Here is a 109601-nt window from a genome sequence, read left to right as displayed (position 1 = left end):
CGAAGCTATCCCAAAAGCTACAATGGAAAGGAATTTGTTGCCTCTCAAAGGTGAAAGGAATATTATTGAGGAAAATATCACCCAGGTTGTAGAAAAATCTGAATAACCATTGCTGCTTAGTAATTATACTGAGGATAATGATAAGCACAGCTAACCCTGTAAGGGTTTTCTCAGTGCCAAGCATCACCTACTTTAATACACAGTACTAACTAATAAAATCTTCAAAGTGACCCTGAGGTGGGTACTTTATCCCCTTTTGACATTCGAAGGAAAAGAAGCGCAGTGAGGTTAAGGATCTTTTCCAAGGACACGTACTTCACACTGCTCCCGGCGGCCCCCTCTGGACTTCCCCGACCTCTGCATAGACTCTCCACAGCCCCCTTCTCTATGCTTCATTGCTCAGCTTCCCATCTCACCTTCAGCATGTACTAGAGGATTGAATCTTTCCCTTTTGTGTATCAGTTCTCAATGAGACACTGAGTGATTCCAGGGCAAGGCCACTTCAGAGACATGAGACTCTGACTTGCCTTTGCCCAGCCCTGCCTTTGGACTCATGTGGGGTGTTCTAATTAAGAGCAGGGCAGGATTTTATCAAATAGGAAGGAACGGTTCTCTTAAAACTCTGTGCATTACAAGAACGCGAACAGTACTACCTGGGAATCCCCCAGACCAAGCATCTTTCAAAAAGGTAAGTGAATACCAGCGAGCTTTGACACCATAAAGGTCCCATTCCTAAGACTTTCCTATCCCTAATCTTGTCAGTTTATTAATATCTGTTTATGTCTTTAAATATGATTACATATCAGCCACTACCTGTGATCCATTACCACTGTGATAAGTGGTTTAGGCCTAGGCAGCACTTCTCAGCCTTGCCTGCCCATTAGAATCACCTGGGAAGCTTTTAAAGCCATACCGATACATGGGCCCCACCTTCAGGGACCCCAATTTAGTTGGTTTAGGGTACAGCCTGGGCATCAAGCTTTCAAAACTCCCAGATGTAAAAGCTACTGGAAAGTGAATAAAACCCATCATGTTCAGAGCCCCTTGTAGCTCCTAGAATTCTGAAGGTTGAGATTTGGCTCCAGCTGGCTCTATAAGAGATGAATTTTGGCAAAATGCCTCCCATGGAAGCCGCATTAACAACTTCATTCAAGTGGCCTGCTGGGGTAAAACTGAAGTCTCTGAAACATTGTCTGGGGTTTTATTCAGTCTTTTTCATCCATGTGTACAATGAAGATTGATTTGTTTCTCATGCTGCTGGAGACCTACAGGGGGAGAGTGAGTGGATGCTCGAATGCTGAACAGAAGCATTAGCCAGTAACAAAAATAATAGTTAATATGTACTTATGTGCTGGGCACTTTTCAGAGCACCTTGCAATATTCATTTAATCATCACACAACACTATAAAATAGATACTATTGTGCCCATTTTACTGATAAGAAAACAGAAGTAGCTCGCCTAAGGTTACACAGGCAGTAAATCCCAAAGCTGGGTTTTGAAATTCGACTGGGCTCTGCAGTACAGTGAAGGACAACAGAACAACGCAGAAGCCGTGAGACGGGGCAATGGGGCATGGCCGGAGTGGACTTTGAGCACACACGAGAAGCTTCGGGGGATCACACTTCTAAGAGGTTCCAGGTATCGGATGAGCAGGGAGTGCTATGAACCAGTAACAGCTATTTCATCGCTCTTAATGGGACCTGCTCTGCCCCCACTGGCTGATAGGCTTGGGGGATTCAGGGTACAATTGGTTTCAAGCTGAGTGGCACAAGCAGAAAACGTGTCCATTTAAGAATTTAGATTTATGTACGGGTTACAGAGCAAGATCTAGCGATAAAGGATATAAGGAGCCTTTGGGGGCATCATTGTCCTTTTCATTTGGGTGTCAAGGGGCACCGTAGAACCTTCCTGAAACTACCCATGGCACAGCTCTCAGAGACAGATGCCTGAGCTGGCAGATCATACATTGGCTTGAGGCATTTTAATTATTTTTCTGTTTGTTTACAGCTGATGGTTATCTTTACTGGTTAGAGGTAACAAGAATGTTTTTTGCTTTTTTGAACAAAGGTAGCAATTCCAAACCAGAAATATTTTGTTTTTGGGTTTTGTGTTGTTTGTTTCTGTTTTCTGTTGCTAAAGCAATATCCACTTATTGTAGAAGCTTTAGAAAATACAGATAAGCCAAGAGAACAAAGCAAAAAGCTTCCCTAACTTCAAATCTAAAAGCAACCACTGTTAGTGTTTGGGTTTGTAGCCATTGGCATGCATTTGGAACCATTTCAGTTTGTATCTTTCTAGTCTTTTTTACTATGGGTATATAAACCTCTCTCACCCCTCAAATAAGGTCTTTTAACATATGCTGCTGTTTCCCGCAAACACCCCTGCAGGCTCTCTAGAGTGATACTAAACAATTATTTTTAAACAAGAGATCAAGCCGGGCCCAGCTACACGAACCCAGCAGCACCAGGCTTCAGCTCATCAAAGGGCAGGGGCTTCTGGCCAGAAGATAAGAAGGTTCCATAGGTGGCAGACTCTCGCCTGAGAAGTTCCTATATGCAGTGATCCCTGCCCACGCTGGCTGGGCATCCCCAAGTGGCCTGGCCCGAGTACCTCAGACTCTAACATCTCTGAGTCCTCTCAACTCCACAGACCCAGGTGATTAAGCATAAGAATGAGCTAACAAAGATATGCACACAAAAATCCTATTCAAATAATATCTGTAAAAGGACTGCTTTAAGAGGTGCTAAGTATCAAGTTCTGCCCGCAGACCAAGTCCTGGCAAACACATCAGATATTTGACTCAGGCAGCACACGCCATGCCCTTATGTCTGCCCAACATCTGGCACAGCGTTTTGGAGCACTTGCCTGAACATTTCCACATTCAACTTTCACAGCAGTCCAGGAAAGCAGGTAGATATGATAATTTCCATATTACTCATGAAAAACATTGAAGCTCAGAGAGTTTCAGTGACCTGTGTAAGGTCAGAGGACTAGTCAGTTATAGAGTCATAAATTCTCATAAGTGGGAGAAAACCAAAGGATTCATCTAAACCAGGAAAAATCAATAAGACTGGAACTGAGTGTTGACTCTGATCCGGTAATGACCACCTGGGGCACTGTATTAACCAGGATGGGTAATAGCAATGGCTAATATTTCTCTTTCTTAAACAGTTTTCTTGAGATATAATTGATATACAACAAATTCTATGTATTTAAATATATCATTTTATAAGTTTTGACATATGTATACCCTCGTAAAACCATCACCACAATCAAGATAGTAAACATGTCTGTCACACACGAAAGCCTCATGCCCCTTTGTAATCCATCCCTCCCAGCTCTCCCTGCCTCCCCATTCCCAAGCAACCACTGATATGCTTCCTGTCACTATAGATCAGTTTGCATTTTCAAGCATTCTGTGTAAATGGAATCATGCCCTATATACTTTTATATATATATTTTTCACTCAGCATTTTCTTATTGATAGGCACTAGGGTTGTGTCTCATTTTTGCCTTAAGAGCTTAATATTTCTTGAGTGCTTACTTTGGGCCAAACATGCTTTGAAGTGCTTTATATATATGAAATCATTTAATCACTCGGCCAATGTCATGACATGAGGTAAGTACTCTTCTTCTCCTTTATCGATGAGCTAACCGAAGCACCGCCAGGTTGAGTAAAGTGCTCAAGGTTACACAGCTGTTAAATGGCAGAGCCAGGATCAAACCCAGACAGTAGGATTCTAGAGCCACCGCTCTCAACTTCCTGCTAGACAGCTATGCTCACTTAGCAATGCCTGTCATGGAAAGGGCTGAGGAGATGGCAGTCGCACCACGTGTTTGCAGTACCCAAGCTGTTAATTGCCATCATTTGTCATCTAAACTCTCCTACCACATATTTAAGTCCCTTACAAACATCTATTTCAGCTGTTCATAGAATAGAGAACATTTCTAGGCATGAATTTGTTCAGCACTAGAAATTTCTGTTCCAATTGAGTATCATAACACAGTTGGTCTTATTTTTTCAAAAAGTTTTTTACTTTTGAAAATAAATCAATGTAAATCAGGAATATATGATTGTCATTGAGTAGCACCTTTGTATTTGAGAGTTTAAAAAGAGGAATAGCTCTTTTTTTCAACAGTACAACTGGAAATGACTCAACCAGCCCTTCTGTGAGTGCACAGGGCTTTTGAGGAATGCCTTTTCAGAAAAGTTGTTTTGTTTCTGATGTGATTCTTTCTGGCTCCTCTTCCTCTTTCTCAGTTGTGAGGATTCTGTGTGAATTACAGTGCTGCCCCACAGCTCTGAAACAGAGGGGGGCCGCCACTCGAAACCCTATTGTTTAAGGGTTACATAAAGAAGATTTTGTTTCTTCAACAGAAATAAGAGTCGTGGATTCATGGCTGGGAATAAAGAAAGGGCACTATCGGCCATGCCAGGACTCACTGTAAATAACATGCTTGAGTTCATCCCACCTGTGGAGCCTGTCTTACTATTTAACTATCAGACTTTGATTTTAGTTAAATAAACATGAACTTGATGACAACCAGCTTTTCTGGATCTCTAGTAAGGGAGTTGTAGGAATAAGGTTGAGCTGGTTGTTCCAGCAGTGAGCTGGTCGAGCAAGATGGACTGGTATTCAGCCAAGAAGGGAGAGAGTGTTTAATGGATATCTACTGTATGTCTGGCCCTGTGCCTGGGCTGTGGGTATTTCAGTGGACATGCCAAATGTCACTGTGCTCATACAATCTCATGGGGGAGACAGACATTCAGCGAGAAACAATACAACTGGAATAGACTCCAAATGTGATCCATTCTATGAAGGACGAGCAGAAAGAGCAGAGCATGGAGCATGTGAGGGATTGGGGGTTGGGAGAGAAGCTGCCTTGAGTCCGGGGCACAGAGAAGGCTTATCTGGACCAGGGACATTTAACTGAGCCCTGACATGTGAGTCGGAATTAGCCAGATGAAGAGCCTAAATAGAAGGTTTGAAAGAGGAATGTTTAACGCAGAAAAATAGCTAGTATGAGAAAGCCTCAAGTTGTCCTGGAGAAACAGAAATAAGGCCATTGAACTTGAATGGAGAAAGAGGAGGCAAGGCATGGCCAGGGGAGCCCCCATTTTACTAATCAGGAAAATGAGGCTCTGAGAAGTCAACTAACGTGCCCAAGCTTTTGTAGCTGGAACTCGCAATCATTGTTATTTTCATACTGCATTTGACTATGTCATCCCACTTTATACCTACAAGTTCTTAAAAATATGCCCATTTTAGAGATAAAGAAACTGAGGTACAGAAAGAGTTTGCTCAAGGTGGCATAGCCAAAAACATCAGGGCCAAGATTTAAATGCCAAAGCTCTCTCACTACCTTAGCAGTGGCTCCCAAACTTTCCTTTAGTGTGAGAAAATACTAAGGAGTTTTTAAAATTGCAGGTTCTCTGGCCTCATCTTCAGATTATTCGGCTCAGTAGGTCCTTGGGCAAGTCACTGAGCTTGGCTCATTTCAGCTTCCTGATCTGCAAAACCAGGAAGCAGATTCTCATTTTCTATACGGGGAGGTCAATAGATAACGCCTAATCCCAAAAAATAAGACATGGCCTTACAAGCATGGTATATGGTGGCACGGAAGTTACCAGCCAGATACAGAAAAAGATAGCCTCCCAGGATGGGGAGAGACAAAGGTAAAGCCTAGAGATTGCTGTTTGTCTTTATAAACCTTGTAGAATTAGTTGACTCTTTAACCTATACGCTACTCTAACTTTGATTTTAAAAATTTACAAATTAAAAATAAAATTTATGAAGGTGCTGGAAGGTTGGACTAGATAACCTCTAAGACCCAATCCTCCTCTATCATTCTGTGCTTTGTCTCAATTTCTGATTAAAATTCTAATCCAAGTGTTGTGCTTGCACTGAAGAACTGGTTAACAGCTAAGTAAGGACAAGGGGGCAAAAAAGAAAGCGGAGGGTATGGGAGAAACAGTGTTTACTGAGCCTAGAGGTAGGCCCAGATGCTGTGCTGAACACATTGCTGTCTTCATCCTGTTTAGCTGTCACTGGGAGGAAGGTTATTATTACTGTCCCTACTTTAGAGATCAGAGGAGTTTAGTAACTTATACTCAAAAAGACACAGCTGATGAGGGTCAGAGCCTGGATATATATACAAAAACCTGTGGTTGTTTCTTGCGTTGACCTCTGATTAAAGCCAAGTGCAACACATTACCTCCCCACTCCCACCCCCAGCCCCTAGAGGTGGTTCTGCAGGGGTTACTTAAAGACAAGGGTTCTTGAACCCAGGATAGGATATAGTTGGATCCTGGGAAGGGGTGGGTCTTGGAACTGGAACGTTTCTGAAACTCTGTTTCTCTTTTCTTCTTTCTGAACATCTGCTAATCAGTTTCCCCAAATCACCTGGCAAGATATAGCACCCTACGGCTCTCCCCGTCCCCCACTCTCGTGTTCATATTACCTGTAACAGTTCCAGCCCTAGAGAGAATGATCCAGTCCACTGGGTCCTGGGTTGAAATTCCTGGGAAAGAGAATTTGATTGGTCCTTCCCTAGTCCAATCAGCTATGCCTCCAAAATGTAGCCATCAAATATGACTGCCAGGGCTCACATGTGTTCATGTGTGGGGTGTGTCTGGGAGTGGTGGGTATAGATTAGTACCATGAGAAAAGTAAAAGGTAGGATCATTTGCTCATAAGCTTTACTAGATCTCATCTACTGGGATATGACACCCTGGAATTAACTTTCCCTTTCTATTCCTACTTTGCAGAAGAAAAAAGTGTCAGTAGTAATGATAAAATATCATTGAACAATTTTAAAAAGTTAACCATGTACTAGGTTGAATTTTTTTTTTTTTTGGTTGCATGTGTCAGAAACCAAACTCAATGTAATTCAAACAAAAAAGAAATTTAATGCTCATGTAAACTGGGAAACACAGACATTATCTGACGTCAGGCATACGTGGACCAGGAGCTCAAATAATATCTCAGGACTCTCTCTCTTGCCATCTCTCAGTTCTGCCTTCCTTCACATTGGCTTCCTTCCTGTCTTCTTCAGATGGCTCCTTGCAGGAAGCTGAGAGAAATGACTACAAACAACCTTAGCTTAGAGCTCATTCATGATCCCAGACCAGTGCTTCTTAGTGTGACAAGTGGGAGAGCAGCAGCGCCCCCTAGAGAGCATCTTGAAAATTTGCAGGGATAGTTTGGGTTGTCAGTAATGACGGGGAGCTACTGCTTGAATTGAATGCTACATCCTACAGAGCATGGGACAGTCTTACACAAAGAATTGTCTAACGTTCCACACAAATTTATAATGTCCCACTGGGCATTCATGTAGATGGAAAGAAAGCTTATTTAATTAACTGAGCCCAGACTAACCCCACAATACATACAAACATAAAGTCATTCTTGCAGTTTTTTAAAAAATATATAATTGACTTATAACATTATTAGTTTCAGGTATACAACATAATGATTCAATGCTTATATATATTGTGAAATGATCACCACAATAAGTCTAGTTAATATCCAAAAATAACGGTCATAAAGATGCTCACCAAATTAGTGTTTCTGTTTTCTTCAGATAAATACTCAGAAGTGGCATTGCTACACGGTTGTTCTATTTTTAACTTTTTGAGGAACCTCCACATCATTTTCTATAGTGGCCGCACCAATTTACATTTCCACCAACAGTGTACAGGGGCTCCCTTTTCTTCACATCCTTGCCAACACTTATTATTTGTTGCTGTTTTGATAACAGCTATTCTGATAGGTATGAGAGGTACAGATATGTGATAATAGATATTTGATAACAGATACTCTGACAGATATCTCACTGTGGTTTTGATTTGCATTTCTGTAATGATTAGTGATGCTGAGCATCTTTTCATATGCCTGTTGGCCATTTCTATATCTTCTTTGGAGAAATGTCTGTTCAGATGATGCCATTTTTTGATTAGATTGTTTTTTAATGTTGAGTTATATTAGTTCCGTATATACTTTAGATTTTAATCTTCTATCAGATATATTATTCTCAAATATCTTTTCCCATTCAGTAGGTTGTCTTTTGTTTCATTGATGGTTTCCTTCACTGTGTTGAAGCTTTTTAGTTTGCTTGAGTCCCATTTGTTTATTTTTGCTTTTGTTGGCCTTGCCCAAGGAGACATATTCAAAAAGATGTCACAGAATTTGGTTGGGTGAGTTTCACTATCTTCTTCAAGTTCACAGATCCTTTCTCATACTTTATCTAGTCTGGTATTGAACCCCTCTAGTATATTTTTTTCGGTCTAGTTGCTGTATTCTTCAGTTCTGTAACTTCCGTTTGGTACTTTCTTATATTTTCTGTTTCTTTGTTGAAATTCCCACTTTGTTCATACGTTCTTCTTCTGAATTTGGTGAGCATCCTTATGACTGTTATTTTGAATTCTTGATCAGGTAAATCACTATCTCTATTATCTCTATTTTATGAAGGTTTTTTTCTGAGGTTTATATCTCGTTCTTTCATTTGGAACATATTCCTTCTTTTCTTCATTTTCCCTGACTCTCTGTGTTAATTTCTGTGCACTTGATAAAACAGCCACCTCTCCAGTATTGAAGGAGTGGTCTCATGTTGGAGATGAGCCTTATTATTCATTTCTGCCCTAGCTCCTTTGTCAAAATTTTATGATTGTATAAGCAGTCTACTTTATTTTTAATGGCTCCCAGTGGTTGATGGTGTGCCAACAACTGTCAGTGTCCCAAAGGGAAGGATCTTAGTCAGCACATAGATTCAGACTGATTAGAAGCCAGATCCTCAGGTAGCGGTTTTTAAAGTATGCAAATATAATCTCTTCCGGGAAAAGACTAGGAAATGGGTGTTTCTGTCTGTTTCCTCTGTGCTGAGCCCTGGGGTAATAGCCAGTTAAGGACTGTTTCTTTTCTTTCATTCCATTGAACTTGTGAACACAAGCCTGACTGGCCACCAAAGACAGGTTATCAAAAGATCTCCCCTGAGTGGCAGTCACAAAAACCAGGGCATCAGATTTAAAACTGTGGCACTAGTTGTGTGTACAAGTTCCCCGCCAGGAGATACAATGCTCTGGAACATAGAGGGAAAATGCAGAGATAGCACCCACCCCCTGAGGTCTCTGGAAAAGATTGCAAATGGCCTTAGATGTGTGTTTAATTAGAAGCCTTCCCTTAGGCTGCGGCTATGAAGATAAACTAATAGGTCTCTTTCACAGAACAGGGCTCCTCTGTGTGTTGCCCCTTTGCTGCTCTTCTCTACGTGGGAGTGGCAGCCAGTGAAGAACTCTTTCTCCATTTGTTACAGTCCTGTGGGACCCACAAGCAAAAGCCCCGTGGGTAACTAGAACCAGGATATATAGAGGTGTCCTCTGGTGGCAGCCTCAAAAATTGGGGGTCCAGACAAGTGTACAGCTCCTTTCTGGGAGATTATGGTGACCTGAAGCAAGGCAGAGGAAGAATGCAAAGATGGCATCCACTGCCTTTGTCCCCAGAGAGTACCTCAGTTGGTCCTCAATTTTAATACTGAATTGTTCATAAATACTAACTCCCATGGGTACAGTGAGGGAAAATTGTACTTTTCTTTGTTTCAAATTTAATAAGGGCTGTTTACTATTTCACTATTTCAGGTAACACAACACCAATAGTAATGTCACTGATGGTATTGGAGATACCATACAGCTCACCTGCACACATCTCCACTTGTCACTGTCACACTCATTGTGATTCTACATATTTGGGCAAACATCTGATTTTCTTATTATGTCTTCAAGTGTAAGCATGCCCATGCATTTACATATTACACATTATTAATTTATTATAAACTATTATTGTAAACTATTTTATTATGTTATTTTTATGGGATATTTTTATTTCTCTTTTGTATTAGACTTGGGAGAGCATGTTGATTTTTTTTAAATGACATATGTATTATCTACGAATTCTCTTTTGGTATATTAAAGGGATAAGAAAATAGTTGTTTATGAAAAGAAAGTGTTAGTTTCAAGAACCATGGCCCAAGCAGAAAAGGGCAGTCTGCTCCCTCCTAACAGCAGTGATGTGCTGACTCATAGTAAAAACCGTACTGGGCTAGTAGGGGTCAGGACCCACCCCCAACCCAGGGCTCACTGTGACCAAGAGAAGGAAGTGCTCTTCTGGACCAGCCTGGTTAGCTGAGTAACTTTGAGACAGAGGCAAGGAGGAAGGCAGGGGAGGCAAGATTCCAAGTTACACAGCCCCACTACAGCTACCAGGAGTTGGGGAGGGGTCCCCAAAGTAACAGCAAAGTGTTCTTACTATATGAAAGTGGATGCAAAGTTGAACAAGAGACAATTATCTACAAAGTCAGTACCCACCAACTTAAAACCAAAGCAATGGAAAAGTGTTGGTGAAATACTCTCTACCACAGCCTGCAGGGTTTACGAAACAAACCCACAACAAACCAGATTGCTAAGGATAAAGAGAAACAAAGTTATCATTAAAATGCAAGAAAAACTGTAAGAGAAAACCATGAACCACTCTAAACAAAAGTGATGATGCAATAATAAAAAGCTTCCACCTAAAATTGGCAGGAATTCTGGCTACGTTGTGCACATGCACAGTGGGAGATAGCAACACCCGAGAGCAGGGCTTGACAGCTTGGTTCTTTGGCTGAATGTTAAATCAGTCCCTAGGAAACACTAGCAAAGCACTAATTCTGGTAACCCTTGACTGCATATAAGCAGTTGTATATAATAATGGCACTCTAGGGAATCATATCCACTTACTTGTAAGAACCAAGGAAAAGACTTGCATTGTTCTTACCAGTTGGTGGCCCATCTGATGTTCCTTCTTACGAGCTGCAAACTATATTTTCTATAAAACAAAGCTGTAGGAGAGCTCCATAAATGTCACATTTCCCAGTTGGGTTTTGCACGGCACTAGGGAGTGAACAATTGGATATAGAATATGGATATTCTAATTTGCTGATGGAGAAGCTATCCATAGTTAATAATTAATTTTTCTTTATTTAATAAATATTTTTTAGCATATTTCTATGGCCTGACAGAGTACCTAGTGATACAAAAACTTGAGACTCATAGTCTAGTGGGAGACCACGGTCCATGGACACATGTGCTGAGTGGCACAATGGGCTACATCCCTCACTTTCACCCCCCTTCTCCCAACTCTGTGCATCCTAGCCTTCTCATTCCTGGACCAGCGGTTCTGCCTCAGGACTTTGTTTTCTGGGTTGGGTTTTTTGTTTTGTTTTGCTGTTCTCTTGTCCCTGGGTATTTGATGGATCCATCCTTCTCCTCACTCAGGTCTCTACACAAATGTCACCTCCTTGGACCACCTGACTACCTTAACTAAAATAACAATTCTCCCTTTACCTCCAGGCCTTTTACTCTCTCATTCTCACCTCTTTTTATCTCTGGCTCAGTTTGATTTGTCTTTATAATATTATCAGTATTCAATGTTAAGAAAATGGTTAATTCTTATTGAATATTTTCTATTCATCTGAAACTGGTCTAAATATTTTACATGTATTAACTCTTTTCATTCTGTTAACAACCTATGAATTAGCACTGAACTTGCTATTATAATCTCCTTTTCACACATGAGAAAACTGTTGCAAGAGAGGTTAAGTAGCTTGCCCAAAGTCACAAAGAGTTGGGATTTAAATTCCAGCTAGCTCAAGTCCACTCTTAACCACTATGCTACATGGCTGCTCTCCACATAGTCACTGATCTACTTTCTTCTTTATTTGACTGTCAACTGTCTCCCTCCTGGAATGTAAGCTCCAAGGGCCAGAGATTTGCGTGAGCCATCATGGTACCTCCAGGACCCGAATAATTTTCACAGGGTAAGCACTAAACAAACACTGGACAAATGACTGATGATCCTAAGTATTACTTCCCTGGTCCCTGGGCACACAAGAGTTCCTGAATCATCATAGGATTAGGACTTGGGACACTGTGGCTAATACCCACTTTTGATGAGCACTGTACCTTACAGGAACAGATCTCAACCCTGGCTACACACTGCAGTCACTTGGGAGCTGTAAAAACTCCAGTGCCTGGACCTCACCACACATCAATAAAATCAGGTTCGCTGCATGGGACACAGGCCTTGGCACTGATAAAGCTTCACAGTTGATTCCACTGTGCAGCCAATTTGGGAACCACATCCATATTTGAATTCGATCAAGCAGTGAAAGCAACTAGGATGGTAATAAAATGTTATCTCATCAAGTCTGGGGGTAAAGTAGAAGAACATTTTAAAAGAATTAAGCAGTGAGTAGTTTGAGTCTAGGGAATATGGACCATTAGATTCCCACCCCACCACACCCTACTGGAGGGCAAGGAGTCCTTTCATGGAAGCTCAACTTGTTCCTCTTTGTGATTTAAAATAAGACACATACACACACACACACACACACACACATGCACACACACCCCCCAAACAAACAAACAAACAAAAACCTCTCCCAGGATCTCTGCATCTTCAGGACTCGTGTCCTGGTTAATTCTATCTGATTGATCAGCAGTCTCAGCCTTGTCAATGAGAAAGGATCACCCAGTTCACCAGGAGCGATATTTCCCTATATTTCCTTAGTGGGCTTGCAACTTTACCCTTGGAAAGTCTTAGGCTTAATTTTAGAGATGGTAAAGTTAAATGCATTGTATTAATATTTTTATGTTAAATTTAGAAATAGCTTATGTAATATTTATCAGTTGATACATACAATATTTATGTTTAAGAGGCCTTGGCATTGTAGGGTCTCCAATATATTAGCCTTATGATTCTAATGTAGAATGTGTAATTGAGTAATCAGTTGTAGACTTTAGATTTTTAAGTTGAAAAGTATCATAGAATTTATCCATATTTATTAACAATACTGTAATATTTAAGATAACTGGCAAATCACTGTCAAAATTTATTAGATTTTCCATGATTATTTGAGTACTGGAGAAGGTTAGACAGTGCTTAAGATGTATACAGAACTTGAACTAAGTTGTAGAAGGGGCTGGTGTTTACTCTGGAGATAACCTTGATTCCTCTCTTTCTCTCACTTTCCATTTCTGATCCATTGACAAAGCCTGTTGGCCCTTTCTTTAAAATATATCCAGAATCCTGTCCCTTTTCACCAACTACTTCCATACTGTTCTAACCTCTATTATCTCTCATCTAGATTAAAAAAAAAATAGGCTCCGGACTGGTACCCCTGCTTCTGCCCTTATCCTCTCCTCTAAGCCTGGTCCTGTCACTCCTGTTCCAACCTTCCAGCAGCTTCCTTTCTCACTCAAGGAACTACCTCCCACCCACTGCTCCTACTTTTCTGATTCCTCTACTGCTCTCTCTCATTCACTCTGGGTTCATGGCTGAGCCAAGTATCCTCTGTTCTAGGGTCTTTGTACTTGCTGCTCCTTCTACCAGAAGCGCTCTTTTCTAAGACAGCCCCATGGCCACCCCTTGCTTTCTTTTGCTAAAACGTCACCCTCTCAGAGATGTCCTCCCTGACCATCCTATGCAAAACCTTTCGCACCTCTTCCTACCCCTTGCCTTGCTTCATGTTTCTTGATGGCACTTACCACCATCCAACAGATTATATACTAAAAATTGCATTAATTTTTTTAGATACTAAAAATTACATTAATTCTGGGCACAAAAAGTGCCTTCAAAGGCAGCAACAATTCACACTTATGTGTCAAAAGATTATATTACATTTATAATGGTTTTAGAGCTGATTATTTTACATTTTTTAACACTGATTTTTCCTATGTTAAAAAAAAATAGAAGGTAGCACTATGTAAATAACAAACACTAAGTGTTTACAACCCGCTAGGCATCATTCTAAGCACTTTAACCACTTAATTCTTACCATGTGTGTTGGTTACTATTACTACTCCCATTTTTCAGATAAGGCTGTTGAAGCACTAAAAGGTTAAATATCTTCCCTAAGATCACAAGACCAGGGTTGGCAGAACAGTATTTCCAGACCAGGCCACTTGGCTCCAAGGCTCATGTTCTTAACTACCTGGCTAGAATATTTTGTTAAAGCATCATTTCCTATGAAGCTCAGAGGAAAGGTCAAGTCTTGTCTCTGCCCCAAGATGATAAAATGATCTTGAACAAATGGCTAAATTTCCATTTTACCTGCATGGGGCTCTCTTTCATCTCTAAGCTTTGATTAATTGACATTAGACAACAGAATTTTCTGACCATAGAGAGTACCATAGTCCACAGAGAAGTTGAATAGAAGAAAATTGATTTAGAAGACATGAAGGATCTGGCTCATGGGCCCACTTAGAAATATGAGACATATAATTTTATAGACAATTTCAGGTGGCTTCTAAATTTCCCAGGTCCTGGGTGAAGAACCCCTAGTATAAACAGTAAATCTCAAATCAGTCTAAGGAATGTGGATCCTCTTTCTTTGAAGGAGGTTTTGGGGGTGGGGGGAGGGAGGGAAGGCTGTGTTTTACAAGTTTGAAATTATTCAGAAGTGGTTCACTTGCAAGAAGGGAGAATGAGGATCCTTGGTGCTTCCCAAACCTCCTCATTGTGCACCTGAGTCACCTCAAGAGGCGAGTTCTCAGCCTAGGTGATACTGACATTTTTGACGAGCTAATTCTTTGTTGCAGGGCTGCCCCGCGCATCACAGAATGTTTAACAGCATCTTTAGCCTCTACTCACTCAATGCCAGAAGCACCCCTCTTCCAGGTGTGACAACCAAAATTGTTTCCCCATGTTGCCAAATTTCCACTGGAGGGCAAAGTCACTCCTGTTTGAGAACCCCTGACCTAGGAGAGCACTTTAAAAATAAATCTTGTCCACACAAACATTTGTACATGAATGTTCATAGCAGCATATTCATAATAGCCTAATACTGAAAACAATCCAAACTTGTATCAAATGGTAAATTAATAAATAAAATGTGATATATCCATACAATGGAATATTATTTGGCTATAAAAAGAAATAGAATATTGATACATACTATATCATAGATGAACCCTGAAAACACTATACTAAGTAAAAGAATCCAATCATAAAAGACCATAAACTGAATGATTCCATTTATATAAAATGTCCAGAATAGGTAAATCTGTAGAGACAGAAAAAAGGTTAATGGTTGCCTAAAGCTGGGGTGATGAGGAAACTGGAGAGGGATAGCTAATGGGCACAGGGTTTCTTCTGAGGGGTGATGAAAAATGTTCTAAAATTGATCATGGGGTGGATGCATAGTTCTGTGAATATACTAAAAACCGTTGGCTTGTGTATGTAAACTATATCTTGATAAAACTGTTAACAAGAAAAAAAGTCTCTACCACTCCCTGTCTCTCACTTCCTACCCTAGACCTGTTGAATCAGATTCTCCAAAGGTCAGGCCCTGAGAACTGGGCATCTATCAAAAGCTCCCCAGGTGATCTTGATGCAACTGGCAGGTTCTCTAGTGTTTGGGAATCTCCACCAGCCTACTGCTGTCTCCAAATCTCAGGCTGAATGACAGATCTTTTTTTTTAAAGTGTGCACACACACACACACATACACACATGTATAATTGAGATATAATTGTCATAATTGTTTTAGGTGTACAACATAATGATTCAATATTTGTATGTATTACGAAATGATCACCACAATAAGTCTAGTTAATATCTATCATACATAGTTATAAAATTTTTTTTCTAATGATGTGAACTTTTAAAGATCTACTGTCTTAATGACATTCAAATATACAATACAGTATTATGAACTATAGTCACCATGCTATACCTTACATCCCCATGACTTATTTATTTTATAGCTGGAAGTTTATACTTTTTAACCCCCTTCACCTATTTCTCTCATCATCCCCTACTTCCACACCTCTGGCAACCATTAATCTGTTCTCTGTATCTATGAGGTCAAGTTTTTGTTTGGTTTGGTTTGGATCAGATTCCACAACATCTAAGTTGCGATTGCCCACTGGTTTGGTTTGGTTAGATTCCACAACATCTAAGTTGCGATTGCCCACTGGAATCCGATTGTGACTAGGAACCTCACTGTGGTTCCTAGTTGATTTGCATTTTCCTAATGATTAGTTAGATGTTGAGCATCTTCTCACGCACTTGTTAGCCATCTGTATGAGTTCTTTGAAAAAATATGTATTCAGATACCCTACCCATTTTTAAATTGGATTGTTTCTTTTTTTTTTTTTGCTATTGAGTTGCATAAGTTCTTTAAATATTTTGCATGTTAACCCGTTATCAGATATATAATTTGCAAATACTTTCTCCCATTCTGTAGGTTACCATTTTGTTGTGTTGACTGTTTCCTTTGCCATGCAGAAGCTTTTTAGTTTGATGTAGTCCTATTTGTTTGTTTTTGCTTTAGTTGTCTTTAACTGGCCTCTTTTTTTTTTAATCAACACTTGCCTTCCAGTCAGAAGAGGAGTATAAATTAATAAAGACCAGAAAGGATCCCCATTGAGATAATAATAGAGTTGTCATCTGTTTGTGTGTAGGAGCTATTTATGATCTTCAGGTGATGGAACAAAACATTCCACAAATTATGATTTCGACATGCAATGTCCCCCGTGGACTACTGTAAGAAGAAATCTCAGTGTTTACATTGTATTTTGGTCTTTTAACCAAATACCTCAATTTTTTCCTGTCTGCAGCAATTCATTGTCATTTCGCCTGTCTTAGAATATTAGATGCAGAGCACATCTTACGCCTTGGAAAGTACAAGAAGAGAGAACACACTTTAAAAGGTGACATTTGCAAAACTGGTGAAAGTTCAGGAACAGACTTCCTCAAGGTAAGAGACATCTGGTCACATCTTTTTTGGGGGGGTTGCCACCATAAAAGTATCCAGAAGTGTCATTCATTTGTCATTCTTCATTGAACATTTTCAGTTGCTGATAAAAAATGTTGGTGAGGATGTGGAGAAAAGGGAACACTTACACACTGTTGATGGGAATGTAAATTGGTGCAGCCACTATGAAAAACTGTATGGAGATTCCTAAAAAATTAATAATAGAACTACCGTATGACTTAGGAATCTCACTTCTGGTTATACACCTGAAGGAAATAGAATCAGTTGGTGAACGAGTACCCTGTGGTCATGTTACCACAGCATCTTGACTTGCTCTAGGTGGCAGGTGAACCTGAGTGTTCCCTCCTCTTCTTTTGCTGTTTCCTTCCTTACCAAGTTCTTCCTAACTGCTCAGACAGGCCTGGGCTCCAATTCTGGCTTGCCCAGGCACTGTGGCATTTGCTTTTCCTGCATAATCTTAATTAATTACAAAAAAACAATCCTATGAGAGAGATGATGTAATTATCAGGGTCTTCAGATGAGAAAGTTAAGCCATCAAGAGCTTAGTCAATTGTCTGAGGTCAATTTGGCATTAAAAGCATATGCTCTCGGTGCCTGACACGTAGCTAGGTCATATTATCATTTGTCTTATTCTCCAAGTCCTAGTCTATTCTTTGCTGATCGGTTTAACTCATCTTTGATAATTGTTTACATCTTCTAATGACTCACTGTGTTAGCACTTTCAAGTAACACATTACATTTTATAGGGACTTCCTAGCCATCAAACTATGAACCCCAAACCCAAATCCCTAATGCTTGGAATTTCAAGTGCTCTGGTTGATTGGTGGTGTGGGGCGGGGGGTACAATTTGGGGCAGTGGCTCTTTCCAGGTTGCTCTCAAAGTACCATTTGGGCACAAAATAACATTAACTCCAATTTACTGAAAGCTTTTCTGCTTAGCACTTTATATATTTTACCTGTTTTAATCCTTCCGATAACCTGAAAGGGTATTATCATCCCCCTTAACAACAGAGGAAACTAAGTAAGGCTCAGTGCCAGTGAGCAGGAGAGCCAAAATTCACAGCCAGGTCTTTCTGGCTCTTAATAGCATCTGCCCTGCCCTTCATGTAGCCTTTCAGAGGTTAGCTAACCAAGAGTATTCTGGATATTTTCTGTCCTGTTATTTATGTTTATGTCACACCCCTTAATAAACCATACTTTAAACCTCTCAAGAGACTGGATCTTATTCATTCTATGTTCCCTGTGGCATCTGTGGTATACCTAATAGGTGCATAATATATGTTTGTTGCAAGTATGGGTGGCTGGTTCAATTCATTGCTGCTTTTTGCTACAGAGATGGACTCAGCCTTTGAGTGAAATGCTTGAACCAAGCCCCAAATCCTTGCCAGCAGGTTAGGGCCACCTTTTCTAGGGCAGATGGCAATGGGCATCTGTGTGGTCTAATTGTAGTACAGGCAAAATTTGCCACATCAAATACAACTTTAACTTGCCTTTAGACTAATTGTTTTTTTTAAAGTACTAACCCTGTGTCTCTCCAGTTCTAGATCTCTTGGCTCACACCATGGGTTAACTTGCCTTAGCCAAGGGTCTTTCTGTTGCAGGTTACAAATCCCAATTCAGACCAGTTTACATAAACTGAGGTGATTTACAGCTGAGAATGCCTTGGAGAGGCTTGGAGAGCTGAGGGAACAGCTCCTGAGCCCAGGAGCCTGGAGACACCACTCCAGTGAGATCTTCTCTCCTCTTCACTTGTCAAGTTTCGTTTTGCAGATAGGTGAGCACCATTAGGAAGGGGAAATGGTCATCTGCAACTCAGACCCTGCCTCTGATAGCTCAGGAGCCCAAAGGTAAAGAGAGCAATTTTCTTCGACTTTCGATTTGGTAAATTCTGAGGAGAGGCTCCAGTTGGCCCAGCCTGTGTTGGGTGCCCATCACTTGGACCAATTAATTCATTGTCAGTCATTCAACAAATATTATGAGCAAAACGACACCATACTTAGCCTCATGAAGCTCATAACCAGTAGGGGAGATGAACATAAATCAATTGGCCAGCAAGTGCAAAATTGTACTGTGACAGGTGCTTTGAGAAATAGATAGATGGTGCTGAGAGTATACATGAAGATTTGACCTTGAAGGTCAGGGCAAGCTTCCCTAAGTAAACGATATTTGAGCTAAAATCAAAGGGCGAGTAACCTAAGTGAAAGAAGAGTCAGGGCAAGGGAATTGAGGGTGGGAGGAGCACCATGTGAAAAGCAGCATGTTAATACCAGGGCCTGGGGTGGCTAGAATGAAAATCCCCTGCGGAGAGGGGTGCAAGTGAGACAGGAGAAATGGGGAAGGAGCGGTTTATGAAGTGCCTTGTGGACCAAATTAAGGAATTTTGTCTTTATCCTGAGGCCCTTAGCAGCCAGGATAGAAAAGAAGAAATGGGTGGATGACACGAGCATATTTGTCCTTTGAAAGAATGACTCCAGCTGCAGTAGACTGGATAGAGGTAGCCCAAATGGATGTAGGAACATCAGTTATGAGGCTCTACAGTTGTTCAGGAGAGAGATGATAACAGTGGGATTAGGGTGATAGAGGAGATGGGTAGGAAAGAAACTTAGGAGGTAGATTGGCAAGACTGGACAGCCTGAATATGGCAGGTAAGGAAGCATTCGGTGTCAAGGCTGACCCCCTGCTTCCTAGCTTGCCCCCACAATGTTCAAAGGCATACAGGACTAAGACTGACCTGGTGGAATCATAACCTCACCCCTATAGACAGAATCAGGCACTGTGGATTATCAAGACCACTAGATTCATCTAGAATGGGGGAGAAATTTCCTGAAGGAAAAGGGGGTATTGTTACCAGGAAAAGAAAAATGGGAAAATCAGCTGAACAGACCCAGCTGTAGACCCACAGCCCACTGCAGAGAAAACACAAAGGGTCCTTTCTCTGGCTTTCATGAGATATATCTGCACTTATATTCGCCATTCATCACCAGTTTGCATATGTCATCAGGCCAGATTCCAAGGGACACCAACCATCCTGCTGCTCAGGAGGCCCCTAAATTCATTGTCATAGACACAGACCTGTAGGGGGCACTGTTACTCTTCTCTCTTGCTTCCCTGGTCCCTGAGGTGGCCAACCAGGTGTCGTTTGGTCCCAGCTTAAATCAGAGGTTAAAAGGGCAGAGGAATTAATTCTGACAGTTTCAGCCAAACTGGAAAGTGGTAGAAGCTATGGTGGTGCTGCTGCCCCAGAACATTTAGTCTTAGTTTTGCAAAAACACCCACAAAGACACACACACACGCATGTTCCTTGACCTTCTTTAAATCTTTTCCCATCACGTAGAGGAGACATGGATCATAAGAAGAAAAAATGCTCTTTGTTTATCTAAAGTATTTCTTTCAGTGGTACCTGGAAGCCATTGGCAAATATGTTAGAATTACAAACCAAAATGACAAGCCAGTGAGCATGTTAGAATAACAAGAACTGGTCTTTCAAGGTCCCCTAAGGTACTCAGCAAAACTGGTTGTATTAATGACAAAGGAAAAGAAGCCAATTGCCCAGGATGTTTGTCTAAGAAAATGATAGTGTCGCTTTTTGTGTATCCAGTGACGGATGTGGACTTGCCAGGGTTTTCTGAGTCCTTGTAAAGGGACAGTGGTGGCTGCAGGCTTTATCGTGGAGAGGATGTGTGCAAAGTCAAATGCTATATCTAGCACATTGGGTTTTTTGGTTTGTTTTTCTTTTTTGAAGTATTGTTTAAAAAGTATGTTGGAAGTAGTTCAAGTAGTCAAGAAGGGAAACTAAACTCATGGGATGAAAAGACACTGTGCCATAAAATAACAACAAACAGACAAATCCTGGATGTTTGTCACAAGGGTGTTAGATAAACAGTAAACAGTCATCTCTAAACTGGTGGGAATATTGGGCTGAAAGTATTAAGTAAATCTAAGGTATTTCCTAGTTGGTGGTTTCTGTCCTTCTTGTGAAACAGGCCTCTGGGCCAAGCCCAGTGTCAGGATTGGCAGCCTTCTCCCGGAAGTTTATGTCTTTTTTCTTCATAGTTCTACTCAGTAATAAACTACTGTTTATGGATAGCTCACTGTTGGTCAGGTGTTATAAGAGCTTTTTATGGATTATTTCCCTTATAGCTTCACAACAACCTGTGAGGTAGCCCTGTATTCATCCCCAAACACAAAGGCATTGAGGCCTAGTGAGGCCTTTAACCAATGGTCAGCTTTCTGAAAGTTAAAGTGGCTATAACTTACTAAAAGGTCAAAGCTGGTAAGTGATGGTGCTGGGATTTAAACCTGAGGGTCTGTTTCTAGAGTATGCCAGCTCAACTACTATGCTAAACTGTATCTTCCACACTTTTTATTTTACCTTGTTGCTCCTTGCATTCTGGTCCTAGCTCCAGTCGGAGGCCAGGCAAAAGGAAGGGTAACGGAAGGGTAACGGAGCATGATGGTAACGGAAGTTAGATGAAAGGCAGATTTTACTTTTGTGCTTCAACTCTGGGTTAACTATGGTGACTTCCCTGCTGTTCACATTTGGGGTATTGGTAGCTGTGCCCAGTGCTGGCTGCTGCCGCCAGCAACTTCCCATCATTCTTTTTTGTCCTTAGAAATAGAACACAAATTTTATTCCAGGTGGAATGAGCCCCACCAAAAAACTAGACATCGCTGCCTCCTTTTCATGCAGCCGTGTAAGTAAGTTCTAAGCGATGAGTTGTTCTCAGAATTATTGAGAGTCTTTTGGGGTTAACGGGAGCTGCCTTGACAGGGAGGTGAGTGCTTTTGTCTTCTTCCTAATGCCTGAAATGCAGCTGTAATGGCTGGTGCCCCAACAGCTAGCTTAGACACTAAGGTCATTTAGTCTAGGTGGGCAGTGTTCCTCAAACTTTAATGTGAATATGAATCACCTGGAGATTTTGTTAAAAATGCAGATTCTGATTCAGTAAGCCTTGAGTTTATACCCTAGCACTTTTCACTGAGAGAGCTTAGGTGCAGTAACCTTCTTAATATATACGAGTTCAACGGCCATCCAGACCTTGGTTTTTAAATTCTGATTTCTAGTAAAAGAAACCAGAGCTACTTGGATAACTGGCTGATTGTAGGGCTGGAGCAGGAAAAATATTTAAAAAACCTGGAATAGCTGTGCCCAAAAGCAAGAATGTGCTAAAAAAAAAAAGGGAGCCTTTCAAAAGGACACAGAAGCCAGCTTAAAGAGACCGCTACTAGTCATATCATGGACAATGTGAGCAATAACTTAAGGACAGTAACAGATTAACCCACTGAATAAAGTAGAAACCCATGAATCCACATATATATATTTTATGCCTACAGCACCTGGTCTTCCTAGGTGGTCTCCCATCCAAGTACTAACCAGGCCTGACCTGCTTAGCTTCTGAGATCAGATATGGGGCTTGTTCAGGGTGGCATGGGTGTAGACCATGGACTGTGACTCCAGTGGGGCACAAATCCAGGACCTTCTGTGTGTAAAGCAGACATGCTAACCGCTACACTATGGAACCACGTCCCATACAGATATTTTAAAATTCAATGAGTAAATGGAATGTTTGTTGATAAACTAAGTGTTTATATAGTTTCAAAATATCTCTCTATATAATATTTTTCAATTAGAAAGGAAAAATAGCAACTTAATAGTGCCAGATATCAACTTAATGAAGTGTTCAAAATGAACATCATCAGTAATAGGATAAATTAGAAACTATGTGCCGGCTAAGAGGATGTAATGAGAAGAAAGCAGCATGAATTCTCTGACTTTTTCACCAAAAACATATAATCTCAATCTTACAATAAGGAATCATCAGACATACCCCAAACTGAGGGATAGTATACAGAATAACTGGTCTATAATGTTCAAAACTGCTCAGGTCATGAAAATTAAGAATAAATGGAAGAATTGCTTCAAATTGAAGGAGAAAAACAGATATGACAACTAAACGTAACATATGGTAGAGTCTTTTTCTGTAAAGGACGTTACTGAAACAACTGGAGAAATTTAAATGGGGTCCGAGGATGGGATGGTAGTGATGTATCAGTAACTTGGGTGGTGGTGTCGTGGGCATGTGGGAGAATTCCTTTATAGGAAACAGACACTAAAGTATTCAGGTCGAGGAGCATCAGGTTGGCAACTTACTCTCAAGTGGTTTAGAAAAAAAAAATTCTTCGTACTGTATTTCCAACTTTTCTATAATTTTGTGATTGTTTTAAAGTAAAAAATTAAATTTGATTTTAAAAACAGCGTGCTCAGCAATATAGCAGGATATTTTGATCCAGCTACTCCATGCAGAGCATATTTTAATTTGGAGGTATGGACATGGCTATGATTGTTTTGATTTGGCTATGTCAAAATCTCTCATTTAAAAATGTCTATTGCATCTTAAAAGAATGATTTTTACATTTCTGAATTTAACTTAATCCAAAACTCCCTTTCCCCAACACCTAATTATAAAGGGCTTTAACTTTCTGCTTTATTCTGGATTGGTTTTTAAGAGGACCTATTCTTTTTAAAATAAGTGAAAGAGCAAAACAATAAAGACACTTTTAAAAAACATGTCATGAGCACAATAGATGAAAGTTGTCAAAATGTACAAACATCCTTGTGGATATCAACAAGGATGTAATGTACAGCACTGGGACTATAGTTAATAATACCGTATTGTATATTTGAGAGTTGCTAAGAGAGTAGATCTCAAAGTTCTTTTCATGAGAAAAAAAATTTTAACTCTGTGTGCTGACCATTTTACAATATGCACAAATATTGTATCATATAATGTTATATGTCAATTACATCTCAATTAAATATGTCATAACTGGGTTAGCCTCTAAGGTTTTGCTGTTTGTTGCCCCTCTACACCCTTATATAAACAATCATAAAAGAGTTTAACAAAATAAGTGCAACACCTACAACAGGTGACCTAAGTAGCATAAACCATATAAGAAAAAATTGATATGTTGGACTTTATCAAAATTAAAACCTCTGCTCATCATAAGATACCATTAAGAAAATGAAAAGGCAAGTCACTGAATGGGAGAAAATATTTGAGACACAAATATATATATAAGGAACTTCTACATCTCAATAATAAGGGTTAAAAGCTCAATTTAAAAAATCTGTAAAGGACTTGAACAGATGTTTCACAAAACAAAATATGCATACAAGTGGCCAATGAGCAAGGAAAAAGTGCCCCGTATCACTAGTGGTCAGTACTAGGAACCTTAAATTAAGAGAAGCTTAAGAGATGTGACAGAGACATGTCAACCAATACCAATAAGTTGAACTTACTTTTAAATCCTGATGCAGACAAACAACCTGTAAAAAATGTTACATATATATTATAAAACAATTGGAGAAATATGAACACTAACTGAATATTTTATGACATTGAGTAGTTATTAACTGTTTTTTTTTTTAGCTATGATGACGGTATTGTTGTTATAATTTATAAAGAATTCTTATCTTTTTATAGCTATCTTCTGAAATAGTTACAGATAAAGTGATATGCTATTTGGAATTTGCTTCAAAATAATCTAGAACATGTGGGTTGAAGGGAGATAGATAAAACAAAATTGGCCAAGCATTGATAATTGTTAAAAGTGGGTGATGGGAACATGGAATTTATTATATTATTTTCTCTAATTTTATATACATGTGCAAATTTCCAAAATAAAAATACAAAAGGGCAAAATGGCAAAAGTGAAAATTAAGAGGAGAAGGGAAGAAAAAAGAAGTAGAATAGGATAATTGACTATAGATAGTTAATACAGAGGAGACAAAATTCAATTAATATAATCTACCATATCAACAGGCCAAAAAAGAAAAATCTAATGATCATATCAATAGCTGTAGAAAAAGCATTTGACAAAATCCAACACCCTTTCATGATAAAAACTCTTAATAAACTAGGACTAGAGGAGAACTTCCTCAACTTGATAAAAATCATTTACAAAAAAATCCTATAGCTAACATCATACCTAATGATGAGAACCTGGAAGCTTTCCCCTGAGAACAGGTATAAGACAAGGATGTCCCTTTCCACCACTACTTTTCAACATCATACTGGAAGTCCTTACTAGTGCAGTAAGGTAAGAAAAGGAAATAAAAGGTATACAGATTAAGAAGGAAGACATAAAACTGTCTTTGGTTGCAGATAATGTAATTGTCTAGGGAGAAAAAAAAATGACCAAAAAATTTCTGAAACTAATAAGGGATTACGGCAAGGTTGCAGGATACAAGGTTAATATACAAAAGTCAATTGCTTTCCCATATACCAATAATGAATAAGTGACATATAAAATTAAAAACACAATACCGTTTACATTGGCATCCAAAAAAATTTAAAATACTTAGGTATAAATCTAACAAAATATGTACAAGATCTACATGAGAAAATTTATAAAACTTTGATGAAGGAAATCAAAGAACTAAATAAATGGACATTTCATGTCCATGAATAGGAAGCTATGATCAATATTTTCAAGATGTCAGTTCTTCTCAACTTGATCTACAGATTCAATGTCATCCAATCAAAATTCCACTAAGTAATTTTGTGGATATCAACAAACTGATTGTAAGATTTATGTGGAAAGGCAAAAGATCCAGAACAGCCAACACAGTATTGAAGAAGAAGAATGAAGTTGAAAGACTAATGCTACCTAATTTTAAGGCTTACTATAAATCCATAGTAATCGAAATAGGTTAGTGTGGTGAAGAAGAGAAAAATAGATCAATGGAACAAAATAGAAAGCCCCAAAACCAACCCCCGGAAATATAGTCAACTGATCTTTGGCAAAGGAGCAAAGACACTATAATGGAGTAAAGACAATCTCTTCAACAAAATGGTGCTGAAACAACTGGACATTCATATGTCAAAAAAAAAAAAATCTAGACACAGAACTTACACCTTTCACAAAAATTAACTCAAAATAGATCATAGACATAAAGGTAAAATGCAAAACTATAAAACTCCCAGAAGATAATGTAGGAGAAAACCTAGACGACTCTGGGTATGGTGATGCCTTTTTAGATACAACACAAAAGACACGATCCGAGAAAGAATTAATAAACTAGACTTCATTAAAATTAAAAAATTTCTGCTCTGTGAAAGACACTATCTAGAAAATGTGAAGAAAAGTCACACAGTGGGAGAAAATATTTGCAAAAGACATATCTAATAAAGGATCATTATCCAAAATATACAAAAGACTCTTAAAACTCAACAGTAAGAAAACATCCTGATTAAAAAATGGGCCAAAGATCTTGACAGACATTTCACCAAAGAAGATATATAGATTACAAGTGAGCATATGAAAAGATGCTCCACATCGTATGTCATCAGGGAAATGCAAATTAAAATGGTGAGACACCACTACACACCTATTATGATGGCCAAATTCCAGAACACTGACAACACCAAACGCTGTCAAGGGTGTGGAGCAACAGGAACTCTCATCCATTGCTGGTGGGAATGCAAAATGCTACAGTCACTTTGGAAGAATTTGGGGGTTTCTTACAAAAGCAAAACATATTCTTAACATATAATTCAGTGATCATGCTCCTCCATATTTACCCAAATGAGTTGAACACTTATGTCCACACAGATTTTTATAGCTGCTTTATTCATGATTGCCAAAACTTGGAAGCAACCAAGATTTCCTTCAGTAGGTGAATGGATTAATAAACTGGTGCATCCAGACAATAAAATATTATTCAGCGCTAAAAACAAATAAACTATCAAGCCATAAACATGGAAGAAACTTAAAGGCAAATTACTAACTGAAAGAAGCCAATCGTCAGGAGGCTGCATACTATATGATTCCAACTATATAACATTCCAGAAAAGGCAAAACTATAGAGACAATAAAAAGATCAGTGGTTGGCAGGGGTGTGTGTGTGTTGGGAGAGAGATGACTAGGCAGAGCACAGGATTTTGAGGGCAGTAAAAATAATTTGTATGATATTATGATGATAGATATATGTCATTATACATTTGTCCAAAACTCATTGAATATACACCCAAAAATGTACAATGTGAGCCCTAAGGTAAACTATGGACTTTGGAGTGATGTGTCAATGTGATTTACCCTTGGTAGAAAAAGTGCTATTCTGATGAGTAAGGTTGCTAATAATGGTGGCTATATATGTGTGTGGGTAGGAGATATAAAAGAAATCTCTGTACCTTCCTCTCGATTTTGTTGTAAACCTAAAACTGTTCTAAAACAATTAAGTCTTTATTTATTTATTTATTTTTGTAAAGGAAGTGTGGCAAAATGCTATATTCTGGTGAATATAGTATATAGAATAGAGTATGTGAAAATTCTCAATATTATTCTTGCAGCTTTTCTTATGTTTGGAATTATTTCAATGAAAAGCAAAAAAGTAAAAGCATGCAATCTTTCATGTAATTATTTTTTAATTTTTGAAATTTATAACCTGAGAAAAAATAGTATTTGATATTTGAATCATTTACTCAGCAAGTGCTTACTGAATACCTACCATGTGCCAAGCACTAAAGCTAGAGAGAATACTCAGTCAGAACTCTACCCTTAAGTGCCCTTGCAGAGGGAAAGATCTGACTCTATTAGCTGCTTTTTTTTTTTTCAGCAAAGTGTGCTGAATCACCCTCATCTAGGATCCTGAGGTGGATTTCAATGCAAATCCCTAACTCATCATTATTGCCTTTGTTGTTATCACTGTAGTTACTTCAAATAGCAAAAGCCCTTCGTAACCTTTGAGAAAAGGTAAAGGGAAAGAAAATTATATGTAGGTTTGATAAAAGTCATAAGTAATAGTAATAATATACACATCAAGATATTTCCTTTTATTAATACACTAATAATCCACATTTTAAAACTGATTATTTGCAGAGCTTTTTCTCCCCAACATTTTCTCTTTGTTTGGGAATTGATATGAAAATGCCTATTGTACTGCAATTATCAGTGTTACATTGTGTCTGAAGTTTTGGCTTGTTCCAGTGCACTAAATCAAGTTGTAGTTTGCTGGTGCCCTTAGCAGAGCACATATTGTCACTGCAGCATGTCCCACTTGCTGCCTTTTCTGTGATGCAGCAGCCGAGGCACCGCTTGTTTTTTTCATAACAGGCAAAGACTTTAAACCCAAGTTTCCATCCACAATAGAATGGATGAATTGTGGTATACTCATACAATGAAATACTATACAGCAACAAAAGAGCAAACTACTGCTACACACAAGATAGATAAATCTCACAGACACAGTGTTGAGCAGAGACAAAGCACAAGAGTCCATTCTGTGTGAATTCATTTCTAGGAAGCTCAGAACCAGCTAACACAGATGCATACTGATAGATGTAGAAAACGTGTTTACCTTTGGAGGAGAGTTGACTAGTAACTGAATGCAGGCACAAAGGAGCCACCTAGAGTGTATCTTGATCTGGTGGTAATTACATGATTATAAACATTGGCTAAAAATCATAAAGCTGTACTCTTCAGAATTTTGTACCTAATTGTATATGAATACCTCAATTAAAAAATTAAATAGAATTCATGTAAAAATAAAACTTGGTGGTAGCAAAAACAAAGAGCATTAATAACAACAGCAACAAAAACTCAAGTCAGGGCAAGATGTGATGTTCCCAAATTGCCGTGTATCAAAGGAAGGAAATACTGTAAATACCTTTTTTGTGGCATACTAAAAATCTTCCAGTGTATTCACAAGTGATAAATATACCATCTCTCTACAAGACTCTGGTTTGTTTCTTCACAGGGAGAGTGGGGACTGAATCTGTTTACACTCAAATGCTATGAAACATATTATTGGTCACCTATCTTTTTTATTTAAATATTTTTGACATATTGTATAAATTTAAGGTATAAAACATGTTAATTTGATACATTTGTATAATATCATTGCCTTTGTAGCAATAATTAGTACATCTATCACATTACATAATTATATTTTTTTAGTAGTCAGAATAATTAAGTCTCTTAGCAGGTTTGATAATTACAATGCAAAATTGTAGTCTACATTCATTGTACTGTGCATTGGGTCTCTAGTTGCAAGTTTGTTCCTGAAATAACATCTGTCATATGCCCCGGGCCCCTGGTCACCCCCATTTAAATCTTTTTTTAAATGAGATTGGCTGTTTTAAAATTTTTATTTTGTTATTAGTTTCAAGTATACAGTGCATTGGTTAGACATTTATATAGTTTATGAAATGATCCCCCTGATTGTTCTTTCTCTCCTCTGTGGCTACACACAGCCAATACATTACCGTTGACTGCATTCCCTATGCCCTTCTCCCCATCCCTGTGACCATCTATCAACTACTAATTTGTACTTCTTTAACCCTCTGCCCCTTTCTTCCAAACCCCCAACTCCACTCCCTTCTGGCTGTCACCAGATTGTCTTCTATATTTGTGAGTCTGTTTTTGATTAGTTTGTTCTTCTTGTTCCTTAGATTCCACATATAAGTGAAATCATATGACTTATTTCACTCAGCATAATAACCTCTAGGTCCATCCATGTCGTTGCAAATTGTAGGATTTCATTTTTTTATGGCTGAATAACATTTCATTGTATATATGAACCATAACTTCTTTATTCAATTGTCTGTTGATGGGCATTTAGTTTGCTCCCATATCTTGGCTATTGTGAATAGTGTTGCTGTGAACATAGGGATACATAGATCTTTACAAATTATTGTTTTGGTTTTCTTTGGATAAATACTCAGAAGTGCAATTGCTGGGTTAAAAGGTATATCCATTTTTAATTTTTTGAGGAAACTCCAGACTGTTTTCCATAGCGACTGTATGAATTTGCAATCCCATCAACAGTGTACAAGGATTCCCTTTTCTCCACATCCTCAACAACACTTATTGTTCTTTAATTTATTGATGATAGCCATTTGACAGGTATGAGGTGATATCTCATTGTGGATTTAATTTGCATTTCTCTGATGATTAGTGCCCTTGATCGAGTTTATAACTCTTAAACAATATCTGTCATATGCCCTGGGCCCCTGGTAGCCTCCATTTAACTCTGTTTTTATGAGATTGGCTTTTTAAAATATATATATATATATTTTATATATATATATATTAAAATATATATATATATTTTTTAATTGACCTATAATTAAAAAAACTGGACCACTATCTTACACCATATACAAAAATTGACTTAAAATGGATTTAAGAGTTGAACACAAGCCCTGAAACCATAAAACCCTCAGAAGAAAACATAGGCAGTAAGCTATGTTTTAGCTTATATATATATATATATATATTAATTGACCTATAATTGACATATAACATATTAGTTTCAGATGGATGGCATAATCATTCAATATTTGTATATATTGTATGATGATCACCACAATAAATCTAGTACATTTACCATCATAGTTATAATTTTTTTCTTGTGACAAGAACTTTTAAGATATACTCTTGGCAATTTTCAAATATGCATTATAGTATTGTCAGTTATAGTCACCATTCTGTACATTATATCCCAGGACTTATTTTATAAGTGGACTTTGTACCTTTTGATACCCTTTGTCCATTTTACCCACCCCATACCCCCGACTTTAGCAAGCGCCAATATGAGCTTGGGTGTTTTCTTTTGTTTGTTTGTCTGTTTGCTTTTAGATTCCACAAATAAGTGATATCATACAGTATTTCTCTTTCTTTGTCTGACTTATTTCACTTGGAATAATGTCCTTAAAGTCCATCTATGTTGTCATAAATGACAAGATTTTCTTTTTTTCAATGGCTGAACAATATTCCAGTGTGTATATACGCCACACTTTCTTTATTCATTCACTTATCAATAGACACTTAGGTTGTTTCCAAATCTTGTCTAATGTAAACAATGCTTCAGTGAACATAGGGGTGTTAGTGTTTTTATTTCTTTTGGATACTCAGCAGTAGAATTGCTAGATCATATGGTAGTTCAATTTTTAATCTTTTCAGGACCTCCCTTGTATTTTTCATAGTGGCTGCACCAATTTACATTACTACCTACAGTGCGAAAGCTTCCCTTTTCTCCAAATCCTTGCCAATGCTTGTTATTTCTTGCTTTTTTTATAATAGCCATTCTAACAGGTGTGAGGTTTTGATTTGCTTTTCCCTGATGTATAGTGATGTGGAGTACCGCCTCAGGTACTCGTTAGCTATCTGTGTGTCTTCTTTAGAGAAACGTCTATTCAGATCCTTTGCCCATGGATTAAAGAGATGTTTATTTTCTTGCTGTGGAATTCTATGAGTTCTTTGTATATTTTGGATATTAACTCCTTAATAGATATATGATTTGCTAATATTTTCTCCTATTTCATAGATTGCCTTTACATTTTATTGATGGTTTCTTCTGCTGTGAGAGCTTTTTAGTTTGGTGTAGTCCCACTTGTTTATTTTCACTTTTGTTGCCTTTGCTTCACACAAATTCATTGCCAAGACCAATGTCAAGGAGCTTACTGCCTATGTTTTCTTCTGAGGGTTTTATGGTTTCAGGGCTTGTGTTCAACTCTTAAATCCATTTTAAGTTAATTTTTGTATATGGTGTAAGATAGTGGTCCAGTTTTTTAAACATCGTTTATTGAAGAGACTGTCCTTTCCTCATTGTATATTCTTGGCTGCTTCATCATATATTAATTGACCATATATGCATAAGTTTATTTCTTTGCTCTCCATTTTGTTCCATTGATCTATATGTCTGTTTTTTATGCCACTACTATACTGTTTCAATTAGATTGGTTTGTAATATAGTTTGAAATCAGAGAGCATGACGCCTCCAGCTTTGTTCTTTCTTCTCAAGATTGCTATGATTATTTTGGATTTTCTCTGGTTCCATACATATTTAAGATTTTTTTCGATTGCTGTAAAAAATGTCGTTGTAATTTTGATAGGGATTGTATTAAATCTATAGATTGGGCTGGGTCATATGGATATTTTATTGATATAAAGTCTTCCAATCCACGAGCACAAAATATCATTCTATATATTTGTGTCTTCTTAAATTTCTTTCATTGGAGTCTGATAGTATTCAATATACAAGTTTTTCAACTCCTTTGTAAAATTAACAAATTATTGTAGTTATAATTATTTTTACTACTTTTATCTTTTAACCTTTATACTAGCTTTATAAGTTATTAAACTACACCTTTATATTAGATTGTTCTGAATTTTACTACGTATTTACTATTACCAGTGAAATTTATACTTTTACATATTTTCCTATTACTAATTACTGCCCTTTAGTGTCATCCTTTAATATTTCTTGTAAGGTTAGTCTAGTAAAGATGAATTCCTTTAGCTTTTGCTTCTCTGAAGAATTCTTTATCTCTTTCAATTCTGAGTAACAGCTTTGCCAGGTAGAGTATTCTTGATTGGCAAGGTTTTTTTCCCCAGCACTTAAGTGTATTATGTCACTCTTTTCTGGCACACAAAGCTCCTGCTGAAAAATCTGCTCCTAGTTCCTTTGTATGTGACAGATTGTTTCGCTCTTACTGATTTTAAGATTCTCTTCTTGTCTTTCATTTTTGTCACTTTAATTATAATGCACTTTGGTGTTGGTCTTTTGAGTTCATCGTTTTGTAACTCTATAGGCTTTCTGCATCTAGATATGTTTCCTTCCCCAGGTGTTAGAAGTGTTCAGCCCTTATTTCTTCAAATATGTTATCTGCCCCTTTCTCTTTTTCTTTGGGACCCCTACAGTGCAAATGTTCATCTGCTTGATGTTATTCCATAAGTCCCTTAAGCCAGGAGACCTCAAGCCCTGGGCTACAGAATAGTACTGGTCTGCGGCCTTTTAGGAACCAGGCTGCACAGCAGGAGGTGAGTGGCAGGCGAATGAGTGAAGCTTCATCTGTATTTGCAGCTCCTCCCCAGCACTAGCATCACCACCTCAGTTCCACTTCAGATCATCAGGCATTAGATTCTCTTAGGACTACTGGTCCCTGGTGCCAAAAAGGTTGGAGACTGCTGCCTAACATTCCTTTTTTTCTCTTTTCTTTTTTTTTTCTTTCTTTTTTTTCATTCTTCCCCTCCCCGCTTCTTCTCTGGTTGTGTAAGTTATGTTGCCTTGTTTGTAAGCTCATGATCCTTTCCTCTGTTTCATCTTATCTGTACTGAATCTCTTTAGTGTGTTTTTCAGTTCAGGTATTGTATTCTTCAGCCCTGTGACTTCTATTTGGTACTTTTTAACATTTTATCTCTCTTCATTGAAATTCTCACTTTGTTCATCCATTCTTCTCCCAAATTCGATGAGCATCTTTATGACCATTATTTTGAGTTCTTTATCAGGTAAATCATTTATTCTCATTTCATAAGGACTTTTTCTGAGGTTTTATCTTGTTCTTTCTTTTGGAAACTGTTCCCTTGTTTCTTCATTTTACTTGACTTTGCTTGTGCCTATGTTTATTTAAAACAGCTACTTTCTCCCTGCCTCGAAGCAGTGGCTTTGTATAAGAGATGAAACTCATTATTCGACTCTGCCCTATCTCCTGACTGTCTCTCAAAACTTTGTGATTGTCCAAGCAGGCTAATTTGTTTTTAGTGGCTCCCTGTAGTTGAGGGTGTGCCAAGAGCTGTCAGAGTTCCAGAGGGGAGAATCCAAGTCAGCACCTAGATTCAGGCTGATTGGAAGCCAGACCCTCAGACCTAGCAGATTTGAAAGTATGCAAATATGTTCAGTTCTGTGGGACTGCAAGCATAAGTCCTGCTGGCCACTGGAGCCAGGTGTCCCCTGGACATCAGTCACAAAAATTGAGATGTCAGGCAAATGTACAAGCTCCTTTCTGAAAGATACCAGCAACTTGGAGCGAGGTAGAGGGAAAGTGGAAATATCACAACCACTGACCTCTGTCCTGTCAGTGCACCCCAGCAGGCTTCCAGACCTGTGCTAAACCAGAAGCCTGCCCCTCAGGGGGAAGTTCTATAACAACAAATAGACCTTTTCCACAGAATGTATAGGGGTACATTTCATTCTATTGTTTGCACAGTGCCCTGGGGGTGGTAGCAGGCTAAGAATTGTCTCTTCATTTGTTCCAGTTCCATGGGACCAGGAATGCAAGCCCCACTGGCCACTAGAGCTAAGTGATCAAGTGTCTCCTGGGCAGTAGCCAGGGCACCAGACACATATACAAGCTCCTCTCTGGGAGATACTCACACTCTAGAGTGCAGCAGGGGGAGCGTGCAAAGGTAGTGCCTGCCTTTGGGGTCTCTGGAGAGGATTACCGTGGACACTTACATGTGTGTTTAATTAGAAGTCTGGCCCTCAGACTGCAGCTATGAGTATAATCTAATAGGCCTCTTACATAGTAAGGCTGGATGCCTTGGTCTGTTGCCTCTTGTTGTGTACTGAGGATGATAGCTGGTTAAGAACACTTTCTCCATTTGTTACAGTCCTGTGGAACCCGTGAGCATAAGCCCCAAAGGCCCCCAAGCCAGGCAATCTGAAAGTGTCCCCTGGTGGCAGCCACAAAAATTGAAGTATTAGAAGAGGGTACAAGCTTCTTTTCCAGAGATACTAGCAAGCTGGAGTGAGGCAGAGGGAGAGTGGAAATATGGCACCCACCAGCCTCCATCTCTGGAGAGTACCCCCATAGGCCCCTAGGTGTGTATTAAATGCCTGCCCCATAGCCTAAGCAAGCAAGCTTTATACAGGAATTCTGGGTGCCTCTAAATCACCTGCCTCTATGCTGGTCCCTGGGTTGGATGAGTCCAAGCACATGAGCACTTTAAGACCTTTAGTAGTCATTTTTTAGTTCACCAAATCCTTGTGGTTATTGTGGATGCAAGTCACGCTGGTTTTCAAAGCTAGATATTTGCGGGGCTCATCTCTCAAGTGTGAGGTTCAAACTTTTCACTCCTTAGGGAGAAGCTCTAAATGTTGAGTTTCCTCCTGATTTAGAGTTTCTGCACCAGATGTCGATTTCTTTTTGCCCAATGTGTAGGAGTTGCTCGGCTAGTTTTTGTTTTGTTTTTTTTTTTCAGAGGAAATTGTTCCATATATAGTTGTAGATAAATATGTTTATGGGAAGAGGTGAGTTCAGGATTTTCCTACATCATCATCTTAAACCAGAACCCTGCTGGTTCGGCTTTTGTAGATTACACATATAAGTGATATCACACAATGTTTGTCTTTGTCTGACTTACCTCACTTAGCATAATATCCTCAAAGTCCATGTTATCACAAATGGCAGGATGTCCTTCTTTCTCTTGGGTAAATAATATTCTATTGTGTGTGTATAATCACATTTTCTTTATCATTCATCTGTTAGTGGGCACTTAGGTTGCTTCCATATCTTGGCAATTATGAATAATGCTGCAATAAACATGGGCATGTATATACTTTTAGATATCCTGTTTTCATTTACTTTGGGTATTTACCCAGAGGTAGAATTGCTGGATCTGTGGTAAAGCTATTTTTAAATTTTTGAGGAAACTTCATATTGTTTTTCATAGTTGCCAAACCAATTTCATTCCCGCCAGCGCAGTGTTCCCTTTTCTCCACATCCTCACCAACACTTGTTATTTCTTGTCTATTTGATAATAGACATTCTAACAAGAGCGATGCAATATCTCATTGTGGTTTTGATTTGAATTTTTCTGATTAGTGATGTCGAGCATCTGTTCAGATGCTTGTTGGCCATTTGGATATCTTTGGAAATTTTTCTATTTTGCTCATCTGCCCATTTTCAAATTTTTAGCTATGGAGTTACAGGAGTTCTTTATATATTTTTGGAAATTAACTCCTTATTCAATACATAGGTTACCTTTTTGTTTCGTTGACTGTTTCTTTTGCTGTACAGAAGCTTTTAAGTTTGATGTACTTCCATTTGTTGATTTTTGCTTTTGTTGTTTCTGCTTTTGGTGTCATGTTCAAAAATCATTGCCAAGACCAATGTCAAGGATCTCTTCTCTATGTTTTCCTCCAGGACTTTTATGGTATCAAATCTTAATGTTTAAGTCTCTGATCCATTTTGACATAATTTTTATGTATCGTATAAAGTAGGGCTCCAATTTTATTTTTCTGCATGTAGTTATCTAGTTTTCCCAGCACCATTTGGTGAAGAAATTCATCTTTCTTCTTTGGGCGTTCAGGCTCCCTTGTTAAATATTAGTTGACTGTAAGTGCAGGGATTTAATTCTGGACTCTATTCTGTTCCATTGATCTGTGTGTCTTTTTATGCCAAGATTATACTGTTTTATTACTATAGCTTTGTAGTATACAGTTGACCCTTGAACAATGTGGCCTTGAACTACAAGGGTCCATTTATACACAGATTTTAAAAATCAACTGTATTTTTGATCCACAGTTGGGAATCTGCTTATGTAGAGGGCCAACTTATATTATACATGGATTTTTGACTGTGTGGGTAGTCGATGCCCCTAACCCGTCCAGTTTTTAAGGGTCAGTTGTAGTTTGAAATCAGGAAGTGTGATACTTCTGATTTGTTCTTCTTTATGATTGCTTTGCTATTCAATCTTTCGTTGTTGCATACACATTTTAGGATTTTTTTTTCTATTTCTATGAAGAATGAATGCCTTTGGAATTTTGATAGAGATTAAGTTGACTCTTTAGATAACTTTGGGTAGTATGAACATTTTAATAATATTAATTCTTCCAATCTGTGAACACAGGGTGTCTCTCTATTTGTGTCTTCTTTGATTTCTTTCCAAAAATCTTATATTTTTTGTTGTACGGTCTTTCATTTCCTTGATTAAATTTAGTCCTAGGTATTTTATTGTTTTTGATTCCATTGTGAATGGGATAGTTTTTTATTTTTTTCAGATATTTCATTATTAGTCTATAGAAATACAACAGATTTCTGTTGGTTGATTTTATATCTACAACTTTGTTATTTCTGATCTTAGAGAAAAACTTTCAATTTTCCACCACTGAATATGAGGTTGCTGTGGCCTTGTCATATTTGGCCTTTGTTATGTTGAGGTATGTTCCTTCAATACTCCATTGAGGATTTTTATTAAAAGAGGTGTGGCATTATGCTGAGTGCATAATCTATTGCGATGACCATGTGATTTTTATCTTTTAGTCCATCAATATGTTTACTAGATTTACTGATTTGCATATGTCGAACCATTCTTGCATCCCAGAGATAAATCCCACTTGCTTGTGTTGTGTAATCCTTTTTATGTGTTCTTGAATTCGGTTTGTTAATATTTTGTAGAGAATTTTTGCATTTATATTCATCAGAGATATTGATTTATAGTTGTTTTTTTTTTTCTTAATGTCCTTATCTGGTTTTGGTGATAGAGTAATGCTGGCCTCATAGAATGAGTTTGAAAGTGTCCTCTTCTCTTCAATGTTTTAGAAGAGTTTGAGATGTACTGGCATTAATTCTTCTTTAAACGTTTGGTAGGATTCACCAGTGAAGTTTTCTGGTCCTGGGGTTTCCTTTGTCGAGAGGTGTTGATGACTAATTCAATCTCTTTACTCATTATTAGTTTGTTCAGATTGTCTGTTTCATCTTGATTCAGTCATGGTAAGTGTGTGTTTTTAGAAATTTACCCATATCTTCTAGGTTATCTAATTTTTTAGTATATAATTGTTCATAGTTGTCTCTTTTGATCCTGTGTATTTCTGTAATATCAATTGCAATGTCTCTTCTTTTATTTCCAATTTTATTTATTTAAGTCTTCTTTTTTTCTTTGTCTAGCTTAAGTTTTGTCAATTGTGTTTATCTTTTTTGAGAAACCTGCTCTTAGTTTTGTTGATCTTTTCTATTGTTTCTCTATTTCATTTATTTCTGCTCTGATATGATTTCCTTCCTTTTGCTTACTTCAGGCTTAATTTGTTCTTTTTTCTAATTCCTCAAAGTGTAAAGTTAGGTTGTTTACTAAAGATCTTTCTAATTTCTTAATATATCTATTGACTGCTTTAAACTTTTCTCTCAGAACTGTTGCATAATCCCATAGAATTTGATATGTTGTGTTTCCATTTTCTTCGTTTTGAGATAATTTTTCATTTTCCCTTTTGACCAATTGTTTGTTCAGAAGTGTGTTTATTTTCACTTATTTATTGATTTTCCAGCTTTCCTCTTATTGATTTCTAATTTCATTTTATTCTGGTCACATAAGATAATTGATGTAATTTCAGTCTTCTTAAACTTGCTAAGCCTTGTTTTGTGTCCTGTCATATGATCTATCCTGGAGAATGTTCCATGTGCACTTGAGAAGAATGTATATTCTGCTGTTTTTGCATGGAATGTTCTATATGCCTATTAAGTCCACTTGGTCTAAGTATAGGTCAATTCATATAGTTCCTTGTTCATTTTTTGTCTGGATGATCTATGAATTGCTGACAATGGAGAATTGAAACCCCTTACTATTATTGTATTGTCTATTTCTCCATTCAGATCTGTTAGTATTTGCTTAATATATTTAGGTGCTCTAATGTTGGATGCATATGTATTTATAATTGTTATATCTTCTTGATGGAGTGAACCCTTTATCATTATATAATAACCTTCTTTGTCTCATATTTTTTGCCTTAAAGTCTACTTTGTCTGATATAAGTATGATTACCCTGCTTTCTTTTGGTTTCCACTTGCATGGAATATTTTCTTTCATTCCTTCAGTTTGAGCCTGTGTGTGTCTTTAGGGCTGAGATAAGTCTCCTTTGGGCAGCATATATTTGGTGTTGCTATTTTTATCCATCCAGCCACCTGTGCCTTTTGATCGATAAATTTAGTTCATTTACATTCAGAGTGGTTATTGATAAGTGAGGACTTACTACTGCCATCTTATTGTTTGACTTCTTATTGCTTTGAATATCCATTATTTCTTTTCCCTCTCTGTTTCTGTAAATTGGTGGTTTTTTATGGTAGTGTGTTCTGTCTCCCTCTTCTCTTTTTTTGTTTCATGAATTTACTCTAGACTTTTGCTTTGCGGTGACCATGAGGCTTACATAAAGTATCTTCTCGATAAAAGAGTCCATTTTATGCTAATAGCAACTCATTCACCTGTAAAGCCTCCACCTTTTTACTCCTCCTCTTATATTTTTGATGTCACAATTTATCTCTTCTTATGTTGTGTATTTGTTAACAAATATATAGCTATAGTTATTTTTAACACTTTTCCTGTAATATTTATACTATAGTTAAGTGGTTAACACACCATTCTAATATAGAGTTACAGTTTTCTAATTCTGACTTTTAAAAAGCTTTACCAGAGTGTTTTGTACTTTCATATGTTTTCATGTCTCTGATTAGCATATTTTCATTTCAGCTTAAATAACTTCTTCTGGCATTTCTTGCAAGGCAGGGCTAGTGGTGGTGAACTCCCTCAGCTTTTGTCTAGGAAAGCTTTTTCTTTCTTTTATCTGAAGGATAACTTTGCCTGATAAAGTACCCTTGGCTGGCATTTTTTATCTTTCAGCACTTTGAATATGTAGTTCCATTCTCTTCTGGCCTGTAGAGTTTCTGATGAGAAATTCACTGCTAACCTAATGGGAAGTCCTTTGTGGGTTACTTATTTTTTCCCTTCCTGATGGCTTTGAGATTCCTTATCCTTGATTTTTGACAGTTTCCTTATATTTCTTGGAGGAGGTCTTTTTGCACTGAAATAATAGGGTGTTCTATTAGCTTCAAGGAAGTGTATATTGTTCCTTCCCCGGGTTTAGGAAGTTTTCGGCTATTATTTCTTTAAGTAATCTCTGCTCTCTTCTCCTTCTCTTCTTCTCATACATCAATTATTCTATTTGCCTTTCTGATCGAATCTGATAGTTCTCATAGGGTTTCTTCACTCTTTTTAGATCTTAGTTCTCTCTCCTCTGTTAAATTATTTCTATTTTCATATTCTTTAAGTCACTTATTCTTTCTTCTATCTCGTGTACCTGTTACCTATGTTCCCTCTTGCATCCTTCATCTCAATTTATCAGCTCCAGAATTTGTTTGGTTCTTATTTATGATATCTTTGGTAAAGAACTCTTTGTATTCATTAATTTTATGCCTGAGTTCATTGAATTGTCTTTCTGAGTTTTCTTGTAGCTCACTGAATTTCTTCATGAAAGCTATTTTGATTTATCAGTTAGATCACAGTATTCTGTGCCTTTGCATTCAGTTGCTATAGAATTATTTTCTTTTTATGATACCATATTTCCTTGATTATTCAGTATTTGTGGGTATGCATTTCTGCTTTTCCATTTGAAGTAGCAGACACCTTCTTAACTAAGGTTTTACGCCCGCCCTCTTTGGTTCTTATAATTCACCAGGCTGGCTATTCGAACCCTTTCTTTTGTGCTCCAGACTGCAGCACTACAGCTCAAGTTTGTGGCTTCTTCCTTGCCTGTAGATCTTGGTCTGTTAAGGGGCATCCACTAAGTCTACTGGAGCTGGCTTTTGGGATGTACTCAGGAGTGCACACAAAAAGCTGGCAGTTAAGTGAGGTGAGGTGTGGGTTTGGTGCTTGGGGCATTGTGGGGTACACACAGCTTGGTGAGGGGCTCCTTGAGCCATTTGTGAGCAGACTTCCTGCTAAAGTCCTGAAGCAGATGCCAGGAAATGTGTTTTTTTTAATGCCCTTTGATATTCTTATGTGCTTCCCTTCCTTTCTCCTTCCTCCTCCCAGACATGGAGGTCCCACCTCTGAAATGTGGGTGCTGCTGGGAAGGAATGAGTTGTTGTGAAACCCACACAACTGTGGTAACCGGCATCTACTCACCACTTTTGCTTTCCACCTCCTCATGGGAGAGGTCACCTCTTCCATATCCTCTGCCACAGAGGCCGCCACTGCCAGGTCGAAAGCCCAGCACCTTGCAGTGTTGCCCTGGGGAGAGGGGCCAGCTTCTCCTCTGCATCCAAACCCATCTCTCTCCCACGGATGGCGTGCTGAAACCTTCCCTCAGACAGGCTGGACTTCCGCCAATTCTTTTTTGTGGGTGTCTGCCCAGTTTTGCACTCTCCGGGCCCTTTTTGCCTCCATCGTGGAGTGGCTATGGGACAGGTTCTCCAAAGCCCTTAGATCCACAGTCCTTACTAAGGACATGTTTTTCTTATTTTCAGGTGTGTAGGTGGACTGGCGTGTCCCTTGATGTAATGTGCAGAGGTACTTCTGTTCAGTTATAGATATCTAGTTAGTTGTTATAAAAAGAGAGAGAGAAGAGGAATGACTTATGCTGCCATGAATATGACGTCACTTCATTCATCTCTGTCTTAAATCAGATGAAAGCTAAGTTTAAATGACAAAAAGCCCCGCCTTTTAAAAGTCATTATCAATTAATATAATTGGTAGAGAAAATACAAAGAATGCCTGTCTGTTGAATTTTTTCAGCATAAAGGATTAGCAAGAGAAATAAAAGCTAAATTAAAAATAAAAGTTAATTGCACAGATTCTGGAGTCAGAGAGCCCGTTCTAGACTTGGCTTTACACTGCGAGTGGTAAGCGTCACTTAAATGAAACGTGCCTAGTTCGTTGGAAATTTCATCTTGAACATATTTCTTAATAACCGTTGAGAAAAGGTAACATATACAGCATATAAACCTTTCTAATTGGCATAGAAGCTCAATTTAGGGTCAGAAGTTTAATTCTACAGGTTTTATAAAAACTCATATGATAATTAAAAGGTTTTGTTTAAGTCCATTTACCAACTCCAAGAGAACCTAGAATGGGTATATGAACAAGCTCAGAAAAATGGTCACAAGGTTACTAAAGGAAATGTTTGATATTTCTAAGCAGTTCAAGAATCTCAGAAGGAAGGGAAGTATTCTAACTTAAAATTTTAAGATCAGCCTGTTTAAAGACCTCCTTTTTCTTCTAAAGGATGATTTTTCTCTTCCTTTTGTTTTTTGACTGCCCTAAAATGTTACTACAGAAAAGCATCTTTATGTTGCTTTACTATTGTGCACTTTGATATATTGATGTCATCCCACCTCCCACCCCCCAGGCTAAAAGGTAGCCCAAGTACTTGATATTTTATGGAACTAACTTTTCTTTCTTTCTCTTCCTTCCTTCCTTTCTTTCTTCCTTCCTTCCTTCCTTCCTTCCTTCCTTCCTTCCTTCCTTCCTTCCTTCCTTCCTTCCTTCCTTCCTTCTTTTCTATATTTATTTGTTTGTTTGTTTGTTTGTTTATAGTTTACAAGCAGTTTACACAGAGCCTAAGAGCAGGAATTATAGAGCTTACAGGTCTGGATTCAAATCCCAGCTTCACCACCACTTACTACATGACTTTGTGCAACTCACTACCCTTGTTGAAGCTTTAGTTTCTTCATCCATAAGGTAGGAATATATTATTGAACCAACCTCACACAGTGGTTATAAGAATTAAAGAGCTTTTTCCTGTGGGAGCCACTGGGTTGAGAGGAGTATGGCCTTCCCCTCTCTCCGCCACAGCGTGTGCTCGTCCACTGATATCGGTGTACTCCGAAAAGGTGGAATCATCTGGCAAAAATGTCACTTTGCCAGCTCTGTTCAAGGCTCTCGTTCAACCAGATATTGCGAACTTTGTTCACACCAACTTGCACAAAAACAATAGACAGCCCCATGCTGTCAGTGAATTAGCAGGTCATCAAACCAGTGCTGGGGGAGGGGGAGGGGGGGGGGGGATGGGGACTGGCAGACTGTGGCTCGAATTCCCAGAGTTCAAGGTGGTGGGACTCATCCTTCTGGCCAGGGTGCTTTTGGCAACATGTGCTGTGGGGGGCCACATGTTTGCACCAACCAAAACCTGGCACCGCTGGCACCACAGAGTGAACAAAACATAGAAGCAAGCGATATGCTATCTGCTCTGCCCTGGCTGCCTCGGCCTTACCAGCACTGGTCATGGCTAAAGGTCATTGTATTGAAGAAGTTCCTGAACTTCCGTTGGTGGCTGAAGATAAAGTTGAAGGCTACAAGAAGACCAAGGAGGCTGTTTTGCTTCTTAAGAAATTTAAGACCTGGAATGATATAAAATAGGTCTACGCCTCTCAGCAAAGAGAGCTGGCAAGGGCTATATAAGAAACCGTCATCATATCCAGTGCAGGGGACCTCGCATCATCTATAATGAGGACAATGGCATCATCAAAGCCTTCAGAAACATCCCAGGGATTACTCTGCTTAATGTAAGCAAACTGAACATTTCGAAGCTTGCTCCTGGTGGGCACGCGGGCCATTTCCGCATTGGGACTGAAAGTGTTTTCCGCAGGTTAGATGATCTGTACGGCACTTGGCATAAAGCTGCCTCTTTCAAGAGTAACTACAACCTTCCTATGCACAAGATGCTCTATACAGACTTTAGCCGAATCTTGAAAAACCCAGAGAATCAGGGAGCCCTCCGAGTATCATGCAAAATTCATCGCAGAGTCCTAAAGAAGAAGCCACTGAAAAACCTGAGAACCATGTTGAAGCCAAACCCACGTGCAAAGACCATACGCTGGAACATCATTCTTCACCAGGCCAAGAATCGCAAGCTCCGAGTAAATAAAGCAACAGCAGCGCTAGAAGCCAAATCAGGTGAGAAAAAGCCTGTGGTGGGGAAGAAAGGCTGCAGCTACCAAGAAACCAGCAGCTGAGAAGCCCGTGGAAAAGAAACGCCACCAAAGGAAAGAAGCCTGTGGCATAAACTGAAATTAGATTATTCCGTAAAAGTCAAATCACTTTGGGACAGCTAATTTTGAATAAAAACCTGATCAAAGAGGCAGTGAGAAACATGAAAAAAAAAAAAAACAGAATTAAAGAGATAGTGCATGTAAGAGTTCACTTGATAAGTGAACATGTAGCGCATAGTTAATATTAACATTTACAATTATTGATTTGAAAGTGGGCATGTTTTTCATTGTTAAAAAAAAATTCTATGATTTTTCAAACAACACAGGCCCCCACTTTAAGACTCACCGTCCTCTATACAGAACTCTATCTCTTATGATTGAACACAAGCTCCATTCCTTAGACACTTGATTCATAATTTTCATTGTTGGCCATAATTATAGTGCCACTAAATTATCAGTGCATCACAGTTGGTATTGTGAATAATAGCCACCAACATTCGTGATTACTTAAAAAAATAGATCTATTAAATAATTAAGTTTAAAAAGTAGAAAAGATGGGTGTAGCATTTGACTTATTTTACATTATAACTTTTCATGCTGTTACTTAAGAAAATGGTCAAAATGCCTTAGACCGATTTTAGTAGTTTTGGAAATACTCACATTTGGGGACTTGATAAAGTACTTTTGGATGTCAGGCTGGCACATCTACATGGCAATGTGAAAATAAACATAAACTATTCCAAGTACCACACCGTTTTACTTGGTGGGCGGCGGGGGGAGAGAGGGGGCGGCAGGATGCAGTGATACATAGAAACAAGACCCCATCGCCAACCATAAATCCACCTGATCATATATACCTTCTTAATGGTTATTATGTATTTTCTGAGATCTTTCCCAAAAATACAAATATTCTTGACTTCCCATGTGAAGACCTTTTTCTCTACAGAACGCTAGTTTAAGCTAATGAATATTCCATGTCATTTCAAGTTTTCTGGGATATTATTAGTAACAAAGTCAGTAAGTAAATTGCATGTTTTTCTACCTTTGTAAATAAGACAATCTTTTTTCCCTTCCAAAATTTCCCATGCTTGTGATGGACAGATAAAACGCTGAATAAGATTTGAAATTAGGTTAACTTTTAATTCTGCCATATATATATATATATATATGTAGCATTTGCAACTAGGTGATTGAGAAGACACAGCAACGTCTGAGATGTATCAAAGTGGTAACTAAGAACCTTTAGATCTAACCAATTAGATTGTCGAACTGAAGACAGGCTCTATTTACAGAATAGAATGAGTTGACATGAAGTCTAGAAAAAAGAAGATAGAAACTCATTAATGTAGCTTCGGCATTGTCCGAAGTTGTGCGTGCTCTTATCGGGAGACTCCAGGACGTCCTCTTGATGGCTCGGTTTCCTAGCAGAGGACTACGTATCAAACTATCATGGAGTGGTGGTATTGGCCAGTGTGTTGATCAGTTCTACCCATTTTGCTTCCAACTTGAACCAAAGTTCTGATTTTACTGTTTCCATGAGAACTGGCCTACAGTAGTCTCCCTTTACCTGCAGTTTTGCCTTCCATGGTTTCAGTTACCTGCAGTCGCCTGAAAATATTAAAAGGAAGATTCCAGACAGAAATAAACAACTCATAAATTTTAAATTGCGTGCTGTTCCGTGTGATGAAATCTCATGCCATCCCGTCCCGGATGTGGATCATTCCTTTGTCCAGTGTATCCATGCTTATATGTTACCCACCTGTGAATCACTTAGTAGCCATCTTGGTTATCAGACTGACTGTCATGGTATCAGAGTGCTTGTGTCCAAGTAACCCTTATTTTACTTAACAATGTCCCCAAACCACAAGAGTAGTGCTGCTGGCAATTCAGATATGCCAAAGAAAAGCTATAAAATGCTTCTTTTAAGTGGAAATATGTAAGTTCGGTATTATTCATGGTTTCAGACATCCACTGGGGGTCTTGAAACATATCCTCTGTGGATAAGACAGGGCTAATGCTTAGGGAGAATGCACTCATTAAACACAAGTGTCCAGGTCCCCTGCAGTCATTTACTCACTGCAAATAATCTGGGACCATGGTTTTATATCACAAAAATAAGGAACATTTAAAGTACCCTCTAAAATGTCACTCATGACCTATTAAGGTCACTTGGCACATGATGATGTTTTGGTCAATGACAGACCTCATATACCAGGGGTCCCCAGCCCTGGGGCTGTGGAACGGTACCAGTCCATGGCCTCTTAGGAATCGGGCCACACAGAGGGAAGTGAACAGCGGGCAATTGAGCGAAGCTTCATTTGTAATTGCAGCTGCTCCCCAGTGCTAACATCACCGCCTCAGCTCCACCTCAGATCATCAGGTGTTAGATTCTCATAGGAGCACCAGTCCCTGGTGCCAAAAAGGTTGGGGACTGCTGTCATATGCAACAATGGTCCCAGGAGATTATAATGGAGCTAAAAATTCTTACTGCCTAGCAATGTCGTAGCCATCATAGTCTTAGTGTAATGCATTCTTCAGGTGTTTGTGGCAATGCTGGTGTAAACAAACCTACCAGACCGCCAGTGGTTTAAAAGTATAGCACATAAAATTATATATAGGACATAATGCTTGATAATAAATGACTGTTACTGGTTTATGTATTTATTATACTATACCTTTTATTATTATTTTAGTCTTTCTACTTATAAGTTTGCTGTAAAACAGTATGCTGTTATGCCAGTAGCAACCTCTTACGTCTCTTGATTAAATCAAACACGAGAGACAATGATGCAGTCTCATGTAGTTTTGTTCATCATGGCCCCTAAACATATAAAATTCACTGTTAATATTACCAGTTAAGAGACCACAGTGATTGACCTGGAAACAATTAATAGTGATCGTGACTACAAAGGTGGAAAATCAGTGATGGTTATTGTTCACCTGTCAAGCATGTCCCATTTCACTATAGCTACGATCTTGAAGAACAAGAATAAAGTGATGGAAACTATTAAAGGATCTGCCTCATTGAAAGAGACTAACAAAAATTTGAGAAGGGCCTGCATCAGACATGGGGAAACTTCTATTGACTTGGATTGAAGACCAGATACAGAAGCATATCTCTTTAAGTGCCATAATGATCACGGCCACAGTGGAAAATTTGTTTGCAATGTCGAAAGGCTAAACCCAACTATGATGCCGAATTTACAGTTAGCTCTGGGTAATTTATTCAAGAATCATTATTCATCACATAATATGAAACTGGGTGGTGAATCTGCCAGTACTGATGTGAAGGCAGTTGAAAAATTTTTGGAAACTCTAGATAAACTGACTGTGGAAAAAATTATTTGCTAGAGCAAACATTCAATATGGATGAAAACTCTCTATTCTGGAAATGGATGCCTGAAAGGACTTTCATCCATGAGGAGGCCAAATCAATGCGAAGTTTCAAGGCTTTTAAGGACAGGTAACAGTCTTGCTTGGGGACAATGTTACACACTACAAAGTGAAACCCTTCTGTGATCTGGCAGTTGGTGAGATACCCAGGGCCTTCAAGCCTATCAATAAGCATATGCTGCCAGTGTACGATAAGAACAATAAGTCATGGATGATCCAGCTTCTCTTCTAAGACGCCTCCTGAATTGCTATGCCAGCAAAATGGAAGAGAAAGTAACATAACTTTCAAGATTTTGCTTATTGTTCATAATGCTCCGACATCCTTTATTGATTGATGATCTTCATTCCAATGTCAAAGTGGAGTTTCTCCCTCCAAATACCCCTAATCCAACCAATGGATCAAGGAGTTACAGCAGCTTTGAAGGTCCACTAGCTGAGATCCTTTGCCCAGGCTATTGCTGCAACTAAGGGAGACACTGAGAAAACACTGGTGCAGTTCTGGAAGGATTATATCTACGACTGCATCAGCACCTTGCTTGGGTTTGGGGTGATGTCACCAAGGAGTACATAAACGGCATGTTAGGATGCATGCAAGAGATTCGTCCCTAACTTCAAAGGATTTGCCAAAAATGAGGTTGTAACAATCAAGCCTGTGGCTGAGATGGCACTTTTTCCTGGGTGTGGAGGAGGAGGACACTGCAGAGCTCGCAGTTGGCTCCTGAGGCACTGAGTCGTTGGCACTGGAATAGAAATGCATAGCTTAAGAGGGAAAAGGCAACTACAGAACAAACCCAAGAAAAGTTAGTGAGGGAGTTAGCAGATGCTTTTGCAGACATCAACAAACTCCTTAGTTTGAAAACGAGGACCCCCCAACTTCAAAGTCTTCATTAGTAGAAGAATGCTCATGATGCATTATCTGCTTACAAGAAAATCTGATAAACAAAACGAACGTATTTCTGAAAGTAACATATTTCTGAAAGGAGTAACATAGCCTCAGGAATAGCCTCTGGCAGATCCTTCGGGTGGTATTCCAGAAGGCATTGGTATCATAGATGAAGCTCTATGGTGTTATTGTCCCTGAAGACTTTCCTTAGAGACAAAATGGAGGCGGAAGGAAGACTGACATTAATGATCCTGACACTATAGGTCTGGGCTAATGTGTGTGTGTGTCATAGTTTTTAAGTTAAAAAAAATGTAAAATTTTTTATATAGGAAACAAAAGCAAATAGAATAAGGATTTAAAGAAAATTTTTGTGTACAGCTATACACTGTTAGTTTTAAGATATTACAAAAGATTTGAAGCAAAAATATTAAAATGTTTATAAAGTTGCACTGTGGTTATTGACGAAAAAATTTATAAATGTAGAGTGTTTATAGTCTACAGTAGTGATGTCCTAGGCCCTCACATCACTCACGGCTGACTCTCACAGCACAACTCCAGTCCTGCAAGGCCATTCACAGTAAGCGCCCTATACAGGTGTTTCATTACAATATTTTTACTGTACTTTCTCTACATCGATACACAAATACGTTACAATAGCCTACAATATTCAGTACAGTAAAATGCTGTGCGGTTTTGTAGCATAGGAGCAACAACCTACACCATGCAGCCAAGGCGTGCAGACTAAATCACCTAGGTTTGTGGTAGGTGCACTCTTCACACTAAGATGAAATTGCTGAATAACACATTTGTTGGTACATATCCGTCATTAAGCTACATGTGACTACAATTTGATGGGAGTCATATACTGCGTAACATTTTGGTCAATGGTGGACCACGTATGACAGTGAGATAAGGAGCAGAAAAATTCCCATCACCTAGTGACATCATGCCATCCTAATGCGTGTTTGAGATGATGGTGTAAACAAACCTACTCTGCTGCCAGTCATGTCAAAGTACCATCTAGGTTTGTGTAAGTGTACTCTACGATGTTCACAAGACAAAACTGCCTAACCGAGCATTTCTCAGAACGTACCCCCATCATTAAAAGGCGTGTGACTTGTATAATCAAAAATAGCACACTGTGTAAACAAGATACTTTAGTCAATTTTATCTATGCAAGTCTCAGAGTAAATGTTGAAATGGAAAAAAGTAAAAATTCTAGGCTCAAAAAGCAGTTTCCAATTAGCCTTTATACACTAGTACCCATAGAATGTCACCTATCAATTTAGTCTCAAAACTTCTAATAGAAGCAGCCATAAATTTGTGAGAATTTGCAAATACAGAATCATCAAATAATGAACACTGTATTTTTCCTAAATCAAATTCTTGCAAGTACATCACAAAACTTTAGTTTTGTTGGCTCCTCTCAATAGTCAAAGGAAGTTTCCTACATCTAAGAAAATGAACATATTTCAAGAACAGATGGAGATGATTTATCCTCATCTCACAAAGAAACGCCAAATTCCAACCACCCAACATATAAAGCAAGCTACTGTCATTGCAAATTCTATCTGCAACTCTGGATTTTAGGATAGTTTTAAACTGTGGGAAATTTTAGATACAACTTTTAAGGTGTCTCAAACTAAAGTCTGTTCCTTTAAAAACCTCAAAGCTTGAACCATTTTGTATTCAGATTTTGAAAAATATGGTATATTCTTTTCTACCTTCTGAAAGTACTGAAGAAAAATAAGTGACTGAAATTGTTTTCATCGCACCAAACAGCTAGCCCTTTAGAGGGTGGGTCTACAGTCAGGTAAAATAACAATCATTAGAATGCCTACTGGGTGCACTGATTTAAGCCATGGGGCAGGAGGTGGGGTTTACGTATAGATCCTGAGTTTCAAAAGCGAAAGCCAAAGTGAAAAGCATTCCAGAGACAGCATTAGAAAGCTTCATCATGCAGAGAAGGCTTAAACTGTCATAGGCATGGTTTTATCTGGATTTATTTGTTCCCAAAGGAACAACAGAGCTGGTGTTGAGATAATTCTAACATGGTGATGAGATACTCAGACGTGCACCTATGAAAGCTAACTCTGGCAATAATATCTGGAGAATAGAGATTAAAACCATACCATCCTTAAAAGTGCATGGAAATTGCCAGGGCTACTTGTTTTATGCAGATGCCCTGGGTCCTGATCTTCTAAAATCCATTCCCTAGAGAGAACCCCTAATCTCCGTTTTTCACAAGTACTTTGGATGATAAAGTATTATACACTGAGATGATCATAATCGTCTACTACCAAATTAAAGATCTTTCAAAAATAAGGCTTAAAATGAATCCTAGTCTATGGCCATGCCACGCTGAATGTGCCCGATGTCATCTTGATCTTGGAAGCTAAGCAGGGTCGGGCCTGATTAGTACTTAGATGGGAGACCACCTTGGAATACCAGGTGCTGTGGGCATTAAACAAGTAATAAAAAAATAGTAAAAAATAAAATAAAAAAATAAAAATGAGTCCCAACTTTTTGGCATTTAAGCAATATAAAAATTATACCAAAGACACTCTCTTCTCTAATACGGAGTAACTGTTGTTAGTCTTATACAATACAAATGAGAGCTTAAACTATCTCCCAGCCCAGAAACCTTTAAATCATAAATTGACATTACCTCAAAATATGTTGAGATCATTTAATAAATACAGATACCTTGCTTGGTTCAAGAATTCACATGGATATCTAAACTCATAAAATACATTAGAGTAACTGTCTTGTGCTTCCGCTTTTCCATATAACCAAGACACTCTTGAAAATTAACAGTAGTACCTTTGTCACGAAATAGATTCTTATGCCAATTCCAGCTAATCATCTATTTACCCAAGCCAAGAGAAATAAAATAGCATATCACTGTGCACTGTTTAAGGAATTTTTATTAAAGCAAGAATTTTATAATCCAAATTACGTTTCCTTGCTCAGTTACCAATCCTGTTATTTTAAACAGAAGTGACATTCTGAGCTTTTCCACAGTAAAGAATTACAAAATTAAAGAAAGGAATGCTTTAAATTTTTGTACTTTGCTGAAAATTCTTTTTTTCAGGGTCTATAAAACATTAGTTTGTTTTTATATTTTACTATTTTTTTGTGTTTTTTTTTTTGTTGTTTTTAAATCAATAAGTAATCTAGGACTAGCATTATGTATGCTAGACCTGGCATTTGCTCGGTACATAAGGTTCAAAGTTTCCTTTCCTTTTTTTATTTATTTTATATTTTGCAATGTTTTTTTTTCCATAATATTTAAGTTTTTCGATGTTTAGATATTTTTCTTCGGTGAAGCACGAGTTTCTTTTCGTGGTCCCTGATCAATCTGTAAGTGTGGGGGGGAAAAAAAGATTATAATCATCAAACTTGCTATGAGACTAGATCTTAATTATTCCAACCACCAAAAAGAAAGGATCATTATGTAAAATGATAAAGGTGCTATTTATCACTATAATGGCAATCATATCACAATATAAAAATGTATGCAATTAATTGTGGTAGTATACCTTAAATTGGCCCATTATATATCAAATACTTCAATAAAACCAAAACCAACAAAACAAGAAAAATAAGATGACTAATACTAGTTAGTACTCATCAGTAGTAAATTATAGCCTTGGGCCAAATTTAGTCTGCAGCCAGTTTCTGTGAAGTTTTACTGGAACCAGCCACACACATTTGTTTACATCATCGTCTTTGGTGCTTTCAGACTATAAGAGGGAGTAATAGCAACAAAGACAACAAGGCCTACAAAGCCCAAAGTATTTCCTAGCTGATCCTTTACAGAAAAGCTCTGCCGACCTCTGGCCCTTGTCCTGGCTACACACCTACATTACTTTGTTTCTTGGGAGCAATGAAGGGCAACAGCAGAAGCCCAGGGTAACTATCATTGCTGCCACCCAAAGCTATTAGCTGTGGGCCCTCCAAGAGTAAAGCACACAAAAGGTCAACTCATTACAGATCATTTAATAATGTCTGAACATACTTCAATTTTAAAATTCAAGCCAATACCAGGTAACAGGTAAAATTTCCTTAGTTCTTCTAGTATTTCTACTTCTCTTTGAAAAAAAGCTCAAACTGCTATAAAAGATTAAGTTAAACTTAAAAGAAGCACAGGGGAAAAACTCACTTTAAACAGTTGGAACACCAGTGGCACTGTTAACTGCTTTCTGGGCAGCCTCCTTAGCTTGGTGGGCTTGTAGCACAGCTACAGCTTCATCAACCTAGAAGGGGGAGAACAAAATGGCTCTGAAAAGGAATAACTAGAAGAATCTCAAATTGACTATACACAAATGTGCATCGAAGGTAGAAGTGGAAAGAAAGAAACCATTCCAACTGTATCTATACTTTTCTGGGTTCCATTCTACCACTGTTCTAGAAGAATTAAGAACCCTCTTGCATTTCTTACTCTCCCCTCACCAAAAATCTCCCAAAGTTGAGAAATACCAGCAAGGACCTTTCTCCAGTAAAGTAGGAGCACATTTAAAGAGAGTGGGACACTGGAGTTAAAGTGACTGAATTTGAAACCAAGCTCTGACACTTACTAGCACAATAGCATCATAAGTTACTATTACTAGAATTTACGATGAATATTTACAAAGCTCTTAGAACTGTGTGTGGCTTGTATACACCACTTTTAAATGTTCTATGAAATTAAGTTCCTACGAAAAGCCTTGAAACACTAAGTTTAAGAGACCATTAGATAAATGATAAATTTAAATTACTTTAGAACGGAGAGACTCTGGAGACTCAAGCATATGAAGAAGTTCTGAATTATCAATCTCCAACAACATGCCAGTGATTTTACCAGCAAGATTAGGGTGCATGGCTTGAATTAGAGGAAACAGCCGTTCACCTACGAACAAAAACATTCAAAAAGTCCTTCAATCAGAAAAATTTTAAAGGCATCTACCATAATAAAACTGAAATTAGGAACCTTTAGTATATTGCAAGTATGTGTTGAACCTTTCGTATATTGCAAGTATGTGTTAAACCATAATCCACCATTTTATTACATTTTTCATGGGAAAAATTGTTATAAAACATTTGAGATCCACCACAAGGCAATTAATTCTTGGCAGCATCAGTATGCCCCAAAAATGAGATTAAGCTATGTTATTATAGTAAGTAATTAAACCTGTGCTCAAGCAAAGTCAAAGTTGTTTCCACATATTTGGTTCAAATTCCCTCTTCTAAAAATGCAGTGAGTTTTATCTCAAGGAATGCCCCATTACCTTATTCATCAAAAGCAACACTGCTTTCTGGGCTTTTAATTAAACAGACGAACTGTGCTATCATAATCACTCATGCCAATTCAGATCAATCCCACCATCTCAGCTGTCATTAGGTACAAAGGAAATGTCTTCCTATTTTTTAGCCTCCGTGATGGAGGTGAGACAAAGGTACTTACCCAACATTTGCTTTTGCTCTTGAGGAGGGGCAGATGCCAACATGGAAGCAGTCAAGGGCTCCTGACCTTGTACATGAACAGCAGGCTAGATAGAGAATAGGATAATTCCTAAGTTTCAAGTATGGAAGTAATAGCAATTACAAACAACAATCATCACTGGAAAAAATCATTGAAGTGATAAAGACTGCAATCTAAACATAAGTAGGAGAAGCTGAGTGAATCAGAAATACAGCCTAGAGGAACTATTAACACTAATTTGCTTAAATACTATTACCACATGGGATATTTCATTTTTTAACCTGGAGTATTAAAGTATTCTTTGGAATCATATTGCTATTATAATCGATGATAGATGGTCCCAGGGTCAGAAAAAAAGGGTAAGCCAAATCTCACAAACTAAATGATTTCACCCTTTCTTCCTTACAGCTATAGCAAACAAAACTCTCAAGACAAGTAAATTCAAGATGGGGACTGCTCAATACTTGTCTGATTCCTATAATTAAAGGCAAAAGAGATATTTTTACATAACTATTAATGGGACATCAATTAACAAGATATTCTAGACAGCTGAAGCTCTATCATATAGTCATCTCCTGTTTCTTTGATTGCAACCAAGAGCTGTCACCTTTACAAAGAAACCGTCAAATCTGTACCTGCTGCATGGTAACCTGTGGCTGAGCATTAAGATGTTGTTGAGGATTGCGAACTCCCGCAGCATATTTATACTGTGGAACGGTGCGGACAGCAGGAGTAGCTGCAGCGGCAGCAGCTGCAGGACGTGGACCCATTGTCTGTGTTGATGTGTTAGCTAAACAAAAAAATTAAAAACAGGTTTTTGTACTTTTACCTTACCTTAAATTGGGGATCAATTTTTACAGGCAGGGCTAAGACTCACCAACACGCTGCGTTGACATGACTCGTGGAACCTGTGAAGAAGCTGGTCTCATAGTACTAAATGGTGGTCTAGGAGCGGCTGGGCGGATAGCACCGGGCATATTTTGGAATGCTACATTTAAAGATACGAACACACATTAACTTAGAAAACTTCACTGAAACTGTTCATGCTGCTTTTTAGAACTGATGTTTGCATAAAAGGCTAAAAGTGACCAAACAGAAATACCATTTTTAAAAGCTTAGTCTCATAGCTGCTGCCATTTCCAGACTTATCAGATCAGAGCATCAATAACAACTCATATAAGAAGAAATACTTATTAACATATGAACATGATATATGAACCTCATTCTAAGTGTTCCGGCAATACTGCACTGTTCTATAGGGCAAGGTCCTCTGACATAGAACAGTATCTTTTAAAACTACTGCCTAACCAAATATAAATTACGAACTAGGTCAACTCCAAACCTTATCATAAAGGAGAAAAATCTAACTACATAGAAATCACTGCCTCGATAAGACAGGAACAGTAAAGCATTTTATAATTCTTTCTTTTAAAAGAAGTCTCAAAATGAACAGATAACCCTAAATTATGAAAACCAAGTTAACATATTATTGGAATATAACAGCTAATTTGCCTCATGTGTACACGCATTTTTAAATTTTTTTAAAAAATTATTTTTATGCCTACAGCGCCTGGTTTTCCTAGGTGATTTCCTGTCCAAGCACTAACCAGGCCAGACCCTGCTTAGCTTCCAAGATCAGACATCGGGCTTGTTCAGGGTGGCATGGCCATAGACTGCCTCATGTATATTTTTACTCCACCTTATTTAAGAGAAAAACAAAAGGCTTACGATGAGGTCTGGCACCCTGAGCAGTCCAGCGAGGACTTGGTCTTAGTTGAGCAATTTGGCTAGGAGGATAGTATGCAGCACGGTTCTGAGTCTATAGAAAACAAGCAAATACATCAGAGCCAAAGAAAAAAGCAAGTAATTCAATTAGTAATACACTCTCAAAACCTTCAGCAGAAAGTCACATGCTAAGCATTTTTTAAAATCATAATTCACCTCTTAATATTTTCATGTTAAGGCTTTATTATAATTATTTAGGCACAAAATACTAAAAATGACCAAATATAAAAACCTTCATGAGGTTTTTGTTCTAAAACCTACCTGTGGGATAGCTGCCATGAAGTAACCTGAAGGAGGTGCTGGCTGGTAGGGGTTGATTACGGGGTTGGGCACAGCTCTCACGCTTGCCATTCTCTGCATATACTGGTTAGTGAGGTGAGCCTGGCGCTCTTCTTTGCGCTGAGCTAAAGCTACATACAATGGCTTGGTGGCCACGATTCTACCATTCATTTCTGTAACTGCTTTAGTGGCTTCTTCTGGGGAGGAGAAACATACAAAACCAAACCCTTTGCTGCGACCACCCTCCATCATAACCTATTAAAAGAAAGAAATATTACAAGGTTAATAATGGCAGAATGAAGCATAAAAAGGAGAGCATTATTATTTAATCAGTTATAGCTACTGACTCAAGTAAACACTATTAATGCTTTCACCATTTTTACCACAGTTTTTCCTTAATACCCAAATATTAAGGACAAGCTACACACCCAGATTATCCTAGCCAAGCAAAACAGAAAGTGAACAACTTCTTAAGATATTTAGACATGATTTTTAATACTAAGGTTTACCTAAATACATTCTCGGCCTACTAAATTTGACTCTTTGGCACCACTGGAAACAATTAAAATTTGACTCTTCTAGCTATCCAAGCTAACGAGATGCTTTACTGCTCCTTCGGGTGTGGGAGGAACAGTTAACTGTTACAATACCCATTTTAAAATAAAAATTTCACATTCAAAACCAGAAAGGCCATAAATATTGAGGTATAAACAATATTCAGGAGGAAGCTTCCTTTGACCGAAAAAAATTTTAAAATAAGAAATGAGATGTACAGAACTCTTCACTAGCCCTGCAGTATACATGTAAACATGCTATCCAGCTACATTAAACAGTATGCTGGAGGCACAGGAACAAATAAAACGGTCCAATGATCTCACTTTTATGTGGAATCCCCCCCAAAACAAATAAAAACCAAAAGAAAACTAAGAAAAAAAATTCAATGATACGGAGAACATACTAGTAGGTGCCAGAGGGGTGGAGGAATAGGGTATATGGGTGAAGGGGATTAAAAAGTACAAACTCCTAGATACAAAATAAATGAAGGGAACATAATGTACAGCATGGGGACTATAGTTAATAATAGTGTTGGGAGAAAATATGTACGATATAAAATAAAGGGCTAACATAAAATTCTCCCTAAATAAAAAGACAACCAGCACAATATAAAAATATGCTAATAGGCAAAACTAGTAAACATATGAAAACCATGCAATCATTTGAAAAAAATGTATACCGCTTTCTACTAAATTGACAAGACATAGAAACTGTTCAGCTATTTTGGACAATTTGGTTTTATCAATCAATTTTAAATACACATATCCATTAATTGGCAGTTTCAAATCTAAAACTTTAGAAATACTGGCATCTGTGCGAAAATATACATGTCTAAGAATGTTTATTAGGCTGGTGAGTCTAACAGGGGAAGCATGCAAAGCGACCCAAACGTTTATCAATACAGGTGTAGTAAAATAACTTATAGTGCATATCCATACCATGAATATTGAGCAAATAAATGAGAAAATGCCTGAAATACGTATTTAGATCTATTTTTAAAAAAGGGACTCTCTTTTGTAAAACATGCATGCATCATACATTCAAAAAAAACTGACAAACACTATTCAATTTAAAGAACTCTCATGAGTCTACAGCCATGGCACTCTGAACAAGCCCAAGCCCGTCTGATCTCGGAAGCTAAGCAGGGTTGGGGGTCTGGTTAGTACTTGGATGGGAGACCACCTAGGAAGACCAGGTGCTGTAGACATAAAAAATAAAAAAATTAAGGGATTATAAGATGACAAGGTCCTTGCAATCTGTGAGGTCAACCAAGGGTTGCCTCACCTACAAAAAAACAAAATGCAAAAACTAACAAAAACTTTCACGGAACATACTGAGGATAGACACCCAGGAGTAAATTCTATCACACTTCAGGTACTCTTACAAAAGCACAAGCTGAAATAAGGATACCACATCACCTGCATTTTCATTTGTATTCATTTACTATGCCCCTAACATTTCCTAACTTTCATAGACGCTCCCTTGGTCAATGGAGTTGCCAGGAAAGGCTGAGTAGAAAAATGAGCCACGAGATCATTCCAGAGCACTGAGTTTTAATTTTTCCTCTACTCGTTTGAGAATGAATTTGACTAAATTTTTAGACACTCCTCCCATCTCCCAAAAATACATGTGTACAAAACATTACATAGAGAGGGATTCTTGGCCCATGCACCATAAAACACACCTAGAGCCAAGGTTCTTAAATCAAAATTACAGAATTTAAAATAGACTCCAGTTGTACTTATTAACTTCTGACTTTCAACTGAAAGGAAATGTTATCTGTCTTTACTGGTAGGGACTTAAGTCTGACTCCCAGAATGAATTGAGCAAATGAATACAGATTTGCCTGACAGTTAAGAAGTGTAGTTCTCTAATAAAGTAGTATTTTACTTTAACCAGTAAAATAACTAATTTAATTGAGTATAGAACAGTGCACATTACTGAGGATCAATCAGTAATACTGTCATCAAATACAGCCTTCTTCAGGAAAAAAATTCAAAATTTGCCATCTGCAAGAGTAAACAATGGGCTAACAACATCCACTTCAAATTTGAATGTTTTTGAAGTAATAAAGCAAAAGCCTGATTTCTGGAAAAATAAAAGACTGGGGGGCACCTATTTGATTATTCATTTACAAAATAACATGCCAGCACGTATATTAATGGGAAATATATACATATCTGTGTATGGATTTTTATAAAATCTTGGGAAAAAAAAATATCACGCGATTTACCTTTGCACTAGTGATTGTACCAAATGGAGAAAACTCTTTCCGGAGACGTTCATCATCAATACCATCATCAAGATTTTTCACATAAAGGTTAACACCCTAAAAAACAAAACAACAAAACTACTATAAATGGGGGGAAAAAACCACGGTGGTACTTAAAGCACACTTCCTATTGTTTTAAACCATGTTTCTTCTCCGTTCCCCTTCCAAACCCACCAGTTACCTGGCAGTAACTGAAATGAATGTAAAATAGGTTTCCTCATCCCTGTTTTATTTTGCTTGCTCAATTAAAAATGAACCTGGTATCTGGTGATCCTATCTTGCTTCATCTGTTCAAATTTGCGCTTAAGTTCTGTCTGCCGTTCCACTTTTTTCTGAGCTCGACCAACGTAAATTTGTTTTCCATTGAGCTCCTTTCCATTCATCTCATCCACGGCCTGACAGAAATCACAAAAATTTTAATTACTTACTTGCAAAGTTCATTTCTTTAACGATAAAGAAAGTTTGTTAGATTACAAAAGCTAAAGATAGACCCATCACAAAAACTAAATTTTGAGGTTTGGGGGAAATATAGGTTTCCAAGTTATTCTCTCGAAACTAACATATAAAAGGCAAATAAACCAAGAACAATACATGTAAAATAGCTTTTGGTAGGCATGTAAATTTCAACATGAGAGCAACCCAACTTTACATCCCACCCCCTTACAGAAACAGAAAACCCACACTGCCACTTAAGTCTTACTTTCTGTGTACATTTAAGTCTTACTTTCTGTGCATCTTCATGTCTTTCGAAGCTTACAAATCCAAAACCTTTGGATTTTCCACTTTCATCAGTCATTACTTTCACACTTAAGGCAGGTCCTAAAAAATTTTTTTAATGACTCAAAGATATTTCATACAACATTTAGTTTATACATTTAAAATTCCAACACACATAAAAACAAAACCATGAAAAAATAAAAATGGGAGATTATAAAAAACATTCCAAGCCTTCAGAAATTTATTCCTACTCTAACTGCCCCCTACCCCCACCCCGGATTATGGGCACTAAATAGTCTTGTCAAAGACCCTTTATTTCTACTAAGAAGCTAAGTAAATACTCCATTCCCTGAACCATTCTTATTTCCATTTATGGAAGTATATTTTAGACAACCGTAAAAAATGAAGTTTTATTCTTAGCATTAGTACAAAACAGATTTACTTTTTTTTTTTTTTTAAACATAACAATTTGGTTTACTTGACATCATAATTAAGAAATAAAAATTTCTAAAGTTTTGGCCCACTTGATTTCAACAGGCAATGCAGGGTTTGTCATTTGGGAAGACAGCAGAATCATCTGGAAGCAGGACATGTTTCTGAAGACACATGTTCCCTCCCACCCCCTCAAGTGAAAAAGACACTCTACTGTGGTGGTGTTAGGCAGGTGGGGCAAAAAGGGCTAAAAATCAAATACATTTGATTACAGAGAATTTTTAAATGTATGGGCATAGACAGATTGTTACTTTTGAATGTGCCTCAGTCATCAGGCTGTACTTCCAATCTCCATTATGCAAAACCACAAAGTAAAAAAATCAACAAATTTACATATTGTTGGTCAATTGACATTTGGGATTATTCATTTGGGATAAGTGGTTAATAATATTGACCTTTAGAAATAGCTTCTAATTACAGACAAAATATACAAAAGCTAGTTACTAAACAAAAATTTGGAATAAGATGCAAGACATGTCACATATTTTCATCTTATACTATTCTTCTATGTGTAAAATGACAATTTTTTCCTTCTCAAAGGAGTAGAAAGTTCAATGTAGCATGCCAGCTTGGCAATAGAAAAATGTTTCCTAACTATCATTTGCAGTGCTTTTAAAAAGCCACCTATTTAAGTTTAATAAAAGGAATGTAAAAGGTTAAGAGGCAAGCAAGAGAGTAAAATTTAAGGTTCATTTTCTGATCACTTACACAAATATCTAAAGTAAGACTGATTACACTTCATTAATCTGAAGTTTAATGATGTTAATTTGATATGCAAGGTAAAAGTAGTTTAAAATCCCAATGATTCAGTAGGCTACAACAAGGAGATATGCCTGGAAAATCTGGATTTCTGTGGCTTTGTCTTTAAAAGTCATTGTTTTAAATTACTTAAACATAATGCTACTGAGACTGGCCAAATAGCCTAAAGCTTAAAGCTGGTAAGCTTTCCTGTCTCATAATTAAAGACTGCACATGCATGGAATCTATACATGCATAAATCCACCACAATTTTAACAGTAAAACCCTTTAAAATCTGCTCCAATTACACTGCCACACCTTACTGTGCTAAATATACAATTAATCTTTAAAATGAATAGAATTCTTTTTATAAACTACTTTGTAGTTTAACAGACTATCAGTAGCTTAATCCAAATAACTACAAATATTTTTAAGTGCCATGTTAAAAGCCTCATTTCACTTTTTTTGGTATAAAGAATTAACCAAACTAATGTTGAGCAATTAGAACTTTTGAGTGTAAAAACTTAATTCAGACACATTACCAAACTTGCCAAAGAGATCCTTAAGGCGCTCATCATCCATGTCTTCTCCAAAATTCTTGATGTAAACGTTGGTGAATTCTTTTGCCCTAGCTCCAAGTTCTGCTTCTCGTTCTTTACGAGACTTAAACCGTCCAACAAATCTAATAAAATATGTAAGGACTATAAAATTAAATTCTATTTTATTAAGTTCAGATAAATTAAGCCTAACGATTGAATCTTTAAACGTTACTGACAATTTCTAATAAAGAACACACTATAAAACAGAAACAGGGCCTCAACTGAAGAAATGAAAGCATAAAATATAACAAACCTCATAACTACAATCACAAAAAAGAACATTTTTCTTGATACTTTTCTCCCTCTGTCCAGCTAATCTATGGTTAAAGAGATCACACCTATCAATACGAATGAGTGGGGAGTACACAAGCACTGTTATCAATGAAAAGGCAAAAGCTTTCATTGCTGCCGTTTCAAGGTGGCCCTTGCACTTTGTCTGCAATCTCCTAAATTAAAATATAAACTTCTGAATTCTGTACTTACACAACAGCCCGGCATAATTTTCTATGCAACATTATCAACAAAATGTGTTTTAAAAACTTAGTTTTTCCCTACTATAAAAGTAGCATGTATCAGTAAAGAATATTTAATTAATATACATCAAAGTAGAGAACCATCTCCTATAATCCTACTCATATCTCATGATTGACTTTTCCTATTTCTTTGTTTTCTATATTTAAGAACATTAAAGGAGATACCAGATTTTACTTCCTTATCCACCCCCATGCGGTGGTGCCTCTCCACGCTATTAACTTTATAAATGTTCTCAGTGAGAGCATAATATTCCACTGTGGACATAATTTTCTACCTTTGTAAATAATACTGGAACTTTATGAGACTATTATTCGTACTTAGTTCAAAGAGTATATAAATGATCTTAAGTTTATACATACAAACTGTTTTCCAGCAATAAATTATCTGAACAGCAATAAATCAAGTCTTTATTTAATTGACAACCCCACCAGGAGTGGGCATTTTTTTCAGATGCATATTTTCTCATTTCAAGATGTACTTTAAGAATTAGTCTTTGTGAACACCGTTTATATTTAGTTGGTTTTCTTAAGACTTCTACAGAATCATGCAATCAACAAAGAATTCAAACAGGTAACACCATGGGCATGACTCCTTCACATAGGCTGACCATACCACCTGATGCACTAATTTATGAGAACCACACCTTAAGAGTGATGCAGTTGACTTATAACAACCAAACCCAATTTGCATGCCATCATTACACAGCAGTATGAACTCACAGATCATTTATAATATGACTTCACCACTGCATCTGCCCAGATTATTAACCAAAATCCAGTGGCACTGAAGATAAAGAACATTAAGATCTGTCATTTCCTTGGGCTCAAAAAATCTGTATTTTTATATTTTAAAGCAGAAATAGTCTTATGAAGGTCTTATCAGTGTCGTTATTTTAAAAGTTTAACTTATAAGATTATTTTAGTCTCAGTTCCCTCAAATGTAAAATAGGTTAATTACTACCTCAGGAATTATGATTTAAGTTTGTCTGGATTCCTAGTGTTTCGACTATGCACTCACTTTGAAAAAGCTTTATATCCCAGTATACACATTTTCTCCCTTTTCCTTTTTGGTTTGAATGTTGGGCATTTTATGAATTCACTGTTATTTGTATGTTACTTTGAATGTAAGAAAAAGACAATTATAAACTCTACCAAGATGTGGTTTATTAATTTTCCTTCTGTTATCGATTTAAGAGAGCAAATGTATTAACTTATAAAATAATTTGAACTTAAATACAGATATGAAGTATGATTAACTAAATATTTATACTTACACTTTGCGATCATTTAGAAGCATCCCATTCATTTTTTCAATAGCTCTTTCAGCTGCTTCCTGTGTCTCAAAATGTACAAATCCATAACCCTTGGAACCATTTTCATCACAAACCACCTAAGGAAAAATGTATAACAACTTTTCATTACTTACTATTAACATTTTCCCAGTGTTCAGAAATACAGCTGACCCCTGACCCCTCGGGTGATAGGGGCACTAACCAACCCCCCCAGCACAGTTGAAAATACAAGTATAACTTCTGACTCCCCCAAAACTTAAGCTGTCTCTCAGTATCCATAGGGGATTGATTCTAGGATCCCTTGCGGATACCAAAATCCATGGATGCTAGCTAGAGTCCCCTATATAACGCATAGCCAGCTGGCCCCTCTGCATCCAGACTCCCAACCACAGAGAAAAAACAATACAGGTATTTATTTTAAAAAATCTGTTTAAGTGGACCAATGCAGTTCGAATGCATGTTGTTCAAGGGTCAACTGTAACTTGACAGACACCAAACCTGGGTACTTCGGAAATAAAGAGATCTATTAACAAATAGTATGGTTGCTGTTTTAAGAAATAAACTACAAGAAGCCAAGACATTATAAATATGTTTACCTGTCACATTTTTGCTTACCTTACATGAAAGGATGTTACCAAAAGCAGAAAATGTATCATACAGTGCTTTATTATCAATGGATTTGTCCAAATTTTTAATGAATATGTTGCCCACTCCACTTTTGCGAAGTGATGGATCACGCTGAGACCACATGATGCGTACTGGCTTGCCCTTTATAACATCAAAATTCATGGTGTCCAAAGCACGCTCCGCTGCAGGAAGGACACAGTTTCAGAGTGAATACTTCAAAATTTTACAGGCCACTTAATATTATACAAATTACTGTGTGTGGGAGTAGTTGGGTGCACAATCTTTCTACCTCTTTAAACTTCAAGATTACCAGACCTTACCTTGCAGTAGTCTAGATGTAAAACGTATTAAAAAAAAGACAAATATCAGAAACCCCCAATTCCCCAGTCATTAACAGATGACATATCACTAATAATTAACGTATTTCTAAAACAATCTCCTTTAATTGCCATTAAATTTCAAAGCACCTTTTTGTTCCTACTAAATATAAAAAACCAAGATTCCCCTTCACATAAAATCTGCTTAATGAGCAATATAAAAGGCATTAGGCAACTGAAAATTATCCACATGCAGAGAGCAGTTTATGGATATTTAAGTATTTTAACTTCTTCTCTGTTATGTGCCAAAACTGGTTTCATTAGCAGCTTATCACTGCCAATGTTATACAAAAATTAGTCTGTTTTCTTAAAAAAATAAAAAAAAAAGTTTCTGAATTACTGGAGAGTTTGAGTGATTCATGGCACAACTTCCTATTGTGTGTTAAAAAAAAAAAAAAGGCTATAGCCATTCAGATCAAGATTTAAATCAGGCCTTCAAAAACTAATGCTAAGCTGGGCATACTTAGCTATGTAACACACAGAATGTTTGAAATACCAGGCCTACAATAATCACAATTCACTATTAATGCTTTCTTGATATATAAAACCAATCTTATCTAAGATCAGTGTTTTAGTAACTGATAATTTATTTCTGGATAGTGCTAGAAAATTTCAAAACCTACTCTATGATTTCAGGGTCTACTAAGGACTGAATTATGCGCACCTGTACCATTAAACACTTATTAAAGAAGTTAAGGCTCGAGTGAAAAAATATATCCTTAAATGAAAAAAAACAAAACAAAAACTAGTTCCTTAAAAGAAAAATATGCTCCATTTAAGTCCTATAATTTTTACAAATTCCATAGCAACATAACTGTAAAGTTATTGAGGAGGCAAGTTTTCCAGCTACTTCCTTTTATAAACGAAAGTTTCATTTTCTAGAAGATAGTGACATAATCAGCTGTCAGCTCATTATCAATTGACCACACCTACTCAGCTCCCCCAGTTTTTTAGCTGACTTTGCTTGGGCTTGTACTGAATGAGTCACCTCTTCCTGTTAAATTGGAAACTGGTCACTTTCAGAAACTATTCTACAAGTCCATCCATGTAGCAATAAATAAGAGAGAAAACCACTGAAAAAATTATTTGGAAAGATGGTAATTTGTACATATGGAAACCAAATAATTGGAAGATGAAAAAATGCTATCTTTTTTTGAGCAGTTACAGTACTATTTTATTGGTAGACTGATAATACCTACCATGTGCTGTAACCATGGTAACCTTAAGTTAAACTTTTTCAAATCCCAAATTTAAAAAAAAAACACAATTTAAAATGGTTAAGCTTAGAAAAAATAAAAGCCAATTTCAATAGTTACCATTTTCCAGTCTCTAGAATTTGTCCAAGTTTTCCTTATCAACTCTTTAGACTGTCATTACTTAACCCAAAGTTGTCTTCCTATTACTTTATCTTCTATTCAGCGATAAAACTCGCCTAGAGTTGGGAAGAACTGTTATAGAGTGACACTTGGAGTTACTGCTTACAGAGCAAAAGGGCAGGAACCCGCAGTGCAGTTTTACAACTTCTGGCTCAGTGTCATTCAATAGTCTGCCTACCAAAAACCTTGAGTATTAACTACCTAGTAAAATGCTGATTATTAAGTAATTTAAGTTCTAATAAATGAACTTAATGAAATAAAAGTTTAAATTCCACCCTTACAGTCTTTTCTACAAAAATAAAAACAAATTCTGTATATTTTGTGTATTTAAGCAGGGGAGGGAAGCAAAACCGGGCCCAAAAATAGACTGAAGGTGACTTTTGGAAGTCAATCAATCCAGATATAAAGAAAAAAACCTGGCAACACAGGCCACTTATAGTACCGGTTTGCCAAATTTTGTTTTTTCAAACTGTTTAACTACAAAATAAAAATATAAGGCTAACTATACTTTCCCCTGTAAATTTCAAGCGAACTGTTACTTTGTACTCAATCATTCTCCCTGCTGTAAGACTATTGTGGACCACTTTTAAAAAATAAAGAAACCTGTACTATTTGAATGTCACTAAAGTATAACGGTCCAGTCCACACTACACAATACTACACAAGTAATATTTTATAGCTAAAACTAGTGAATACATTTTCAAGTAAAACCCCTCAATATCACAGAAACTATTGCAAACGGGAAAAAAATTACTCTGAACAAATTACCAATACTACGAAAGTAACTTGATTAAAACATGAAAATGATCTAAAATGCCCAGGAAAGAAATGGCCTTCAATGGGGTCATCCTACACATTCTCTCCTCCCATCCTACTATACTGTTGAGAGAGAGATGTTTGAACTAGGGAAAATCCCAGATACACGCACGTCTCACTGGTAATTTACATTTCGAGAGCCATAAGTTACTGACAAGTTATTAAGTACAGAATAAGAAATCTGACCACCACCACATCATCATATTAACTTTATTCTAAGGCCTTGAGGCTTCCATAGGCGATTGGGCCAGTGGCAGAAACAGGCCTCGGGCCTGCGAGGTTACAGGGTTCAACACGTGGTATTTTTCGAGCACCGAATTGCACTTCCTCCCGGTCTGGGGCGCCAGCAAGAGCCCCAGGTAGTGGGAGCGCCCCTACCTATTACTGGATAAGGGGGATCGGCACTGGACGCCTCCAAATCCCGAGGCTACTGGCGAGAGGGCCATGGAAGAACCCAATCGCACCCAACCATCCGGGCGCGTCATCACCCTAAAGTTTGAGAGCGGCTGAGGCCGAGAAAATGGTTGCAAAAGAAGGAAGTGGCCCGGCGTGCTAGCGGCATGCGGCTGCCGGCTGCGCGTGTCCCAGTGGGGATGGGAAAAGGGGTCCCGGCGCTCGTGCCTCTTCCCTTCGGTCCTCGGGTTGGGGGAGGTGACATGCCCTCCTGTTCCCTCCCCCCCGGGCTGCCGGCCTAGCCCTCCCGCCGCCGCCTGTGCCTCATGGCTGCCCGCCCGCCCGCCGGGCCCGGCTCTCACCGTCCGCTGGCTGCTGGAAGTTCACATACGCGTAGCCCAAGGAGCGGCGGGTGATCATGTCCCTGCAGACCCGGATGGACAGGATGGGCCCGGCCGGGCTGAACTTCTCGTAGAGCATCGCCTCGGTCACATCGGGGTGTAGGTCCCCCACGTAGAGCGAGGCCATGGGGTAGCTGGGGGCGCTGGGGTTCATCTCGGCACGGCTGCCCGCAGAACCACAGGCCGCGACCTTTCCGTGAGGAGAGCGAGTGCTGGGACCGGGGGCCGGAGCCGGGGGGAGGGGAGCGGGGGCAAGCGCAGAGGGACAAAAATCAACCAGAATCGAAAACTACTCAACGGCCGCAGAACCGGGTCGATCCGCTGCCGCTGGCCGCTGGCTGCCGGCTGGAGAGCGAAAGTGGCGGTGTCGGGTCCGGGCAGCGGGAAGGCCTCGGTCTCTTGGTTCCTTCTTGGAGCTGCTGCGGGGCCGCGGGCGGGCGGGTCGGTCTCGGCTGCTTCACCGGGTTATATTATAAAAGAGGAAGAAAAAAAATAAAAGTCTCCGGCGGGGGAGACGCGGATTTTTTGTAAATTTTTTTTGGGTTTTTTAAAAGATTTTTTTAGATTTTTTTTGGGTTTTTTAATAATAAATGTGTGTTCCGAGCCCGGAGCACACACTCCGCACTCTCAGCACTAACCGCCGGGGAGAAGGGGAAGCACCGCCTCCTGCACCCTCTACTTATACCCCCCGGGGCACTTGCCCCGCCCCCGCGCGTCTGACGCCAGGGCCCTACGTGAGCGTCAGTGCCGGAGGAGGAGGAGAAAAGGAGGCGAGTGGGAGGAGGGAAGAGAAAACTGGAGGAGGAAAGAGCAGAGAGGAAGGGAGAGGTGGCGGCGGAGGCTGCTGCGGGTGTGGGGGTGGGGCTGGGGCGGAGGGGCGGGGCCTCCGCGCACGCGCTGCGACCAGGGGGCGGGCCCGCGCTGCGTAGGGCCAGTGGGGGAGGGGAGGGCCGGCTCGCGGGCGGCTCTCGGAGGAGTCGGGTGCGACGGCGCTTCCATCCATATAGCCCGCCCCCACCTCCGTCCCGGAGAAGCGTTAACCCGTCACCGCGGCGGTGGGCGGCGCGCGGGACTTCCGGGTTCCTCGGCGCTAACCACCCCCCACGTGCACAGTCGCCCGGGCTTCCTCCCGCCGCAGCCATCACTGCTCCACTCGCCCCCGCCCCCGAGGGACGCCTGGCACGAGTGGACCGGCGTGATTCCCTTCCAGGCAGTGTTTCCAAAACGTGCGTGAGAGGAGCCAGAGCTGGCCCCCCCCCCAACACACTTTCTCCTACTTAGACCGCACTACGAGTCCCAGCGTGCAGTGCCGCCACGCGCGTCGGCCGCAGAAGCGGTGCCTTCTGGGAGGTGGAGTCCCCAACGGCCGCGGCGCCCGCTGACCCCAACTGGCCGCGCGACCTGGCCCCTCGCTTTGGGACCGCCCCCTCAACCGCCCTGGCACAGTATTCTGGTCGCTGCCCCCGCGGTGCGTCCAGTAGAGCGGGTGGGGGAGGGATCCTAGGGCTCTTTGCCCTTGGTTCCCAAGTCTTAAAGACTCTCCTCAGTCTCTTCTTTGGGCTCTGTCGTTGGTCAGTGGCTTTAATTCGGGAAAGCTGGCTTGGAGTCTTTGTCCACTTTCCTTTTTAAAGTATCGTGATCACTATTAAGGTTCTAGGTTGGAATCATTGATTCGTGCTATTTCTGCCAGAAATTTCTTTGAGGTGGAAGATATACTCGAGAAAAAGAAATGTTTTTCCTTAAAGTATAAGTCTATCACAGTTGTACGTGGCACCACAGACCTGCAACCAGCAAATTTAGGAATAGTCTAAAACGCAGCACTACAAATGTTTAAAAACAATTCCGTACATAGTTCCGGCCTTTAAAGGGGATACCAAATTTAATGAATTGATAGTTGTAGAAATACCAGTTAATAGGAATGGCATTAAGTCAACATACAAATTCTCACTTTAAAGTAGTAATGTAGTTTACAGTTTTTAAAGCACTTTCATAAACATCATTTGTTCCCTACAGCAATCTTGTATGAGAGGTGGAACAAGTAGTAATTATATTTTACTGTTCAGGGAACAGTCTCAAGTTATGCTTGCCCAGTATATTCTTTAATTCAATAAACCAGTGCCTGCCAAATATGTTGCCAGGTGTTAACTGGGTACTTTATTCTCATTTAATTTAAACTAGCAGAATCCCACATAAGTGCTCTTTTATCGTGATCATGGTGAGAAGAAGATAATTATTTCTGAAAAACATGTTGCCTTGTTGCTTTATTAGGCAAAAGAGCAAAACTTAGGACTGTGCATTAAGAAGACACATCTATTACTAAATGGTAAATCACCATTCAGTCTGTTAGAACTCTGGTTAAAATCAGTCCATCAAAATGTTTATATATTGATGGATTGATTTTAACCAGAGTTCTAACCAGTACTGTATCTGTAAGTAAGGAAGATAGATGACAGACAAAAATAAATTCCTGTCCTCAAGAGGCTTATGGTGAGTCCTCTGGTAGTCATATAAGCATTAAAGTCAGTACAATAAACATACAATCCCAGTATATCATATAAGTGTGAAAATTTTCTGTTAGATTCTAAATTTGTTTAAAAGGGTGGAAATTCCATTGTTGTACTTGAAAACATGACTTTATTTTATTATTTTCATTAAATTATTGACCAGAGAGAATATAGAAAACCAAATGGTATAAAAGAAGAGATGTACTCAAGAAGGGTGAAGGGAGATCACCTCCAATAATTTGGAAATTAGATTACATGGAGTTAAAACTACCCAAATCGTGTATAATTACTAAGATCTAGGGGTTTTACATATACTTTTGGTAGTGAAAGTTGAGGGTACTGTTTCTGGTGGACCTCACTAAATCGTAAATAACAAAGGTGGAAAAAATGGTCTGCTTGGAGTCTAGAAAATTTTGTCAGAGAGCAGAAGTTTGGCAAGCACTGTCTAGGGTGGGTCTGAGCACTCCAGTCACTAGAAAGGGCTTACTCAGATTTCACTAGAGCCTGTATTAAATAACTCTCAAAAGACTTCTCTTTCTTGTAAGTCCATTTTGAATAAGCAACTTCTCAATTGATCAGTCCAATTAATAGTTGAACTTCCAGGGCACCTTGACACAAAAAATGGATGCCCTGGAAGTTAGAAATATTCTAGTCACAGGAAAGGTATATCTGTTCTTTGTAGATTAATAAATATTTTGGGAAGGAAGCTGGCCATCAAGACTTCTGTGCAGCCGTGGTTATTAACATTCAGGGAATGTCACTGTCATTTCAGAGAGGTGCAGTTTCGTATGTGCAAGGGAGACTAGAAACAAGGTCCGTCCCTGAGGTGGCAGGGGGCGGGGGCTCTGGTTGAATCAGGAAAGGGAGTCAGAGCCCATCTCAGGAGGAGACAGCAATGGAATGTGAAACTGGAACCTGTTCCCTTGGCCATCAATCAAATCACCTCTTATCTCCAACAAGCTCCTTTCTCTCAGATGAGAAACCTTTCTGATTAAAAATCAAAACAAAACAAAACAAAACCCAAATTTTCCCTTAATAACATGTTCTCTCACTCTTTTCACAGCCAACGTTTTTATTTCTACTTCTTATCTTCCTTTAATTTCTCAACCCACTCTGATGTCCTCTTCCACCTCCACCTCTACTCAAACTGCTCTGTCAGCAGTTGCCAATGATCCCTCTTCTATTTGACAAATTCAGTGGACTTTCTTCAGGTCCATTTTGCTCGACGTCTGCAGAATCTGACCCTGTTTTCTTCCTCCTTTTTTAAAAACACACTTTCTCGAATTCTTGTTCTGTCCAGCTCTCTGACTATTCCTCATCACCTTGTCACCCTTTCTGGCCACCAGATTGGGCTGGGTACCCTTCCTTTGGGCTTTACCCTGACCACACCTCTGCCACTACATTACCACATTATGTTAAAATAGTCTACTTATGAACTGTCTCCCAAAATAACTTGCAAGTACTAAAAGAGAGCCTATGTCCTATTTATCTGTATTCCTACCACTGAGCATGAAGCCTGGCACATTGGAAATGTTTTTTTGTTGTTTTTTGGGTTTTTTTTTTTTAACCTAACTAGTGAGAAGGCCAACCTGGCTTGTGAACTGACCAGAAGAGGATGAGGGTTAAACAGGAGACCTCAACTTGGAGTTCACATGGATGCCTAGAGCTGTTTTCAAGCCCAGGCCGCCTGGCCGGCTTCAATGCACCACTTGCAAGCTCCACAGACTACTGGAGGGAGTATTTTCTAACATCCTGGCTAGGCGCTCATTTCCAGTGCTGAGCTTGGAGGTAGCAGACTTCTAGTGCCCAGAGCTGCATAAGCAGGGACAAACAAGAACTGCTGGATAAAAGGAGTCTCTGGACATCCGAAGCTGAGGATGTTGCACAGTGGCCATCCCGTTAATGTCCTGTTACCCATCAGGGGCTCTTAGCCTCTCTCCTTGACTTTAGCAGTATGATTGCTTCTGATATAGGTGGTTAAGGCTATAAATTAAAGGCAGAAGATAGAATATTTGTCGATTCCCCTTGGCTTTTTCATTTACTACTCTCATTTCTCTCCCATCATTTCTTTTTGGTCTTAAAAAATGTGCTGTCTATGTTTATCTGGCTTGCCTGTGTATATCTAATTTTAGATCGCAAGCTGTGGGACAGAATAATGTCTTTGTATGTGCAGCATCTCACTGTGGGTGCCTAAGAATGTCTAATGACATCAACACTATTCAATTAACCTGTTTTTATCTTAGCAAATAAAACGTAAAGTTGTCCAGAGAAGTTATTCAGTTGAACTTCACTAGAGATTTAGAAATAATTTTCAAGCTATTTCTAAGATATAGTCTGATTATATCCAGAATAATTTATAGTGTTTCATGTAATGTATGACAAAGTTGGCTGAGCTTATAAGATCTTTAGGTTCTACTGAGAAATATATTTGAGATGAATAATATGAGACTATAACAGTCCCCTCCTAGCTAAAGGGATATACTTTCTATAGATCCTTAAAATAGAAAAATATTAAACGACGTCCATGATAAGGCCCAAACTATACAATGTTTGGGAGTTTAGTTACTCGCTTCATTGGTTTGTTGGGTTGGTGTGGAACACAAAACCTCTTCAAATTTGTAAATTTTCATGCGCATGATCACAAGGATTTTCCTTAATGAGTCCCATTCAGATTTTGTATTTTCTTCCATACACATTACATATTTTCCTCATACCATCCAAAAACAAAGAAAGGAATTTATAAGTTTGAAATTGGTTCTGACATCGTGTGTCAGATTATGTAACATGACATTAGTTCTGAGAAAACGGCTGCCAAGTAAGAAGTCAGATCCTGAAACAGAGACCTACTTAGGCTCATAAACATAGCGACAATTTGGGAGAAAAAGAGTAATTAAAGGCTTTGTTGTTGAAGAGAATAAGAAACTCACAGAAATCTCAGAATACGTAGGTTTCTTATAAAGTACGCTTCTAATAGCATAGTCATCCATGTTAAAACCACTGTCTGTTATAATGATAATAGCTGGGATATTACTGTAACAGGCATACCACTACCTATCTAATAGGATTGTTGCGAGACCTGAATAAGATACTATATGTAAACTTAACTTACATCATGTACATTTCTATTTATTGAGCAACTCTTATTTCTGTAACATCAATTTGGCAGATCCTAAATTCAAATTCATGACAGGAGTAATAAACAGTGACATATACATACAAATATTCAAAAGATACAACTGTCACTGCCCTAAACTAATTTGGAGGACAGAAAAATGCAATGGCTACATTGAAATAATGTTAAATATTAGATGAATAACAACAAATAAACTAAGTCAATTGCTTAATTAGGATGTGAATTATGTTGGGAGAGGTCAGTGTGAGAACTTTGAAATGGATTGTACTCAGGACCAGATTTCCTGAGGCGCAAATAACCTAAGTACATAAGGTATAAAGCATGACAAAGTACATTTCAGGTAAATAGAAGAAATTTTATTAATATTGAGAGCTAAAATTTATTGACCATTTACATGCTTCCTCATCACAACCCTATCAGGTGTAAGACTACAGTGTTACCAATGAGGAAACTAAGGCTTAAAGGCGTTGAACAACTTTGATCCAAACACAGGCATTGCAAGTTCAAAAGATGAAGTCTTTGAATTGGGAATTCAGTGGAGCCAGTACTTGGCATAATGAGAGGAAAGGTTATCGTAAGGTGGAGGGAATTATATCAGGAATGTCATGGAAGTGGAAATAAGCAAGATGTGTTAAAGGCATAACAAAATTCTATGGCTTAAACATGGCAAATAGAAGGGAAGTGAGAGAGTGAGAAGGAAAATACAAAGAAAAATTGATTAAGGCTTGACTATTGGTAAAACAGATTAGGGCTCCAATGAAATGGGAGCCCAGGATCTAATCTGGAGGCCTGTGGTTTATCGGAAGTTAATACTGGCGGCAGTGTAAATGTACTGGATTTAAAGAAGAGAGATAGAGAGAGGCCAATTAAGGTATTCTTGGAATGGTCTTACTTTGATCTTCCTGGAAGGAAAGTCAGAGAAAACAAGTTATTACTGTCTAATGAAAAGAAACACACCATTTTATTCAGAAGTAAAACTTATTTCCTGTAGTAAATCTTAAAAGGCATTTATTGTGTAACTCTTTATATAAAGGACATTGAATTACAGAATTCATTAATTAACTCACTACAAATCAAATATTTATTAGGACTACAGTATGTGCTATTTAAGGCACTGAATATAAAATATTAAAACCAGTAAAATCTCTGCCTTCATGGAACTTACTTTATAAAAAATTGGGCAAGTGTCTTAGTGACTTTACAAAAAATGCAGGAACCATTTTTATGAGGCTATTGTTTGTCAGCTCTTAATAATTATAATTATAATGCTGATTATAATCCAGCAAAGTTATTTCTGTTGAGAGCTGAGTTTGACATAAAGCTTACCAAATCTGTAGAAACTGATGGCCGTGTAGCCTTAGGTAACATATCTCAAATATCAGTGAGCTTTTTAAAAAAAGATAGATTGGAGTCGCTTTCAAACTGAGGTGTCTGGTAGGTGACTAAAGGATAACTATTCTGGGTCGGTGACTGAAGAAGAAACACACACACACACACACACACACACATACACTTTACGCTTTCAACATACGTTTATTGATATGGTACGAACCTTGGAACACTGCAGATAGATATAAAAATAGAGAAGAGAATCACTATCTTAAAGAATGTATGATATTAACACCATTGAATTTACCTCCTTGTGTGGATATTTTTAGTGAATGGATTGCAAAGTTCTCTAGAATAAATCTACAGATTTATAAATAACTTACAAATAATTTTTATGCTACTTCTATCTAGGATATATCTAGAATAATTTAAAATATAGCTTGTTATGTAAGATAAACCAGAGTTGACTGGTTTCATGAGGTATTAAAGTTTAACATTAAAAGGCCTATCTGATGTGGATAATGAGAGAATACAGCAACTCCCAACTGAAGGGGTATACTCTTTGGAGACTTCTATAATGGTAAAACATTACATGAAGTGTAGTCTAATGGGGCGACAGACATAATTGCCAACGCAACAAGTGGTATAGTAGTAGGGTGAACTCAGGTGCTCTGGGTACACAAATCAGGTGCATTGAACATGGCTTTGGCTGTTTGGGGCTGGGGACATGAAAGGAACAATCAGGCCCAGTTTCCTTAATAACAGCCACAATTTAGCAAGCTCGTTTATCCAACACATGGCTTAAGGGAGGAACAAAGTAAGGCCCAGAGAAGGTCAGCACACAGTTGGACCCCAGGTCCAGGCCCACAAGCAAAGCACTCAGGGATGGTGCCACCTTCTCTGGGTTAGGCCATGATAGAGCACTGTGGCAGCTCTCGTGAGTCATAAGTGACCTACCTGTCAGATTAAATAAAGAAAACCAGTTCCAGTTCAGTATCATTATTAGGCAGCTTCTGTAAGTAACTATGGTTCATTGATTTATTTTGTTCCTTCTTCTAGGAAACCAAACAGGTATGGACGACTTCCTTCTAGAAATATTTCTTTGGGGTCACTCATAGCTTTAGCAAGAACATGTATTTATACTAAATGGTAGATAACTGCCCTACATCTTCACAAGTGTACCTTGAATAATTTTAGTGACAGAATTATGTGTGTAAGTACCTGTCTAGTATGTCTCTGACTTGGAAATCTATAGTTGTATAATCTGGATTTTAAGCCTACTTTTAATTGGTTAGACTTAAGGTTTACCCAGTAATCTCATTTCCTTTTCACTAATAATTTTGGAACATTCTCCATTTCTTTCCATATAAAAATCTATTTTTAAAAGATATGTGAAAATAGCCTATCTGCCATTTAACTGTTGATAAGGTAATTTGTATTTGAAAACAAAATCCTAGTTTCTCAAGAGGTAAAATAAGAAGCTGAAATCCACTACATCCAAGAACTCAAAAGCGACAATTGTCTACCTGCTGACACCCTCACTAGGACAAAAACAACAGGGCCAAACTATACACTTGTAAGTATTTTATAAGCATGCAAAATGAAGACTTCTTGTGAGTGGCAAGATAATTGTCTGAACCTCCTTAGTGAGATGCATTAGGATAGAAAGCAAAGAAAGATTTGAATGTTATATAGTAGTTTCACTATTAGTATTAATATTTGTATTAATATTTTATGCTTTTATCATAAAGTAAAAGAAATGAGTGATTATACTAACTTTGTTAAGAACCCAATGTTTTTCTTTAGTGTGATAATTGAATATTTCATTGAATTATAAAAAAAGGAAGTAAAATTTAGATGAAGAATTAAAAAGTTGAAGTAGCATACTATTATATGAAAACTAAGTTAGAAATATTAATATAAACTAATAACATTTAATAAAATATCTTTTCTAGTTCTGTTCAATGAAATGGCTAAGGAACAATATTACTCCACTATCATGAGCCTGATGATATGCCCTCCTAATGCCTAAATTTTGGAGTCTAATCCTATTTTTCACTTAAAGAAAATAACATACCTTAGAAAAGTGGCTGATCCATGTCTGGACCTGAGAAGGTACAAGTGAATCTTGAAACATTCTATTGGGCCAGAAAGCAAGAATGCTTTCAAAAATAATAGTGTTGCATGCAAGAACACAGAAGCCAGTCTAAGGGATACCTACTGGCTAAATTCTGTCAATTTTTAAGTATCAAAAGGGAAATGATGATTATGGTTAGTTGAAATGTGTTAATTTGTAAAAAGCTGAATTCATAATGATAGCAAAAATGAGAAAAGTTAATGAATTGTACTAAAGAAGTTGAATATAATTGAATCTCATTACTCATCCTTATCATGTTATTTGACTTATTTATTGAATCAGTGTAGAATATCAAATTCAATAAATATTAAGTATATTAGTTTTACTTAAACTAAACTTACATTTAGGAGAATAATTCCTAACTCTTAGGCCATAACTGCCAGTGTCTAAACTAGTACAAACTGACTTTTTGTAGTGACATAATCATATCCCCCAACTGCCATAGATATCTAATGCTGGGAGTTCTGATTGCACCCCAAAATGCCATTCTAGTGAGTCATTTGGGAAAATTAGCATTAGAATATATTTGAATTTTTGTACTCCTTAATCTCTATATATTGATCAGCTAAGTTTTAAAGCTAATTCATAACCTTGGTGGTATTTTGTGTAAGTCTATAGCAGGCTGTCTGATAGAACTTTCCAGGAAGGGAAATGTTCTATATCTGTGCTAGCCAACATGGCAGCCATTAATCACGTGCAGCTAATGACTATTCAGCACTTGAAATGTGGCTAATGAACTGAATTTTACATCCAATTTATTTAAACTAATTTAAATTTAAACAGACACATGGTTCCTGATTACTGTATAAGACAGCATAGGTCTAGATCTTAAACCTCCTTTTAATTATATGAAATAACTTTAGGTTTATCCAGAGATACAAATTTCTTCTCACCAATTCTGGAATAGTGTACGTTTTCTTTAAGATGAGATCTGTACTGAAAAACTTTGGAATTTTTTTTCTTATAGGTTTTTAAAAACATTAAAAAATACTAAAAGGTAGATGGTAAGAATTCCCTCTCACTCTCTCCCCAGCAACGCTATCAGTTTCTTATGTGTCCCAGAGATACTCGATGCACATATAAGTGACAACAGTGTGCCCTTGTTGTGCACAAGGCTTTTTCTTCTTAACTTATTTTAGGGATGACTCTGTATCAGTACAGCAACAGTCTCTTTCTTCCTTATGACTGCATAGACTTAAGAATCTGTTTTAAAGGATACCTGAAGGTGGCTTGTCTGCCCTCTTGATAACTGATGAAATAGGTTGTATTTAGAATGTGAAGAATACTAATTTCACAAGAAAGTGAGGATAACAGCAGGTAGAAACCATGGCAGCCCCTATTCAGTGCACCCCATCCATTTGGAGGATGCCCAAATTTAAAATTAGCTAGTTCTTTTTCTTTTAAACTAATATATTTGAACCAAATCATGTTAAGCTTTGTGAAGCTGACCCAAAATGTTATTTGTAACACTGATTATGATTTTTAAAAAATAGTATAATTATAATTTCAAAAATATGTAAGCTCTTTTAGTAGCTTTCCATTGCACAGAGAATAAAATCCAAATTCCTCACCAAGGCCTGCCTGGCTTTGCATGATCTGGCTCTAGACTTCCCCTTAATCACTAGGTTCCAAGCATATAGGCCTCTTAACACACCCAGCCCTTCCCTGCCTCAGGGCGTTTGGACTCGCTTCTCTCAATCTGGCATGCTCTTTCCTGGGCTCTTTCTGTGGCTTTCTTCTTCATCCTCCAAACTCAACTTAAATGTCACCTCTTTCTTAATGTCTTTCCTGAATATGCCATCTGTAGTGCTCACTCACCCCACCCGACACCACTGCTTTCTTCATAGCACTTATTATAATCTAAGTTATTTTGTTTATTTACTTGTTATCTCTCTCCCATTGGAATGTAAGATCTCTGAGAACAGGGGCTTGAACTGTCTTCACTAATGTATCTCTAGGACCTAAAACAATACTTGCCCTTTCAAACAGTTCTTCATAATGGAACAGTAAATTACTCTAAAAGAAATAATGTTTTTATATGAGGGTTTTGGTTTTTTTTAAATTCTATCAGCCTCTGTTGGAAGTCCTATTTACTTCTTTTGCAAGTCAGAGATGTTCAGTATATTTGAATCACTAAAGCTACTTGCATCTGTTATGATATGCCATGTAGGAAATGATGCTGCTTATGCTTATAATGGTATATGCTCTTCATCTTACAATCTTTTTGAGTCATGAAGTCCACATGTATTGGTCATTATGTCAACATCTATTAGCCACGTTACTGAAAAATATACATTTATGATACCTTAAGGTTTGTAAAGTTTTTTTATTTATGTCAATTTATTTGATCTTCACACCCCCTCTTCCCTGTAGGGCATCTTATGGCTATTTTACTGGTGAAGTTACTGGAACCAAGGAAAGATTAAATTTTGCTTAAAACAACATGACTGGTAAAAGATAAAACTAGTAGGCAAAATTAACTCTTCCAAGTTATACTTCTAAATCCAAATCCTTGGCTTTTTCAGCCATACCACAGCCACTGTGACACTGTACTTGAATAAAAGTTGGTAGTTTACGAAGTACTTCTATGTAAACTATTTCATTTGATCCTCTTAACCACCCTTGTGGTTGACAAGGCTACTAAAATTCCTTCCCTAAAAAATTTCCATAGTCTCTTTAAGAAAATAATACACATGTAAAACTGAAGACATTGTTACAGAGTAATATAAGCACATGGAAATTAATTATGGAAATGTATCCAGATGCCAAGGAAATCATGACTCATATACAGCATTGGCTAAAGCCTAGGAAGAGGTGAGTGCTAACAGGATTTGAAAGGAGAGGGAAAATACAGGTTCAAGGGATCAGAAACAAGAGAGATCCTAACCTTCCATATAGAGGAGACAGGTTATGCAAAGATAGATGTGCATGTAGTCGGTGTCACAGGAACATGGCCAGCAAATCAGCTCGATGACAATAGAGGGGCTCCATGGAGAAATGATGAAAGCTGAGAATGCTAACACGAGGCATATTCCTAGCTGCTAGAAGACCTTAGATGTCAAGGGGAGCTTGGATTTTATTTGTCAGGCATTGGGGATTTGGTAAAAAGTTTATGCAAATAAGATATGAAAATTAACCTTGCAATGCTGACCTAAAGTCAGTAACAAGACTAATTGATTTAGACTTGATTTTAATCTAAAAATCTAAAAGCAAAGTTTGATGACTCTCTGGCAGCTATGTGTAAAATGAATCACACCAGGAGAGACTGACTGAAGGCTAGTATAGTAATCCCGGTGTAAGGTGACACAGTCATAGGCTGTGGTGGTGACTGAGGAAAATAGGAGGAAAGTGGACCTTCAGAGAAAGGCTCATCAGGACCGGATGCTGGGTTTAGAGTAGTGGGGGAAGAGAGGAAAGAGTGAAAAACGACCAGGTTTCTAGCCTGTGGAACTGAGCAGACTGTGATGCAATAAACATATTAATTCTGAAGGAAAGCCTTTTAGCTGACTCCAGGAGTAAAGAGGTGGGGATCAAGAAGTGATGAGCTAAGTTTTTGAAATGCAAAGTTGAAAGTGGTGCAAGGATGTTTAGTTGAAGGCCTGTAGGCAACCAGAGAAACAAGTCTGCAAAGGTGAGAAGTCAGAGTTTATATTGTATTTTTTTTTTTACCTCTGATTCTCTTTCCTGAACTGCACATTCCCTACCTCTCACACTTTCTTGGCAATTCACAATTGAGAAAAATTCACACTTGTAGATTTGGATATTTCCTTGTGAATTTTTCTGTGATAGTGTAAAAAAAGAAAAAGGATTTTAAAATGTATTAAGACTTTTCATCCAGAAATGATTATTTAGAAGCTACTTTTGTTTTTAAAAATTAATATTCATTACTTTTAAATTCAAAACTCATGCTTGAGCTTTTAATTTAATTATTCCATTTATAAATCTAGCAAATTGATGTCTGATCATTTAGTTAATCATTTTAAATTGCATTTATTAATTTAATAATTTGATTATTTTTTCAAACCCTTCAATATTCTTAAGTAATTCTCATAAAACTAATAACAAATACATATGGTAAGTGGTAAGTTCTCTTAAAAGTTCCAATATAAACTTTTAGAAGATTTTTAACTTAAAATCAGGTCTAAGTCAATTAGTCCATTATATGCTTTAAGTCAGCATTGCAAGATTAATTTTCAGATATTTTATTAAACATTAAAAGTATTTCTATTAAATATTATTAAATATTAGAAGTATTTAAGATATCAAACATTAGAAGCATTTAAAATACCACATATATAGAGATCCCTTAATACAAAAGTATAACACCATGAGCTTCGATTTTCTTCACTATATCTCTGTTAATTTTAAATCTTTACAGGATTAAGAGATGCACATTCACTAAGAAAACAATTATGTCATCCCAAGCAAATCTGTGAACACCTTGCCAGGAAGTGTTTGGGTTACCTTCTCAGCCAGGAGGTTTCTCTATGGCCAGAGTGTCTCTTGGCCTCTGGGTCTTCAGCTCTTGCCCTCTCTCTAGTGGCATCCAAAAGGAAGGGCTTTTAGCCCTCTCTATGGAAGTGCGGTCAACCAGATCCAGTTCTGTACTTTCTTTCCACCACCCCTTGAAGGCTGGCTCCTTTCCTCTCTCAGGACTCCAGCACACTCAGGAAGCCTCTAGAGGTCTTGTACTCCTGCCTATGGAGTACTCCTAGACTAGGCCAACTCTTGTTATTAACCCACTGTAGTCTGAACCTCTTCCATCCTTAGTCACTCTCTAGTGGGGAGAAAATATACATTGTTAAAATTAAAAGCAGTCAACAGAACTTCTTTTAGGAGAAAGAACTGCCTTCAGTTAAAGAACTGGATTTGGCAAAGCACTTTCTCAGACTATTTTCATTGTCAAAAGGTAATCCTAAGGAGATGGCAGGAATAAGTTACGTGTCAAATGGTTTCCATGATGAAGAATAAATTTCGAGTTCCAGAGGGCAATCTGAGAGGGAAGGGGAGAAAAAAATTAGAGTAAATGAAGAGAGAGAGGAGCCTAGCTTGAGGCTAAGGGTCATGTGGGTGAGGACTCTTTGGGGAGGGACCTGTGAAAATTCTCAGGAATGATGACTGCAGGAACAGAGATATGTAATGTTCATGATAGTTTGTTCTGCACGTCTCCCCTCCCTGTCAGGACCACAGCGGTGTCTTATGAAAACTGTTCTGATAGTGATGACCCAAGCTTGGATCAGAGCAAGGGGACTCTCGAAAAAGGAGAACAGTTGGCAGCCAATCAGAATTGCCCATGAATTAAGGCTTTAACTATCGTGGCGTTGATTGGAATGGATGGAAGCGACAGATGGAGGAGAGATTCGGGGACATCGGTAAGAGTAGGAGTTGGAGCCAAAGTAAGGATAATGTTGAGACCATTCACAGAAGGAATGAGGCCAGACTGGGGGTGGGAGGAAGGAACAAAGGGACAAGAATGTGAGACAGCCATGTTAAGTGTGATATGCTGGGACCTTCAGGGGGAATTCTGTAGCTGGAACTTATATCATAGCAGTGATATCTGAGACAGTGTGACTATTTGCGAGGGACTGAATTTAGAGAAGAAATAACAGACTATGTACCGCTGGACCTTTGAGGGAACTGTACATTGGAATTAGGGAGATGGAGAAGGAGGAAATGAAGCTCTGGGGAAAATAGAAGGAAATTATATGAAAGAGAGATCTTGGGTATTGCCAGTTCATAGAAACTTAAGAAGTAGAATAAATGAACTTATCTCAACATATATGATTTGTTTGTGCAGTTCAGCTTAGCTCATTAACCATGTATTAAACTTCTTCAGTGTGAGAGACCCAAGAACACAGATATAAATAAAACGAAATCCCTGAGGCTGGCCCCGGGAAAGGTACTCCCTAACATCAGGGCAGATCTGTCTAGGAAACAGAGGTGTCTGGGTGTGGGCAGGGGTGTGTGTGTGTTGGGGCGGGCATAGGTCAACAGTTCTCAAATATTACTGCACATCACATTCTCCCCGAGGGCCTGTTAAAATACAGATTATTGGGCCACATTCACAGAGTTTCTGATTCAGTAGGTCAGGAGGGGGGCCTCAGAGTCTGTATTTTTAACACGTTCCCAGGTGATGCTGACGCTGCTGGTTCTGTGACTGCCGTAGGTTGATGGTGTGATGGGGCTGGGAGTGTGAAGCACAAAAAAACCAGTGCCACCCTCTGCTTTCCTACTCTGAAGGTCTCAAGGTCTGACCTCTGAGCTTCCATTACTTTTACAGTCTTTTCACAATGTTAACAACTACAATGGCAACTTCTGACTCTAAAAAATTGTTTACAGGGCTGCGCCAGAATGGTGGTGGAGGAGGGGAATCCTAAAACTTCTCCCCAAAACTCCCATCTTCTCACCCTGCCTTCCCGGCAAGGCGCTGGACCCCTGCTTCTGATAATGATAGAAAGATGTTAACGTTTCTACTTCCTGTTTGGCTGCTACAGAGAGGACAGCATCAAGAACCGAGAAATCAGGTTGAGTTCTTAAACTGAAATCCACACGTAGAGAATCAAAGCATAAGCCAAAAAGTTCGCCTCTGCCAGCAGGCCTCTTCAGTAACTTCATTAAAAGATTGAGAGGGAGAAGCACCCAGACCAGAGGCATGGGAATTTGGTAAGCCAGGGAGGTAAGAAAAGAATTACAGAGGCTAGCATTGGCAGTGACTCTCGGGGCTTTGAATAGGGAAGAGGGAACATTAATGAACAGATTTCTAATATTACAATCCCATTGGCAAGCCCATTCCTGACATGGAAATAGAGGCATCAATTTTTTTAGCCTGATTCCATGAGTTGTTTGATTTATCTAGCTTCTGTTGTTCTGATTCTCATTCATCTCCATGGGTATGTCGCTTTGCAGAGAAAGAATGAACTTTTCTTTTGCACTCCGGGATAAGAGTTCTTCGGAAATTTATAGTCTTTACTGTAATTAATTTGTTGATATTCTGACTTTACACAAGTTTCAAGGAGTTAGTTAATTTGAGTCTGCCAAAAGAGTTGTGTCTGTCCTCAATAAGCTGATGAAATTAGGTTTCCGAATCTTCCATGTAGAATACTAGAGTCTGGACTGGTAAATTCACCAAAGGAATGTCTTAGGAAATCACTGGTCTTCCCAATTATTTCCCAGGACACATGGCAACAGGGTACAATGACAGGGAGCCACAACCCACCCTGATGGTTCAGAGGAGGGTTCTTGGAAAGGATAACATGTGACATATCTTAAAGGCTGAGTAAGAGTCTCCAGGTAAAGAGAGGTGGGCAGAGTATTCCCAGCACAGTCCAGGATACAGAGAAGAGAATTAGCACAGTGAGTTATGAAAATAAGTGCAAGTTGAGAGGAGGCTAGAAAAATAGATAGGGGTCAAATCAAGGAAAGCTATCAATTTCATGGGTAAGATGAAATCATTCAAGCTTTGTAAGCAAGAAAATGACGGGGCAAATTTGGATTTATCACTCCAGCTCTAGGGGGGAGTATGATTTTAAGATGGAAGTTAGGAGATTATAGTCTGGGAGAAAGACAGTTAGTTCTAACTATTATACTGGAGGAGAAACATTTCAGAAGCAAACACAAGCAGAAATTAGCATTTGGACACACAGTGTCGAAAGGAAAGATAAGGGAGACAGGAGGACTCCCGGGTCCTAGTTTGGGTGTCTGAGTGGATGGCGGTGCCATGAATTTGTATGTGGAATAGAGGGGGAAGTATACCAGGGTTTGTTTCACAGAATCCAGGGGGTGAGGGGTTAAACGAAGTGAAAATAATGAAGTGAGTTTTGCAAATGTTAATTTGAGGTGTGTGCATGACTTCCAAGTGGAGATATTCAGCGTTCAATTTTACATAGGAGAAGTCAGTGCCAGACGTAAGGATGGGTAAGTTCACACAAAGCTGGTAGTTAAAGTCTGAGACTGGATGAGCTTGTTCAGGCAAGGCAGAGAAGGACAATGGTCCAAGGCAAAATTCCTGGGCAGCAATTTTTAGGAGGAAGAACTGTGAAGAGGAACAAAAGTCCTGACACCAGAAAAGGAGAAGCAGAATGGAAGAGTTTCAGGAGCCAAAGAAACAGTTTCAAGGAGGGGTGGCAACTCCCAAGAGAGATCCAGGAAATAAGGACTTAAAAGTATCCACTGGGTTCTCAGAAAGGGAGTCTTCAGTGACCCTGGGAAAGATGGCTCCAGGGGTGTGCCAGGAGCGAACGGGAGGGGTGGAGGTAAAGACAGTGAGCGCGGACCATTCTTTCATAAGGCTTGCGGAGCTTTCCATCCTGAGTTGCTGATGTAGACCGCAGCCATTTTGGTGGGCCCTCTTTTCTTTTTGACTTTCCCTCTCGTTTATGAGTCAAGCAATTGGGAACAAGAGCCTTAAAGTAGACAGGAGAACCCCTAAAACCAATAATGGTAGAGGATTCAGGGGTGAGCCTTTCCTCAGCATCATTCTACATTCACTAGGTACCTCTAACCTTCTCCATCTTTTCGCTTCCCTCCACTTGCGGATGACGAATCTGTCTTCCATTCCAACAGAGAGCCCTCCTCATGGGGGAGCAGTAAACCAGGGGCTCTGCATGAATGATTACATCTCTCTGGGAATGAGAGAAAGACCAACTGTCAACCCTTAGAATTAGCACGCTTTCCTGAGCCCCTTCCCCTTTAATTAGTGCCCCTGCTCTGATTTCCTCATACCTTACCCAGCCCTTGAATTTCTAGGGTCTAGAGAGCTACCATATGGAGTATGAGATTCCCTATCATTCCTCCAGGGCCCAGGCTTGTTCCTGCTCAGTGCTCACTGGACAAGGGCTTTCTGGAGGACAGATCAAGAATGTGACTTGGGACTTCAAGTGCAGTCCTCTAACTTCAAGGTGAAGGAGGAGCTCTAGGATATCCTTCCCTCCGCAGTCAAACTTGAATTCAATGGAAATGGAGTATATGATTCTTCTGAAAGAAGGCTGGTCTTTTACCTGGACTCTCCCCAGATCCCTAAATGCAGGGAATAATAAAGAGGACATGGACCCTTCCCTTTATCATTTCTGAGTCCTTCCCTCCTGCTAAAGGGCTTAGCTGGGGTCCAAAGTCTTCCCCATTTACCACCAACATAGGAAGGATGAAGGCGGTCTGCTTAGCCTGTAGCCTTAAGAAGATTCTGGAAGTCCTGTCCCAGCTTGATGGGTGTGACCTGTCACTCAGGCTATTCTTTAAGTTTACTCATTGGAAGAGAAGGTGAAAGAGTGGGAGGAAGTGGAGGACATGGTGTTTACTGCTGGACCTTTTGTTTTTAGTGTGAAAAAACATGAGCAAACAGAGCAAAAAGCCACTGGACAAGAGAAACTCAAGACATAGAGAGGAAAATGAATGATGGAAGCAGATCCTGGAGGAGAGAGGATGAGAGAGATGCTGGGATCATCTGCAGTGGGTGGCTCCAAACAGGAAAAGAAAGACTTGTTGCTGGAGACTAGCAGATGCTGGTGTTACATAGAGTCGGATGGAACCAGTCACATAAGACACTCTTGGAGGAGGTCATCTGAATTTTAAATGGATTCTAAGTCATTTAACAAAATATGGAACACCTGCTCAGTGAGACCCATTTGCACAATTACATTTAATCCCCATGAGGTAGATATCGTTCTGATTTTACACTGGAGGAAAGAGCCCAAGAGAAGTTAAGCAACATGTCCTTGGTCACATAGTTTACAAGAGACGACCTGGGCTTTGAATCCTGGCCTGCTCATCACATGTTCTTTGTATGACCCCATGTCACACCATTGTGCCTGTTCTGGAAAGCCATGTGGGTGGTATTAGGGGACAATGACTCTTAATTTCTGAAATCACCACGGGGATGTTATCTGCTTAGGTGTAGAGCTTGTTCTGGATTCCAGATTTTCTAGTTTGTCTAGAAATCTGTCCAATTGAGGCAAACAGCACAGGTCCACTTAGGGCCTCGAATAGTCAATAATAGCCTGAGTAGAATTTGAATTAAAAACCAGCAATCTCCTGATTTTGTGTCTTATATTTATTACAGAATATGTCTGTGATAGTTGAAAATGTGGGAAGGGCATGTGGGAAGGGCTAGAGAAAATATTTGCAGTCTTGAAGATTCTTAACCAATAACCATGACTACGTCCCATGAAATAAGTGATCGTCTACCACACTGGTCATAGTGGTTGCATCTAGGAGAAGGAACCTAGGGGATCATCCAGGGGGTGTTGGCCTGTGTACGTATGTTATTGAACCAAATACATTAAAAATAGTATCTCTATAGGATAGCATAAACTTAGTTACAAAATGCAGAGTCCTCCGGTAACACCACCAAAAGGCAGGACTTTTGCCTGTAATAGTTACAAGAATAGTCAGACACCACATCGTGCTCTGTGCTCTACAGCCCGAAGTCTGCAGTCTCTGGACTAACATTCAAAGATCCCCATAGCACACTCTGCTGACACATCTCTCTTCCCAGCACATCAGCATTTTCTATGTGGAATAGAAGGGAAAGGTGGCACAAAGGAAAAATCAAAGCTTTCTTCTGGAACTCGGAGTGTTCCAGGAATTAATGCTGGACAGAAGAAGGCAGGTTCGCGATTTGTATGGTTAGTGCATAGGCTCTCTTGTGAAGCTGGACTAGAGGTCAAGTGATCAAAGGGTTGATGACAGGGAAATGCAGGAATTTAGTTATAAGAAAGCTAGGATACTTCAGGGAAAGACTTTTAAGAAGCTGGGAATATCAGAAAAGAAGGCTACAAAAGTAGGTTGAGACTAGTTCGTGGGAATTGTGAACCTCTCCAGATAGCTCACCTTTTCCATGAAGCCTCTTAAATTTGGCCAGAAGAAAGGATTTTTATTTCCTTGGTCTTGATGAGTCTAGACTTGGAATTCAATTAGTCACCCTTTCCCTAATGCTAATTTATTCAAAAACATTCGTCACTTTCTAGGTACTGGGCTCTGTTCTAGGTTCTTAGGAATACAAGGATGAATAAGGACAAGGACACTCTACTTTCTGATGCAAGCAGTTAGAAAATAGGTGTCTTAAAAAAAATGAAATTAAAATCAGAGTGATGACCTAGCAGGCTACTCCAGATTAAGATGGTCAGCAAAGGCCTCTCTGAGAAGGTGATGCTCAAGCTGAGAAGTGACCAAGAAGAAGGAAGTGGCATTTGAAGATCTATGGAATGAGCATTCAAATGCAACTCTTCCTAAGCTGAGAAACAGAAAGAAGGACAATGTGGCTGGAGTGAAATGAGCAAGGGGAAGAGGTGTAGGAGAGAAGGGTGGAGTAATGAGCCCTGGCTGGGGTGAAGAGTTTGGATTATATCATAAGGGCAATGGGGAGCCATTGAAGGTTCTAGGCAGAGGACAGACATAACCCTATTTATGGGTCAAAAGCTCTATCGGCTACAATGTGGAGAAAGATTGTATATGGCAAAGAATGGAATTAGAGAAATCAGGAGGTTATTGTGGTAAAATTCAGGTGATAGGCTTGAACCAGAATGGTGGTAGAGGCAGAGGAGGAGAAATGATGAGATTTGGGATATGTTTTAGAGACGGAATCAACACAACTTGCTGATAAATTAGGTGCAAGGAGGTGAAAGAGAAAGGAATCAGAGATCATTTTGAGGTATGGAATTGTGTAACTATGAATTTTTTCTTGTTTTTTACTGCTATTATATACCTTAAGAAAACTTGAAGATTTTAATTATAAAAGCAATATATATTGATGTATAACACCTAGAACATAGAAAAGGAAAATTAAGAAATATAAAATATTCATGAACCCATAATTCACAGATAACTACTATTAATCTTTTGGTTCATTTACTTTTAACCTCCCCTCCCCCACTTCTTTAAGGAAAATATTTTCCCCATGTAATAAAAGAATACATATGAATTAGGAATATTCAGAAAAATAAACATAGAAATTAAAATCACCCAAGTATAATGAGAATTAATTTTTGTGAATGATATATATATTTAACTCATTTTGAACATTCTTAATATATGACTTTCATTCTGCTTTTCTCTTTAAATTTGCCATGAACTTTACTTCATTATTATAGAAATTATTTCAAAATATTCTTTTATTGGTTTGTAGGCATTTGTTCTTGACCGACATGAAACTGTCACATTAGCCACATCTTGCTAAGGTCCCCAGGTTGCTCGATTTCAGGAACTTTGCTTTCACATTAACCTTCTTCCCCCTGCATTCCCTACTTAGTCAGGAATAGCTGACTCAGAAGATACCTAAGCGTGATGCAGTGTCTTCTCAATGACTTGTCTGAGTCCCTTCATGTCACCTACCATCACCACCTACCATCACCACCACCAAGAAGCAGGACAAGTCTCACAGAGCCGTTGCTGATGACCTACCTGGCATCATCTTTTGCAATGCAGAAGGAAAACATACCTGAATGGGTTTCAGGTGAATCATTGCACTAACCCTCAAGTGTAATCATTTTTTCAGGAATGAGTTCCAGGTGCCTAGTTTAAAGGAGCACACTCTCCCATCACTCCTGGGCCCATCTGCTAAAGGTGCAGAAAGGATCATGCCCACTCACCAAGTAAAGCCAGTTGGATCACCCCACCGCATGGCCCAGGCCCCACTCAGAAAGGAACAGGGGTGTTTTCTCTCTGGTCTTGGGCCTGGTCCTGCACTATTTCCTGAACTGCTCTTACATCTACACTGCTTCTGACCTCACCTTCCCCCCATTCATCTCTCCACCTTCAAACAGGCATGAGACGATAAGGCTGATATCACTTGCTCATTTGGGGGAAGTAGATAAAAAAAGCTCGGTGCCACCTGGAGAGAGGTACTCAGTGCCTGCTTCCTGATTGGTTGATTGATTGATTGATTCATTGAAAGATATGCCCTTTTCATTTACATCATTAAAATTACTTTCTTACCATAGGCAAAGATGCCACAGTTGTTATCCCAAGAAAAACTTGGTTTATTTTTAAACTATAGATGAATCTGAGTTTTTATAATCACCAGAGTCTGAGCAATTGCCACAAGTAAACATGCTTCAGCTGCATAAATCTGAAGTGCTGCAGAGTGGAACGCTGACGAATAATAATACTTTGTGTCTGTGCCACATGGTACATGTTCCCCTGCTCTCGCTCCCAGATTATCACACTTGCTCATTACAACAACTTATTGAGACAGGCAGAATTGATATTTTTATTTTCATTTTATAGGCTTAGTTCATCAAACATTTATTGATCCCATTTTTATATACCTGGCCCTATGCTGGGCACTGGTGATATTGAGAGGAAGATAATACAGTTTTTATCTTTAAATTGCTCACAGTCTAGTGGGATACGCAGATACAACAACTAAGTATGATGTGGTTAGCATTACGCGAGTGGTATGAGCAAAATGTTATGGGCACCAAGAGAGAGAATTAAAGAAGGGAGTGAGGAGAAGTAAAAGGCATCGGGTGCCTACTAAGTGCCAGGTTCTGCGCTAGAGCCTTGCTCAAAGTGTGGTCCACCAGACACCAGCATCTACATCACCTGGGTTCTTGTTAGGAATACAGAATCTCAGGCCCCACCCTAAACCCACTGATTCAGAATCTGCGTTTTAATGAGATGCAGACACCTCTATGCCCATTAAAGGTTGAGGAGCACTGGGTGAGGTGATTTAGAGATTTTATTTAATTCGCAAGCCAGTGAGGTAGTTATTATTATCTCCATATTATAGACAGCAGATGGAGTTATGTGATTCTCTCAATGTCACACAGCTGTATCACGGAGCTGGAATTTGAACTCAAGCCTGATAGACTCTCGGGCTTAATTCACTATGCCACTCTGTTCTTTACTCTGTAGGGGTCTCAGAGAGGCTTCACAGAGGAGATGATGCCTGAGCTAGGTTTAGAAGGATCTCATTGGGAGGAGGAAAGGCATTCCAGCCAAAATAGCACTTGAGCCAATGCTTAGTATGGCAGTGGAATAGGGCCTGTCATGGCAAGTGAGAGGGAGTAAGGTGAGAAAAGAAGATTGGAATCAAATTCTAAAGGGTCTTGAATGCCACCCTAAATAGCTTGAATTTATTCTGTGAGATTTTGCAGTCTGCGTGGAATTGTGATTATAGGCAGACTGCTTGTGTCAGAAGCCCAGCTTCACCATTGGCTAGCTACCTGACTTCAGGCAGTTTTGCAGGTTGGTTTCTCTCAAAGCAGACACTGAGATGGACTTTGGAGTGCAAGACTGTTATTAGAAATCGAGGCGGAGAGGAAGAGGGAGAAAGCAGTGCTGGGCAGAGGAAGGAGTCAAAGAGCAGCCCATCAAAGTCTCGGCTGTCATGGTGGGAAGTTTTCGAGCAAGGATGGCCTGTCCAGGTTGTCTCACATCAAGCTGAAATGGCCAGGCTTTTCCCCTGACCTCATTCAGTCATGAGATGCCCAGGCAGGGCGTGACTGTGTGTGATATGGGTCTCTGCAGTGGAGCAGACCTTGAAGGAGAAAGCTATCTGTTGACAGCTGGGTGGCAAGTGGCAAGTCCTTCGCTCAAGGGGCCCTAAGCAGCATGCCTCCATGTCTGCCACAGGCAGTTTCCTTTCTTTTGTATCTCTTCTTTTACTGGCAAAATGGAAATATTAGTAGTGAATCCCCTCACAGAGCAATTAGGAGATTATGCGCCTGGCTTATAATTCCAAGAATACTAGTTATTATTATTATATGCCCTAATGAGATTTTCACTGTATACTTTGAAGAACTTAGATTTTGAAAATCCTTCACTACGGCCCAAGGAATATAAGAGGGTCATACCCAGTTCCCAGCTTGCCACCTGGAATTCTGCCTCTTTCTCACAATGTTCCAGGTCTCATTGATTATTAGGATATCCAGGTAGAGTTGAGCTGTTCTAGGCAAAAGGCAAGACTTGAGGAACTTAAAGTAGGGGAATGTCGTGTTAGATTAGTGGTTTGAAAAGATCATGGAATTTGAACCATGAAGGACTAGATGGTATATTTCCTGGGTATAGACTAAGCTTCTGTAACAGAGAGATGCAAAAGAAGACATCTTTCTCATATAACAGTTTCAATGTATGTGGTCAAGGGCTATGGCCCTACTCCATGAGGCACTTAGAGACCAAGGTTCCTTTCAATCTTCTTGCTCTACTATCCCCTGTCAAATGAATTCAAAGAAAGTCTGAAGGCTTTGGCTAAAAATAAATGATACAGACTTATTCAAGGGTCTTAGAGTTTGCAAACTGGAAACACAACTAGGTAAAACTCAGAAGTGTTTTCTGAAGACGGAAGAAAGTTAAAAGTTCTTATAGTAAAAAGTGCATTTGTGAAAATAATCAGTCCTGCATTCTTAGCCCTAGAATTGGTTCAGGGCAGTGATCAGTCAAATGTCAGGCAGTCTAGATGATGGATGCCAGGTGGTCTGGAAGATGGGCACCAGGAGGTCTGGTCACATCTGGTGGTCTGTATAACAGATGCCAAGTGGATGTCAGGTGAACTAGATACGTGAGTCCTTCAGGGGGTAATCAGGGTTATCTAGAAGTCTGGTGTATGACCAGGTGTTGTTACACAACTCACATTTATATCCAGGCATTGATGTGGGACTGGAAAGTTCAAAAGTTTAGGTCCCCAGGCAAGTTAGGACAAGAAGAGAATTGTTTCCTCATGCCCCAAACTACTTGATTTTAGTAATTTAGCAGCTTGACGATAGTGACTCCATTTTATTTCTTCACTCTGTTCCTCATTTCACCTCTTTTGATCAGGATTTTCCTTTCAGAAACATTATAGATCAAATAAAACATTTTACAGTCCATCTGTGTCAAGCTGGCAATGCCCTCTTTGGGTCCATTATGTCCATTGGAAGGGGTATATGGGTTAGAGACATGTTTGCCAGCTATGAGTTTATAGTCAGCTCAATATTTGTGCCAATTTTTAGGTAGAAATATTAGGAAAGGATCAATTAAGACATTAATATATATCAGTTTTAAAAACCAGTCTCAGTCTTGAGAATAGATCAGTTCAGTTAAACAGTTGTCTCTCATTTCAAGAGGCGATGATGTGGGTGGCTCCCAAAGTTAGGCCAATGTTGCAAGCAATCAGGTATTTAATAAGAGACATCTCCATGGAAACAAAACAAAAACAATGGTTAATGATTGAAGCAGATTATAATCCCAGTTTCTGAGCTCTGAAGGCAGCCAGTTCAGAAGATTTCTAGATGTCTGACTCAAAGCATCTTCAGATGGGGTGAAGGAAGACAGTGACAATCTGATAGATTCTTCTGGTTTGTAGTCGGAATGTCTCTGGCGATTTTTCTGCAACAGGCATGAAGATTGTCCATATATGAGCTGTTGTGATTTCTGAAGTTTATATCAAGTTGTTCCACTTTAGCTTGCATGGCTTTGGAAAAAGGCATTTAGTTCTCAATCATTCCAAGTTATAGGGTGGGAGAAAAATTGGAAATTTTGCTTTGGAGAGTCAGAGCCAGATAGTGGAGAAAACTAGAATAATTCAGGATCCAGTCCAGTTTACAGGTAGAAAACAAAACTTTCAAAAGACAATGAGAGTGCTAGAATTTAATATCCACAAAGGTGTATTACTAAAACATAGTTTTTCTCTCTGAAATCACCCTCATTTTTACCAAACATGGCCAAATTAAGACTAATTTGTTTGCAAAATAAATTTAGTCTCAATAAACTTGGCCTGTTATTTATATAAGAGCAGCAAGAATAGTAATTAAACATATAGGCTCTTTTAATTCTGCTTTGCTGGAATTTTTCACAAGAAATCTTTATATTGGACTTTAAAAGACATATCAAAGGCAGAAAAACCAAGACAAGAACTTGCCATCAGACTTTGCCTGTAGTACCTATAGATTTGAGGGAGTTCTTCTCTTCTCAAGGTCCCCAAAATATTTTGAGGTTCTTGCATCTTCCAGGAAGTGACCTTCATTACTCACCTGATAAGGCTGCTGGGAGCCCTGTAAGCAAGGTACCAGGCTTACATTTCTAAGGGTTTTATTGGCTTCCATAAGTCAATCTTAATTCCTTAAAGCTGTCTGGTCATATCTGAGTCTATGCATGTTTCCCTCAAATATGACATTCCAGTCAAAGCTCTGGTAATATAACCAGTTTATAATTGTGTCCTGTTAAAAGGAAAACAGACTCTAATTGAACTTCTGTAAATGACAATAGTGCCATGAGAATGAGACTACTCATTACCAGCCTCCAAATTCTGGAGAGATCAAACAGGGAGAAAAAGATAAATGTTTCAATTCTGCTTACAAAGATATAATTTACCAAATTTCTCTAAGTCACTGGTAGCTTAAGAGAAAAGCTTTCCTTAGATACAGAAAACAAAAGATTAAAGAACCAGTAATATTGCAAATAAAAAGTCATAAAAATTATAATCATCCCTATAAATTCATTCAGTCCCATATTATTAAACCTTATTGGTCTTGATTTTTTTTTTGATAGTAGTTTTATAAATCTAATTTTTCTTAGAGTTCTACAAATCCTCACCCAGTTCAAAGGTATGACTTGAAAGCTTATCAAAAACCTGTATTTTAGAGTGTCAGTCTTCTTCATGAATCTCCCTGAAGATGAAACATATTTGTTTTACTAACGACTATGTAAATGACAAAGCTTTAAAATGACATGGTTAAACATGATTACAATGTAATTGACAAAAATGTACTTTGCAACACACAAGAATTTAAGATAACACATAGAATTACAAATGAAAACATTATGTTAGGACATTGTAGATTTTTAGAAATTTTATATAATTTCTAGAATTTATTTTTAACAATAATAATATATACATACAAATACAATATAATTATTGTTTATTTGACAATGCTTTCCATGTAATTTTAGCATATCAGACAAGCCTAATCAATTTAATTCCCCCTTTTTATAAAGAGAGAGATAAGTCCTTTGAAATGAAAATAATCTCAAGGTTATTTTCAGGTTTAAAACAAGACGATTTAATTTTAAATTTTGGGGAAGTTTGTCAAACATATCAAAGGTGTTAAAACATTTGATCACATAGGATTATAGGTCACTGTGAAACAATATTTAGTTGTCTATTTAATCATGATGACAAAGACTTTGAAGAAAAATACAGAAAGTTAAATAGTTATCAGCAAAATTTAGCTCTTTTAATATTAAGAAGACTTGGTTTACCTAAGCAATCAAAGACCTGATGATACACGCACAGGATATAATTTTATTAAAACATAAAATCTCTGCCTTCCCTTTAAAGTGTTTTATTAAGAGCATACAAATAGTATAGGAAAACTTTGTACTTTTAACAGAGAAAGACCCAAAATCTAATTATGCGTCAGCTTATCTTTAATATGTAAATTCACTTAATTAAATTCATTTAATTAAGCTTTACCACACATAAAATTCCTTTTTAAAGATACCTTTTCCACAAACTTTCCACAATTTTTCTTGTCCATTTTAGTTTGTCTCTTCTAAATCAGAAATAACCAACTTATTTTAGGACAAATAATTTTTCTTTAATTCCTTTAATTCCCTCAAAGATGTATTTCCATGCCTTATACATCTTTTACTGAAAACACATATTATTTCCTTCCATATTAACTAGAATTCTTAACTCTTAGAAACTTTACTTTCTTTTCTTTTTTTTTAGAGCTCATATATTTAATACAATTGAGACAAAGGAGGAGATCATCAGTCTTGCCAAAAACTGCAAATTTTTAGCATCAAGTAGATAGTTACTGGCCAAAACAGGAAACAAATAATAGGCATGTATGAAATATGAGGTATCATTAGGGATTTTATATCTGGGAGATCTCTAAAAATGGACTTTTGTTATAACATGTAAGTTAGCTGTTCAGTTTGCACATATTTAACTTCTTTAGGTGTTTTCATATGCACAACAATAGATGACTGAATTCTCATGCTACTCCGGACTCTTTCAGTGACCAAAAAAAGTGACTTATTAAGTTGATTTTGCTATAATACATTACTAACTTAGTGAGTCATACCTCCAAGGATTGATTAGCTGATTTTTTCCAAGTCATCAAATATTTACTGGTCATCTCCTGTGTGCCAGGCACATGTTGGACTCTGAATAACACAAAAACAGATAAGACAGGTGCCCGACCCAGCAGGGACTCTGAAATCAGACTCTGACATCAGTGTCTGCAAGTAACCCTTAACACAGATATGGTACTTTATCATACATAAAGCGGAGGCACCGAAAATCAGAGAGAAGATGTGGTTGTCCCAAAGCAAGTCCAGGACTCTGAACCTAGGCCTCCTAACATCAAGTTCAATGCCTTTTCTTTTTAATTGTTGTAGAAACCTCAATTTCTAATGACGACTAAAAAATAAGTAATCAGTACTCATTAGATTGGTAAATTTATGAATACATTTCATAACCTCTAGAAATAGGATCTTTTACTAGCAATTATATTTCAATAATTTTTAGAAACATATGCTTCCTCAACAAAGCACAAAACATTTATTAACAGATCCAAATTTATCTTTCTGTAATAAGAAGTTAAAAGTAGTTAATCTTAGACTCAATTAACAATTAATGTTTCAGTATTTTATTGAAAATGATTTAGACATTCAATGAATTTAATTTGATTCTTTATTTAACTTAACTTGGCAAAACTTTAAGGTATTAAGTTACCAAAAGATTTTGGCAAACATTTTTTTTTCAATTATTTCTTTTTATTTTTTAAATAATTTTTTCAATTATAGTTGACATACAAGATTATATTAGTTTCGGCTGTACAACATAGTGATTAGACATTTTCATAAGTTATAAAGTGATCACTTCAATAAATCTAGTACCTATCCAACACCATACACAGTTATAACAATATTAACTATATTCCCTATGCTATACTTTACATTCCCATGACTATTTTGTAACTACCAATTTTTACTTCTTAATCCTTTCACCTTTACCACCCACCTCCTCAATCCCCTTCCCATCTGGCAACCACCAGAATGTTCTCTGTATCTATGAATTTTTTTCTGTTTTGTTTTTTTATTTATTGTTTTTAGGTTCCACATATAAGTGAAGTCACATGGTATTTGTCTTTCTCTGTCTGACTTATTTCACTTAGTGTAATGCCCTCTAGGTTCATCCATGTTGTTGTAGATAGCAAGATTCCATTCCTTTTTATGGCTGAGTAATATTCCATTGTATATATGTAATGGTACATAATAGATAAATTCCTTCTTTATCTATTCATCTATCAATGGACGATTTTGTTGCTTCCACATTTTGGCTATTGTAAATAATGCTGCAATGAACATAAGGATGCATATGTCTTTTCAAATTAGTGTTTTGGGTTTCTTCAGATAAATACCCAGAAGTGGAATTATTGAGTCCTTCTTTGTCATTTGTTATAGGCTTTGTTTTAAAGTCTATTTTAATCTGATATAAGTATTGCTACCCAGCTTTTTGTTTTGTTTTCCTTTGCATAAAATGTCTTTTTCCATCCCTTACCTTCAGTCTCTGTGTGTCTTTAGATCTGAAGTGACTCTCTCATAGGCAATATATGTAAAGGTCTTATTTCTTATCCATTCAGCCACCCTATGTCTTTTGATTGGAACATTTGATCCATTTACATTTAAAGTAATTATTAATAGGTATGTAGTTATTGCCATTTTATTATTCATATTTTTAATCTTTTTTTTCCTTCTTTTTAAAGAAGTCTTTTAACATTTCTCATAGTACTGATTTGGTGGTGGTGAATGCCTTTTAGCTTTTTCTTGTCGGAGAAGCTTTTATCTGTCCTTAGATTCCAAATGATAGCTTTTGCTGGGTAAAGTAATCTTGGTTGTAGGTCTTTGCTTTTCATCACTTTGAATATTTCATGTCAATCCCTTCTGGTCTGTAAAGTTTCTATTGAAAAATCAACTGAGAGTCTTATGGGAACTCCCTTGTAGGTAACTAACTGCTTTTCTCTTGCTGCTTTTAAGATTGTCCATCTTTAACTTTTGGTATTTTAATTATGACGTGTTTTTGTATGGGCCTCCTTGGATTCATCTTGTGTGGGACTCTCTGCATGTCCTGGGCTTGTGTGTCTGTTTCCTTCGCCAGATTAAGGAAGTTTTCTATCATTATTTCTTCAAATAGGTTTTCAATTTCTTGCTCTTTTTCTTTTCCTTCTGGTACCCCTATGATGTGAATGTTGGCATGCCTGAGGTGGTTTTAGAAACCCCTTAAACTATCCTCATTTTTTTTCGATTTTTTTTCCCTTGTTGTTGTTCTGATTGGGTGTTTTCTGCTACCTTATTTTCCAAATTGCTGATTTGATCCTCTGCTTTGTCTAATCCACTGTTGATTTCCTCTAATGTAATCTTCATTTCAGTTATTATAGACTTCATTTCTGACTGGCTCTTTTTTATGTTTCCTATCCTTTTTTGGAGTTCTCACTGAGATCACTGAACATACTTATAACCAGTATTTTGAACTCTGCATCTGGTAGATTGCTTGTCTCCATTTTGTTCATTTTTTTTTTCTGGAGTTTTGTTCTGTTCTTTTATTTTAGACATGTTTCTTTGTCTCCTCATTTTGGCTGTCTCCTTTTGTTGGTTTCTAAGTACTAGGTAGAGCTGCTCTGTCTCCCAGTCTTAGTAGAGTGGCCTTATGTAGTAGGTTCCCTGTGGGGCCCAGTGGTGCAGTCTTCCTATACTCCTGAGCCAGGTGTTCCACATTTGTGGGTTGTGTATGCCCTTCTGTTAGGACTGAGCCTTGATTACTGTTGGCACATCAATGGGAGGGATTGACCCTCAGGCTGATTAATTGTGAGGACTGGCTATGACTGGAGGAACTGTTGTGCAGGGGCCGACCCTGTGGAGTGGGACTCACTTTAGCAGGGTTCTGGTGCCTGTCAAGTCTGCCCTTCGAATGTGTCATTTGTGGAGGTGGTTGGGTGGTACTCTGGTGTAATCTGAAGCTGGTCACCAGGTGTGTTGGTTCTGGGGCCCCGGGGCCTCCTGGAAGGGGCCCTGCCATAGGCCAAGGTCAGCCACTGCCTATGCCCTGCCCAGGGCCACCCGATATGAGCTACAAAGTGATCTGCAGATGGTTGTCACTTGTGCTAGGCTTGGAGGTACTTGGGAGGGTCTACCTACAAACTAAGCCTGGCTGCCACTAGTGCTGGGATTGGGTCTGCTTAGCAAGAGGTATGGGGCATGCCACGACCAGATGCTGCTTGTTTGGGGTTTTTAAACCCTCGAGAGATTTTAGGAAAATCTGAAGCATTAGCCAAGACAGGCCATTTGTATGGAAAATCCACTGGAAATGACTTGGGTGGGCCAGCAAGTTGGGTGGGGCAGAGTCTCAGGGACTCACCAAGGCTAACACTGTTACCTAGGTTGATGGAGACTCAAATATGACACCCACCTGTGTCTGCACACTAGATAGGGAAAGGGCCCAACAAAGGAAAAATGACTTCTGCTAACACCGCTGTCTGGGATGGAGCTGCCTCTCCAGCCCTCGCCGTAAAGCTATAAATTCAGTTCCTCCCCCATATGTCCCTGGCACCTTATGAGCTGCTGTTCCAGTGCTGGAGCTCAGAGCAAGTGATTTCATCAGCAAGTAAGTAGATATGCAGAGCCTGGGCATCCAGCAGCCCTTTGTTTCGCTCAGCCACAATCTCCACTGGTTTTCACAGCAAGAAGTTATCGAGACTTCTCTTCCCAGCACTGGAACCCTGGGCTGGGAAGCCTAGTGTGGGGCTCAGACCCTTTGCTCCTCAGAGGGGTCTTCTGTAGCTGAGATACCCCTCCCGATTTTTAATTGCCACATGTGGGTATGAGACTAGACCTTTCTGTGTCTCCACTCCTCCTACCAGTTTCAACATACCTTCTTCTGTACGTCCTTAGTTATAGGACTTCTGTTCAGCTAGACTTCAGGTGATTCTCAGTGAAGGTTCTTCTTTAGTTTAACTGTAATTTTGATGTGGTCGTGAGAGAAGGAGAGCACAGTGTTTTTCTGCTCTGCCATCTTGACCAGAAGCCACCTTGAGAAACTATTTTATTTATTTGTTTGTTTGCTTGTTTGTTTTTTAGGTGAGGCAATCCTTGGTTGACCTCATAGATTGCAAGGACCTTGTCAGCTTTCAATTCCTTTTTTATTATTTTTTTATTTTTTATGCCTACAGCACCTGGTCTTTCTAGGTGGTCGATCATAAAGTACTAACCAAGCCCAATACTGCTTAGCTTCCGAAATCAGATCAGATTGGGCTTGTTCAGGGTGATGGCCGTAGACGGGAAACTATTTTAAATACATATATCATATAATTATTAATAAAAAGTTTTACCTAAAAATGTCTTTTTATCATATTAACATATTTTAGTTTATTAGTTCTTAAGAATTATGTTCAGATTACCTATGAAAACTTCATGAGATATCAGACATTAATAATTAATTATTATTTCAAGATTTTTTTCTGCTGTCAAATTTTGTAACAGAGATGAGTTCATTTTTTGTAATCACAGGTAAATTATACAACTAATTCTAAAGGCATGCCTATTTAACCAAACCAAATTTGAAACAGCTTTAATGTCAAGTATTTTATAGATCACGTGATCCTAAAAAGTATTTGTATTAGTCTCTATTATATTTTTGGGATTTTTTAAAATATAAGAGCCTAATTCCTTTAAGCCAATTAAACAAAACTCCTTACAAACCAATTCTAAAAATATCCTCTGGAGGTAGAACTAAAGTAGTGGGTATGTATTGGAGAGCAAAATATGCATTTGAGAAATGGATTTGTTTTGAGGAATATTTTGATCTTATGTGAGGGAAGGAGGAAAAGTAGATAACTCCTAGATTTCTCAGTGAGTGGATGCTGGTGATGTTAACTGTGGTAGAGAATCTAGGAGAAGAGAAAGAAGAAAAGAATATGAGCTCAAACTAGAAATAATGAGTTTGAGGTGACTGAGGAATATCAAGGTAGAAATGTCCAGTCCTCTAGGCAATTGGAAATACTTGTCCAGGGACGCTGAGAATGGTTGGTGCTGGAGCTAGAGATTTGGAAAACACTGTGGTACTCAGAGCTTGGATGTGAACAGGATTGCCCAGAGTGTAACATGGGAAGAGAGGTCAGTGCTAAGGAGCACTGGCATTTAAGAGGTGAGCACGAGAAGAGAAATTAATGAAGAGTGGTCAGAGTGGTAGGAGTGCCAAAGACCAGGAAGTTAAAGTAGATAAAAGGAAGGCACTTTAAGCAGTGGGTGAGCAGTAACCCATATGGCAAATACTCAGAAGTGTTCTTTGGTGACAAATGAGAAAAGCTGAGAGTCAGACAGCTTAAAAGACATGCCCAAGATTCCGTAGCTAGTAGGTGGCAAAGCCAGGATGAACCATTAGAAGGTGCTCAAGCAACCTTTTTTTTTTTTCTCTTTCTTACGCTATGTCCATGAGGAAAGCCTCAGCATTCTCTCCCATACTAAGCTTGGGTATAAAAACTGTCTTCTGGTTTGTGGCTCCCTACCCATCTGCAGGATTGGTTTCCAAAATTATCATGGTTCTTTCTGCCTCTTATGCACTTGAGATGACCCACCCTGAGTTTAATTGTAACACATCAAGTTGGTTTATGGGCTTCCCTTTCCTCCCAAGCATTCCACAGTCATGTTGCCTTTTGTCCTTGTGGTATGCCTTGCCCTGCTTCTCAGCTTCAGAGCGATACAAAGTTGTTGTCACACTCTTCTACCCATCATGCTCTGTCAGCCCAGTGCTGGAAAAAAGAGCCTGATGACTAAAAAGCATGACTCAAGTTCAAATGCATGGTACTGCTAATGCTACCTTCCATGCATTTGAAAGTGCATGAGTTGCTGAAGATGCTGGACACCTGGGTCCAGGGCAAATCTCACTAATGCAACCTTATTCTCTAGGCTGCCTGCTTGTCTGGAGGTTGATCTTGGACTTGGCACCATCCAAAGTTTCATACCTCCAAAGTGCTCAGTTTAGTTTTTATTCTATATTTCTAAATCTCTGACAATTGTGTATCAGGGTGTTTTTAAGGTACCTGAATTCTATGGCAACTTTCAGCATCCTGCTGCTGGTGCGTTTTTGCCTGTTGGAAGTCCTTTGCAGCTTGGGCAGATGCCCACCATCCACCAACGTGCTCATTGTCAATCCGTAGTCATGTGCTGGCTGCAAAGTAGCCCCAGGTTTTTGCATATCTTGTGAGATCGCTATGGGTACACAGTCATTACGATACAGCAGTTCTTGTCTTAACTACTTTTGATAGTTTTATTTTTATGGTTTCATTTCCTATTGATATGCCAGAGACTCTTGATAACCAAAAATAAATATATCTACAAATGCCAGGTCCCTTGTTTCATATATGAACATGACTTCATAATCTAAATTGGACAAACTAGATCTGTTATGTAGCTGTGTACTCTCCGAACCAGCAAGTCAGACAGGACTCCATCAACTCTGACATATTGGATGCCCTTGAGAATTTAGTGATTTCTATGACATAGAACAAACCAGGTTAGCAGCTGCTGGCAGAAACAGGTGCACATACTACTAGTAAATACTACTTCTGGTTCTAAAGTATATACTGAATTGGCTCACACTTCACTTTCTGCTGCTACCACTGAAGTCCAAGCCATCATGACACTATCACTAACCTGGACTAATAACCATTCCACCTGCTTTCATTCTGACCCCATCCATCCATTTTCCACACTGCATCTGGAATCATCTTATAAGTAAATTGGATCATGTCTCTCATTTGCTTAAAACTCATCTGCATTCCATCTCATCTAAGAATAAAATCCAAGCTCATCCTCATGGTCTCTGAGGCCCTATATAATCTGGCCCCTGTCAGACTCCCATTTCATGTCATACTGTTCTCCTCTCCCTTGCAGTAATCTGTCTACCCTGGCTTTCCTCCACCTTATAATGATCTATTCACTTTGCCTTTTCTGTTTCTTGCACACAGGGCCACCATGTATGGACATGCAGGTTATACACTGTGTAACTCCAGAAGCATTCAGTAGGCTGCAGGGTGAATGATGCCCCTGGAAATGTGCAAATGGCAGCCCAGCTCACACATGTGAAACTTTCCCGTTGCAAGAAAGGTTTTGGCACTTGCTGATCCTCCTGCCTGGTACATCCATCTGCGGGTTCTGTAGACAACTGGCTCCATCTTGTCATCACTCGACAGATATTTCACAAAGCACTGCTCTATACCAGGTAGAACTGACTACCTAATTTGCAAGGCCCCAGGCAAAATGAAAATCAGGGACCTCTTATTAAAAAATTAAGACTTTTAAGATGGTAACAGCAGAGTATTAAACTACACACAGGCCCTTCTGAGTGTGGGGTCCTGTGTGACCACACAGGTCATACGCCCTGAAGTTGGCTGGGGCCTCAGTCTCAGCTTAAACATCACTTTCCCAGAGGGCTCCTTCCTAACCACCCAAACCAGTGTGTTAAGGCAATCTAAGGACTCCCTTTCCTTTCTGGGTAAAATCTTGGCATTTTAAATTACAGATGAAACAAGGATTCTTGGTTCTACTAACACTGTTTTTAAAGCTGAACATACATTCAACATAAGAGGTTTTATGTTTCTTTTTAATGAGATCTTGGACAGGTTTTCATTTTTCTATAAATTGGCCTTGAAGGCAATGACAAGCCTCATAAGCTGAGGAGAACTCTGGTGTGCAAAGATCAAAAAGGACCCGTTATAGTATTATAAATTTGAAAAGAATACTATGGGTTTTTTTTTGTTGTTTTGTTTTTTTCTGATTAGAACAACAATGCACACTTTATGGAGCTAAGGATTTCATATGGAAGAATGAACTCAATTGTATTTTAAGGTTTATTAGAAATTGCACAGTTACCAATTGGCTAGCTTATATTTCCCTCTGCCTTTGGAAGTGAAAATTTTTGCTTTGATGAACTACAACAAAATTACTTAAGTATAATTTTATCTCAAAATGTCAAAGTTTTGTTGTTTTATAACAGTGTGAAATTTCTTAAAATAGTTCAAAATTTATTTATTGCCTTCATTCATAAGACATTTATAAAAATTGGATTTTAAAGTTCCACATATGATATTTGACTCAGAAAAACAGGATGCATAGAAGAGCTTCTTTAAATATAAGATCTCACCTTATTATGGGTTTCTCTCCTGTTCCTAGGAATCCAATACTCTCAGTCTAAATAACAGGAGTAGCAAAAAGTTCAAGAATCTGTGAGAACAAGATAAGGCAAGAACATGTAATTTTCAGAGAAATTGCCATTCCTGCCACCATCATCTGCCTAGGCAATGCCATCTGGGGGCTTCAGATATGGTTTTCTGTAGTGGATTACCCTTGGGTTACTGCCAGGAGCACAGTAGTTGTAAAAATCCAACTTTCTAAAAGCACCTGTAACCAAGGGAGAGAACGAGTTTCTGCCCCAATTTTTGCTAATTTTAAACAATCATCAATTAACTAACTAACTAAATAGAAAAGAAACCTAAGAATGATATGAGTTTACACTAATGTAATGTAAAGATTAAAAGCAAAACTAAACAAGCATAAAATACGTCACCCAAGAAATTTAGATCAGATTAAATTGTGAAGGAAGCAAACCCTGACTTCCCTTCTTACCCCACTTGCTCTCAGAAAAGTGGCTGATAAAGTCTTTATAGTGCTAAGGTATAAATTACTAAAAAGATTAATGGATTATCTTCTACAGAAGTATTTGCTTTAGAACAGAGAAAAAATGTCACTTCCCAAAAAGCTGAAAAGTTTTAGTGGTAGAATTTCAGCAGAGCCCAAAAGTCATCCAAACTATTCTATCTTGAGAAAGTTGTCTATATTTGCTGGTTCATTTTTATCTTCTCTCTTCTTCCCTCCTTTCTTCCCTCCCTCTCTCCTTTCCTCCTCCCTGTTTTGGAATAATTTTAAATTTACAGAAAAGTTACAAGGATAACACAAAGGGCTTCCATACATCTCTCACCTACTTACACCTAATGTCAACATCTTATGTTACAATGGCATATTTGTCAAAACAAATAAATTAACATTGGTGCATTAATACTATTCACTGAAGATCAGACTTTATTAGGGTTTCATCAGTTTTTCCACTAATGGACTTTTTCTGTCTAATCCAATCTAGGACAGCACATTGCATTTAGTCTGTTTTTTTTTTTTTAACTCACTCAATCTAATTAGGCTTTCAATCCCAGAACTTTATAAAAACAGCTCCCAAGGTCGTCGATGATCATCATGCTACCAAAGCCAGCATAACACCAAGGTCTTTCCCCAGTACCCATTTCAGCATCTTTGTCGGACACAGCACTTCACTGCCTTCTCCTGAGAACCCTCTTCCTTTGATCTCTGAGACGACCCCTTTCTCCCAGCTCTCCTCCCACATCCATGCCCAGTCATTCTTGATCTCTTTGCTGGTTCCTCCTCTTCTTCCCTACAGCCAGGCAATGGAGAGACTAAGGCCCCATCCCCGGAACTTTTCCCTTCTCTATCATCACATTCCCAGGTGTTCTCATGGTGTTAACAAAGTTACCTGGTGATAAAAGTCACCCATTTGTGATGACCCTGGATTTATGTTTCTAACCCCGATTCCTTGGAGGAACCTCAGCTGATTTATCTAAAACTGTCCATTCAACATTTCACTTGGTTTCAAATAGGAGTCTCACACTAACACTTCCCACACTGAACTCCTGACTTGTGCCCTTAAACCTGCTCCTGTCAGAACTTCTCCATCTCAGAAAATGGCCGCTGTATTCCACCGATTGCTCAGGCCAAAAATCTTAGAATCATTCCTCTCTTTCTTTTACACCCACATTCAATCCATCAGCAAATCTGATCATCTCTACCTTTGGAGCTAACCTGATTTTAACCACTTTTCACTATATCCACTGTCATCATCCAGGTCTAGGTCACCATCTTCCAACCTGGATTACTGCAATAGCCTCCAAACTGTTCCTCCTGCTTCTGCCCTTATCCTGCCCCTACTCCCCTGCCACGCCAATTTATTCTTAGCATAGAGATACTTTTAAAATGTGTGTCTGACCATGTTACTTCTCTATGCGAACCCTTCAATGGCTTCCATTCTCAGTCAAAGTACATAGAATCCAAAGTCATTACCAAGACTGCAAGGTACTACATGATCTGTTCCTCCCTCAACTCTGTCTTACTTCCTACCACACTCTCATTTACCCGACCCCAACCACACTCTCCTCCTTGCTCTTCCTTCCACAGACTGAGCCTGTTTTGACTCAAGGCCTGGCACTTGCCATTGCCGCAGCTTGGAATGTGTTGTCCCGAGATATCCTCCTGGCTTGCAGAGAAGGGAGATAAGGTAGGTTGAGCAAGGTAGGGTGACCAATTTTTTCATGTTTTCCAGTGACTGTCTCTATTTTAAAACTGAAAAGCCCTCTATTTCAGGAACCCCTTGCATTCTTGGCAAATCACAATGATTGGTCACATAGCAGGGGGTAAGTCTGTGAAGGGGGGTTGCAAACATTTAACATGGAGGTAAGAGCAGGCAGGCCTCGTAGACAAGGCAATATTTAGGCAAAGGCTTGATGGAGGTGAGGGACTGAGTTTGCCTTTCCTTATTGTTGTATGATTCTTGGGGGCTGTCTACAGAATCTCATGAGCACGGATAAAGAAAACCCCAATGGTTATCAAAAAATACATTTAAAAATCTGTTTTTAATAATTGAGCTCTCAGATTTTATGAGCTCTACAAAAAACAATGGCTAAGGAAGCTTTGGAGCTCAGCAAAGTTGGAGTTTTGGCTCTGCTGTGTGACCTTAACAAGTTATTTAATTTCTCAAAGCCTGATTTTTCTCATTTGTGAAATGAGGATTATAAAAATCTCAAGAGTCGTTGTAAAGACTTAAAAAGAGTTATTATATATAAAGTGTTTTGAACTATCACGGCACATAACAGACCTTCAATTATGATCTATCATTGTTCTTTTCTCACCAGAATTTTGGTAAGCCATTGATATTATTCATTGTAAGTGCTACTGTGTGCAGGACATAGAGGCAAGACCTGCGGGAAGGGAGTTAGGGACAAAGAAGGCCCTAAATAAGGGGCCATGAAACATAAAAATTAATATAAGTACTTACTTTTAAATGATTTTTATTTCGAGATAATTATAAAGTATATGCGATTGTAAAAAAATAATATAGAGATGCCACACACCCTTTACCCAGTTTCCCTCAATGTTAGCATCCTACATTCTATGGTATAATATCACAGCCAGAAAATTGATATTGATATAATCCATAGTAGATACTTACTGTTTTGTTATCAAAACTAAAACTCATTTTGATGGGATTGAATGACCAGTTCTTGCACCTGGGGATGGCAGGTGGGGGAAGCAAGGGCCAAAGACTGTAGGTCGAAAGTCCTTACCATTTCAATGCTGGATGATTGCAGTGGGTACCTCACCTCGCCCTCTCTAACCTGTGTAAACCACAAATGGTTCTGATAGGGTCACTTAGCGGTGTTCTTTTTTGCCCTGAGCATAATCAAAGTACCACTTACTGAATGTTTATATGAGCACAGGCTCTGTGCTAAATATTTTCATGCATCATGTCAAACTTTATAACAGCCCAATGGGGTAGATGATAGTAATGTCCCCATTTTAAGATGCTGGAACTGAGGTCTAATAAAGTTAAGCCACTTGCCCAGATCATATACCTAGAAAGTAGGAGAGCTGAGATTAAAACGCATGACCACCTGATTCCAAGACTTTCTCATCCCTCACCCTCTCAGCAGAGAACAGTGGAAAGGGATTACATTACCTGTGGCCTATGATGGCATTTTCTTTCCTTCTTTAATGAGTTCACAATTGAGTTAGAGAAGCAGAATGTAAAATTGTAAGTGATAATATAAGGCAGTATATGTAAAGCAGCAATCCAGGGTGATCTGGGAACCTCAAGGGCAGAGCAGTTGGGAGAGGCTTTCTGTGGAAAGTAGACCAGGAAGTTGGGCGGGACCTTGAACGTGGGCCTGGACTCGCACATACATAAAGCTCATATCTGGCAGAGCTCACACTCTTATGACACTCATATCTGGTTTCATCCTGCCTTCCCACATCTTCCTCCTCCCCTTCAACCAAATGGATCTGTGGTAAACTTTCTTCAGAATACATAATAATCCTAATAGCTACATGTATAGAGTGCTTGTATTGTGCTAGTCAATGTTCTAAGTGTTTTTACATATGTTAACTCACTTAATCCTCACAACAACTTATAATATAGGTATTATTATTAGTTCCATTTTACAGATGAGGATATGGAGACACAGAGAGGTTAAGTAACTTGCCCGAGGTCACCTAGTTAGGGAGAACTCGGATCTGAACCTAGGCAGTTGAGTCTAGACTCCTTGGAGCTCTGTGCTCTAGTACAATTTTTGTTTTCCTACATGTAAGCCTTTGTAGAGGTCCTGCCCTCTGCTTTGCAAGTCCTTTTTACACATCTCTATTGATAAAAATCTCACCCAGTCAAAACTCTAGTTAAATAGCACAATAGCAATCACTGTAAGGGAAGTGAGCACTTTATGAATAGCAACCTTCTGTGATTAGCTTGGGCCCAGTGATTCACATTTCATTTTTACAACAATCCTGCAAGATTTTTATAAGTGAGGAAACTGAATCTCAGAGACATTAAGTAACTTGCTCAAAGGCTGAGATTCCCACTCAAAGTCTACCTCCTCCTCTGTAGCTCATGTTTCAAATCCCTCCTTCTCATTGAAGCCTTTCTCTCCGCCCCGCCCCTAAGCCAGCATCAGTCCCTGCTCCTTACTGGCCCCTTGCATTACATTCAGGAATTTGCACACATGGCCTTGTTGGTCCTCTCAGTCACATGCCTCTCCAGCCAGTCACATGTATCTCCAAAAGTCAGGAGTCAAACGGCACATTTTGTAGGGCTTGTAAAATCCTAAAATTCTAGAGCTGGAAAGCACCAAGAGATAATCAGTCTCACTAACTGCCCCAGGCAAGGTTTCCTTCTACAATGATCCCTGATCATTCACTCCTTCCACAGTGAGTGCCTACTATGAGGCAAGCAGGTCCTAAGCAATGGATATAGCAACAAGTAGAGCAGGCAAAGTTCTTCATCTCCAGGGGATTCCATTCAGTTGAAGGAGACAGACAATAAAGAAGATTGAAAAGTAAAATATGTAGGATGTTAGGTGTTGATATATATTTAGAAGAAAATAAAGAATAGAGGATAGAGAATGGTGTGTGTGTGTGTGTGAGAGAGAGAGAAAGAGAGACAGAGAGACAGAGAGAGGAGAGAGACAGAGACAGACAGAGGGAGAGACAGAGACAGAGAGAGAGAGAGAGACAGAGACAGAGAGAGACAGAGAGAGACAGAGAGAGAGACAGAGAGAGATCTTGACCAGTGGTAGCCTCTCTGAGAAGGATTTCTCCCTCCAAGTCTGTCATTTACTATTTGCTTGAATATGTCCAGCTACAGAGAGATCATTCCCTTAAAAGGCACTCACTCCATCTTTAACAAGTTCAGATCGTACTGAAGTTTATCAGATCTTCTCCCAGTGACTTGTACCCTTCCTCCTGAGTTCTGTCTTTGATTGTTGTACCCAGCAAGCCTGACCCACTCTCCTAAAACAGACAGCCCTTCATCTGTTTGAGGACAGCTATGTTTCCTTCTAGTCGTTTTCCCCCAAACCTAACATTCTCAGTTCCTTGAGCTGTTTCCTAAATGACACGGTTTTTATGCCTTTCGTCCTGGTGGCTGCTCTCCTTTAAATGCACTGCCCTTTCTCTAAGAACAGAACATTTTTACTCTGCAGTGGCTCGACTGGTGAGAATATTCCAGATTACTGTTCCCTGGATATGGACTCAATACTATATAAAAACAAAACAAAACAAAACATGTTTTAAAACTCTATCTTGATCAGAGCTCAATCCTCACTCAGGGAGCCAATCTAGAGTCTTCAGAACCTGGAAGCCACGGGGAAGTCCTGGTGCCAGGGGAGGGGCAAGGCTTTCCTTCCTCCACGTGCTGACATCGGTGGGGTTTCTGGAAGGAGGCAAGAGAGAGTCCAAGGTGAGAGAGGCAGCAGGAGGAAGTTCCTGCATTTGTCAGTGAGCAGAGGTCCTGGCGGGTGGGTAAGTGTCCGTGGGAGGGTACAAAAGCCAAAGAACTTACTATAGTTTTGACTTGTCTACTTAACTTCATTTTTTTATGAATAAGATTAAACATCTTTTTGGATGTTTAAGTGTAATTTATTTGTTTACATACCCTTTGCAAAACTTTCAATTAATTTAAGGTTCTTTTCCTTGTCGATTTCTAGATCTTTATATATTAAGGAAAATAACCTTTCATGTTATATGATACTACTTTTTTCCAGTTTGCAATTTGTCTGTTCACTTTGTTATTTTTTTCTATTTAGAAAAGTTTTATTTTTTAATTAGTCAAATGTCAAATCTTTTTTATTTGGGGCTTTTATTTGGGCTTAAGTAGGCAAATCTTTTAATTTTAGGCTTTTTTCCTTTTTCTCCTTCACATATATCATATTCAGAAAAGCCTTCTTCATTCTGATATAAATATAATCTCCCATTTCATCTTCAACTATTTTTATTGTTTCACTTTTTACATTTAAATCATTGATCTGTCTGAAATTCATTCTGGCATACCACTTACTGTTTATTTACTGTAATGTGTTCAGCATTTTATATACATTATCCTATTTAATAGTAATAATTATGGCAATCTCTATTTTACTGATGAGGACGTTGAAGCTCAGTAAGGTGAACTCAAACAAGATCATACATCTAGTAAATGTTAGAATAAAAACCAAATCAGCTTGAGTTCAATTTTTATGCTGTTCACTATAATATTTATGAGCGAGGCATCCTATGTTGTTTGAAAATCCCCAACTTTATGACCACACATTTCAGGAAAGGTTGTTGTTGAGTATGTGATGACTACTGCCCATTGCATGAAAAACTGGATGATGCACTGAAGTGGAGCTACTGGATGTCAGTTAGCTGAAGTCACTCTCCAATGGAGTAACTGCCTGATATACCCCTGCCTGGAACCTGAGGATACAAATTCTTCTCTTAGCAAAATTGTGAATGATTAGATTAAGTTACACCGGAGCAGACAGGACTGTGACTATTAAATTCTTGAATGTAAGAGTCTCTTGAACTTCTCTTGTCATGGGACAGCATAGATCCCAAAGTTTGGATGGGGTTCAACCTGCAAGAAGAGCATA

The 109601-nt window shown here is 38.6% G+C and overlaps 1 protein-coding gene and 3 pseudogenes across 4 annotated transcripts; 3 read left to right on the top strand and 1 right to left on the bottom strand.

Annotated features, from left to right (window-relative positions):
- The first annotated feature begins 1573 nt into the window (after positions 1-1573).
- On the top strand, positions 1574-43366 carry LOC120595587 (60S ribosomal protein L4-like; annotated as a pseudogene).
- A 6545-nt stretch (positions 43367-49911) lies between these two features.
- Positions 49912-50031, top strand: LOC120595748 (uncharacterized; annotated as a pseudogene).
- Positions 50032-50477: 446 nt separating this feature from the next.
- Positions 50478-66947, bottom strand: PABPC1 (poly(A) binding protein cytoplasmic 1). Of its 4 annotated transcripts, none has more exons than XM_039854034.1 (15): positions 66246-66947; positions 62910-63103; positions 62277-62392; positions 60413-60552; positions 58624-58742; positions 58181-58318; positions 57885-57980; positions 55079-55351; positions 54761-54851; positions 53910-54020; positions 53668-53822; positions 53015-53099; positions 52329-52459; positions 51734-51827; positions 50478-50929 (listed from the first exon to the last, which is right to left on the bottom strand). In XM_039854034.1, the coding sequence occupies exons 1-14, from the start codon at positions 66436-66438 to the stop codon at positions 51735-51737; spliced, it is 1935 nt and encodes a 644-aa protein (XP_039709968.1). In that variant the 5' UTR covers positions 66439-66947; the 3' UTR covers positions 50478-50929; position 51734. The 4 variants fall into 4 exon arrangements, with proteins under 4 accessions (XP_039709968.1, XP_039709969.1, XP_039709970.1 ...); XM_039854035.1 differs by having other exon boundaries at positions 60422-60552; XM_039854036.1 differs by having other exon boundaries at positions 58648-58742; positions 66246-66938.
- On the top strand, positions 56738-56858 carry LOC120595821 (uncharacterized; annotated as a pseudogene).
- Positions 66948-109601: the final 42654 nt, after the last annotated feature.

Source organism: Pteropus medius, unplaced genomic scaffold, assembly GCF_902729225.1.
Source record: "Pteropus medius unplaced genomic scaffold, Ma_sr-lr_union100, whole genome shotgun sequence".
NCBI lineage: Eukaryota > Metazoa > Chordata > Mammalia > Chiroptera > Pteropodidae > Pteropus > Pteropus medius.
This window is presented reverse-complemented; position numbering and strand designations above follow the sequence as displayed.

What these genes read in the sequence shown, in the direction of transcription:
- PABPC1 (XM_039854034.1), bottom strand. Translation starts at nt 66,438, where the DNA reads ATGAACCCCAGCGCCCCCAGCTACCCCATGGCCTCGCTCTACGTGGGG. An exon ending in TCAGGGTGCCAGACCTCATC is followed by an intron (nt 54,021 to 54,760) that starts GTAAGCCTTTTG and finishes CTTTAAATGTAG; the next exon opens with CATTCCAAAATATGCCCGGT. An exon ending in CAGAGTCTCTCCGTTCTAAA is followed by an intron (nt 51,828 to 52,328) that starts GTAATTTAAATT and finishes TCCCCCTTCTAG; the next exon opens with GTTGATGAAGCTGTAGCTGT.